Raw genomic sequence first — 144,179 nt, forward strand, 5'->3', positions numbered from 1 at the left:
ATCACTGTTCTATTTTCTTACTATTGAACCAACACAAAAGCTCTCTTGTTTTTAAATTATTTTGTTTTAAAGCCAGACTTGATCCATCTGAAGTATGTGCTATGTTTATAACAAAAACTTGTGAAATGCTATTTAGATAATTGTGGGAAAACAGCATGTTGTAGTAAGCAGAAAAATGAATAAATGTACAAAAGAGGAGTTGAATGATCAGAGAGGACAGAGGGTTCCCTCCTGGGAAGATGATAGCAATGAGAAAATTGAGCAGTGAGGCAAGAGAATTCATACTCCCCAGCTTCCCTGATCACATGATCACTCCTCTTGGCTGTTGCCAGTATGAATGGCTATATGTATTCTATTGATAGTTGAATTTTCAATTTTTTTCATTTTTAGGAAGGTGGAATTTTACAGAATATAAGGCAGATACAACAAAAAGAATGCAACCTAGAAGGAGCCAATTACTTATACAATGGTAGCTTAAATAGCAGATATGCCTGAAAACATACCAGCTCAAATGAATGACTTTAACATAAACATTATTAGTAATATATGTCTTTTCTATTCAACAGTAGCTCCACCTGGTAACTTAATAGAAACAGACAGTACATTTCATCACATTATGTAATAGAACAAACGTGGAATGATTTTTATCCTTCCTCCTCATGAAGAGGGAGTGTTATGGACTAATAAAACAGAAAATACATTATCAATGTACCAATATATCAAAATTACATAATGGGAGAGAGTAGTAACTTTTTAGTACTCAGTATTAGAAAGTAATTAGGAGGTGGGAGGGGCAAGATGGCAGAGAAGTAGGAGACCCTGTTTCACCCGGTCCCATAAAGTGAGCTAAATATCTACTAGAATACCCTGAACACCCATGAAATCAGCCTGAGATGTAGGATTAATACACTTCTGGATCTCTGTGGGGGCAGAAGACACCAGTGGAGAGGTAAAGCGGAGTGGGAACACTCAGACTGATATTGTAGGATAAACAGAAGGGACTTTTTTTTCCTTGTCATTTACTTTTGTCAGTCTTGTTTGTTTTTGTTTATATACCTTATAAATCTTAATTTGAGGGCTCATTCTGGCTGGATCTTTTCCCTCTCTCTCTCTTTCTCTCTTTTTTCTTTTTTCTTTCCTTTTGGTGGTAACTTCCAATTGCTCCAAAGCCTTCCAGGGTGCACCTTGCCTGGATCACAGTTGATATATTCAGCTATACACTCCTTCAACCACCTCTCACCAAAATGACTAGGAGGAGGAATACCCATCAGAGGAATAATTCAGAGACCATGGCCAGAACTACTGGCTATGGACATAAACAGTATGTCAGAAAGGCAATTCAGGGTAACAGTCATCTAGGTGATGGCTAGGTTGGAGAAAACCATGGTGACAACATGGAATCACTAAGGGCAGAAGTGAAAGCAACCTGGGAAGAACTTTAAAATGCTATCAATGAGATCCAATCTTAATTAAATATTCTAACTTCTAGGTTAATGATGTAGAAGATAGAATTAGTGATCTAGAGGACAAACCCATAGAGGAAAAATGATCAGGAGGTGGCCTGGAACAAACAGCTTAAAAGCCATGAAAGTAGAATTAGGGAAATAAATGATGCAATGAAATGTTCTAATGTCAGAATTACTGGGATACCTGAGGGGATGGAGAAAGAGAGAAGACTAGAAGATATGGTTGAACAAATTCTGGATGAAAATTTTCCCAATCTGGGGAATGGAACAAGCATCGTGTCCTAAAGGCAGAATAACCCCCTGCCACCAAGATCAACGAATCTACAAAGACCTCGAGGCACTTGATTGTGAGACTGACAAATCATAATTTTAGATGAGAGCTTCTGAGGGCGGTTAGGGGGAAGAGATTCCTTACATACAGAGGAAAGTCCATCAGAATAATGTCAGACCTGTCCACAGAAACCTGGTAAGCCAGAAAGAGCTGGCAATACATTTTCAGGGCCTTAAATTGGAAAACATGCAGCCAAGAATACTTTATCCAGCAAGGTTGACATTTGAAATGGATGGAGAGATAAAGAGCTTCCAAGACCACCAAGAGTTAAAAGAGTATGTGACCTACAAGCCAGCAATACAAGAAATATTAAGGGGGGGGGGGGGTTCTATAAAAGAAGAAAGAACCCAAGAGTGTCATGGAACAGAAATTTACAGAGACAATCTGTAGAAACAAGGACTTAACAGGAAACATGATGTCAATAAAAATGTATCTTTCAATAATCACTCTCAATGTGAATGGCCTAAATGCTCTCATAAAACAGAACAGGGTTGTAGATTGCATAAAACGATAGGACCTGTCCATATGCTGTCTATAAAAGATCTATTTGGAACCTAAAGATACATCTATACTGAAAATGAAGGGATGGAGAAGCATCTTTCATGTCAATGGGCCTCAAAAGAAAGCTGGGGTAACGATTCTCATATCAGATAAATTAGATTTCAAACTGAAGACTGTAGTCAGAGATAAAGAAGGACATTACATCATTCGTAAAGGGTGTATCCATCAAGAAGATCTAACAAATGTAAATACTTATGCCCCCAATACAGGAGCAGCCAACTACATAAGACAACTATTAACCAAGATAAAGAGTCACATTGATATGAAAACACTAATAGTAGGGGATATTACCACACCAGTCTCAGTAACAGACAGATCATCCAAGCAGAAAATCAATAAAGAAACAAGAGCACTAAATGACACATTGGACCAGATGGACCTCATAGGTGTATACAGAACATTCCACCCTAAAACTACAGAATAATCGTTCTTCTCAAGCTCACATGGAACTTTCTCTCGAATAGACCATATACTGGGTCACAAATCAGGGCTCAACTTATACCAGAAGATTGAGATTATTCCCTGCATGTTCTCAGACCACAAGGCTTTGAAACTGGAACTCAGCCACAAGAAAAAGTCTGGAATAAATTCAAACACTTGGAAGCTAAAGACCACCCTGCTTAAGAATGTTTAGATCAACCAGGAAATCAAAGAAGAACTTAAACAATTCATGGAAACAAAGGAGAATGAAGACACATCAGTCCAAAACCTATGGGACATGGCAAAGATGATCCTAAGGGGGAAATACATAGCCATCCAAGCCTCCCTCAAAAACATTGTAAAATCCAGAATACACCAGCTCTCTTTAAACCCTTAAAGAACTGGAAAATCCACAACAAATTAAGCCAACCCCACAAACAAGAAGGGAAATAATCAAGATTAGAGCAGAGATCAATGAGACAGAAATCTTATTGATTGATAAACCACTGGCCAAACTAATCCAAAAGAAAAGATAGATGACCCAAATTAAAACTATGAAAGAAAAGGGAGAGATCACTACTAACACCAAGGAAATAGAAACAATCATCAGAAATTATTATCAACAGTTATATGCCAATAAGTTGAGCAACCTAGATGAAATGGATGCATTCCTGGAAACCTATAAACTTCCAAAACTGAATCAGGAAGAAATTGACAACCTGAACAGACCAGTATCTAGTAACAAGGTTGAAGCAGTGATCAAAAGCCTCCAAAAAAAAAAAAAAAAAAAAAAAAAAAAAAAAAACAAGAACCTAGGACCTGATGGATTCCCTGGACAACCCTACCAAACATTCAAAGAAGACATATTAACTATTCTCCTAAGCTGTTTCAAAAAATAGAAACAGAAGGAAAACTTTCAGACTCTTTTTTTGAAGTCAGAATTACCCTGCTTCCCAAACCAAGCAAAGATCACATCAAAAAGGAGAATTTCAGACCAATATCTCTGATGAATATGGATGCCAAGATTCTCAATAAGGTCCTAGCTAATAGAATCCAACAGAACATTAAAAAGATTATCCACCATGACCAGGTGGGATTTATCCCTGGGATGCAAGGGTGGTTCAACATTCGCAAATCAATCAATGTGACAGAAAAAAATCAATAAGAGAAGAGAGAAGAACCACATGGTCCTCTCAACTGATGCAGAAAAAGCATTTTACAAAATACAACATCCGTTCCCTATTAAAACACTTCAAAGTGTAAGGAGAGAGGGAATATTTTTCAACTTTATAAAATCTATCTATGAAAGATCCACAGCAAATATCATTCTCAGTGGAGAAAAGCTGACAGCTTTCCCTTTTAGATCAGGAACATGACAAGGATGTCCACTCTCACCATTGTTGTTCAACATAGTACTAGAAGTCCTAGCAACAACAATCAGAAAACAAGAAGAAATAAAACATACTCAAATTGGCAAAAAGGAAGTCAAACTCTCTCACCTCTCAGATAACATGATACTTTATATGGAAAACCCAAAAGACTCCACCTCCAAACTACTAGGACTCAAACAGCAATTCAGTAATGTGGCAGGATACAAAATCAATGTATAGAAATCAATTGCATTCTTATACACTAACAAAGAAAATACAGAAAGAGAAATTAGAGAATCAATTCCATTTACTATAGCACCAAGAACCCTAAGATACCTGGGAATACACCTAACCAAAGAGGTAAAGGATTCATATTTGAGAAACTACAGAACACTCATGAAAGAAACTGAAGAAAGCACAAAACAAATGGAAGAGCATTCCATGCTCATGGATCAGAATAAACATTGTTAAAATGTCTATACTACCTAGAGCAATATATACTTTCAATGCTATCCCAATCAAAATTCCACTGTTATTTTTCAAAGACCTGGAACAAACAATCCTAACATTTTTATGGAACCAGAAGAGACCCCAAACTGCTAAGGAAATGTTGAAAAAGAAAAAAAAAAAAACTAGGGGCATCACATTGCCTGATTTCAAGCTTTACTACAAAGCTGTGATCACCAAGACAGCCTGGTATTGGCACAAAAACAAACACAGTACAGTGGAACAGAGTAGGGAGCCCAGATATAGACCAGCAAATCTTCAGTCAAATAATCTTCAAAAAAGTAGGGAAAAATATCCAGTGGAAAAAAAGACAGTCTCTCCAACAAATGGTGCTGGGAAAATTGGACAGCTATGTATAGAAGAATGAATCTCGACCATACCATACACAAAGATAAACTCGAAATAGGTAAAAGACCTCAATGTGGGGCAGGAAATCAAAATCCTAGAGGAGAACATAGGCAGTAATTTCTTTGACATTGGCAACAGCAACTTCTTTCAAGACATGTCTCCAAAGTCAAAGGAAACAAAAGTGAAAATGAACTTTGGGGACTTCATCAAGATCAAAAGCTTCTGCATGCTAAGGAAACAGTCAACAAAGACACAACCCACGGAATGGGAGAAGATATTTGCAAATGACACTACAGACAAAGGGCTGATATCAAAGATCTATAAAGAACTCGTCAAACTCAACACACACAAAACAGATAATCACTTCAAAAAAATGGGCAGAAGACATGAACAGACACTTCTCCAAAGAAGACATACAAAAGGCTAACAAACACATGAAAAAAAATGTACATCATCATTAGCCATCAGGGAGATTCAAATCAAAACCACATTGAGATACGAGCTTACACCAGTTAGAATGGCCAAAATCAACAAGACAGTAAACAACAAATATTGGAGAGGATGGGGAGAAAGAGCAACCATCTTACACTGTTGGTGGGAATGCAAGTTGGTACAGCCACTTTGGAAAACAGTGTGGAGATTCCTCAAAAAATTAAAAGTAGAGCTACCCTATGACCCTGCAATTGCACTACTGGGTATTTACCCCAAAGATACAGATGTAGTGAAAAGAAGGGCCTCTGTACCCCAATGTTCATAGCAGCAATGGCCACAATCGTCAAACTATGGGAAGACCCAAGACGCCCTTCAATAAACGAGTGGATAAAGAAGATATGGTCTTTATATACAATGGAGTATTATGCCTCCATTAGAAACGATGAATACCCAACTTTTCCATCAACATGGATGGGACTGGAAGAGATTATGCTGAGTGAAATAAGTCATGCATAAGTCATATGGTTTCACTTACTTGTGGAGCATAAGGAATAACACAGAGGACATTGGGAGATGGAGAGAAGTGAATTGGGGAAAATCAGAGGGAGAAAACAAACCATGAGAGACTGTGGACTCTGAGAAACAAACTGAGGATTTTGGAGGGGAGGGGAGTGAAGGTTGGTGTGTCTGGTGGTGGGTATCAAGGAGGAGAAAAATAAATAATAAATAAAATAAAATGTATAAATAAAATGTATATTTAATTTTTTGAAAAAAAGAAAGAAAGTAATCAGGAAATTTGAGCTTTCAAATAAAGGGTAAATAAGAAATTTACCATAGTCTTCCCAGTAGGAAAGAAGAAAACAGTGCATTACCTCCTCAGAAATAGAGAAGGGGGCAAGACCAGTGGGCAAAAGGAAGAAAAATAGAGGGAGAATTAAGAAAGAAAGAAGGATCCAATAGGTTTTGCATCACCATGTACATTCTCTGTTTGTTTATAATTAACCCTAACCTGAATTTAGGCCAGAGTCCAAACTGAACATTTTTAAACATTTGGAGCTTATAAAAGGGTTTATAAGGGTTTATAAAGGGTTATATAAATGAAATTTGGAAAAATTTGACTCATTCTAGAATTCATTATGACTGGTGATGTCCACCTAATCTTCTGCAGCCAAGCCTTTTGTATCCATTCTAGACATTAATAACCATAAAGTGTGTCATTTTTAAATAAATAAACCATATGAAGGAAATACGCAGTTTTATACTGCTTTCCTTAAAAACAATGTTTTAATCTAATTCCAGGAAATAATGCCTAGAATATTTACATATAGACATGTAGTCTCTACTATAAATCTTGTAAGAGGGGAAATCCACTGTGAAAATCAGCGTTGAGCTGTAAAAAGTACTGTCTGGAATGCAGAGGAAACGGGTTGTAGATCAAGGTAATTGGAGGTTAGAAGCAGTAGGAAGAGATTTTTAAAACTTCTGTCATTCAGTTCAAGTTACTCTATTTTTCTTTGAATAGTATTCCTTTGTATGATTACATTTAAGCTTCTAATATTAAAAGATTTGTGAATCCATGACTTTGAATAGTCATGAGTGTCTGAATATGGGATGTTAGCATCAAATTTCAAAAGCAGAGAAAGGACAGGACTCTGTATTTCAACTCTTCAGTTCTAATCTAAGCTCTGGCATTTACTCTGTGAATGTTAACTTTGTAAACCATTTAATCATTTTGGGACTCAATCCCATCATTGCCAAAATGTTCTTTTTACAAAATTATTAAGGTTTAAAAGAGTAGGAAATGTGAAAGCACTTTGCAAAGTACCCTATTTGATACAAATGTAAGCATTATTTTTAAAGTAATTAATTAATTTTACCCAGCTGTCCTCTTTAAGGAGACTTCATCATGGTCTGACTGCACATCATGTGGGGGGAGATGGTCCATGATTGCATTCAGCTTCCATGGCATCAGGGGTGGGAATGTTATCTCCCCCACTTCCAAATCGACCAAATTACTTCCTTGGAAATTTTAAAATTGGAACCAAAGAAAGCAAGTCCTTGTGTCTGATGATCAGTCTGCAAAGATATGGGCTAGATGGAACAAATAAAACCAGCATGCAGAGATAGGCTGATACTTAGATAGGAAGAACCTGGCATTTTCCCTCTCATTTTCTCTTATGGTCCAATGAAGCTCTTGCTCTTCAGACAGTTTTATTTACTAGGCCAAAGAATTATTTTTTGACTAAATTAGATCAAATTGATTTTTTGTCACCCACAAGCAAAAATGATCTCACATAATTATAACAACAGGTTCAACCTTCCTTACCCTGCTGGTGGTTCTTTAGCTGCCTAGTGCCATGGATACTGTTGTCTAGAGATGGTAAACTTGCATTTTGATAAAAATAAATTTAATTGGTATTAGGTGATAAAATAAAGATAGGCTAGTTCATAATTTTTCCATAATGGAAGGAGAAGATAATGGAAACAAAACATGACTCTATTCTCAAAGATAGCATCCAAAGGGAAATTTGGTTCTGCCAAAATAATTCCTTTAAGTTTCTATCAACCTCTGTACATAACTCTGAGACCATTAGAGTTAAACCAGTATAGTACTGAATTTTCATTGGTTTATTTGTTACCATGAAAAAAATAAGGCAGAAATAAGCTCTGATCACCTGGAGGATATATAGATATATCACATTTATACATTTTTGTTTAAATCTAGTTCATGGAAGATGTTTTATAAATTTTTGCACTGCAATTAAATCTTAAGTTACATATTAGCATTTTTCAGTTTGTTCATTATTTCTAATTGTTTTCAATGCATGTCAGGCTTTAAAATTTTGGCTTATTTGTTTTTGCATTTTCTCCCTTTCAAAAATATACTTTTTTCAATAAGTATCTCAATTTCATTAGAAAGTGAAAAAAATCATTGTTCAATATAACACTAATTTCTAGAGAGTAAATAAATTGAGTGTGCATTTTATTAAACTTAATTGCATTATAAATTGATGTAATAAAAGCCTGGAACCTTTTAAAGAGAAATTTTAAAAGAAATGGCATAATATTCAATTTCATCTTAAGTGATAAATAAAAACTTCAGAAGGATTTTAAAATATATTATAGTAAATGTAATTTGTAGTTTTCTAGCTATTAGTATAGTACAAGCTAAAGTATGGTACTTCAGTCATCAATCCAAGAAAGTCTTGTGCTGTGTTTGGAATTATATATATACAAATTATATATGTATATATAATTTATAATAAATAAATATATATAGGGCGTCTGGGTGGTTCAGTCAGTTAAGTGGCTGCCTTCAGCTCAGGTCATGATCCCAGTGTCCTGGAATCAAGCCCGGCATCTGACTCCCTACTCAGTGGACAGCCTGCTTCTCCCTCTTCCTCTACCTGCCACTCTGCCTGCTTATGCTCTCTCTGTCAAATATATAAATAAAATCTTTAAAAAATACATATATATACATATATACATATATATACACATAGACATATATACATATATATACACACACACATATACACATATATACATATACATTTAAAGCAACACTAATGGCATCCGTGCACAAGAAAGAGTCATAGTTCTAGACTGCCTATATTAGGAAGGAAACTCAATGAAAAGTGTGAAGAAAGTTAAACACTTTTCTTTTGCCTCTCACTAATCTGAGAAAGTTTCTGCAGTTTTTCAGGAGATTAACTCAGGTTCGAAAACTAGTAATGAAAGAAATATTTATTCTTTTCTTTCTTCTTAGTACATGGCTGAGCAAAGACAAGATTCAGAGATAATTCTTTACTATAAACATCAATTATTACTCCTCAGGACTTGGCCCTTCAACAAAACACAGTAAAATGTATTCAACTGAGCTGGGGAGATCTAAATCTTTATAGAGTCACAAGCCAACAAGATCTTTTAAAAAATCAATAAAATACAAAAACTACTAATAACATCTTCTAAAGCTCAAGGTTGAGAGACAAATGAACTTTAGCTCTCTAACTTGAATTAAGAGCAGGAGGAGACTGTCTCCAAAAGTAATACAAATGCCAGACCATTCGTTAACTATAACACTCATCAAAAAGTGGTGAGTATATTCTCATTCACATTCACACACACATACTCACACACACAGACACACACACATGCATACATCCCATCATTAATAAGATCTTTCATTATGCCTGCTTAACGAGAACTTTTTATGTTTGATCAAAGCACCCATGCAATTCTGAGGTTATTCCACTTAGTAGCTGGCTGATTGGTAACTATCTTAGGGACCTCTGAGTCTACCTCCCTTTAAAACTTGGTTTATAAAATGTGTTTTGCATACTGCATGTTAACAGAGGCTGTGTTTTCTGTAATTATAATAGGAACATTGGGAATACTTAATTAATCATTCAAGAGTTTTCATAAATTTGTATAGCATAGGAAATTAAGAGACTTCAGGAAGTCAGGAAGACCGTTAGAACACACCTCATTTTGTCATGGTAGTAGAATAATTAATGATTATTCTATAATTAGAAATAATTTATTAAGAACTTAATCATTAATGATTTTGATTAATATTTAAACTCTATACATTAGTTACTGTTTTCATTAAGATTTTTTCATAAGTCACTGGACTAATTGATTTTATATCTTTTCTCATACAATATTCAGAGAAATCCGGTGAGATAGATATTACTAATTCTATTTCATAAACAAGGAAATGGAAGCATAGACATAAAGTAATTTTTTAAAAAGACGCATAGTAAAAGTCAGAGCTTGAAATTTATTCCTAGTGCATCTGACTCTCGACCAGTATTTTGGACAAGAGAAAACCCAAAGTACAAATTCTTTGTTCCCTCGCCCCCACATACTGTCTTTCTTCTGTGCTCAGGGACTCATTTATTATGGAGTGGTTTTGCCAGGACTCAAAGAATTGGATATTATTTTGGGGACTTATAAACATTTCCTTGCTACTCTGAAGTTAAACAAAGAAAGGTGAATTAGTGTGTTGGCATTTTAACTTGAAAAATTGTGTGTTTCAAGGAATATTGGTATATCTGTGTGGTTGTGAGTCTTTTAGAATTGTTAAGTGAATATATACTTTTTCACGTAAAATTATTTGCATAGTAAAAATTTTATTATTATAACAAGTGCATACATAAAATTCAGTTTTATTGTAGAATAGATTAAAAATACAATTGGGCATTAAAACTACAAAAAAGAAACCTGCATTATCCCATAATTGAGAACAATCTCACTGTTGATAGCCAGTACGCATCTTTTGGTGCTTAGGTTATCATTCACACAGCAGGTGCTGCCTTGCTCAGGAGCTCAAATTCTCCTCCATTCTACTTAGGGACCTAACATTCCAGGGCAAGCTCTCAGTTTCTACTCATGCCAGATTCTTTTAAGATATATACTCCACTCAGAAATAAAATGGTGCTTACTTCTCCACTGTAAAATAGGTAGGGAAGTGTGTTTCTTTTGATTTCAACACTTTTAAAAGGATCTCATAGCAGAAATACTTGAATCTCAGTGTCGTCTTTTTAGCAGATTTCACTTACAGGGTTTTTTTCTCCTTAGCTTGGATAAATTGTACTAATGGGTCTGTATTTTCAATAGTCATTAGTAATAACTACCAACTTTTACCAGGAAATACCAACTACATGTTACTCTTAAGTTAACTACTGGGACTAGATAAGCATGCCAGATTGTTTCCATTTTCAGGGTAAAGCCATTTCCACAGACCATAGAATCCCCCTATTTGTGTTTGGTTCCATTAATTTCCATGTCTTAATTCCCCAAATATACACATATAGATTTATTAATCCTAAGCAGCTCATTTATAAACAATAACAAAAAACTATATTATAAAACATATAGTTAAAAAGATCAGTGGACTAGTTAAATGATAAATTAAAAAGGAAAAAGATATAGACATGGTACAGCTAAAAGACATAACTCTAGATAATCAAGAGATTAGAAAGATAAAATAATTATATATTATAGCTTATGCCAAAATCTTTGAAAATATTGATAGACTGGTAGAACTATCAATATTTGCAGGATGCCAGACCAGATCAATACCACTGAAGTAACTTAAAAAGCTATTAAAGAACGAATTCTTGTTCCTTACCTAAGACTATGGATTAAGACTTATATTTCATTGAAAAGTCTTAAGCTATTTATTTTTATTTTCTAGCACATAATTAATGATGTTTTATTATTTTAACTTCTTTAGTTTAAACCTAGTTTTAGTTTAAAACACATATTATATATGTGTTTCTGACAGCTAATGTAATTTTTTTCAAATATCATTTCACTTTCTACATATTCTATATACATTAAAATAATTTATATAGTACTTTTTAAGTTTTTTGTTTTTTTGATTTTGTAATAATAGCAGAAAATTTACTATAAAAATGTTTGCTCATTTATATAATTGATTCTATCTTTAGAATATAAATTCAGGATCCATGGGTAACCACATTTTGTACTCTTACCAATACAGTCTAAAAAACCATATTCATCCAGAATTTCAATAATCTTTATCTGACCTTTGTATTTTTTATTCATTCTCTTTATGATTAATATTCTTGTTTTTCTCTAATATTCCGCTTACTATTTGTATAAAGAGCTTCTTACATTTAAACTATCTTGAGTATGTCTCTGTTGCTTGCCAAAAATTTGCCTAAATTGAAAAAAAACTCTGCAATTTATTTAAGGTACAGTGTAATGGATTGAAAAGTCACAGAATGGGATCTTATATGGAATAAGGTTCTTTGTATATGTAATCACTAAAGGATCTCAAGATTAAATCATCCTAGATTTGAAGTGGGCCCTAAATCCAATAACCGATGTTATCAAGAGGAGAGAATTTGCCTGGATAGTTCAGTCGGTTAAGTTTCCAACTCTTGCACTCTAGATTCCGGCTCAGGCCATGATCTCAGGGTTATGAGATCAAGCCCTGGGCCGGGTTCCATGTTCAGCAGGGAGTCTGCCTGAGACCAAGAGTTGGCCACTCAATGCAAGGAGACTCTGTTATCTCTTTTTTATGAATTCGATTGATAGGCTTTCTAGTGTTCCATCCTTTAGTAGAGAGTTGTATGCTAAGTTGTGAAATATATTCAAAATAACAGTTAGTTTTCTTCACACATAGAAAAAAAGCCCCTCCAAGAATTGCCTTAAGATGAGCCAAAATGCAGTGTAACTTCTATTATCAGGGGAGTGAGTTTCATGCTATTTAAGGGAAGATATGAGAAACATGGTTACCATAAATTAACAATTTTCATAAACAATTCCTTAGTGATAAACTAGCCTTGAGAGGGATCAATTATTTGTTCACCAAGATATCAACAACCAAATACTACTTAATGTCATAACAGTAATAAAGACTGAAAGTAACTTCCTACCTCAAACAACTAGGAAACTGTACTAATTAAAAGACAAAGGGTTAAATTTTAGAGAGGCAGCTAGAATTGGCAAGTCAAAATACCTTAGAACATATAGATGGACAGAGAGGGACAAAGATCTGTGGATGGGCCCCCTCAAGTCTTTAGTTGATTATACTCACTATGCATGTTAGAGAAAACATCACCAGAAAGCAATGGGCAAAAACTCCTGAAATTCACATAAGATGGGAAGAGTTAGTTACCACAGACCAGAACAAACAGAACTCATCATATACGGAATATAATGTCAAGTACTCAGAGCTTATTGCCTTAGTAGTGGGACTAAATTAGTCCCAGATGAAGGTTGGGCTGGACATTTCCTAACGTAATTTAAATAAGCCTTGAAAGACATGAATTAATTCAAAGTAACAATGTGTGTATCAAAACCAAGTTTGACATGATTCATTTTAAACAGAAATAGCATAACCACACAAATTTAAAGCAGAAATTGTCAAAAAGTGGTGATAAAAAAAAAAGACTTATTGAACACCATATATAAGAAACACATTAGGGGTGCCTGGGAAGCTCAGTAAGCTAAGCATCTGCCCTTGGCTCAGGCCATGATCCCAAAGTCCTGAAATCAAGCTTTGTATTTTTCCTCCCTGCTCAGCGGGGAGTCTGCTTTTCCCTCTGCCCCTCCCCCTTCCCATGCTCTCTCTCTCTCTCTCTCTCTCTCTCTTTGAAATAAATAAAATCTTTAAAAAAACCAAACATTTTAAATATAAAGACAAAGGAAAGTTAAAAGTAAACATATTTTAAAAAGACTTACGATGTAAATTTTAATCAAAAGAAAGTAGAATGATGAAGATGGCGGAGAAGTAGCAGGCTGAGACTACTTCAGCTAGCAGGAGATCAGCTAGATAGCTTATCTAAAGATTGCAAACACCTGCAAAACCATCGGCAGATTGAAGAGAAGAACAGCAATTCTAGAAACAGAAAAACAACCACTTTCTGAAAGGTAGGACTGGCAGAGAAGTGAATCCAAAGAGATGGGAAGATAGACTCCAGGGGGAGGGGCCGGCTCCTGGCAAGTGGCAGAACAACAGAACTCAAAATCAGAAATTTTAAAAGTCTGTTCCGCTGAGGGACATCACTCCAGAGGCTAAAGCGGGGCGAAGCCCACGCAGGGTCAGCATGGTCTCAGGTCCCGCAGAGTCACAGAAGGATCAGGGGTGTCTGCGTGTCACAGAGCTTGTGGGTATTGGAAGAGGAAAGCCAGCTACAGAGACAGAGCGGACAGTAAGCTCACAGCTCGGGGTTACCTTGAACCGGCCACAGGCTCGGTGAGCTCCGAGCGTGGCCGGAGGTCAGGCAGACGGGAGTTACTGGGCACTGTTCTCTGAGGGCGCACTGAGGAGTGGGGCCCCGGGCTCACGGCTCCTCCGGGCCAGAGACCAGGAGGCCGCCATTTGTATTCCCATCCTCCGGAACTCTACAGAAAGCATTCAGGGAACAAAAGCTCCTGAAAGCAAACCCGAGAGGATTACTCAGCCCAGCCCCTGGTAAGGGCGGTGCAATTCCTACTGGGGCAAAGACACTTGAGAATCACTACATTAGGCCCCTCCCCTAGAAGATCAACAAGAAATCCTGCCAAGACCAAGTTCACCTACCAAGGAGGGCGGTTTCAATACCAAGGAGAGCAGCAGAATTCCAGAGGAGGAGAAAGCAAAGCACGGAACTCATGGCTTTCTCCCTGTGATTTTTTAGTCTTGCAGTTAATTTTTTTTTCATTTTTTTCTCTTCTTCTGCTAAAATTTTTTTTAACTTTTACCCCTTTCTTTTTTAATTACTTTATCTAATATATATATTTTTTCTTTTTTATACTTTTCTTTATTCATTTTCTTTTTTTAATTATTTTCTTCTTTTTCTTTTTCCTTTTTCTTTCTTTCTTTTTGAACCTCTTTTTATCCCTTTTCTCCCCCCTCACGATATGAGATTTCTTCTGATTTGGTTAAAGCATATTTTCCTGGGGTTGTTGCCCACTTCTAGTATTTTACTTGCATCTTCATATACTCTTAGCTGGATAAAATGACAAGGTGGAAAAATTCACCACAAAAAAAAAGAACAAGAGGCAGTACCGAAGGCTAGGGACCTAAACAATACAGACATTGGTAATATGTCAGATCTAGAGTTCAGAATGACAATTCTCAATGTTCTAGCCAGGCTCGAAAAAGGCATGGAAGATATTAGAGAAACCCTCTCGGGAGATGTAAAAGCCCTTTCTGGAGAAATAAAAGAACTAAAATCTAACCAAGTGGAAATCAAAAAAGCTATTAATGAGGTTCAATCAAAAATGGAGGCTCTCACTGCTAGGATAAATGAGGCAGAAGAAAGAATTAGTGATATAGAAGACCAAATGACAGAGAATAAAGAAGCTGAGCAAAAGAGGGACAAACAGCTCCTGGACCACAAGGGGAGAATTCAAGAAATAAGTGAAACCATATGATGAATCAACATTAGAATAATTGGGATTCCAGAAAAAGAAGAAAGAGAGAGGGAAGCAGAAGGTATACTGGAGAGAATTATTGGGGAGAATTTCCCCAATATGGCAAAGGAAATGAGCATCAAAATTCAGGAGGTTCAGAGAACGCCCATCAAAATCAATAAGAATAGGCCCACACCCCGCCACCTAATAACAAAATTTACAAAGCTTAGTGACAAAGAGAAAATCCTGAAAGCAGCCCGGGAAAAGGAGTCTGTAACATACAATGGTAAAAATATTAGATTGGCAGTTGACTTATCCACAGAGACCTGGCAGGCCAGAAAAAGCTGGCATGATATATTCAGAGCACTAAATGAGAAACACATACAGCCAAGAATACTGTATCCAGTTGGGCTATCATTAAAAATAGAAGGAGAGATTAAAAGCTTCCAGGACAAACAAAAACTGAAAGAATTTGCAAACACCAAACCAGCTCTACAGGAAATATTGAAAGGGGTCCTCTAAGCAAAGAGAGAGCCTAAAAGTGGTAGATCAGAAAGGAACAGAGACCATATACAGTAACAGTCACCTTACAGGCAAAACAATGGCACTAAATTCATATCTCTCAATAGTTACCCTGAATGTTAATGGGCTAAATGCCCCAATCAAAAGACCCAGGGTACCAGAATGGATAAAGAAACAAAACCCATCTATGTATTGCCTACAAGAAACACATTTTAAGCCCGAAGACACCTCCAGATTTAAAGTGAGAGGGTAAAAAAGAATTTACCATGCTAATGGACATCAGAAGAAAGCAGGAGTGGCAATCCTTATATCAGAACAATTAGATTTTAAGCCAAAAATTATAATAAGAGATGAGGAAGGACACTATATCATACTCAAAGGATCTGTCCAACAAGAAGATCTAACAATTTTAAATATCTATGCCCCCAATGTGGGAGCAGCAAACTATATAAACCAGTTAATAACAAAATCAAAGACACATCAACAATAATACAATAATAGTAGGGGACTTGAACACTCCCCTCACTGAAATGGACAGATCATCGAAGCAAAAGATAAACAAGGAAATAAAGGCCTTAAATGACACACTGGAGCAGATGGACATCACAGACATATTCAGAACATTTCATCCCAAAGCAACAGAAAACACATTCTTCTCTAGTGCACATGGAACATTCTCCAGAATAGATCACATCCTGGGTCCTAAATCAGGTCTCAACCAGTATCAAAAGATAGGGATCATTCCCTGCATATTTTCAGACCACAATGCTCTGAAGCTAGAACTCAACCACAAGAGGAAGTTTGGAAAGAACCGAAATACATGGAGACTAAACACCATCCTTCTAAAGAATGAAGGGGTCAACCGGGAAATTAAAGAAGAATTGAAAAAAAAATCATGGAAACAAATGATAATGAAAATACAACAGTTCAAAATCTGTGGGACACAACAAAGGCAGTCCTGAGATGAAAGTATATAGTGGTACTAGCCTTTCTCAAGAAAAAAGAAAGGTCTCAGGTACACAACCTAACACTACACCTAAAGGAGCTGGAGAAAGAACAAGAAAGAAACCCTAAGCCCAGCAGGAGAAGAGAAATCATAAAGATCAGAGCAAAAATCAATGAAATAAAAACAAAAAAAACAATAGAACAAAGCAAAGAAACTAGGAGCTGGATCTGTGAAAGAATTAATAAAATTGATAAACACCTGGCCAGACTTATCAAAAAAAAAAAAAAAAAAAAAAAAAAAAAAAGGACCCAAATAAATAAAATCATGAATGAAAGAGGAGAGATCACAAAAAACACCAAAGAAATACAACCTATTATAAGAACATACTATGAGCAACTCTACACCAACAAATTTGACAATCTGGAAGAAATGGACCTCGAATAGCCAAAGGGATATTGAAAAAGAAAGCCAACGTTGGTGGCATCACAATTCTGGACTTCAAGCTCTATCACAAAACTGTCATCATCAAGACAGCATGGTACTGTCACAAAAACAGACACATAGATCAATGGAACAGAATAGAGAGCCCAGAAATAGACCCTCAACTCTATGGTCAACTAATCTTCGACAAAGTAGGAAAGAATGTCCAATGGAAAAAAGACAGCCTCTTTAATAAACGGTGTTGGGAAAATTGGACAGCAACATGCAGAAAAATGACATTGGACTATTTCCTTACACCACACACAAAAATAGTCTCAAAATGGATGAAGGACCTCAATGTGAGAAAGGAATCCATCAAAATCCTTGAGGAGAACACAGGCAGCAACCTCTTCGACCTCAGCAGCAGCAACATCTTCCTAGGAACATCGCCAAATACAAGGGAAGCAAGGGCAAAAATGAACGATTGGGATTTCATCAAGATCAAAAGCTTTTGCACAGCAAAGGAAACAGTTAAAAAAATCAAAAGGCAACTGACAGAATGGGAAAAGATATTTGCAAACGACATATCAGATAAAGGACTAGTGTCCAAAATCTATAAAGAACTTAGCAAACTCAACACCCAAAGAACAAATAATCCAATCAAGAAATGGGCAGAGGACATGAACAGACATTTCTGCAAAGAAGACATCCAGATGGCCAACAGACACATGAAAAAGTGCTCCATATCACTTGGCATCAGGGAAATACAAATCAAAACCATACTGAGATACCTCCTCACACCAGTCAGAATGGCTAAAATTATAAGTCAGGAAATGACAGATGGTGGTGAGGATGCGGAGAAAGGGGAACCCTCCTACACTGTTGGTGGGAATGCAAGCTGGTGCAACCACTCTGGAAAACAGCATGGAGGTTCCTCAAAGTGTTGAAAATAGAACTGCCCTATGACCCAGCAATTGCACTACTGGGTATTTACCCTAAAGATACAAACGTAGTGATCCAAAGGGGCACGTGCACCCGAATGTTTATAGCAGCAATGTCCACAATAGCCAAACTATGGAAAGAACCTAGATGTCCATCAACAGATGAATGGATCAAGAAGATGTGGTAGATATACACAATGGAATATTATTCAGCCATCAAAAGAAATCTTGCCATTTGCAACAACATGGATGGAACTAGAGGGTATCATGCTTAGCAAAATAAGTCAAGCGGAGAAAGACAAATATCATATAAGCTCCCTGATATGAGGAAGTGGTGATGCAACATGGGGGCTTAAGTGTGTAGGAGAAGAATAAATGAAATAAGATGTGATTGGGAGGGAGCCAAACCACAAGTGACTCTTAATATCACAAAACAAACTTAGGGTTGCTGGGATAGAGGGGTTGGGGGAAGGGGGATGGAGTTATGGGCATTGGGGAGGGTATGTGCTTTGGTGAGTACTGTTAAGTCTGTAACCTGGCGATTCACAGACCTGTACCCCTGGGGATAAAAATATATGTTTATAAAAAATAAAAAATTAAAAAAAATAATAATAAAAATTAAAAAAAAAAAACAAAAGAAAGTAGAATGACTATATTAATATTAGGAAAAACCTAGACTTCAAAATTAGAACTATTAGGGAAAAAAGAAGAACTACCAAAATAATCCATGCTAAGTAAGTATATTATGGACGAGTCAAGATGGCAGAGAAATAGCCAGCTGAGATGACATCAGGTAAGAGGAAATCAGCTTGATAGCCATCTGAACACCGACAAATCCAAAAGGAGATTGAAGAAAAGAGGAGCAACAATTCTAGAAACAGAAAATCGACCACTTTCTGAAAGGTAGGACGTGTGGAGAAGTGAATTCAAAGAGATTGGAAGTTAGACCACGGGGGAGGGGCTGGCTCCCGGCAAGCAGTGGAGTAACAGAGCACAAAATCAGGACTTTCAAAAGTCTGCTCCACTGAGGGATCTTGCTCCAGAGGCTAAACCAGGGTTAAGCACAGCATGGCCCCCATGTCCCACGGGGTCACAGAAAGATTGTGGGTGTCTAAGTGTCACAGAGCTTGCATGTATTAGAGTGGGGAAGCCAGCTAGAGAGACAGAGCCGAGGAGTGAGCTCTCAACTCAGGGTTATCTTGAACCATAATCTGTGGCACAGGCTACTGTTCTGTGAGTGGGGTCCCCAAAAGATCCAGGCAAAGAAGATATTAGAGAAACCCTGTTCAGAGAAATAAAAGCCCTTTCTGGAGAAAATAAATAAAATCTAAGCAAGTTGAAATTTTAAAAAAAGCTATTAATGAGGTGCAATAAAAAATGGAAGCTCTTACTGCTAGGGTAAATGAGGCAAAAGAAAGATTTAGTGAAGAAGACCAAATAACAGAGAATAAAGAAGCTGAGCAAAAGAGAGACAAACAACTACTGGACATGAGGCAGAATTCAAGATATAAGTGATACCATAAGACAAAACAACATTAGAATAATTGGGATTCCAGAAGAAGAAGAAAGAGAGAGGGGAGCAGAAGGTATATTGGAGAGAATTATTGTAGAGAATTTCTCTAATATGGCAAAGGGAGCAAGCATCAAAATCCAGGAGGTACAGAGAACCCCCCTCAAAATCAATAAGAATAAGTCCACACCCCATCATCTAATAGTAAAATTTACAAAGAGAAAAATCCTGAAAGCAGCCTGGGACAAGAAGTCTATAACATACAATGGTTAAAAAAAAAAAAAAATTAGAATGGCAGCAGACTTATCCACAGAGACCTGGCAGGCCAGAAAGAATTGGCATGATATATTCAGAGCAATAAATGAGAAAAACATGCAGCCAAGAATACTATATCCAGCTAGGCTATCATTGAGAATAGAAGAAGAGATAAAAAAGCTCCCAGAACAAACAAAAACTGAAAGAATTTGCAAAAACCAAACCACCTCTACAGGAAATATTGAAAGGAGTCCTCTAAGCAAAGAGAGACCCTAAAAGTAGTAAATCAGAAAGGAAAGGCCCCAATAAAAAGACACAGGGTATCAGAAATGGATAAAAAAAAAAAAAACCCATCAATATGCTGCCTACAAGAAACTCATTTTAGACACAAAGACACCTCCAGATTTAAAGTGAGGCAGTGGGAAAAAAAAAAAATACCTTGATAATGGACATCAAAAGAAAGCTGGGGTGGCAATCCTTCTATCAGATCAATTAGATTTCAAGCCGAAGAGTATAATAAGAGATGAGGAAGGACATGATATCATACTCAAAGAGTCTGTCCAACAAGAAGACCTAACAATTTTAAATATCTATGCCCTTAACATGGGAGCAGCGAACTATATAAACCAATTAATAACAAAATCAAAGAAACACCTTATGGGTGCCTAATAATACAGTAATAGTAGGAGACTTTAACACTCTGATCACTGAAATGGACAGATCATCCAAGCAAAAGATAAACAAGGAAATAAAGACCTTCAATGACACACTGGATAAGGTGGATATCACAGATATATTCAGAACATTCCATCCAAAAGCAACAGAAAACACATTCTTCTCTAGTGCACATGGAACATTCTCCAGAATAGATCACAACCTGGGTCATAAATCAGGTCTCAACTGGTACCAAAAGATTGGGATCATTGAGAATAGAAGGAGAGATATTTTCAGACCACAATGCTCTGAAGCTAGAACTCAATCACAAGAGGAAATCTGGAAAGAACCCAAATACATGGAGACTAAACACCATCCTTCTAAAGAATGAATGGGTCAACCAGGAAATTAAAGAAGAATTGAAAAAATTCATGGAAACAAATGATAATGAAAACACAACAGTTCAAAATATGTGGGACATAGCAAAGGCAGTTCTGAGATGAAAATATATAGTGATACAAGTCTTTCTCAAGAAACAAGAAAGGCCTCAAATACACAACTTAACCTACACCTAAAGGAGCTGGAGAAAGAAGAGCAAAGAAAGCTTAAACCCAGCAGGAGTAGAGAAATCATAAAGATCAGAGCAGAAATCAATTAAATAGAAACCAAAAAAACAATAGAACAAATCAACAAAACAAGGAGCTAGTTCATTGAAAGAATTAATAAGATTGATAAAACCCTGGTCAGACTTTACAAAAAGAAAAGAGAAAGGAATCTAATAAATAAAATCATGAATGAAAAAGGAGGGATTACAACCAACACCAAAGAAATACAAACAATTATAAGAACATATTATGAACAATCTGGAAGAAATGGATGCATTCCTAGAGACATATAAACTGCCAAAACTGAACCAGGAAGAAACAGAAAAACGGAACAGACCTATAATCAGTAAGGAGATTGAAACAGTCATCAAAAATCTCCCCAAAAAAAGACCCAAGGGCCAGACAGCTTCCCAGGGGAATTCAACCAAACATTTAAAGAAGAATTAACTCCTATTCTCCTGAAACTGTCTTAAAAAATAGAAATGGAAGGGAAGCTTCCAAACTCATTCTATGAGGCCAGCATCACCTTGATCCCAAAACCAGACAAGGATCCCATCAAAAAAAAAGAATTACAGACTAATACCCTTGATGAACACAGATACAAAAATTTTCACCAAAATACTGGCCAAGAGGATCCAACAGTACATTAAAAGGATTATTTACCACAACCAAGTGGGATTTATTCCAGGGCTACAAGGTTGTTTCAACATCTGCAAATCAATCAATGTGATAAAATACATTGATAAAAGAAAGAACAAGAGCCATATAATACTCTCAATAGATGCTGAAAAAACATTTCACAAAGTACAGCATCCCTTCCTGATCAAAACTCTTCAAAGTTTAGTGATAGAGGGCACATACCTCAATATCATCAAAGCCATCTATGAAAAAACCCACCACAAATATCATTCTCAATGGAGAAAAACTGAAAGCTTTTCTGCTAAGGTCAGGAACATGGCAGGGATGTCCATTATCACCACTGCTATTCAACATAGTACTAGAAGTCCTAGCCACAGCAATCAGACAACAAAAGGAAATTAAAGGCATCCAAATCGGCAAAGAAGAAGTCAAAGTATCACTCTTCGCAGATGATATGATACTATATGTGGAAAACTCAGAAGACTCCACTCCAAATCTTTTAGAACTTGTACAGGAATTCAGTAACGTGTCAGGTTATAAAATCAATGCACAGAAATCAGTTGCATTTCTTTACACCAACAAGACAGAAGAATGAGAATTTAAGGAGTCAATCCCATTTACAATTGCACCCAAAACCATAAGATACCTAGGAATAGACCTAAGAAAGGGGCAAAGAATCTTTACTTAGAAAACTATAAAGTACTCATGAAAGAAATTGAGGAAGACACAAAAATGGAAAAATGGGGGCGCCTGGGTGGCTCAGTGTGTTAAAGCCTCTGCCTTTGGCTCTGGTCATGGTCCCAGGGTCCTGGGATCGAGCCCCGCATCAGGCTCTCTGCTCAGCAGGGAGCCTGCTTCCTCCTCTCTCTCTGCCTGCCTCTCTGCCTACTTGTGATCTCTGTCAAATAAATAAAATCTTTAAAAACAAAAAAAAAAAATAGAAATGGAAAAATGTGGAAGAACAAATATTGTGAAAATTTGTCTGCTACCTAAAGCAATCTACACATTTAATGCAATCCCTATCAATATACCATCCATTGTTTTCAAAGAAATGGAACAAATAATCCTAAAACTTATATGGAACCAGACAAGACCTCAAATAGCCAAAGGAATATTGAAAAAGAAAGCCAAAGTTGGTGGCATCACCATTCCAGATGTAAGCTCTATTGCAAGGCTGTCATCATCAAGACAGTATGGTACTGGCACAAAAACAAACACATAGATCAATGGTACCCAGAAATAGACCAGAAATAGACCCTCAACTCTATGGTCAACCAATCTTCAACAAAGCAGGAAGGAATGTCTATTGTCTAAAAAGACAGTCTCTTCAACAAATGGTGCTGGGAAAATTAGACAGTCACATGCAGAAAAATGAAATTGGACTATTTCCCTACACTGCACACAAAAATAGACTCAAAATGGGTGAAGGACCTCAATGTGAGAAAGGAATCCATCAAAATCCTTGAAGAGAACACAGGCAGCAACCTATTCAACCTCAGCCACAGCAACTTCTTCCTAGGAACATCGCCAAAGGCAAGGGAAGCAAGAGTGAAAATGTACTATTGGGACTTCATCAAGATCAAAAGCTTTTGCACAGCAAGGGAAACAGTTAACAAAACCAAAAGACAACAGGCAGAATGAGAGAATATATTTGCAAACAACATATCAGATAAAGGGCTATTATCCAAAATCTATAAAGAGCTTATCAAACTCAACACCCAAAGATAATCCAATCAAGAAATGGGCAGAGGACATGAACAGACATTTCTGTAAGGAAGACATCCAGATGGCCAACAGACACATGAAAAAGTTCTCCACTTCACTTGGCATCAGGGAAATACAAATCAAAACCACACTGAGATACCACCTCACACCAGTCAGAATGGCTAAAATTAACAAGTCAGGAAATGACAGATGGTGGTGAGGATGCGGAGAAAGGGGCACCCTCCTACACTGTTGGTGGGAACGCAAGCTGGTGCAACCACTCTGGAAAACAGCATGGAGGTTCCTCAAAAAGTTTAAAGTAGAGCTACCCTATGACCCAGCAATTGCACTATTGGGTATTTACCCTAAAGATACAAACGCAGTGATCCGAAGGGGCACGTGCACCCGAATGTTAATAGCAGCAATGTCCACAATAGCCAAACTATGGAAAGAACCTAGATGTCCATCAATAGATGAATGGATAAAGAAGAAGTGGTATATATATATAATGGAATACTATGCAGCCATCAAAAGAAATGAAATCTTGCCATTTGCGATGACATGGATGCAACTAGAGGGTATCATGCTTAGCGATATAAGTCAAGCGGAGAAAGACAACTATCATATGATCTCCCTGATATGAGGAAGTGGATATGTAACGTGGGGGGTTTTGGAGGTAGGAAAATAATAAATGAATCAAGATGGGCTCGGGAGGGAGACAAACCATAAGAGACTCTTAATGTCACAAAACAAACTGAGGGTGGCCAGGAGGACTGGGGTAGGGAGAGGATGGTGGGGTTATAGACATTGGGGTGGGTATGTGCTGTGGTGAGTGCTGTGAAGTATAAACCTGGTGATTCACAGACCTGTACTCCTGGAGCTAATAGTACATTATATGTTTATAAAAAAAATTTTTTTTAATTAAAATAAAAAAAAAGAAAAAGGGCTGTCTAGGGGCACCTGGGTGGCTCAGTCGGTGAAGCATTGGACTCTTGGTTTCAGCTCAGGTCTTGATCTTCTTGGTGGTAAGATTGAGCCCTAGGTCTGGCTTCAGGCTCAGCAGGAAGTCTGCTTGAAGATTTTCCCTCTTTGCCCCTCCCCCACACTCTCTCCCTAAAAAATAAAATCTTAAAAAAAAAAAAAAGTATTTTAAATGCATGCAGAATGACAGATTGTTTTCCAAAGTGGCTGTAACATTCTGTATTTCTACCAACAATATGAGTTCCAGTTATTCCATAGCTTAACATTACCAGTATCATCAAAAATTCTAACTTTAGTTATGTACTAATATTTCTTTGTTGTATTCATTTGCATCTCCCTAATGAATAATGATGTTCAGTATAATTTCATACACTTACCATCTATATATACTACTTTAATGTGATATATCTTTTCATATATCATGCTCATTTTTTAAAAGATTTATTTGAGAGAGAGAAAGAGAATGCATGCATGCAGAAGGAGAGGCAGAGAAATCAAGCAGACTCCTCACTGAGTACAGCACCCAACACCCAACACAGGGCTCGATTCCAGGACCTTGAGATCATGATCTGGTCAAAATGAAGAGGCAGGGACACCTGGGTGGCTCAGTTGGTTAAGCGCCTGCCTTCGGCTGGGGTCATCATCTCGGCGTCCTGGGATCGAGTCCCACATCGGGTTCCTTGCTTGGCAGGGAGCCTGCTTCTCCTTCTGCCTCTGCCTGCCACTCTGTCTGCCTGTGCTTGCTCTCGCTTCTGTCTCTATGACAAATGAATAAATAAAATCTTTATAAAAAAAAATGAGGAGGCAGATGGGGCAGATGCCCCATATTATGATCATTTTTAAATAATTATTTTCATCTTTAGTATTGAATTGTTAAAGTCCTCTATGCATTTTCTATACAAGTTCTTATCAGATATGATTTGCAACAATTTATTCCACGTGTTTGCCTTTTCATTTGCTAACACCAACATTAGAAAAACAGAAGTTTACTTTTTTTTTTGTAAAGTCAGTTCTTAAAATAGTTCGGCATTTATGACTTGAGTCATTTGTGTACTATTAAAAAGTATATTCCTAACTAAAAATCATTATTTTTTTGTATGCTTCCTGTAAGAAATATCTTATTTTTAGGTCTACAATCCTTTTAGATATTTATTTTTTGGTATGTAAGATAAAACAGAATTCCTGGGGCATCTGGCTGGCTCCATGGGTTAAGCCTCTGCCTTTAGCTCAGGTCATGATCTCAGGGTCCTGGGATAGAGACCTGCATTGGGCTCTCTGATCAGCAGGGAGCCTGCTTCCCTCTCTCTCTCTTTCTCTGCCTGCCTCTCTGCCTACTTGTTTTCTGTCAAATAAATAAAATCTTTTTAAAAAGTTCCCGGGGCACCTGGGTGGTTCAGTGGGTTAAAGCCTCTGCCTTCAGCTCAGATCAAGATCCTAGGGTCCTGGGATCAAGCCCCACATCGGGCTCTCTGCTCCACAGGGAGCTTACTTCCTCCTCTCTCTCTGCCTGCTTCTCTGCCTACTTCTGATCTCTGTCAAATAAATAAATAAAATCTTAAAAAAAAATCCCTTATTTTTTCCACACAAATACCTATATATCCTATTGCCATTTGCCATTTATTGAAAATATTTTTTCATTATATTAATTTGCCATCTTCAGAATTTTGTCAAAAAACAATGAATCATAGTGAATGGACCTGTCTATTCAGTTCCATTGATCTATTTTCTTGTTTTCTAATTATTTATAATCAAGGGTATTTCCAGATCATCTCACCATTTCAAGGCTGGGTATGTAAATAGGAGAACTATTTATTATGGGTTCACAAGTCAGCATACACCCTTCCTGTTTTTTTCAGATTTTTTTTTTTTTTTTTTTTTTTTAGAAAGAAAGCCTGCTAAAATGGGGAAGGGGGAGCAGAGGGAGAGAATCTCAAGCAGATTTCCTGTTTAGCATGGAGCCTGATGCAGAGGTTCAAACCCATGATCCCAAAATCATGACCTGGGGTCAAATCAAGAGTTGGGAGCCCAACTAACTGAGCCACTCAGGCCCCTCATTGTTCTGTTTTTTTTTCTTTTTTTTTTAGATATTGCATAACATTTTAGCTCTTGAATCTAATGAAGGTATTTAATGTTATGTCCACAAGGAAGAGAAGAATGATGAGTGCTAGTAGAAAAGAAAAAGGGACCATATCTTGGCTTTGCTATTTCCAAATTTCCAAATTTAAGACCTGGTAAATGCAAAATTAATGACACATGGAAGTAAGGAAAATGTTTCCCCAAATGATACCATACCATAACTAAAATAAAGATTTTACATGTGGCAGAGAAAAATAATTTGTAGGAGGAGATAAAAATGTTTTAGACACAGATGGGGCTCTGAGAAGGTCCTCCATTTCTGTACTAGCAGGAACTGTGATATACACCTCCAGTTAAATTGGGGAATCTGAAAGCAGAGTTGACGATATTAATAATTTTTTAAAAATCTCAGAAAGGTGGTAAGACCATGGAGCTGAGGCAGGAGCCACAAAATATCAACATTTTTTGTTTAATAAATTAATCTGTCTCAACCTCATTGACTTAATTATTTGTGTCTACTGAAGTAGTAATATGTTTCCAGTATGCTTAAGGGTAACATAAAAACAAAATATGAAGCCAGGGTTACTGTAAAAGCCTCTGTCTTTTCCAGGGACAATGACTGTTTCTAAGGTAGAACTGAAGTAGCAGTTGCAGATAAATGGAGAAAACAAAGATAAGGCTCATTTAGTCTGTTGAGAAAAATCTGTGCTTGCTTCTAATAAAGACACATGAAAAATTGTTCATAATATCTCGTATTGTACTAATTGCATTTTTTAGTAACTACACTCTCTAAATTACAACCAAGGGCAGATTATGCAGAGACAAGACTTATGTTCCATAACAGAATGCATGCATGTATTTAACATGGACTCTCAAAATTTCTTATGGATTATGAAGAAGCAGAGTTGCAAAGAATATTACAACAGGATTAGATATCCAATGTAGCTATGTGATTGTTGTTGAGAAGAAGGAAAGCTAACAAATGCATCCTTTCTCAATATGATTAGTCTTGAAATCTGGGTTTCCTAAATTATTATAAATTTTCCAGTAGGGAAATACACTTTTTTGTGTTGCCCCTCCAGCCACCAAAGCAAAACTATACTATTATTCCCAACAAACTGACACAGTATTTATCTGGTTTTATATTTGGAGCCTGAGACCTACAAGAAGACTACTCTAGACAAATAAAAATTCATGCCCTGACCACAAGAAAATTCTAATTCTCAGTGTCTACCAAGAGTAATTCTTGAATAGACATCCATATCTAAGAAAATGCATCTAAAGATGTTCATTGCAACACTAATTCCAATAACTAAACAAATGAAAACTATTCTACTCTGGAATAATAAACTAAAAGTTTTACTTACACCAGAACACCCAACACATAAGCATGTATACATGTAAACTAAAGCTACATGTATCAATGTGGATGTGTGTAAAAACATACTATTTAGTGCAAGTATAAAGTTACAGCATCATGACATTTATTCAGAAGTTGTAAACACTGTATTTTCTTAAAATTAAAACAAAAATTATATGTACAAATTAATTTCTTATACAAACCTTATGAGTGAAAGAAAGAAAAAAAAAAAAGGGCAGATCCAAAAACCAAAAAGACAAAAAAAAAAAAAAAACAAACCAAAAACCAAAAAAACAAAAAACAAAAAAAACCCACAGGGTCAGAGAGAGAGAGGGAGATGTTTTTCAGTATAAATATCTGTCTCTGCTTTGAAATTGAAAGAGTATGTGACTATGAATATGTTAATACACATCCAGGATACAAACATCACTTGCTTTCTTTTGTGATAATAAATCCAAAACTAATTTTTGATGCTCTACTATACTAGATTTAAAAACATAACCTTTACATTTAAGCAAGTCTTATTTTGGATTACAGCTATATTTATATTTCTAAATACTTGTGTTTTTTCCTCCATGTCATAGTTAAATGGATTTCTCCATTTGCTGAGTTTCTGTAGAAATTTGTATCATTTATCTTCAGAATCCTGCAGAATTCCTGGAATTTAAAAGGTGGTTACCCTTATTTGTGAAATACTGCAGGAATTAATAAATGTGCTCACTTGTAAATATCTTTCCAAACTATGTATATGACTTCTCACAAAAGTAATAGAGAATATATTCCTGAGGGAGGAAAAAGGTAAATAGAGGGTAAACTCTTTAATAAAAGGTAAATTTGGTTGTAATAGAATGCAAAATTCCATAATGGTAATGACATAAATGACAAGTATATCTTGCCATTTTTTAGGGTTATAAAATAATGATGATTGTTGCTCATCCTAACACAAATCCCATAATACAAATCAAGATTTCTTCCATTTAAATATATATATATGTATATATACATACACACACACACGCACACAGTAGTGTCTGTGACAATAATATTAACTTCATTTTTAAAAAGCTAGTTCTCCTATACTCTTTTTAAATATTACAAATAAAAGAATATTTTCTTTCATAATTGTGATCTTCCTGTAGTCAGAATGGAAGTGGACACTTTCGAAAGGCTGGGTTTCCATGCTTTATCAAAGGATAAGTAAAATTACCTATCCATATATTCATGTATTCATATTTGAATTGAAGTTTCCTGAATCGTAACAAAGCACTTCTCATAATAATTTTAAAATTTATAAGCCCTCATATTCTATGTTGAAATCTCCCCACTCTCAGACTTAAGAAATGATATTCCAAATAGATTTCTACCTATCTTTGTTAAATAAATATATTATGAACAGATTTCATTATCTTTGTGTCTATTAATGTTATATTAATATTCAAAGAATAAATCTTAATAAATTTAAAATCTAAATTGTGTAAGTGTATGACATGTTGATTCATGCCATAATGCAGTTTTATTCTTACAATTAATTCACTTTAACATATTGATTCTGTGTTACTATATATGAAACTTATGCTTTTACAAATAAAATATAAACTTGCAAACAAAAACATTATTTTAATTATTTTATTTTATTTTTCTCTCAAGTTTATTTTGTTGATAATGTATAATTAATTTTTTCTCTATTTTGTAATTAATCAAATGTTAGCATTTCCAGAAGCAGCTAGTTTTTCATTTATTATGAATTCCCAGCTATTACTGTCTTCATTAATCTTTGTCTTATAATTTATTTCTAATGTATATCTATATAATTTGGCCCACTTTACATAGTATTCAATGGTTTCTTAATAATTTTGTATATGAATTTTAATACTAGTGTATATTATATATTTATATATAAATTATATTTATGCATTTATATAACTACTACATATTAAAGTTATATTTTATGTAATTGGTTTTGTAGTCAAAAATGAATGTCGTGATATATATGTATTATATACATATGACAAAAGCAAAGCATTTAATCTTAACTCCTGTAGTAAATAACACTGAAGTACAAGAAGCAGACTGAATGTTTAAAAGATAAATGTAAGAAACAACAGAGTACACTTTTAAAAATATTTGAATATATTAACATAGACATCTGTATGCATTAAAAAGCATAAAGTACATCTTTGCTCTACACAAACCTTCCAGAAATTTAAGAGCCAGCACTTCTTTGCAAGACATATTTGCTGCTTCTGTAATTTTTACATGTCTAATCTTTTGAAATAGTAATAGAATATTTACTTAAAATATTCCACCATTACCTACTATTTTATACAATAGAAACAGTAACAGATATATTTGAAAGGGCAGAATATTACATTACTAAATATGAACATAGCTTGAGAAATTTTTCCTGAACTTAGGGGAAATAAATGGTAATATAATGGTTGTGGTATAATATGATGGTTTATATTAAAAAGTAGTAAGAGGAAATTCAAGAGGACAAAATTTTGCAGACAATTTAAGATGAGAAAGAATTATTAAACAAATAATACAAAATTTCTTTAGTAATTAAGAAAGATATGCATCTTCAAGTTGAAGGGTCTATTACAACCTACCACAAGTCATTTATTTTCAAAACATTCTTAATCATTTCCATATCGTAACTTTTTGATTTATGACTTCTACTTTGCCAATGTCTTCTACTCCATAGCAACCTCTTTCCCCCATGGGCATTGCATGGACTTGCTTATACTCCTACACTCCAAAATTGCCACTGCAAGGGCCCTTTTTTCCTACATATCACTTCCATCTTACCACATCTCTCCCTCCATTACTCAAAAAAACAAAACAAAACAAAAAAAAACACAAAAAAGCAAAAAAACAATTTTCTGAGCTTACCAGAACCCACAAATTGTTGATCCAACTTTTCACCAAATATTACCCTATGCTGTCTTTGATTTTCACCTAATCCAGTTTAAATTCAATGTTCTAGTTTCTTGACTATTTCACAGTATACTAGTTCAACTTCCTTGTCACCTCCTAATCTTAAGTAAAAGCTAATATTCTGTCTACCCTGTGCCTGGATCTATGCTGCTACATTTGACTAAAGAAAGCAATTTTAAAGTCATAATAAACTTAGCATATGTAAGTTTACTTTCTTCCCATGCAATTTTGCTACAGGTTTGTCACTTCTCCAGGGTAGCTTACTTCAAAACTACAACTCAGCATGAAGACTTAGTCCACTGTTTGAGGTCACCATTTCAACAGGGGGCTTCAGTTGTCCTTCAGATGCAAGCTACACCTGCAGTTTATATAACTACTACATATTAAAGTTATATTTTATGTAATTGGTTTTGTAGTAAAAAATGAATGTCGTGATATATATGTATTATATACATATGACAAAAGCAAAGCAGAAGGCAAAAGCCTAGAAGAATAATATTCCTTTTACTTAGGAAGGAGAGGAGAGCTGACCATGCACATAGTGTACATAGTTTACATAGCACTAAAATGCACTTGCACTATATGGCCTTGGTCCAAACATTCTCTTAGTGACAAAGTATTTTATGCTTTCTTCTCTCTCCTCAGATGTCCAACAAATATTTCCCAATCCTTACTCACCCTTTTTTTCTTTCTAAATAAAATAAAATTAACATGGAAACTCCATAAATCTGCACTTCATGTACTCATCTGTTTGTGCTTATATACATTACACTCACCCTGCTACCATGATAGAAACCTTTATGATTCTATATTAGGATCAGCTATAATATTTAAGCACTAGAACCCTTCTTCTCAAAGAACTAACTCAAGGAAACAGTTCATTAATTGCCCCTCTATCTTCATAACACCATTTTTTCTACTATATGGATTATATCTGCCAGCATACAGGCATTTTGTTATATATCTGATCAAGAAAATATATTTTTGAGCCCACAATACACTCCAGCTACCAACCCATATCTCTTCACATTTCATCACAATGTTTTAAACTTAATTTCTAACCTCCTTCCTCCAATTTCTCTGACCCCAAAGTTTTATGGAAGAATAAAGGTCCAGGAATAGTCAAGATTATTTTCCAAGAAGAAACATGAGGAAAACTAGGCTTCCCTTACCAGTTGGTAAGATTCACTGAAATTATAGTAATAAAAAATGGTGTACAATCACCAGAGTGGATAGCAAACAGATCAACACTATACAACAGAAAACCACTAAGCTGATCCACATAGTTAAGGGAACTTGAAATATGATAGAGAAGGGCATTACAATTGGTAGGAATGAATTCAGGTATCAATAAGTGGTGTTAAAGCCATACGTTCTCCATATGAAAATGAAAATTACATTGTCAAGTAATAACACACCAAAAAAAAAAAAAAAAATTAGATAGGCTAAGGTAAAATGAAAACTTTGAAACTTAGACCTACATAGAGGAGCAAAACTTTGAAACTTAGACCTACATAGAGGAGCATGTTTTTATATCCACTGGGAATAGAAGGCTCTCTGAATGACACACAAGCACAGATCATTAAGACAAAGAGCTTAATAAGAGTAAACTTAAAATTGCTTCTCAGTATGACAATAGCCTACATGGAAGGTTGGAGAAAAGCTAAATTTGGAGAAACATATTTCCAACCTACATAACCAACAAAAGATTGAATATTCAGAATTTGCTGGAATGTCTTTAATTCAATATATTAAAAAAAGATACAAAATCCTGAAAAGAGAATTATAAAAAGGATATAAACAGATAATAAACAGAGAATGAAAACAAAATAGCCAATGTGAATGTGAAAGCTCCTATTGATTAGTAATAACAACAACAAAAAAACCACATAAATTAAAAAAAAATTATCAGGTAAAATTGTGAAGTTCAGCATTATCACTTTATACCAAGGAGTAAAAAGGGGAAGCTCCCTTATAATACAATAGCATATGAAGACCAAAGTTCTTTTGAGAACAATTTGGTGTCCTTTTTAAATAACCAATTATCCATCAGTTCTAACTTTTAGATATGTCTTAATATTTTACATATACATGAAAAGATACATGCACAAGAATAACCAAGGGATAATTGAGTATAGTATTGAAAATTGGGGAAGAGCACAATTCCCACCATTGAAGAAAACATAAATAAAATATAGTATATTCATTTAAAGGAATCATTATAGTAGATGAAACTTTAAAACTATATTTCTCTCAATATGTATAAACAATTCTAAAACTTGTTTCTTGAATAAAAACAAGTCAAAAGCCATTATGAATAGTATGATAAAATGACATATATTTGAAAATCATTAATAATATTTTAATAATAAATGTATTCAAATGAATATATAGATGTTGAAAATGCAGAAATCAGTTCCCTTTATTTTTTATTTTTTTTTTTTTTTAAGATTTTATTTTTATTTATTTATTTGTCAGAGAGAGAGGTAGAGTGAGTGCAAGCACAAGCAGACAGAGTGGCAGGCAGAGTCAGAGGGAGAAGCAGGCTCCCCGCAGAGCAAGGAGCCCGATGTGGGACTCGATCCCAGGACGCTGGGATCATGACCTGAGCTGAAGGCAGCTGCTTAACCAACTGAGCCACCCAGGTGTCCCATCAGTTCCCTTTAGAGAGGGAAAAAGGAATGGATATATTTTCTAAGCATGTTACTAGTGGGGCTACAACTCTGTGTCATAACTAATAGAAAATTCAAAGAAAATAAGGCATAATTCTAAAACTGGATGACAGTGGCCATTATGTTGCTTAAATTTTTTTTATGATTTTAAATATAAAATGTTCAAAAAATTGCTAGCCAGTACTTATTCAGTATATGTGCTGCCGAAGCGAGCACAAGCCAGTACTTATTCAGAAGTTCCTTCTCTGAATCAGAGAAACACCTCTAATAAGCAGATAAATAGGTAAATTCCTCGTTTTATCTGTTCTACTCCTACATGCTTACTTTTTTCTACTCACCATAGTATTTTATACTCATGAAGAGGATAATATTTTAAGAAAATAAGGTGCTATAAAACAAGTGGGGATGAGGAATAACTGCCAATGATATAGACAATATTTAACATCTTTAGTCATTTGTATACTATCCTAGCTATTTGGGCTTATCTGCATACAATTATTATTATTATTTATTTAAATCAATTTATTTCTTAAATTTAAATAACTTGTTTAAGAATTTCATCTTATTCCATTTTCTTTAAAGGGAATCTGCATCACTTGCCAGAATAGAAGCACCATAACAAATTAATCCAATAGAATATCAAATCATGTAATCAAAAGAAAAGTAAATTTTGTAATTAAAATTAAAATTAAAATTAAATATTAATTACAAAAAGAAAGACGTGACCCAACTTACAAAAAAATACATACCTGAAAATAATTTTAAAGGAAAAGATGAGGCTGATTGTGGTTGGTCAATAAAACTGATATTCTGCTTGAAAAATGAAAGTGAAAAATAAGTGAAACATAAGAAAACAGTGAAAAATAAGAAATTCTAAAACAAAACTTTAATTCTATTCCATATAGTTATGATGCTACTTCTTGAGATTTACAACTCATAGATAATCATAAAAGACAAAAAGCTGCTTAACTGTGTTCTGATAGGATACATTGTTGCACATAATGTGTCAATATAGTAATAGAAATTTTATTCAACCAACTCACCTCAAGAAGTCTTTTGAATGACCTCCAGATTCTAGTTTTCTGCTGATTAATTCAAGTTATCTGGTAGTGCTTATAAGGACTGGCAAAGTCTCATTGGCACACCAACACTAAATCATTAGGGAAAATAAAGGCAAACCATTAAAAAATATCTTCCTAACATCCAAATATTGTTAGTGAGATCTTAGATGATAATATACAGCCAATGACGTAAATGTAGGCATGTTTCTCCACTTTTTTGCAATCACCAAGTTAAATTTTCCAATATAACTGTGCCTCTAAATATGCAAAGTTGAACAAAGCATGCATGCATTGGCTCTTAAATGAAGACTGACTTGGAAGACCTTATATTCTTTTCTCATTTGGGCAGAGTACTTGCATGTGTAAAAGGCCAAACAAGGATCATTGGAGAACAAGAGTTATTTATTGAGAAAGAGACACAGAATAAAAATCCAGTGGCCAGCCCTTAATACGAATTGTTTTTTTCTTCTTACAGTATATAAGTGGTGGGGTAGGCTTCCATGTGTATGTATCTGAGCCTATTTTGCACTTGAAAAGAGAATGAACTAATGAACTAAGAGTTGAACTAATGTCAAACTTGGATTTAAGGAACAAAATGTTCTTAATGGACCAATTATCCTCTGCGCTTTTCCAAGAACAATTTCTAGATTGTATTTTGTTTGTTGTCACATCAGTAAGTTGTCAATTAGTTCAAAAATTATATTTTTCATTTAAAGGCATGGGAAAAAGTTAACGGACTTTTGTGTTCAAAACCTGGAATTCCTTATGCAGCTATTATCTGATAAACACCAAATAATTAGCTGAGTTCATAGTATTCATAGTGTAAATAGTCTTCGGTGAAGAATATTAGCTTTTCATTCTAGGTGCAATCATCGACAAATCAAGATTCCAGTCATATCCACATTTATAATGAAACACGTTGTTTAACAGAGGAAGCTAATAGAACATCGTCATGCTTTGCTACTGATTATGCTTTTACCATTAAACAAAATGAAACAAAACAAAGCATGCTTTTAAGTCTTCACAATGACTTTTGCAGATCTAGTATTTTTAATTAAATACAACACTATAAAAAACACCTATGCTGTTTTTCCATCATTATTCCCAGGCATATTATAAATCTTTTCTCATGATATTTGAACATATTATTCTTTAAAAAAAAAAAAAAAAAAAAACCTCCCTGTATGATTCTATTATGCCTCAGTATTGAGGATCACTGGACTAGAACAATCTGTCAAGTTCCTCAAGATACCCTTTTTTACCATATTCCCATAGAAGAGACCACCCAGAGAAGACTGTTTTCTTATGCCCTCTTTCTGGATGATATCGTCCTTGTTTAAGGATATCGAATGATAAATGCAAAGATTAAATGATAAAATCTGTATAATAATACAACACCAGAATTGTGTTCAAGAGGAATCGCTGATATCTAAAGAAATTGTTCATCTTTTGGGGTTATTTCCACTACTTTAAATAAAACCATTTTGAACATAAATATAGACCATGGGCCAGACACCAAAATGATATGGGAGTGGGCCACTTGCTAGACAGAGATAGAAAGAGTGAGTGAGAAGAAGAAAGAGAAAGAGATTGAGAGAGATGTATAATATATAAGAGATGGAGATGGTAAAGAAAAAGCTTCTGTACTAGGAAGTATATTTACAGTGCAATAAATATATAGTCTGTAATACAGGAACCTGTGGATCTTTCCTGGGGACTTTGGCACTGAAGTAGTAATTCAGGCTTTAAGAGAGCCATGAAATCCTAAATAACTTCAATTTTGTGCCTGTATTTTATGAGATCATCAAAACACTTCAAGTAAATTACAACTTCAAAATCAATTTCTCTCTCCAGCAGATCATCTATTATCCTATATGATTGAAGCTTGCATCTCTTAACTGGTGTATTATCCAAAGCAAAGTCAAACCCAAAGTTGTTATTTAATGCCAGCACTTCAGCACCTTGAAGAAATAGAAAATAAAAATGCTAATCTCTATACATCACTTTTGTGCTGTAGTGCTCAGTTTTTATATTTATGTGGAGAAAGTAATTGGAAATGAAAGAAAATGGTGTTTGAAGTAGGGAAAATGGCCAGGGTTCTGAATTTGGGACTTCCTCTGCCACACACTTGCTATATTATGGGGACAAGCCAATTAACCTGTCGGAACCCCCTTTCTTCTCAGCTACAAAATGGAAATAAGATAGTATATCTACGGGTGTACTCAACTATGGGTAAATACGTTACTTTGCTAGTACATTCTATCATAGGGAATAGACTACCTCCAATACTCAGGCAGGAGAGCTAAATCTGTAACCCATACCATTTTTCCTACTTCCCCTATAGGCAAACTTATTAGCATATGATATACATATGAAAGTGTTTGGTAAAATATAAGGTAGAATGCTATAAATTGTGACTATGTATGTTAGTTGCAGAAAGATTTAGAAGAATCAAGAAGAAGGATCACAGTGAAGTAAGAATTTTCTGTGGTTAGAATTTAATAGTCATGGAACATTCAGACAAGAGGGAATATAAAGTCTATAAAGTCTAGAATGACCATGACATAATACCTGGGAGTGTTAAAAGATGTTTACCTAAATGCTGTGGAAAGAAGGTTAGTATCAAAAATTTAAGGATAAATAATCCTGTTTATAGATAAAATAGAATAAAAAAAGTCTATCAAGGAATCTAGGCATTTTTGTTTTTTTAGGGCCAGTGGGATGAAGAATAAGAATACAGTTCCAGCAATAAGAATGACAGTAAATAATAGTTATGAGATGTTTTTAAAAAATCAACATTTTGTTGCTACATTAAGATGAGAGATGTAGGAATAGAACTGCTATTTGGAAATAGGATCCACAAACTTAGAATAAGATGTCACTTTATAAATGTTGATTTATTTATTTAGGTTCAACATTTATAGCAAAGAAAGCAAGTTAAAAGAAATGAGAAAAACATTATTAATATTTATTAACATGAATATATTATAAATATAAATATTATATTTGCTGACCCCATTTTCCTCTATTATATCATATGATTTTCTCCAGTAATATTGTTTAACCATACATTCCTCAATTATTTAAAAAAAGAAAAAACCTTTAAATTACCAAAGTGTCCCTTACAAATGATCTCTTCTGGTATTTGTTTTGACAATACTACATTTAACTAGAACTTTTTCTTCTATGGAATTTCTCATATTATAAAAATTTCCTTTTCCTGCTCTTTTGAAAGTTTTACCTCTTCTTCACATGCCAATTAAATACAGGAATTCTTCTTCATGTTTCTGTTGTCATTCTTAATCAGAAAATATTGATAAAGAGTTATACATGGTATCATGAACATAACATAAATTCAACTAAAATGTAGAATTGGGTAAGCTCAGAGGACAATGTTTGATTGGATTTTTGAATGCTTGTGAGAACATGATCATAAAATTGGAAAGAGTTAAGAGCAGTTTTTTCCAAAGGAGCATAGGGTACAACTGGGGAGAAAAAAGATCATTCATCTTAATTGTATTACAAATATCAAGGTACAATGGAAAAAATAAAATGAATAATAAATTCAAAAGTCTTGGACAAGCTAACTCCACTTGATGGATAGTCTAGGGAAGAATTAAAAAAAAATAAGATTCATTTATTTATTTGAGACAGATGGGGGTGGTGGCAGAGAGGGTAGAGAAAGAGGAAGAATTCTCCAGCAGACTCCCCACTGCTACGGGGATCAGTCCCAGGACCCTGAGATCACGACCTAAGCTGAAATCAAGAGTTGGACACTTAACTGACCAAGCCACCCAGGTGCCCCTTAAAAGGGGTTTTAATAGTAGGTAGCAAATGAAACCATGAGAGGAAAAGAGATAATCCTGAACCCATCTACTAAAGGATTCCTTGGTAAAGCACCAGCTTATTACTATGTCACTCAGTGTAGATAATAGTTCATGTAGCCACTCAAAATATCTGTCTCTTCACACTTTACATAGTTTCTTATAAGCCCACCTCAGAATGAGCAAATATTGATGACTTACTGACATGACACATGACATGTATATGCTTAGATTTGGAGCAATTACTTGTAGAAGCCTTTAACTTATATTGTTTTCCCTACCTGACCCAGTTGGATTAGCACTGTTTAGAAGAGTGAAAGGAAAAGAGTCAGGAAATCTCCTCTCAAATCTCTCTCTCTCTCTTTTTTTTTTTTTTTTTTCTTGAATCTCTCTCTTTAAGGTTTCATTTCTCAAATGTCTTATACTGACAATGTAAATAGCCCAAAAGTATCTGTTTATAGCCCTAAGCTCTCTTAGGTCTAGCTTGGATTTTAACTGCCTTCCTGTCCTTAAACTGTATATCCCACTGGTTGGTCAAACTTACTATATACCAATCAAAATGTTCCAATTTCCACAGACTTGATTTCCACCAATCTTTTATTCTAGGTTTTATTTTAATTCCCATGTAACTTTCAGTTGCTGATTACAGTCTTAGTTGACCCAAACTTATTAATTTCTACATTCTACCCAGAGCCAATGTGTGCAGTTTCTTCTGCAGTCATCTTCCCAGAATACTTCTTTTCCATTACTATAGCTATCATTCTTGTAAAGGATATTAATAGCCTTCAAACTGGCCCTCCTGCCTCTCTTCTTTTTCCACTCAAGTCCATGACTAATCTACTTAAAGAACAAGCCCAATTATTTCACTTCCATGCTCAATTAACTTCTGTGACTCACTTTTGTATGCCAAATTAATTATAAATTTATTAACCTGGCACTTAAGCCCCTCCATAAATCCCCAATCTATTCTTCCAGCACTAGCACCCTGTCCCTATTCCCTAAATAAACCATATGCTCATATCAGAATTAACTTCTACTATTTCTCAAAAATTCTCATGCTGTCATTTCCAGTGTTTTGCCCCTATTTGATTCACTACTACTGTGCTTTTCCCACTAGTCAATGTAATAATTACAATTAATACTGAAACAATATTAATAAGAACCAAACCTTGATTGAACATGCACTACATATCAGTGACTAAGGAGTGTGCTATGTGCTTTATAAATGTTTTCTCAGTTAAGCTTCACAGCATCACTGTATTGACATGCTATTATTTTTGCCATATACACCATATGATGGGAGGCTTAGAAAGATGATATTACTTGCTCAAGTTCATTACACCAATGGTGGAATTAGGAATCCAATTTAGGAATGCTGAGTTCAGGACAACATCACTTTGCTCTCTTAATATACATAGAGAGGCTGGAATTCAACTTGCCCTTTATTTCTAAGAAGCGTCACCTTTTCAATGTATAAGCCCTATTTTTTTTTTGTTTGTTTGTTTTTATTTTCCCATGTTGTGAATATACCCTTTTCTGAGTCACCAAACCCCACACCCCAACAAAGCATTTTTATGTTCTTCTTACACAAAAACACCTTACTATATATTGTTTAATAAAAAGGGGCTTATTTTTTCAACACCAAAGATAAATAGCAGCAGTTTAAGCAAAAGGACTTTTTCTGACACTTTGTCTTCTCAGACACATAATGAAGAACATATAAAGAGTGGATGCCCAATAAATAACTATTCAACTGAATTATTTAAAGAGTTCTCCAGGGGCAGTATTGTACTAAATACAAACCATTTTGTAAATAATTTTATAACTCAGATATCCTGCTGATTTATAATTTTAATATTTTTTTAGTTTACCAGGACAGATCCATGGTTGGCTAAAGTGCATGGTTTCATATGTCTCTGAACACTGTGTGGAGGTTTATGAAGAATACAAATTTGTGCCAATTCTTTTCTCTTTGAAGAGTGGTATTTCTGAAGGAAAATAATGAATTCTCCATGACAGAATCATAGGAAAACACTCAACAAAACTAGAAGCAATAATTATGAATCTAAAGGGTGATTCAAAGCAGCAGGAAGCTAGATTGAACTATAGTGATTTAATGCTGAGTACTCTTGCTCAAATATGCTGACTTAGAAATTGTTAAGGAATAAGGTCTTAAAACTTTTTTATGGGATATGTTATAATGTCCAATAACTACTTTAAAAGAATTTCATAGGAAAACCAAAGTAGATATAACACAGATGTGCTGATAAACTGAATCTATAATTTGAGTGTTGACCTGATGGCTAGAAGCTGAGGGTAAGAAAGGAAATCCATTCTTAGTAAGCATCATTAAATATTCTAGGACATTGGCAACTTAAGTTATAGCACTGAGACCTAGAAGCAGCTAAGGATCTGGATTCCTGAATAGCAAATTCAACACCAGGACCTTCCTAGGATATCATGAAATGTCCTACAGAACTCTCCGGACAAAGTCAAATAGGTTATTTTTCCATAGAAGTCCTTCAAAATGTAGATATTTCTATATGGCCACAAGTACCCCTTATAATGTACTCCCTGAAAAGAAACACCATGTAATCCCCCTTCATGTACCTTCTTTACCATAAAGCTAAATTAATAAATTAATGACTTAAAAGAAAATCTACATTTTATTACAAAGTAGGCTTTATGTTGGATCATTTTGCCCAACTGTAGGATAATATAAGTGTTCTGGGAACATGGAGTAAGAAACGATATTTGGTAGGTTAAGTGCATTTTTCATTTAGGATATTTTCAATTTATGATGGTTTTATTGGGAAATAATCCCTTCATAAGTTGAGGAAGATCTGTATTGGATATACCATGTCTGGTTTGTCCCTAAACTTGTAACTGGGCACTTGAGATGTTTTCAGATTTTGGGTAGAATACTTTAACATGAATAAACATAAACTGCTATAAACAACTACTTACAAAAATTTTATAGATATCTGCTTTTGTTTTTCTTGGCTGTGGAGTGGCTGGATCATATGGCAAATACATGTCTAATTTTTAAAGAAAATCCTAAACTATTTTCCAAAGTGGTTCAACATGGAAAATTGTCATACTATTTTTTTTCCCCCTCAGTCATCTCTTTATTTGGATAAACCCATTCTCCAGTAGATTGTTTTTTTATTGTCTTGAGAGCTGGATACAAAATTCCTGGTTCACAACTTCTTTCTACTTTTTTGTTTTATTTTGCTTTGTTTTGTTTTTATAATTATTGATCCCCTGCCCTATTATTTTGTGAGTTGCTTTGGAGATAGATGTCTGACTCCAGTCTATTTTTAACTCTTTGTAAATCACTTATTTTTGATGAAAGGCCTTAAGAAAAACAAATTTCTAGATCTTAAAATCTCAAATTTCTAGGATATGTCTCAGAGCTGGCGATTCCTGGCTCATTTTCTCAGATACCTGCTGAACCCTTTCAGTATGTAAATTCAGATCTTCATTTGTTAGAGGAACGTGTTCTTGGATCACAAGTTTTAAATTAGTTCTGTCCCATGATTTTAATGTATGTGTCCACTCATCCTAATATTGGTGTCAGTTCTGTTTGGTTTTCATTTAGTTTATTTTTCTCCTCATTATGGGTCAGATTTTCCTGCTTTATCACATGCCTAATAATTTTTTACTGGCTAACAGCTGTGCACTAGTCTGAGCTTACTGATAATCAGTGCTGTTGTTGGACCAGTCTTTGTGGTTCGTATTGTGGCTGAAAAATACCCTCAGCAAAAAAAGATCAGGAAATTAAAAAAAAAAAAAAGTATTATTATATTTATTACAAGTCTTATAACTTACACGGAATAACGTGATACATGAGACCACACAGAGAGATCATAGGTAGAAGAGAGATTTGTGGGTTGGTATTTCTGCATTTATTGGGGTCAAGGGTGGAGGCTTAGGGTTTCCCAGGCTCACTCTTTACTGGTGAATTTAAAACATCAGAATGGGAATTAAAGTTCAGGAAGAAAAAAAAAATCAAATGTAGTTACCTTGAAACCAAACAAGATCTCTAAAACAAAGTTGCCTAGGGAGAGAAAGAAGTGCCCCCACCCCTGCTTTTCATCTAGTCCTGTGGCTGGCACTGTTTACTCAAAAGAGCCATCTTTGAGAATAATGATCACTTGAAGTCTCCCTGCCTCTTTAATCTCAATTTAAATTAGGCACTTGCATTACAAAAAGAAAGCCGACCATCAGGCTCAAACTACACTGGACATCAGAAATTTTACTTAGTTGGGTGCTGGATATTTTGCAATTTATAAATAATCTTGAGCCTTGTTTTGGGAAACAGTGAAATCACTGGGAAGCAGTTTGATGCTTTAAAGTCTTAGACATTTTTAAAACTTTGTCTTCAATACTTCTTCCTAGAAAACTGCCTAGTTTATGGAAGTTTCCTCACTTCTTAGATCTCAATTCACCTGTAGTTATCTGATAAACCATTTACAATGTTCAAATGTAAGATAGTGTCTTGTATTATTCTAAATATTTTATATATGTAAGTTGAAAATTTACCCCAACTAATTTTGTTCACATACCAGTTTCTCTTCTGGTTTCTACAGCTTTCAACAGTCAGAAAAAAGATGATGAATGGATGTTTAAGACTAAATTCCTAAGATATAGAAGGTGAACTTGTTTTGTAAGTTCCATGAAGTTTCAGCTACTGTCCTGGTTCTCTGGCCAACACAGCTTGCTTCTCTAGAGACAGTGTGGCAATGTCTAAAGGCAGGATTCATCTAATCTTATGGTTAACACAAGACATCTAGAATACTCCAGCATAGCTTTTGACTTTCATCCCAGACCTTGATTCACTTTAAAGTATACAGACTTTGGGTTCACTAGATTCTTACATACAGTTTATTCAGTAATAGAATGTATCTATATTATTCTAGCCATTCCATATATCTTTAAGTCAGTACTATTTTCATCAGTAAAAAAAGAATTCATGTAGCTAATTTAAAATGCCTATGATGATGACCATAGGTAAAGGAAGCTGGAGTATTTATGATAGCTACTTCTGAATTAAAAATTTTGATCCAACCATAACTAACCATCTCATGAATATATCCCAGTAAAGACAAATAAAAAACCATCTTATAAAAATTAACAACCCTCCACACATATTACTCTCTCTATATTGAAGTATATTATATTACATATCATACTTGACATGTATTTTACCTATTTTTCTTTCATATCCTTATTAGATTTCTAGACAAATTTTACTATTTTTTTTTCAAAGAACCAGGTTTTAGATTTTTATTGCATTCTCTTTTATTGTACTTTTGTTTTCAGATTCCTAAATTGTATTCTGTTTTATGAAGTCATTTCTACTGTCTCTTTCTTGACCTTCCTACATTAAATGCTTAATTTATTTTTATTCTTTTTTTCCTGAAAATAAAAAAAAATTTTTTTCTCATCTCACAAAATTTTAAATATATGCTAATACTATTGTTTTTCAAAAACCACTTTCATTTTGGATTGCAAAGCTGATATTTCAATAATTTTGCTTTTTATTATTTAAATTTCTAAAATTGGTTCCTTTATCTCTCTTAATTTTGTCTTTTAAGGTGCAAAATTAGTTCTAAGATTTTTTTTTTTTTTTTTAAGATTTTATTTATTTATTTGACTGAGAGAAATCACAAGTAGATAGAGAAGCAGGCAGAGAGAGAGAGGGGGAAGCAGGCTCCCTGCTGAGCAGAGAGCCCGATGCGGGACTCGATCCCAGGACCCTGAGATCACGACCTGAGCCGAAGGCAGCGGCTTAACCCACTGAGCCACCCAGGCGCCCTAGTTCTAAGATTTGATCTTTTTTTTTTTTTTTCAATTTTTCTCATTAACTAACATGAATGACATCAACATATTTTTTTCCGGCTCCTAAAAGCCCTCATGGGTGACCTCTCCTTGATACCAGTAACAGTCTACACGATCTGTTCAAAGGTCTCTTTACAGTTTAAGCTTAAGGCCTGGTTGATATAAATTTATGTCACTAGTTGAACAATGAATTAGATTAATTGGGAAGGATGCCAGAGCTATTGGCAGCCTTCAAGGAATTCTTCTCTGTATATTTCTTTCCTTTTTTGCATTTGATGAAACTGCTGTTTCTGTACATGGCTTTTCCCTTAGGCCACTCACTATGCCAGGCACTGGCTGAACTACCTCCTCTTCCCCTTACTTGCTCCATTAGGGTCAGGTCTCACCTCCTCAGTCTTCCTATAGTCTCCATAGTCTCCACTATGCTGTTCCTGTGACATCAAAGTTCCTTGGACAACATAGTTGATGTCATTGTAAGGAAAGTGTATGTGGTCTGCTGCTCCTGTGAACCATGGCTGGTGCTTGTCTCCATTCTTTGGCTATAAATCTGGAGATGTCAGAGAGTTTCTGAACCCTGTCTCCCCTTACTGACCAAGGACTAGTGTTTCTCAGGAAAGAAAGCTGTGTGAAAACCCTTACTTAGCACAGTGTGTAATCTGGGCCATGTTTACCACGACAGCTTTTTTTTGATGAATTTTCTTGGATCTAGGTGGTCATCTCCCTCTGTTTTCAGTATCGAACCAGCCATATCCTTATTATTATTATATCCCGGTGATGAGGGAGCAGGAGGCTGGCTGAGTATGGAGCAGGGGCTGGAGCCTTGCACCCCCTCTCCACCCATTCCCTTTGGTAATATGTGTGACATTCCTCAGGCACCCCTGACTGCCCTAAAAGAAGAACAAATGGTTATCTTGCAGAGATCACAGTCCTGTAAGGCAGGAGTCTCCCTTGGTTTGCAAATGTCCTTGAGATTTACAACAAAGAAGTTACCTTATCAATAGCCCAATTTCCAAAGACACACTAACTCAGTTCCTCAAGCCCTAACTTCACCCTCCCCTCCATAAAAAAAAAAAAAAAAAAAAAAAAAAAAAACAAAGGAGATGGAGGTAAAAAGAAAGGTAAATAAAGTTAAATTTCTTCTAAACCTAAATCTCACTAACAAGGACGCTTGATAGCAGGAATGTAACATTCCACCAGGAGACTCCCAATTGTCTTTATGTTAATGTCTCATTAGAGGGAAAGTGACCTTGGCTTGATAGTAACCAGGCCTTCAATATCCTGATAGTCTTCTTTACCCCAATAGCCCTTCTGAACACCCCTTTGTCCTCACCTACCCAACTCCTGTGTGTATAACCAGCCACTCCTCACAGGCCCTGGGCAGCAGCAGCTCTTCCTGCCCACGGGTCCTGTCCCCATGCTTTAATAAATCACCATTTTGCACCAAAGATGTCTCAAGAATTCTTTCTTGGTCATCCGCTCCGGACCTCAGCCCACCAAACCTCACCTAGGTTCTAGAACTTCATCACTGGGAATTCTTCATCTCAGGGTATGGAACATATGTTGATGGAAGTTACATATTTAAATCAAACCACAATTGATTTTGGAATTTCGTTAGTTTGGCAAACTGATGTACAAAATCCTGTATGAGTTTTCTATTTCTGCCATAAAAATTACTACGAACTGTCTTCGGAGATTTTGGTATGCTTAATTCCTAACCAGAGATTACTTTAAAGTTAATAATTTAATACTTTTATTGTTCCTTATTTTTACACTAAGATTCTTTACATATCTCAACATTATTTTTTAGGAGAAGGATTTAATTAGGCAATGAAAATATTTGTGGTCTCATTATTATTGGAATCTATTTACAACAAAGAAGTTACCTTATTATTTTTCTAACAATTTTAATTTTATATTTATAATATACTGAATATTCATATGTATTTGGTTGATCTGAACTGGCTATGCTTTTTCTATTTTTTAATTTCTGTCTATGCCTATACCTTCTTCAAACTGATTTAACTATAGTATTTTATAATATGTTTTCATATCTAGGGGTTTCTACCCAATATACTTTTGTTTATTGTTATTCTTAATGTTTTTTCCAGATGAATTTTATTACCATATATCACATTCCAAAAATTCTTTTGATATTTGAAGTCACTTTTAGTCAATCAATGAGTTGATTGACTCATTTAGGAAGTAATGTGATTTTTAAATGAATTGGTTAAGAATGGTTATTTTTGATCACTATTGTTTAATGGTATTTTGGATTTAGTACTTTAAAAGAGAAAATGATAAGAGGTATGTATATTTTTCCATATTTTTCCTAATATTATCACTTTCTGTAGATGACAAAATTCTATGCCTAGAAAATTCCAGAAGCTAATTAAGAAACTATTTATAATGATAAATTAGACTAGAATGACCAGATAATACATAATAATATCAATATCAGACTTAAATACAAACTCTCTTGTTAAAATAATAATGAGGGGAAGTTTTACAGGCAATGATCACCCTCAGCTTCTTAGAGTCCATCCTCCAATTTTCTAATACAACTTAATTTTTTTGACAGGTAACCATCTCTCCTCAGATTCTAGGAGATCAATAATAACAAAACCAATCAAACCCCTCTGGTGAACTAGATATGAAAGCTGTCTGCTGCAGAGCTTCTAGAAAAGAACATTTGTCTCCAAAGAAAGAGAAGTAGGTGGGCCTAGATAGATGCTGCTTAACAGTGAGATTTCTCAAAACAAAAGAACCCTGAGATTAAAACCTTAATTTTTGGCAACTTCCTGTAAGCAAACAGGCTCTATTGTTTCCCTAGAGGGAGATGGCTGCATTTGCTTGAACAGCAAACAACCTGCCTTCTAGGAGATAAGATCTTTATTTTCCATGCTCTTTGTTATGCAAATGGGCTTAAAGGGTCCTGAAGAACTACAGGCTGTCTGTATCTTCTTTGCAGAAAAAGCAAAAACAGCTACTCCTGGAAAACTGTCTCCTAAAATTATAGGAAATAAATTGTGGAAATAAATATAATATATTTTATATATGCTATTACAAATATCATATAAAAAAAGAGCTGATAAATTGATTCGGAGCCTGTCCAGAATAGCCATATTCCTCAAAAGACAGATTTGTATTTTAAAGATACTTGCTTAATTTTATTTTCTGAAAGCATAAATTATTTGTGCATCCTTCTAACCTTTTGTCTACTTCATGATCATAATTTGCATATGGCATCCATCATATCTTGCCAATTTATCAAAAAGTCTCCTCATTCAATGGCTCTGTTTACTTAACAGTTTGAATGCAGTATTCCATGATTTCAGGGAACTCCTAGCAACTGCTAACTCTAACTCATTTTTAGAAGGATTGTTGCACTTGCATTCACATGGGTGTGTCACTTAAAATTGTTTACAACTTATGGATATAGACATAGTAGCTAATGGAAAGTGATGAGCTTTTGCATTTTTATGAGCACTAATACATTTGAACATGGACATAAAATCTTACTTTTACAAACAAACCCAGGAAAAAAAGAAGAAAAATTACTTATCCTAATTTGGTAGCTCTGTACCCTGTAAATATGTTCTTAAAATCTTAAGGGCACTCATGGATTTGTTATTTCAATTACATTTTTAATGATACATACTATCAGAATTGACAAAGCTTTCATGCTACATAAAACTAAATCAATTCACATAGGAATGTTGAGAACAGTGATTTATTAATATTGGAATATACAATATGTAGGAACACACTACAGAAGAGAGATGTTTTCACTACTCAACAGTAGAAAATTCATATATTATGTAAGATATAATAATATATAATAGGAAAAGGCAATCATTCTGTTGAATGGCTTTGGTATCACCATAAAACACAGCAGCTTTGCATTTTCTTCCCCTCAAGTATGGTTTAGAGTCATGTCTGAATCATGGAAAGAAATAGCTAACTATTTATAAAATAAATGAAGTCCAACAGAATCACAAATGACTAATATTGCAAGTTGAAGGCATTCTTAATATAATACATTATAAGTTATAAATGGTATGCTTTAAAATTTAAATCCGCATAGAAATTAGGGAGTTTCAGCAATACAAAACCCCCTTTATTCTTTTTAATCTATTTTATCTATACTTGGTACAGGATTTATATAAGAAACATAGTGCGGTAGCAGAGTGTGAGAATTTTTGTGAAAATTATCTCCAACCCGATATCAAATATCAGATCAGAAAGTTTAAAATATTGTGTGAAAATAAAAAAGTTTAGGGTTGAGGAGAAATGTCTGTCTTAACACAATAGTTCTCAAACTTGAGTGCCTAATAGAATACTCTGGGGAACTCTAAAAAATGACTGATTTTCAAGAATCCTGCTGGACCAATTAAATATCAATTTCTGGAATTGATAGGAAAGCCAGTGGCCAGGTTTGGGGTTATCTATAAACTCTTCCAGGTGTTTATATTATTCAGAAAGGATTAAGGATCAACCAATCAGGGTCTCTTGATTCTTAACACCAGGGTGTTTTATTGTTAAACTAATTACATATATCTAATACTGATTCAAAGCAGTCTAGCAATGATATTTGCATTACTAAATGGAGTTAGATCCTTCTATACCATTCTGTGGATGTGATGTTCTTCCTCAAATATTTCAAAGTACCAATGTTTTAAAGTTTCTTCTTTATATCTTAAATGACTTTGGTTTCACTGAAACGTGTTCCATGAACTTATTCATGTACATTTAATATACATATGTATACACACACACACACACACACACACACACACACTAATCTTTCTTTTCTTATGCTGTGATATCCACGTATGCCTGGATAACCTTGCCCATTGATATTTAAGAATAAAAGATTAACGATTATTTATCTGGTATAATTTTCCTCAGGTGTTTATAGATAAGAATGTTTATCCTATGGGGAATTTTTCCAGAATTAGAAAACTTGCCTGAGAGTTCCATTCTTATGGCTTGGGTTTATAAAGCTATGTATGGGTTGAGGGAAAACTGACAGTTTCCAAATATTCCAACCAAGACCAAGGATTGTGAGAAACTAAAGGGAAATACCAACTGCAGAGCCAAGGGCTTTTCTGAGAGTGGGAATTAGCCATATCAGAAAACAGACTGAAATCCCTAAATGAGTGCTGGTTTTATTTTTATGGTTTCCAGATTTATTGAAATAAAATGGGCCTGTAACACTGTCTAAGTATATATATATATATATATATATATATATAGATATAGATATAGATATTACTTCCCAGATACAAACCTTAATATATATATTAGTATATATAGTATGTTAGTTATATATATATATATATATATATATATATATATATATATATATATAACTAACATTAATGTTAGTTAACACATTCATCACATCACATAAACCCATTTTTTTGTGGGTGAGGCAAGAATATTCAAGACCTATTCTCTCAACAAATTTTAAGTATACAATACAGTATTTTAACTATAGTCAACATACTATACATTATACCCTCAGAATTCATTCATCTTATAACTGGAAGTTTGTACACTTGACCAACATCTTTCCATTTTCCCCATCCCTGTACCTGGGAACCCACCATTCTACTCTCTATGATTTCAGCTTTTTTTAGGTTCCACACGTGAGTAAGATCATGCAGTATTTATCTCTTTCTGTAAGACTGATTTCACTTAGCAGAATGGTCTCCAAATCCATTCATGTTGTCCCAAATGGCAGGATTTTACTGGAATAATATTCCATCATATATACACACACACACGTATATATGTGTGTGTGTGTCTCTGTGTGTGTGTACACACACTACATTTTCTTTATCCATTCATCTGTTGACATTTTAATTGTTTAATTGCTTAATTGACATTTTAATTGTTTCCATGTCTGGCTATTGTGAATAATGCTGCAGTGAACACGAGGGTGTAGATACCTCTTCAGGATATGATTTCATTTCCTTTGGATATATGCCCAAAAGTGGGATTCCTGGATCATACAGTAGTCTCATTTTTAATCTTTTGAGGGTCCTATACATGTTTTCCATAGTGGTTTTACCAATTACATTCTCATCAGCAAAACACAGATTCCCTTCTCCCCATCACTGCTGAAACTTACTATCTCTTGGCTGTTTGATAATCATTTGAACAGCTGATATCTTTTTGGGGTTTTGATTTCTATTTCCTTGATGATTGCTGATGTTGAGCACCCTATGGCCCCATTCCTCATCAGTTCTCTCCTAGACAGACAGAATCTTCTGAATTGGTCTTTAATGCTTCCATTTTTGTGCTACTGTGACCCATGGTTTACATGGAAGAGAGATATTTTCTAAAATTCAATAAGTTGATTTTTTTTTAAATACAAAATTAGATATTACTTCCCAGATACAAACCTTAAGCTCAAAATGGTCACTCATTTTAACAAAAATAGCATCTGGTCTCTCCACATGATCTCCAAGTCCTGTCTGGTCTTGCCCTGACCACTTACACCTCCTCTCTGCACCACATCCTCCAGCCTAACTTGTATGCATTTTATTCTTCAAGTATTACAGGCTCTTTCCCAACCTGAGCATATAGTCTCTGCTATTCTACTGACAGAAAGCTCTTTTGTATTCACTTTACATGGCTCATTCCTTCTCATAATTTAATTCTCAGTACAAAAATCTCCTTCTTGGAGAGTTGTTGCATGACCTTACCTGATTATTTTACTTAAGTAATGCTACATTTTTACCTTATCCTTATCCTAGATTATTTATTTACTGTACATACAATTTATGTCATTTGTAATTATTTTCCTCATTAAATTTTTTCCTGTTTATACTTTCAACTATTCAGTTCTTATCATTAAGATACACTAACATTTCCAATTGCTTGTTTCTGTTAATAGCATTATCTTTGTAATCATCTAGGTACAAAATGTGAAGAGTCCTTTTCTCATTTATCTTCTTCAATTTTCATACACACTCAATGCATCACATTTTCTTGATTGCATTTCTTACTTATCCTGCCTTCTTCTCTTAATCCATGCTGTCATATCCCTAGTTCAGATCCCTATACTATCCCTCCTGAATGATGATGTGGTTTCAGAAAAAGAAAATATTTTTACTAGGCTTTATAAATAATACTTAAATTGCTATTAAATGAGAATTTGGGGGATATAGGGGAAAATGAGTTTCCTAATACTTTATTATTATATGTACTTTAACTACGAATTAAAATATTTATTTTTAGATTACATACAATTTTTTGTTTTCATAAAACATACTGTATTCTTAATAGCAGATTTTAAGAAATATAAAATTTACAGGAGATTTTGATAGTAAGTGTTTATGTGGCACAATATACAACATTTCATTAAAAAAAGTAACTGTTGAGGCACTGGGTGGCTCAGTGTGTTGAGTATGTGACTCTTGGTTTCAGCTCAGGTGATAATATCATGGGTCCTGAGATTGAGTGGAGAAGTCCAGCTCCTTGTTCACGGGGGAATCTGCTTGAAAATTCTCTTCCTCTGCCCCTCCCCCCCACTCACTCATGTGCACCTCTCCCTTTCTCACTCTCTAAAATAAATGAAAATATCTTTAAAAATATGTGACTGTTATACATCATCCTCCTTGGTCTTACAGCAACCACGTCTATTTTCTCCCATAGCCCTTAGTATTTGGAACTTTTGTCCCTCCCATTCAACTACGAATTTCTTCTGTACCCTCATCCAGATCCTCTCCATATCGCATCAACCATAAAAACAGGGCCAGCTACATAATTTCCCACACCCAGTGCAAAATGAAAATGAGGACTCTTTTTCCAAAGCAGAGAATAAACTTTCCTTTCTTTCCTGGTTTCTCTCTAGTCCTTTCATGGTATTTTCCTATTGTTATTTAATAATATACTGCCATTGGCACAGAACTGATACTGTACTTGACATCAGCAGAGCCAATGCAGACCCTTGATAGAGGCTCAGAAACACTTTATCCACTCACTGTTCAGTACAACGGCCACAAGCCAACTTTTTTCCTTCTCACACCCTGGGCAGTAGCTGAACAGGAGCAGAGGAGTGGACAGCCAGAAACCTGTACTAGGGAGGAATTTTTTAAAATATGAAAACAAAATATAGAATTTTTCAAACATAAGAAAACCACAATACTCATCAGTAGCAGATCTGAGCTACAAGATAAATGAATTCTTTCAGACCAAAGGAAAGTGATGCCAGATGGAAATATAGTCAAAACAAAAGAATGAAGAGACCTGAAATGGTACTATGTGGGTAAATACATAAGATTGTTTTATTATTATTATTATATCTTTTTTAGATAATTGAGCTATACAGAAATTTTAAGAAAGTGTTGTGCTATTATAACATATATATGACCAAAGTGATGTCAATAATAGCATGAGAATGAGAAGGGGAGAAAACAAGAATATTATTTTAAGTTTCCTTTACTATACAATACATGAAATGGTATAATGCTACATATAATAGCCTGTGATAAGGTAAAGATATAGAAGGTATTATAAACTCTAAAATAACCACTAGAATAAAACAAACTTAATTCAACTGTAAAGGAGATAAAATGGAATCATAAAAAAATACTCATTCTGAAGCAAGGCAGAATAAGAAAAAATTATAACAAAGATGAACTACACAGAAAAAATATTGAGATAGATTTTAACCTAGTCATGGTTTTAACCACATATAAGTAAGTGATTTAAACATTCCAACTAAAAATCAGCGAATGTCATATTGGATTTAAATGCAAGATGTTAACACTATGCTGCCCATAAGAAATACACATTCAATATAAAGATACACATAGGTTAAAATTAAAAGAATGGAAAAAGAAATTTTGTGCAAATACTAAATAAAGAAAGCTGTGTTTCTCAAGAGAAAAAGAGATGAATGAAGCATGTTTTGATAACAAATTACTAGCCATGGGACACTGAGTTAGTTTGAAGTTTAACTTTCTCACAGTGAACTCATCTGTACACTGAAGTCATAATGCTTACTCCACAGAATAGTCACAAGCCTTAAATAATATATGTGAAGACATTTTGAAAGTTATAAAGTGCATACAAGTACAAGACAAGATGGGAGAGGCTGACATCTCTGTACTGGCTTAGAGGCCATTGAAAAGCCCAAGTAGAAGAGGAGGAAGTGATTGATAGTAACAAACGAGAGGATTTGATGGATGTACCCATCATTTCGGGGACAGTGGAGATCAAATGCGATGGTTAATTAGATGGGCAAAAGTCATAGAAGAAAGAGCTAAAAATAACAAAACTTTTAACCCATATGACTAGGCAAAAGATGATAGTAGCAGAGCCAGGAGACACTGAAAGGATCTCCATTTTGAACATTAGAGCAGCGTACACAGGAGATGCCTAGAAGAAAAGACTAGGTTGGAGTCCAGGAGAGTAATGATAGGCAGACTCTTAAACTTTCTACATCCCCACCCCCAATTTCCTGCCCTAATCCCTGGGACTATGAATATGATGAGATATTATGCTGTAGGTCCATTATATTTCATGGCAAAAGGATATCAAATATTTAATTTCAGTCCCCATTAGTTAACTTTAAGTTAATCAGAAGAAGATTGGAGGGGATATTAATCTAATCACATGAGCCTTTAAAAGCAGAGTTTTTTTTTTCCTGACTTATTACAGAAGGAAAAGTTATGGAATTTTGAAGCATTAAAAGAACTATATGCACTGTTGCTGGCTTGTTGATGGAAGGGGCCAAGCATAAACCTGGAGTATGGTCTCTAGCAATTGAGAACAATCAGCAGCCAAAAGCTAAGGACAGAAAATTTCATCCGAAAACCACAAAGGAACTGGATTCTTCTAACCACCTGAATGAGCTTGGTAGAGATATATATATATATATTTTTTTTTTCTGTGAGACTTGAGATGACATTCCAGTCCAACCAACATCTTGATTTCAGTCTCTTTCATCCTAAACAGAGAGCCTAGTTACCATGATTCTTGACTTGCATAACTGTGAGATAACAAATGGATGTTGTTTGAAAAGGAAGAAGGTAGTGGAAAAGAAGGAGGAAAGTTTTAGTTGCTACATTCATCTTGGACGGGTAATTCTCAAAACAAAGAATATCACTAGGGGTAAAGAAGGCATTTGGTAATGTTGAAGGGGTTAACATATCAAGTGAACATAGCAGTTCTAAATGTTTATTCCTCTAATAACAAAACTTTGAAACACACAAAGCAATACCTAACTGATAGAACTGCAAGGGGAACTAGACAAATTCACAATTATAGTCGGAGAGTTTAATGCCACTCTCAATGATTGAGAGAATAAGTAGAGAGGAAATCAGTAAAGATGTAAAGACACTATCATTCAACTTCATCTAATTGACATTTATAGACTTCTCAACCCAAAGCTAGCTGAATACAAGCTCTTTTGAAGTACATAGGGAACATTTATCAAGATCATAAAACAAACTTCAACAAATTAAAAGGTGTCAAGTCATACAAATTATATTATCTGTTCTTGTGGAATTAAATTTAAACTCAAAAACAGAAAGACCTCTCAGAAACTGCCAAACATTTGGAAGCTAAATAACAAACTTCTTAATAACCTATGGATCAAAGAAGTTATAAAAAGTGAAATTAAAAATATATTTTGAAGTGAACTAAAAGGAAAACAGAACATATAAAAATTATAAAATCCTGCTAAAGTAGTACTGAATGGAAATTTTTAATATCAAATGCCCATATTAGAAAAGAAGAAAGGACTCAAACCAATGACTTCCACTGTACCATAAGAAACTAGAAAAGAATCAATTGAGTAAACTCAGAATAAAGACAAGAAGGAAAAGAATGACAAAAATAAATAAAATTAAAAAGCATAAGGAAAAATCAATAAATTTAAAAACTGGTTCTTGGGGGAAAAAATGGTAAGCCCTTAGATTGATCATAGAAAATAAAAGAGAAGACAACAATATCCCAATATCAGGAATGAAAGAAGTGGCCTTTTACAGGTATTATAGATTTTACAGATATTAAGAGAATAACACAACTATATTATGAAGTATTATAAGCCAATAAATGGACAAACTAGATACAATGGACATTCCTTGAAAACACAAATTATCTACCAAAGCACACTGAAGAAGAAATAGGTAACCTGGATAGCCCTGTACATATCAAAACTGTTTAATTTATCTTTAAAAACACTCTCAAAATAATATTCCAAGAACAAATGAGTACTATAGTGAGTTCTACAAAACTTCTAGGAAGAGATACTATTAATTAAAAAAAACTCTTTCTGAAAATTAAAAAAAATATATGAAAGGTTATTTTTAATTTATTCTATGAGGCTAAAACTATCCTTATTATAAAACCAGACAAAATCATTACAAGTAAAGGAAAAAGAAAAAGATGCTTCTCAATATCATTAGTCGTTAAGGAAATGTAAATTAAGACTACAATGATATACTACTACCTACCTCTGAGAATGGCTAAAATTAGAAGCCTGAAAACACCAAACGTTGGCAAAGAAAGGGAGAAACCAAACCTTTCATGCACTTCAGATGAAACCAGGCACTTTCAGGGTGGTATAGCTGTAGATCTCTCATGCACTTTGAATAGGAATGCAAAATGATTCAACTACTTTGGAAAGCAGTCTAGCCCTTTAAAACAAAGTTAGCCACAATATAATCCAGCTATCCCACTCCAAAGAATTTGTTGAGGAGAAAGTGTATGTCAATGCAAAGACCTGTACACAGATTTCTATAGCACCTTTGTTCATTACACTCCAAAAATCAAAACAACTAAAATGTCTACCAATAAGTAAATGAATAAATAAATTGTGGTATATCTATGTAATGGAATACTTCTGAACATTAACTTTAAAAAAATTATTCTTACTGAAGAACTCAGACCAAAAAAAAAAAAAAAAAAAAGAGTACCTTCTGTATGACAACAGGTACATAAAATTATAGGAATGCAACTAATCTATATGGACAGAAATCCATTGGTAATTACATAGGGATGGGAATAGAGTGGGCAGGGAAAAGCTGTAAAGTGCCTAAGGAAGTTTTGGATTATAATGTTTACCTGACATTTCATGGTAGACTGAGCAGACATAAGGAACATAACAGATATGTTCACTATCTTGATATTTGTGATGTTTTCATAAGTGTACCTACACAAAAATGTAGCAAATAGTATATTTGAAATATATACAGTTGATTTTTATGTCAATTATACCTCAATAAAAAGTAATGGAGCATAAAATATAAAAAATACAATTTTTTTGCCTTTCAAATGGTCAGTTCTTTTTGAAGGAGTGAAACTGAAATGTAGGAATTAAAAGCTACCAGTTCAACATACCTTTCATACTATCTTTCCCATTTGTTTCTTACATCAGAAAGTGTTAACTTACATAATTTCATTCATACCAGTTTCCCATAGAACATTTCCTTCCTTCTGTTGATTCTGTTAGGAAATAGGAAATCCATACATCCACAGTATTTGTACTATAGTTTCATTTTTGGACCAGAATCTGCAGCAAACTATAGTTAAGGAAAATACTGACTGTCCAAGTCAGAGAACTAAGTTAATCTGCATTTTTTTCCTTCAAAGTTCTTGCAGTCATCATGAGGTAATTGGAAAATTACACAGTCTCAATTAATTTCAAATTAAGATCTTTAGATGACAAGCAGATTCTTTCAATAGAGTATCCAGCTGGGATAACATTTTCTTAGCATTATTAGTTATAATCGCTTTATCATTTTGATTGAGATTGTGACTTCTTAGTTGTAATCTTCCTTCCAAAGGAAGCTCATGGTTCTCCCAGGAAGGCTGGAGTCACATGAGAAAGAATGGGGAGGCCTTGCAAGAGGGAGCCATAATGTGATTCCTATTTCCACAAATGAGCCCATGAGAACTTCAGTTATTGACAACTTAGTGTTTAGTAGTGCTGCTCTTAATTTTCAAACACTAACATGGTGCACTTAAAAATATGTAGGAGACAATAATCTCATTTAGTTGTTTTGGGATTTAATTTTCTAAAATTAAATTGGAATCAAACTAGCAAATGCATTTTTAATCTTGGAACTTCCAACTTGATTTATAACATTGTAAAATTTTATTTATGCAGATGATCCTAATAAAAAATATTTTAACAGTTGTAAGTGTATGGTTTTGGTACAGAATTGCATCATTTATATTTATTCATCTTTATTAAACCAAAATTATTATGAGCCCACATTGTGTCAGGTACCATACTGAGCATATTAAAGTATCCAATAAATCATTGTTGAATGGAAAAATAAATGAGTGAAGTCTTGTACTCTTACAGATTTGATGATATGTGTGTTTATAATAAGAGAAATTGCTTTTACTGCCCTTCAGTGGGGATTATTTTATAATGATGCACATATCTTTAATAATGAATTATATTTCTATTGTTTTTAACTTCATTTACCCAGTTTTTTTTTTTTTTAATGTGAACTCACTATAAAAAAAGATTCAGGTGACATTTTGCTAAGGAACGTGTTTATTTTGATGGTGTGCAATTAAATTATTAAGAATATTTTAATTATGTCTAGTGATAAGTAATTCGGATATCATAGGCTATTTTAATGTTATAATGATGTTTTTCATCTGCTCAGTCTACCATGAAATGTCAGGTAGACATTATAACCAAGCATTTCATCTTTCAATTCTTATAATTATTTAGGCTGAATTTTGCTTGAGTTGTTCCTGACTTTCTCTGTGCTTATCATTCAGATCAAGAAGATTATAATTTCATTTATATTTAATAGTAAGTCTTCCACTCTCTAGTCTGAACATATTGACCTCAATTATTTTTACAAATCAGATTAGCCTTGTTGGCTTCAATCTTTTAGTTATTATGAAACATAAAAAGGGACTATATTCTAAGCAGCTGTCTTCCAAGTGGCAGTAATCGGCAGGACTAGTGTGTTGGGAGAGAGAAATATATTTTTTCCCAGTGAGATTTAAAGTTTGGGTTATAGGATTAAGCTCATCTACTTCACCAGCCTGGCTAAGGGAATGGAGAGTGGTCTCCATCCTTCCCCTAAAGTAAAATAGCTCTCTTTAGGACTAATCAAAGTGGTAAAATAAGAACTTAAATGCTCCCCAAATCCCCATCTTTGTATCCCAATAGAAACTCTGTGGTGAATAATGATATAAACATCAAATTGCATTAGCCGACTACCACAGCACACCAGAGATACTTCCTCCATCTTCTCCCAATATTGAAAGATTCCTTCTGGGGTGCCTGGGTACATCAGTCATTAAGCAGCTGCCTTCAGCTCAGGTCATGATCCTGGGGTCCTGGGATGGAGCCCCATGTGTTGGGCTCCCTGCTCAGCAGGAAACCTGCTTCTCCCTCTCCCACTCCCCCTGCATGTGTTCCCTATCTTACTGTCTCTCTCTGTCAAATAAATAATTAAAATCTTAAAAAAAAAAAAGAAAGAAAGAAAAAAAGATTGATTCCTTTTTTCTAGTTGGAAGTCAAATGACCCAACCATGTACATAAAGTTTAATGTGAACTCTCTGCAACAAGTACTCATCTTGTATGTAACAGAATACATGTAAAGTAATAATCAGAATGTCTCTCTCTTTTTCCTAAAGCTATCACACATTTCAGAATAAATATGAAGTAAATATGTGCAACACTTTTATTTCTGTTTACATTTTATTTTTTATTTTTATTTATTTTAATATTATATTAGATTAATATTTTTATTAATTCTATATTAATATATTATATATTGTAATATAATTAATTATATACTAATAGAATACAATTGATAATATAATATATTATTATTCAGTATATTGTATTTTATTTATATTATTTTTATTTATTTATTTTAGAGAGAGAGGTTTCTGAGGAGGGTTGGGGGGAGCAGCAGAAGGAGAAAAAGAGAGAGTAAGGGGCATACTCATCTATAAACAGGGGGCCCGACATGGAGCTCAATCTCAGGACTCTGAGATCATGACTTCACCAGAAACCAAGAGTTTGACCCTTAAATGGCTGAGCCACCTAGGCGGCCCAATTTTGTCTACTTCTTTAACTCAGATCTTCCCTCTGTAGTGTGGGATCAGAATTTGCTTTCTAAATGAATTATGTATAGATTCTGTAAGTAACCAAATAAAAGGCAAGATTTGAGGTTAGTTACTTGAGGATCATTTACTATGTATCCTTTACTAAGTCAGGCATAACAAGGGGCATCAAAACATCTCAGATATTTCAGTGGTATAATGGATAAAGAGTAAAGGTTCATTGCCTTTTTTCATTTTTATGATGTATGTATATATTTATAAGCAAGCATTTCTAAAGTAGCAGCTTTCAATTTGTTTCATTGGGTGTTAGTCTATAATTATGTACCTATCCTTGTATGATGCAGAAATTAAGGCATTATTTATGATTGCCTACTGAAGCAACGATTTTCAAAATTCTCTATCCTATTACCCTTTTAAAGAACCTACATGTTTGCCATTTCTGATGTTCTGTGACCTTACAACAAAATAATTGGACTAATAGTTCCATCTATGTGAACAATGACAGCCTGGCTGTGATATCTGATTAAATTCAGACTGGTTTGAGTCTCAAAAGGGACCCAAATGCTTCAGGATTCCCATTCATAGTTCCGCAATATCTTCTGGCATAAGAAATGGATGTGGTACATAGAAGTGCCTCATACTACATCATTTACCCTTGCCAAACCTAAGGTTTTTAACTTCTAAACTACTTTTATCATCTTTGAAAATTAAAATAAATAAACATATATTTACTGTTCTCTGAGGGCAGCTACAAAATGGTTAGGTCACTCTCATATTTCTTAGATTTAAATTTTTTTATTTATTAATTTTTTAAATTTAAATTCAAGTTAGTTAACATTAGTGTAGAATTGATTTAAGGGATATAATTTAGTGATTCATTACTTAACATATAAACCCAATACCTCACTCTTTTTTAAGTTTAACAAAATTTTGCATACTTAACCTGAACCCAATTTCTACCAATTCATGATACTCTTATATCAGCACTCTATTCATTACACTTCCTTTTTCCCTTTATTTCCCTGTATTACATTTTTGAGATGTGTTATTATTATCTATATCTACCAACTCTATGCTAACTCTACATAATCTCTTATTTTGTTATAAACAGGGAAAACCCAAAAAGGCAAAGGGTGATGACGTCCACCCAGCACTGTCTAGAACTGTGAGTACTGGGATTCAAGGATAATGGCCAAACAACCTAGATATAGTCTGCAGTGATATAAACATTAAATTTAGGACATGCCACTTAAAATTTGAATCATCTATTGTACCACTTGTTATGAAGTTGTCATCCCCAAAATGAATTCTAATTTATTTTATTAAGCTTACCAAATAATACGTCCGCAAGGACCGAATGTGTTGCCTAAAGAATGGGTCTATTTGCTTTGGGAATTTTCTTCTCAGAGTAAAATAATAAGCTGGCCTTCTTATCGTAATTAACTTTTCATGCAGCAGTTCTTCCAAGTCAAGCATTTTGGTCCCCTCTACAGTTGTATTTCTTCTTGTGAATTAGTAAGTTGGTATTATGGAGTTTTTCTTCCCACTGCTTTTTCTACAGACAGACCTATTTCATAAAGGAAGAGCAGAAGTTGGATGTTGGGAGAGAGGGAAAGTTGGGGAGAACAAAGTCGTCCTGAGCCAAACTCACATGATTTCCAAAAAGGGATGGTAACTCATTTCTTCATTTCAGACTTCTAAAGTTAGAATAGGGCAGAGACTCTGAAGAGCCTTTGAAAGCTACAAATTTATAGCTTTAAGGGAAGTATAATTAAGAAGTTCTCAGTCCAGGTTCTTTAACTACTAGAAGAGAAGCACAGGAAGCAGCAGAGTGAGGAATTTAGTAGATAAGGATTATTTGGTAAAGAGAAAACTGGTGAGGTGCAAATCATTAGGGAACTGGAAGTTATAAAGTGAGTTCATCAGAGCCCCAGGAGGAACGCTGATAAACCTGGTCATGACTGGGGATGGCCCAATAGAATGGCTTTATACTGTGATTGTCACATTCATGTGTTCATTCATGATTATCTTGGAGCCCATCTGTATCCACAATTGATTCCACTGACATAAAGTACTATTATCTGTACTCCTATAAGATTATTATGAGTTATTCAAGCTACATCCACTCTTTTATTGATTATACTGTCAGATCTGGTCCTTACACAAAGGTAAATGGTAGAAACTCTCTAGCTAGTGTTGGCTGTCAGTCAGTTGATCTTTTTTCTATCAAGAACTTCTAAAATGCAGTATTCTTTGCATGTCTTTTCCATTTGAATTTCAATAAAATTAACTTCTTATCCACCAGTTGCCTATGCAAGAATATTTTCAGTTATATCTGACTGTTTTTTCTCTCCTTTCACACATTCACTTGAGCAGTAGCTCTTCATTTTCCGATCTCCAAAAACATCTCCAAACCTATTTCTTCATAAATACAATCCTATGTAACTACTTACATATCTCTAACTCTAATTTCTTATAATCTATTTCCATAGTATGGACAGTGTTACCTTTGCCTGGTAACTAAAAGTGTGCCTTGGTTACTTGGGATCACTTTAATAGGGTCAGGAATTTGTACTGTCTGCTACCTGAGAACTCTGAAAACCAAGAGAAACAAAACCTTACACTCATCAAATGGTTCCTGAACTTTTGTCACTTTCCCCCCATCACCATGGTTTTGAGCACTGAACTATCTCATGCAAACAGTGGAAAAATATTAATTGAAAATCCAAATTATTGTTGATGTGTTTCTTTGATTTTGTTATTAATTGGTTTATATAGTTGGCTGCTCCCACGTTGGGGGCATAGATATTTAAAATTGTTAAATCTTCTTGTTGGACAGACCCTTTGAGTATGATATAGTGTCCTTCCTCATCTCTTATTATAGTCTTTGGCTTAAAATCTAATTGATCTGATATAAGGATTGACACTCCTGCTTTCTTCTGATGTCCATTAGCATGGTAAATTCTTTTCCACCCCCTCACTTTAAATCTGGAGGTGTCTTCGGGCTTAAAATGAGTTTCTTGGAGGCAACATATAGATGGGTTTTGTTTTTTTATCCATTCTGATACCCTGTGTCTTTTGATTGGGGCATTTAGCCCATTAACATTCAGGGTAACTATTGAGAGATATGAATTTAGTGCCATTGTTTTGCCTGTAAGGTGACTGTTACTGTATATGGTCTCTGTTCCTTTCTGATCTACCACTTGTAGGCTCTCTCTTTGCTTAGAGGACCACTTTCAATATTTCCTGTAGAGCTGGTTTGGTGTTTGCAAATTCTTTCAGTTGTTTGTCCTGAAAGCTTTTAATCTCTCCTTCTATTTTCAATGATAGCCTAGCTGGATATAGTATTCTGGGCTGCATGTTTTTCTCATTTAGTGCTCTGAAAATATCATGCCAGCTCTTTCTGGCCTGCCAGGTCTCTGTGGATAAGTCAGCTGCCAATCTAATATTTTTACCATTGTATGTTACAGACTTCTTTTCCCAGGCTGCTTTCAGGATTTTCTCTTTGTCACTGAGACTTGTAAATTTTACTATTAGGTGACGGGGTGTGGGCCTATTCTTATTGATTTTGAGGGGTGTTCTCTGAACCTCCTGAATTTTGATGCTCGTTCCCTTTGCCATATTGGGGAAATTCTCCCCAATAATTCTCTCTAGTATACCTTCTGCTCCCCTCTCTCTTTCTTCTTCTTCTGGAATCCCAATTATTCTAATGTTGTTTCGTCTTATGGTGTCACTTATCTCTCGAATTCTCCCCTCGTGGTCCAGTAGCTGTTTGTCCCTCTTTTGCTCAGCTTCTTTATTCTCTGTCATTTGGTTGTTGTAGTGATTCTCAAGTGTCTTTGCCCCAGGCGGAATCGCACCGCCCTTAGCCAGGGCCGGGGTGAGTAATCCGCTTGGGTTTGCTTTCAGGAGCTTTTGTTCCCTGAGCGCTTTCTGTAGAGTTTCGGAGGACGGGAATACAAATGGCGGCCTCCTGGTCTCCGGCCCGGAGGAGCCGAGAGCCCAGGGCCGCACTCCTCAGTGCGCGCTCAGAGAACCGCGCCCAGTTACTCCCGTCTGCCTGACCTCCAGCCGCGCTCCGAGCTCACCGAGCCTGCGACCGGTTCAAGGTAACACCGAGCTGCGAGTTTACTGTCGGCTCTGTCTCTGTAGCCGGCTTTCCCGTTCCAATACCCATAAGCTCTGCGACACTCAGACATCCCTGATCCTTCTGTGACCCAAATTAATTCCAAGTTACAACTATGATCATATACCACTTACTATGTTTAAAATTGAAAAATTTAAACATTTTATGTTATATATTTCCAAGCAAATGGAGAAATTATGGTCACATACACTCCTGATAAAACTAAAACACTTTTATATGCATCGTGGAGAACAATTTAACAGTATTAACTTTTAAGTGTATTTATACTATGACCATCAATCTTGGTATCTCCCCAGAAGAAATACATGAACAAGTGAACAGGAGGCACATAAAAAGGTACTCATTGAGGGACGCCTGGGTGGCTCAGTTGGTAAAGCGGCTGCCTTCAGCTCAGGTCATGATCCCAGCGTTCTGGGATTGAGTCCCACATCAGGCTCCTTGCTCCACAGGGAGCCTGCTTCTCCCTCTGCCACTCTGTCTTCCTGTGCTCTCTCTCTCTCTCTTACTTTCTGACAAATAAATAAATAAAATCTTTAAAAAAAAGGTGCTCATTAAAGAATGAGTTATAATAACTGAAAATTGGAAAAAAACCTAAGTGGTAACAAACAGTATGATAATTCATGTTACTTTATTATATTGAATTCAAAATGCAACAAACAGAAGAGGAGTCAAGATGGTGGAAAAGTAGGAGGCTGAGACGACATCAGGTAGCAGGAGATCAGCTAGATAGCTTATCTAACCATTGCAAACACCTACAAATCCAATGGGAAATCGAAGAGAAGAAGAGTAACAATTCTAGAAACAGAAAACCAATCACTTTCTGAAAGGTAGGACCTGCGGAGAAGTGAATCCAAAGTGACAGGAAGATAGACCGTGGGAGGAGGGGCCAGCTCCTGGCAAGTGGCAGAGCAATGGAGCACAAAATCATGACTTTTAAAAGTTTGCTCCATGGAGGGACATCGCTTCAGAGGCTAAACCAGGGGGAAGCCCACGCGGAGTCAGCATAACCCCAGGTCCAGAGGTGTCTGAGTATCACAGAGCTCGCAGGTATTAGAGTGGGGAAGCCGGATACAGCGACAAAGCTGAGGAGTGAGCTCTCAGCTCGGGGTTACCTTGAACCAGTCACAGGCTGGGTGAGCTTAAATCACAGCTGAAGGCCACGGAGATGGAAAAGACAGGGCGCTTTTCTCAAAGTGCAAGCGATTGAGCGCTTTCCTCCAAGCATGACCAGAGGCCAGGGAGACAGGGGAAGTTGGGTGCTTTTCTCTGAGGGTGCACTGAGGAGCGGGACCCTGAGCTCTCGGCTCCTCTGGGCCGGAGATTGGGAAACCTCCATCATCATTCCCGTCCTCTGGAACTCTACGGAAAGCGCTCAGGGAACAAAAGCTCCTGAAAGCAAACCCAAGTGGATTACTTAGCCTGACCCCTGGTAAGGGCAGTGCAATTATGGGCAAAGACACTTGAGAATCACTACAAAAGGCCCCTCCCCCAGAAGATCAACAAGAAACCCAGCCAAGTCCAACTATACTCACCAAGGAGAACAGCGAATTCCAGAGGAAGAGAAAGTAAACCTTATCTGGACAAAATAACAAGGCAGAAAAACTCACCAAAAAAAAAAAAAAAAAAAAAAGAACAAGAGGCAGTACCAAATCTGGGGACCTAATCAATACAGACACTGGTAATATGACAGATCTAGAGTTCAGAATGATGATTCGCAAGGTTCTAGCCAGGCTCGAAAAAGGCATAGAAGATATTAGAGAAACCCTCTCCAGAGAGATAAAAGACCTTTCTGGAGATATAAAAGAACTAAAATCTAATCAAGTTGAAAGAAAAAAAGCTATTAATGAGGTGCAATAAAAGATGGAAGCTCTTATTGCTAGGCTAAATGAGGCAGAAGAAAAATTTAGTGAAATAGAAGACCAAATTACAGAGAATAAATAAGCTGAGCAAAAGAGAGACAAACAAATACTGGACCACGAAGAGAGAATTTGAGAGATAAGTGACACAATAAGATGACACAACATTAGAATAATTGGGATTCCAGAAGAAGAAGAAAGAGGAGAGCAGAAGGTATATTGGAGAGAATTATTGTAGAGAATTTACCTAATATGGTAAAGGGAACAAACATAAAAATCCAGGAGATGGTAAGAATGCCCCTCAGAATCATAAAAATAGGTCCACTCCTTGTCACCTGATAGTAAAATTTACAAGTCTTAGTGACAAAGAGAAATTCCTGACAACAGCCCTGGAAAAGAAGTCTATAACATGCAAGGGTAAAAACATTAGATTGGCAGCGGACCTATCCACAGAGACGTGGCAGGCCAGAAAGAACTGGCATGATATATTCAGATAAATAAATGAGAAAAACATGCAGCCAAGAATACTATATCCAGCAAGGCTATCATTGAAAATAGAAGGAGAGATAAAAGGCTTCCAGGACAAACAAAAACTGAAAGAATTTGCAAACACCAAACCAGCTCTACAGGAAATACTGAAAGTTGTCCTCTAAGCAAAGAGAGACCTAAAAGTAGTAGATCAGAAAGAAAGAGACAATATACAGTAACAGTCACCTTACAAGCAATACAATGGCACTAAATTCATATCTCTCAATAGTTACCCTAAATGTTAATGGGCTAAATGCCCCAATCAAAAGACACAGGGTATCAGAATGGATAAAAAAAGAATACCGATCAATATGCTGCCTACAAGAAACTCATTTTAGACCCAAAGACACCTCCAGATTTAAAGTGAGTGGGTGAAAAAGAATTTACCATGCTAATGGACATCAGAAGAAAGCAAGATTGGCAATCCTTGTATCAGATCAATTAGATTTTAAGCCAAAGACTATAATAAGAGATGAGGAAGGACATATATCATATTCAAAGGGTCTGTCCAACAAAAAGACCTAACAATTTTAAATATCTATGCCCCTAACATGGGAGCAGCCAACTATATAAACCAATTAATAACAAAATCAAAGAAATACATTGACAACAATACAAAAATAGTAGGGGACTTTAACACTCCCCTCACTGAAATGGACAGATCATCCAAGCAAAAGATCAACAAGGAAATAAAGGCCTAAAATGACACACTGGACCAGATGGACATCACAGATATATTCAGAACATTCTATCCCAAAGCAACAGAATAAACATTCTTCTCTACTGGACATGAAACATTCTCCAGAATCGATCACATCCTGAGTCATAAATCAGGTCTCAAGTGGTATCAAAATATTGGGATCATTCCCTGCATATTTTCAGCCCACAATGCTCTGAAGCTAGAAATCAATCGCAAGAGGAAATTTGGAAAGAACCCAAATACATGGAGACTAACCAGCATCCTTCTAAAAAATGAATGGGCCAGCCAGAAAATTAAAGAAGAATTGAAAAAATTCATGGAAACAAATGATAATGAAAACACAGTGGTTCAAAATCTGTGGGACACAACAAAGGCAGTCTTGAGAGGAAAATATATAGTGGTACAAATCTTTCTCAAGAAAGAAGAAAGGTCTCAAGTACACAACCTAACCCACACCTAAAGGAGCTGGAGAAAGAACAAGAAAGAAACCCTAAACTCAGGGTTTAGGAGAAGAGAAATCATAAAGATGAGAGCAGAAATCAATGAAATAGAAACTAAAAAAAAACCCAATAGAACAAATCAACGAAACTAGGAGCTGGTTCTTTGAAAGAATTAATAAGATTGACAAACCCCTGGCCAGACCTATCGAAAAGAAAAGAGAAAGGACCCAAATAAATAAAATCGTGAATGAAAGAGAAGAGATCACAACCAACATCAAAGAAATACAAACAATTATAAGAACATACTATGAGCAACTCTATGCCAACAAATTCCACAATCTGAAAGAAATGGATACATTTCTAGAGACATATACACTACCACAACTGAACCAGGAAGAAATAGAAAACCTAAACAGACCCTAACCAGTAAGAAGATAGAAACAGTCATCAAAAATCTCCAAACAAACAAAAGCCCAGGGCCAGATGGCTTCCCAGGGGAATTCTACCAAACATCTAAAGAAGAATTAATTCCTATTCTCCTAAAACTGTTCCAAAAAATAGAAACGGAAGGAAAACTTCCAAACTCATTTTATGAGGCCAGCATCACCTTGATCCCAAAACTAGACAAGATCCCATCAAAAAAGAGAATTAGAGACCAATATCCTTGATGAACACAGATGCGAAAATTCTCACCAAAATACTGGCCAATAGGATCCAACAGTACATTAAAAGGATTATTCACCACAACCAAGTGGGATTTATTCCAGGGCTGCAAGGTTGGTTCAACATCTGCAAATCAGTCAGTGTGATACAACACATCAATAAAAGAAAGAACAAGAACCATATGATACTCTCAACAGATGCTGAAAAAGCATTTGACAAAGTACAGCATCCCTTCCTGATCAAAACTCTTCAAAGTGTAGGGATAGAGGGCACAGACCTCAATATTATCAAAGCCATCTATGAAAAACCCACCGCAAATATCATTCTCAATGGAGAAAAACTGAAAGCTTTTCTGCTAAGATCAGGAACACAGCAAGGATGTCCGTTATCACCAATGCTATTCAACATAGTACTAGAAGTCCTAGCCTCAGCAATCAGACAACAAAAGGAAATTAAAGGCATCCAAATCGGCAAAGAAGAAGTCAAACTATCACTCTTTGCAAATGATATGATACTATATGTGGAAAACCCAAAAGGCTCCACTCAAAAACTGCTAGAACTTGTACAGGAATTCAGTAAAGTGTCAGGATATAAAGTCAATGCACAGAAATCAATTGCATTTCTTTGTACCAACAAGACAGAAGATAAATTAAGGAGTCAATCCCATTTACAATTGCACCCAAAACCATAAGATACCTAGGAATAAACCTAAGGAAAGAGGCAAACAAACTTTACTCAGAAAACTATAAAGTACTCATGAAAGAAATTGAGGAAGACACAAAGAAATGGAAAATTGTTCCATGCTCGTGGATTGGAAGAACAAATATTGTGAAATGTTTATTCGACCTAAAGCAATCTACACATTTAATGCAATCCCTATCAATATAGCATCCATTTTTTTCAAAAAAAATGAAACAAACAATCCTAAAACTTATATGGAACCAGAAAAGACCTCGAATAGCCAAAGGAGTATTGAAAAAGAAAGCCAAAGTTGGTGGCATCACAATTCTGGACTTCAAGCTCTATTACAAAGCTGTCATCATCAAGACAGTATGGTATTGGTACAAAAAAAGACATATAGATCAATGGAACAGAATAGAGAGCCCAGAAATAGACCCTCAACTCTATGGTCAACTAATCTTTCCATTGGAAAGAATGTCCAATGGAAAAAAGACAGCCTCTTCAACAAATGGTGCTGGGAAAATTGGACAGCCACATGCAGAAAAATGAAATTGGACTATTTCCTTATAACACACATTAAAATAGGCTCAAAATGGATGAATGACCTCAATGTGAGAAAGGAATCCATCAAAATCTTTGAGGAGAACACAGGCAGCAACCTATTCAACCTCAGCCACAGCAACTTCTTCCTAGGAACATTGCCAAAGACAACAAAAGTAAGGGCAAAAATGAACTATTGGGATTTCATCAAGATCAAAAGCTTTTGCACAGCAAGGGAAACAGTTAACCAAACCAAAAGAAAACTGACAGAATGAGAGAAGATATTTGCAAACGACATATCAGATAAAGGGCTATTATCCAAAATCTATAAAGAGCTTATCAAACTCAACACCCAAAGAACAAATAATCCAATCAAGAAATGGGCAGAGGACATGAACAGACATTTCTGCAAAGAAGACGTCCAGATGGCCAACAGATACATGAAAACGTGCTCCACATCACTTGGCATCAGGGAAATACAAATCAAAACCACATTGAGATACTACCTCACACCAGTCAGAATGGCTAAAATTAACAAGTCAAGAAATGACAGATGCTGGTGAGGATGCAGAGAGAGGTGAACCCTCCTACACTGTTAGTGGGTATGCAAGCTAGTGCAACCACTCTGGAAAACAGTGTGGAGGTTCCTCAAAAAACTAGAAAAAATAGAGCTATCCTATGACCCAGTGAGTGCACTACTGGGTATATATCCTAAAGATACAAATGTGGTGCTCCGAAGGGGCATGCGCACCCAAATGTTTATAGCAGCAATGTCCACAAGAGCCAAACTATGGAAAGAACCTAGATGTCCATCAACACATGAATGGATAAAGAAGAAGTGGTATATATACAATGGAATACTATGCAGCCATCAAATGAAATGATCTTGCCATTTTTGACAACTTGGAACTAGAGGGTATTATGCTTAGTGAAATAAGTCAGTAAGAGAAAGACACTATCACTTGATCTCCCTGATATGAGGAAGTGGAAATGCAATGTGGGGGGGTTGGTGGGTAGGAAAAGAAAAAAATGAAAGAAGATTGGATTGGGAGGGAGACAAACCATAAAAGACTCAATCTCAAAAAACAGACTAAGGGTTGCTGGGGGGAGGGGGATGGCAGAGGGTGGTGGGGATATGGACATTGGGAAGGGTATGTGCTATGATGAGTGCTGTGAAATGTGTAAACCTGGTGATTCACAGACCTGTACCCCTGGGGATAAAAATAAATTATATGTTTATTAAAATAAATAAATAAATTTTTAAAAAGTGCAACAAACTGTAGTATAGCTTATTATTTTATGTATAATTAAAAAAAAAACTTGAGTGTGAAAAAAATACCTTTAGTATAGTTTATTATGACTTTTGAATATGTTGTACCAGTCACACACTATTTACTTTGAAGCTTATTTCAACAATTATAAAAGATTTTCTACCCCTACCTACCAATCTGTACATATAAAGTTGTACTGCATGACATATGACAGTCAAACTTTATGTATTTCTCTGTAATATAGTTGATATTATCAACAAGTAGGTATATTCCTTTCTTCAGTCATGAAGAACATTTTGTTGTTGCTTTAGAAGAGGGTGTGAAATTTTCTCATGTACAGTGATAAATATTATACTGTAGAGAGAAAATAAATGCAAGAGTAATGAAATAAAGAGTATAATAAGAAAATCATCCATGTGACAATAAAATACACGTTATGTTTGAAGCAAAAAAATGCAGAACAGAAGCTTTAGGAAAACCATCTAGGTGATGGAGAGAATAAATGTACTATGTTTGTCCTAGAAAAAGAAATAAAAGAAATTAAAACAATGAGAAGATTGAAGATTATGGAAAATCTTTTGGGGGAAAAAAAGGCCTTAACTTCCTCAACAAAGATTGCAAATGAGATATTGTCGCTCTCGGCCCGCAAGAACGACCCGCAGACGAGGTGAGTGGCAAACTTCTTTTATTACTAATGCTAATGTACTAATGCTAATGGCGGCCGCGCCGCACCAAGCATATACAGCAGTATATATTCACGTGTGTACGCCCCCCTTCCTGCCCAATCAGAATGCCGTGCATGCAGTGCCCTCGTGCGCTCTTATGTAACCGAGCAGGATTCTTTTGTTCTCTAGCAGTGATCATGCATATATCTTTTGGCTCCTAGTGCTGTTCACGCGCTGATCACGAGCGCGCCCACATTCTCCTCAACCAATCATCCTCATTTCCTCAATCCACGGGCACATCCATCTACGTGACTCCTTGCATCTGCTGGATGGCTCCCCACAAGATATATCCTACTGCATTAGGCAACCTTTCCATAGTACATCCAACAGTGGCAGGGTTGACTTTATACCAATGTCACAGTATATGGGTAAGTTAAAATAGAAAGGATATTTTGTTTTAATAATTTAATAATGCACAACAACTAAGGAAAAGTTCTTTTGTATCTCAAGACACATACCTTTCCCTTCTCCCTCTGCAGAAAGAGTTTTGAAAACTGATTTCAGCATCTATCATGAAGTGAGTTATAAATCATAGCCCAAATCTAAGGAGCTCATATAGACTACAAAAACTCAACAATGAATTTTTTTTTCTTTTATGGCATAGTGCATATACACATCAATAAGAATAAGATTTTTTAAGTTTTCTATTAAGAAGATTTGTGGGGGCTTATGATTTTGCATTTACTATGTATATAAAATATAACTATCTGTTTTATGAAACTAGAATTTTCATAAGTAATTTAACAATAAGGATATCATAATTTCCAAAAGACAAAAATAACCAAGTATGAAAATCAGAATGATTAATAGTACTCCTTCCTTTTTTTTTTTTTTTTTTTTTTTGTATCATCTTAGCTTTAAACTCTAGCTAGTATTATGGGAATATGTTATACTAGAGTGTTAGGAATATAAGTCCATTAGTATTCTCATTGTTTTAGACAAAACGGTGAGCTTAGTGATGCTTACTACCGAAAGCAACAGAAATCAGTAATTTAATTTAAATGAGATGTTTCAAATACTTGTTTCACTTAAAACATGAAAAATAAAATTTCAGTAAATCATATTTTCATTTATATAAGAGGATTTTCATTTCAAGAAAATTGTATTATAGAAGTTAGTTATTTAAAGAAAACTAACTTTTAGAATAAAATAGCATTAATGCATTAACTTCCACTGACTGAATTTTTTATAAAAATGGATGTTTAAGTGAAAATTTTATATCTCTTAAAGATTTTTAAGGAAAATCCCTTATTATATAATACAACTGACAATATGACAATTTGTACCAGTTTAGTTTTAGGCTTTTTGATTTCAAGGTTAAAAAGAAAAATGTGTCGGGCGCCTGGGTGGCTCAGTGGGTTAAGCCGCTGCCTTCGGCTCAGGTCATGATCTCAGTATCCTGGGATCGAGTCCCGCATCGGGATCTCTGCTCAGCAGGGAGCCTGCTTCCCTCTCTCTCTCTCTGCCTGCCTATCTGTCTACTGTGAACTCTCTCTGTCAAATAAATAAATAAAATCTTAAAAAAAAAAAAAAAAAAAAAGAAAAATGTGTCATTATTTACATTGTTATTGCTTTATCGTTTTACTCAGTGTCATAGCATTTTTTTAAAAATTGTGGTAAAATACATACTACATAAAAATTACCATATAAGCCTTTTTTTTTTTAAGTGTACAGTTCTGTGTTAAGTAGATTCACATTATTGTACAACCAATCTCCAAAACATTTCATTTTGCAAAATTGAAACTCTGGACCCATTTGTAAAAGAAAAGCCTCTCAACATTCTCAGAACACCTGACTTCACTAGATATGTGGGTTTTTCGCACACTAAGCAATTCTCCAATTCTCTGCAGACACCAAATGGGTGTCCTACAATTCAATTCAATTCTGACACTACCTGGAATTAGTGTCAGATTCCACAGGTTAAGGGCTCAATCTCTGAAGACTGCCCTCCTCCCCAAACCCACCACTTCTGATGTCAGCCATTAAGTCCAGAAGTTAGTCCTATACTTCTGACTAACTGATATAAATCAAAGATCCCCATAACCCTTTTCTCTCAGTTTCACTAATTTACCAAAGCAGCTAACAAAACTCAGAAAACAGTTTACTCTTAGATTACCAGTTTATTGTAAAGGCTACAACTCAGTAAAAACCAGATGGAAGAGATACATAGGGAAAGATATGTGGGAAGGAATGCAGAGCCTCCATGCCGTTTCTGGGCATACCACTCTCCCAGCACCACATGCTCACCAACCTAAAAGCACTCCAAATCCCTTCCTTTAGAAATTCTTATGGAGTCTTCATACAGGGCATAACTGATTAAGTCATTTGTTAATTGAACTCCAACTCCAGATCCTTTTCTTTGCCTGGACACCAAGTGTGGGGATAAAAGTTCTAATCACATGGTTAATTCCCCTGGGAACTAGACCTTCACCCTGAGGGCTTTCCAACAGTCACCTTACCAACAAAAATTCAGAAGTGGTGAAAAGCAGTTATTACAAGTAACAAGAGACATTCCTTTCATCTTCCTCATTTTGCAACCCTTTTAGGAGGACAAAAGACAAGATATTATCATTAAAAAAATGGTCCATTGCTTTTATACCTTAGGAAATGACAAGGATTTTAGGAGCTGTGTGCTAGGAATGAGAAGAAGAACAAATATATTATTATTATTATAAATCACAGTTTTACACCATTAAAAAACAACTCTGTATTTCCCCTTCCCCAAGTCCCTGGCAATCATCACTCTACTTTCCGTTTTTATGAATTCGGCTACTCTACATACCTCAAGTAAGCGAACTCATATAGTATTGGTCTTTTTTTTTTTTTAAAGATTTTATTTATTATTTATTTGACAGACAGAGATCACAAGTAGGCAGAGAAGCAGGTAGAGAGAGAGAGAGAGAGAGAGAGAGAGGAGGAGGAAGCAGGCTTCCTGCCGAGCAGAGAGCCGGATGCGGGGCTCGATCCCAGGACCCCGGGATCATGACCTGAGTTGAAGGCAGAGGCTTTAACCCACTGAGCCACCCAGGCGCCCCAGTATTGGTCTTTTTATGAGTGAGCTATTTCACTTAACATAGTATCCTCAAGGTCCATCCATGGTGTAACATGAGTCAGAATTTCATTCTTAAGTCTGAATAATGTTGCATTGTAAGTATATACACATTTTATTTGCCGACTCATCTTTCAATGGATACTTGGGCTGCTTCCAAACTTTGGCTATTGTGAATAATGCTGCTGTAAATGTGGGTGTGCAAATATTTTTTAAGATTCTGATTTTACTTCTTTTGCGTATATACCAGAAGTAGAATAACTGGATCTTTGATCATTCTATTTTTAATTTTATGAGGAACTACCGTATCGTTATACATTCCCAGCAAAGCACAAGAGTTACAATTTCTCCACATCCTCAGGAATATTTGTTATTTTTTAAATACTAGCCATCTTAATGAATGCAAGGTAACATTTTACTGTATGTGTGTGTTTTTAATATTTTATTTATTTATTTGAGAGAGAGAGAGTACAAGTGGAGGGGAGGGGCAGACAGAGAAAGAAAAGCAGACTTCCCACTGAGCAGGGAGTCTGATGATGCTTAATCCCTGGCATCATGACATGAGCTGAAGGCAGATACTTGACTAATTGAGCCACCTAAAGATTTTCAGTCTCTCTCTTTCTCAAACAAATAAATAAAATCTTTAAAATATAGTAATCAAAATAGTGTGGTATTGACACAAAAACGGACACATAGATCAAGGGAACGAAATAGAAAGTCCAGAAATCAACCAATGATTATACAATCAATTAATCTTTGACAAAGGAGGCAAGAATATGCACTGAGAAAAAGACAGTCATTTCAACAGTCATGTTTAGAAAACTGGACAACTACATCCAAAAGACTGAAACTGGATCACTTTCTTACACCATACACAGAAAAAGCTTAAAATGAATTAAGGACCTAAATGTGCAACCTGAAGCCATAAAAAACCTAGAAGAGAACCCAGGCAGTACTTTCTCTGAGGTCAGCCATAGCAACATTTTTCTAGATATGACTCTGAGGCAAGGGAAACAAATGCAAAAATAAACTATTGGGACCTCATCAAAATAAAAAGTTCTGTACAGGAAAGGAAATAAACAACAAAACTAAAAGACAACCTACTGAATGGGAAAAGATACTTGAAAATAACATATCCAATAAAGGGTTAGTATTCAAAATACATTAAAAACTTACATAACTCAACACCAACTCCCCAAAATAATCCAATTTAAAATGTGCAGAAGACATGGATAGACATTTCTCCATAGAAGACATAGAGATGGCAACAAATACATGATAAGATGCTCAATATCACTCATCATCAGGAACATGAAAATTAAAATTACAATGAGATATCACCTTACACCTATCAAAATGGCTAAGATATAAAACACAAGGGACAACAAATGTTGGTGAGGATGTAGAGAAGAAGAAACCCTTGTGCATTGTTGTTAAGAGTATGAACTGGTACAGCCATTGTGCAAAACAGTATGGAGGTTCCTCAAGAAATTAAAAACAAAACCACCATATAACTCAGTAATTTCACTACTGAATATTTACCTAAAGAACATGAAAACACTAATTTGAAGGATATATTCACCTTATGTTTACTGTAGCATTATTTACAATAGCCAAATTATGGAAGCAGCCCAAGCATCTATCAATAAATTGGTAAAGAAGAGGTGGTTGTGATGAGGGAACATAAGGCAAGCTGAGGACAAAGCAGAAGTTGACACCCACCACACCCTCCCCATGGGATATATGTGGCATTTCAAAGGCACTCCTGGCTGCTCTAAAGGAAAAACAAATAGTTAACTTATAAAGATCACAATCCTATAAAACATGAATCTCCCTCAGTGTACAAAAGCCTTAGCAATAGCTTCCAGAAGAAACTGTAAATACAATTAAATGTCCTTATAACTTGCAGCTCATGACAGATACTTGAAGTAGGCAGAGTGTAACATTCCTCCTGGAAACTCCCATCTTACTGTTAACGTTTTACTAGAGGGGCAAACCAACCTCAACTTGACAGTGGCAAGGTCTCTGGTATTCTGTGAGTCTTCTTTAGCATATGAAAGATCCTTCTCAAAACCTCCCTATTTTCCTTACCCTCCCCTAACCCCAAAGTATATATAATCAGCAACCCCTCACAATCCTGGTGCAGCAGCTCTTTCTGCCCATGGGTCCTGTCCTTGTGTTTAATAAACCACCATTTTACACCAAAGATGTCTCAAGAATTCTTAGTCATTGGCTCCAGACCACCCTACCTCACCTCTATTCCAAAACCATGTCAGTTATTGTGTGTATAAATATACATTTTTAGACATAAAAAGAATGAAGTTTTGGCATTTACAACAATGTGGATGAATATAGAGAGTATAATACTAAGCGGAATAAGTTAGAGTAAGACAAATATCATATGATTTTACTCATATGTGGCATTTAAGAAACAAAAGAACAAATTAAAAAGAGACAAAAACAAGTAACAGACTCTTAAGTATAGAGAACAAACAGGCAGTTACCAGAGGGGAGGTGGGTGAGGGAATGGGTGAAAAAAAACAGTAATTTAAATGCTGTACATTAAGTATAAAATAAGTTGTAAAAATTAATAGCAAAAAGACATTTTAACAATATAGGAAAGAACGACTGACAATGGGGCTTCATTTGCAAAAACAGATGCCAAAAGAAAGTGGTAATATCTTCACATTGCTGGGGAAAAAAAAGTAACTCTAACATATAATTTTATATACGACATAATATTTTTCAAGAGTGAGCACAATAAAAAGTTTTCAGCTATAGACACAGAGAATGACAGGAGATCTGACCACCCACAGAAACGGAGTAAAAGTTATTCAAGAAAAAATAAAATACTGACCAAAAATAAGATACATGAAACTCCTGAGAACAAAACTGGCATGTAACAATAAGTTTAACTATTTATTTAAGAAAAAATATTTTTCTTTAAAAAATAAAGATGGTTTCAGTATGTGAGTTTTATCTTTTATACTTACTATCCAAGCCCTGGAATCAGCAGCTGTTACTTCTGTAGGTAAATAATATTAGAAACCAAGATCAGGGTACCAGACATGCTTTTGGCCACTGAGGTGTCATTGTTTCTAGGCCCTTTGGCTGAAGAGCAATGAAATATATGTGTGTAGGATAACCTGTATGCATGTATATGTATACACACACACAACCCTTGAATACACACGTATCTCTAACTAATTCTCCATTTAACCATATGTATCCTAATTAAGCTAAACTTGAATTCATACTGATGCCTCCAATGTTAATGCATTACCACATGGGTCATACAGGTATCCTCCCCTGCTTATCTGTAACCTCCCACTTCAAAAGTGACGAAACTGGCTCCTCCACCCACCGTGTATTGTAATTTTTTTTTTTTAAACTTTGTGTTTTCCTGATACCTTAACATCCTTAGAAACAGGCTGATTACCCCACTCAGGTGACCACCTATGCCAGTGTGAAAAAGTGGTTCCCTGTCACAAGTTCTCTTGCTGCCTCCTGGTTGTGACTTTGTGATATTCAAACACACAAATAAAATCCCCTCATGCCTTTGGCTTGTCTATTCCATACTGACCGCCTCAAAAAAAAAGAGGACTCCAATGGTCCTCACTCTCTCTTAACTTCCCACCTGCTTGTTTCCACTTACTCTCTGGGTGCTCCTCCTATATGGCTGCCTGAGAGGCATGGTGTACCTCTCTCATCTGGATCTGTAAATATAATAGATTCTTTAATTTCACATGCCTTTCTTAATGTAATTTCTGTGGATATATTAAAATGATCCTCATAGACCCCACAAAGGAACTTACTCTCCCATTTACAACACACCTGGACCTCACCATCTGTCACCCTTTGTTCAACGCAAGCATCAGACTTCTTAACCTATATCACTTTGAGAAACAACTTTATTAGCTAGAGAGCAGTTCTTGTACACATTTGCCTTTGCTATTACAGACTCTGCTCATTTTCAAAATTACTTAGATTGGCCTTTGCCCACCCTTTTTGGTGAGGTTGCAACATGCATCTGTAATGCATTTTTAGTCTATTATCAGAGGCTTGCATTCTTTTCAGGGATCTTCAGACTTCTTAAATGATTTTTTTAGTTTGCATACATCTTCATTTTTGTGTCTGTAAAGTTCTATGCAAATCAATGTCTTATCTTCACCATGGTATTATGCAAAATAGTTCCATCGCCCTGCAAGTGCCCTGTGCTCCACCTATTCATTCCAGCCCATCTCCATACAAACCTTCTGCAAACATTCATCAAAAGTTTTGCCTTTTTCAAAACGCCATATAATTGGAATCAAACAGTATGCACCCTTTCAGACTGGCTACTTTACTCAGCAATAAACATTTAAGGTCCCTCTGTGTCTTTTTGTATTTTGATGGTTCATTTCTTTTCATTGTTGAATAATATTCATTGTGTGGATGTACCACAGATTGTTTACCAATAGAGACATTTTTGGCTGCTTCCAGTTTGGGTGAATAAAGCTATAATACACCCACATGTGCATGTTTGTGTGTGGACATAAATTTTCAGATCACTTGGGTAAATAGCTAGGATCACATTTGCTGGATCACATGATAAGACTATGTTTAATTTTGTAAGAAACTGCCAAGTTGTTTTCCACACTGTCTGCTCCATTTTACATTTCCACCAGCAATGAATTACAGTACTTGTTACTCCACATGTTCACCAACATTTGGCGTTGTTAGTGTTTTGGATTTTAGCTATTTAATGTGCATGTTGCAGCATCTTGTTTTGATGTGAAATAACAGACAATATTTATGAGTAAGAAAGTATTTAGCAAAGTGTGCACAAAACCCATAAATTCTGAATTCCTGGTAGAAGTTACCACTGAAGTAAGGAAGAAGGAAATGAGATGAGGTAGGAGAACAGAGGGACCTCTACCATATTTGTCATGTATTAATTCTTAGAAGACCTGAAATCAATTTAACATAATAACTAGTACTGGTAGAACCATGAGTGTAGATGAATGTTTATGTTATTCTTTAATCTTCTCTTTATGGTTTGAAATATTTGACAATAAAAGATTTTCATTTCAATAAAAATGTTTATTTGTATAAGTGTTTTGTTATCCTTGGTGGGAGGGGTGGTAAACCATCTTCTAGAACGTGGCACTTGCAAACATTTGCACTGACAGATTGCTCTTTTGGAAAAACCTATTGGGATATCTAGCACAATGCCAAAAAAAAGCACTAGCAGATGTATCTGCAGCTGGAGAAAGATAGCCACACATGTGGTACAGTCATACTTGGCAATGAATAAAAATTTTTTGGAAGTCTGCATTGGCTCCCTTCTTTGTTTGTTTATTTACTTCTTTCTGTTTAATTATCAAGACAGAGAAGCTTACAGTCCCTTCCCAATATAGAGCATGTACAGAGAAGAGCAGCAATGGTGGCAAAAAGGCAAAAGTTGGTCTCTGAATATTGCTTCAACTCACACTAATTTTAAATTTCAAGTCATAGTAGTTGGCACTCATTCCATCAACTAAGAATTAATAAAACTATCAACAGAAAATATCAGTAACAACTTCTGTTGTAAGCCATCTTTCATCAAGAAATACCAGGGTTGAGGGAAAAGGGGAATCTTTACAAAACACATGTAAAATGACAATGTCTGTTTTAAAGAAGAAACTGAAAAGATTTTCTTTTCAAGAAAAATATACCATATCAGAAACACAAAGAAACCAAGGGTCAGAAAATTTAAATTAAAAATGGTATGTCTAGATAATTTTAAGGATGAACTATATCATCTAACAAAAATATGTTATTTTTCACTTTGCACTGTTCCATGACCTGAACAATTTTGAAATCTAATTCCTTTAATTAAGCTAGTATAAGATTTCATTTAAACAAATGAAAGACAAGCACGTGCACACATTCAGATACACAAACAAAAAGTAACACGAATTTTAATGAATTTAGTAAAAACCCTGAAACAAATTATTTGGAAAATAAGAATCTGCATAAACTAATATAACATAATATAAAACTAATAACTATTTGACCTCAGAAGATTATTTTGTTTCTTCCAGTGAATGCTAGAATATTTCTCATTTTTTCCCAGAAAACAAACATTAAAAAATCCTTTCATACTAGCATGTTAGAAATATAGTAATTGTGAATAACACTAAAATGAAATATGTAAGAACTATAAGTAAGCATTTGCAATACTCTACTAAAGAAAATAAAATGAGACAAAAAGTTTAAGAGAAATTGTCTTAAGACACAGCAAGGATGGGGCACCTGGGTGGCTCAGGGGGTTAAAGCCTCTGACTTTGGCTCAGGTCATGATCCCAGGGTCCCAGGATCGAGCCCTGCATCGGGCTCTCTGCTCTGCAGAGAGCCTGCTTCCTTCTCTCTCTCTTCCTGAGTCTCTGCCTACTTGTGATCTCTATCTGTCAAATAAATAAATAAATAAAATCTTAAAAAAAAAAAAAGACACAGCAAGGACAAGAACTGAGGTCTAAATTTAGACTGGTAAAACCGGAGACAGATTGGGATTCAGTAGTGGTGGGGTATCAGTTTGGTTTAACTTGTTTTTGGTTTTGTTTTTATTTTGTTTCAAGTTTAAATTTAAATTACTCAAATTTAAATTTAATTTATTTAAGTTTCAGCCAGTTAACATGTAGTATAATATTAGTTTCAGGAGTAGAATTTAGTGATTCATCACTTACATGCAACACCCAGTGCTCATCACAAGTGTCCTTCTTAATACCCAGCACCCATTTAACCCATACTCTTCCCCCATCCTCAGCAGCCCTTAGTTTCTTCCCCAAGGTTAAGAGTCTGTTTTATGGTTTCCCTCTCTCTCTTTTTTCTGCCTATGTTCACCTGTTTCATTTCTTAAATTCCACATATGAGTGCAATCATATGGTATTTGTCTTTCTCTAACTGACTTATTTCGTTTAGCATAATACACTCTAAGAAACATTTGGGGCTTCTTATCTGCATATTATTTCACTTTATAAAACCATGAAAAAAAGTAGGCAGTTTGTGGTGAGATTATCAGTAAGTTTTTGGCAAGAGGTAATTCTCAGAGAGGAGCAGAAAATACCAGAAGCTCATTTTGCCCTATTCTAATAAAACTGAAAAATAAGTCATGTTTCAGGAAAAGGAAATACTCTAAGTTGTGGGGGCAAGCCGCACAATTAATTGTACACCAGCAGCTACAGTGATTTGGTATTTTGTTCAGAAGGAGACATTTTCCATCTCTTATAATTCTTACTCACCATTCCTCCTAACCTCAAAATTTAGGAATGATATTGGAAACTGGAGTAGGGTTTAAATTACATATGAGGAGTGTATTCCTCCTCCTTCCTTAGGAGGAGAAAGAAGAAAAACATAGACATTTGTTCCCCGATTGAGCCTAATAAGAAAAATTGATAAGTAAAATATGGTTGCAAAATACTCTGGGGGATAATTTACTTAATGTGCATGCAGACCATACTCTAACGCAAGTACCCATAAAACATTCTCACCATAAACTGATCGAACTTAAACTTTCAAAGACCTCCAATGTCAAAGGGTCTTCTGGAAAGCACTAACTTACTAGGTTTAGTTGTCCACTGTCCTGTGTCATGTGTCATCCCCACATAATTTCACACAGATTACTTAGGGTGCCTATGACTTTCTTGCTTCCTTCATAGCAACCTATGAAACAAGGATTTTTAGGTAGTTGCACAAATGTATCATCATGGCCAGAATACATCCTGATGCAAGAGTTCACTACATATTTACCCCAAAAAAAGACATACGTTGTGACTGGCAAGGTTACCTAAAATCAAAGGAATGGTTAAGGTAATAATCCTTTCTCCTTGAACGATATGTTAAGAGTGAGTATCCTAAGAATGGGTTTTCATGGAGGATGGGATTTTGTCTTCCATAGAGATACACTGCTTTGTGGGTCATGTGATGGGACTAATCTTGCTTAGGTTGATTTCTAGCATAATATAAATTTTTCAAGAAGCAATCCATACCCAAATCATCTTGCCTCATTAAAGCAGCCTCAACTACAGTTTTTATAAGATTCTTTCTACCTTCCCTGCTGCCTTCCATGATGCTTCCCCCAGAGAAAAATCTCAAAAATTTCCTTTCTAAATTCTGTGAGTAGAGGCTGCACACATATATAACCCCTACCTTTTGCTCCAGAATTAAAAACAATTTCACATTTTTAGACTTTTCTAGGAAATACTGCCTGTGCCTAACCACTCCAGGGAACTCATGTCAAGTTATTGAAATAGCTTGATTTGGTTATCCTCATTTGGTTCAAAATGACATAATGATTACTGACACCAAGCTTCTGGGTTCTCCTTTTTTATTATAGTGACATTCCATAGTGGTATGCTTTTCCACATTTCTTTATCCTCCTCTATTTTGCTTGGTACTTGGTAAGCTCAAATAAAAATGAATATTCTTTAATTCTAGGTAGTTTCCTGGTACAGTTTATTTGACAGTTTCCTCCTCTACCCTCTGTTCTATTTGGGATCCCTATTATTCTGATATTGAACTCCTAGACTAATCCACCTGTGACCTAACCTGTCCTTTCTTATTACTCATCTCTCCTTTTTATTATTAAAGTTTTATGTTGTGAGAGATTTTTTTCAAAATTATTTCTGCTAAAACACCCGGTGAGTTTTTCATTCCTGCTGTCACATTTTTAATTTCCCAGAGCTCTTTTTGGTTTTCTGAATGCTCTTTCTTTATAACATTTATTCATGTTTCATGGATGAAATATCATCTCTTGCCTTTTGAGGACATTATGGTGTACTTTATTTTCTCCTACTCACTGCTTTGTTTCTTCTCTTCCTGATTTCCTTTTCTTCTCTTTGTTTCTGGTTTCTGTCTCCTGTTGGTGTTACTCAGAATCCCTGGGTTCAGAGGTCCATTCATATGTAAGAATGGGCTATAATCAGCTGTCTGTTGGTTCAATTTTATGATGGAGAGTTTTGCTGAATGGTGGGCTTTCTCCAAAAACAGGCTGATTCATTACACCAACCCAACTGTCAGTATCTGTTGGGCTTTTTATTTTAGGCTTGTCTGTTTCCTCAGAAAGGAATACTTTCATCTTGTTCTTGTAAGAAAGAAGCTTTGAACAAAGCATTTCTAAAGCGGTGAGAGTATATTGTATAGGAATGCTGCCATTTAATGTGCATATTTGCCCTAACCTCTCATATTTCAGTATGGCTCTGCCTGATACCCTGTTTTTAATATCTCTAGACTAGAGGATAAATCCTGTCCTCCATTAAAGTTTGGAGAGACAGAATTGTGCAGGTGTGTGGATGAGGAAGAGGATCTGTGAAACTAAGAGCCTTATATAGACATTCCACATTTTTTTAGTCTGACCTCTACCTATACTTTTTTTTTTTTTTAAGATTTTTTTGTTTATTTGAGAGAGAGCATGAGTGGGAAAGGGGCAGAAAGAGAGCAGCATAGGGGCAAAAGAGAGAGGGAGAAGCAGACTCCCCACTGGGCAGGGAGCCAAAGGGGCTCCATCTCAGGACCCTGGGACTCTGGGGTCATGACCTGAGCATAATGCAGACTTAAGTGGCTGAGCCACCCAGATGCCCCTATCTGTGATGAGGGAGCAGGAGGCTGGCTGAGGACAAAGCAAGAGCTGGTGCCTTGCACCCCCCCCCTTCATCCGCTCCCCTCCATAGGTGTAGCATTCCTCAGGCACCCTTGACTGCCATAAAATGATAAATAGTTAACTTGCTGAGATCACAATCCTGCAAGGCAGGAGTCTTCCTTGGTTTGCAAATGTCCTTCAGATTACAACAAAGAAGTTACCTTATCAATAGCCCAATTTCCAAAGACACAGAACTCAGTTCCTCAAGCCTAATGTTACCCTCCCCTCCATAAAAACCGAAGGAGGTGGAAGTAGAAGGAAAAGTAAATAAAGTTAAATTTCTTCTAAACCTAAATCTCATTAACAAGGATGCTTGATAGCAGGAATGTAACATTCCACCAGACTCCCAATTGTCTTTACTTGATAGCAACTAAGCCTTCAATATCCTGATAGTATTCTTTGCCCCAATAGCCCTTCTGAACACCCCTTTGTCCTCACCTACCCAACTCCTGCGTATATAACCAACCACCCCTCACAACCCGGGGCAGCCGCATCTCTGCCTGCCCACGGGCCCTGTCCCCGTACTCTAATAAATCACCTTTTGCACCAACGACGTCTTAGGAATTCTTTCTTTAGTCGTCGGCTCCGAACCTCACCCCACCGAACCTGACTTAGGTTCTGGAACTTCATCATCTGTACTTTTGTAAGTATTTATGCTTCCAGTCGAAGCATGGTAGGCTTACTCCTGAAAGCTTGAGGTTCAGATTTCTGCAGTCTTCACATTTCTGCAGTCTTCTAAAACTACAATGTAGTTTCATTCTAGCTTCAGAAATTTTATTGCAGAATTTTCTTCCCTTGCTTCATTTGCCCCTACAGTTTTATAGTGGAGTTTCTTAGAGATAAAGTGATAAGGTGATAGAGAGAGAGATCACAAGCAGGCAGAGAGGCAGGCTTGAGAGAGAGGAAGGGAAGCAGGCTCCCTGCCAAGCAGAGAGCCCCATGCGGGGCTCGATCCCAGGATCCTGAGATCATAGACCTAAGCTGAAGGCAGAGGCTTAACCCACTGAGCTAACCAGGTGCCCCTCAATACACCATTCTCAAATGGAAATCTTATTGATGTGGTTTGAAGTGGTGGGGTTCGAAGCTAAAGGCCAGAAAAGAATTCTTGAGATGTCTTTGGTGCAAAAAGCTGTTTTTATCAAAGCATGGGGACAGGACTCATGGGCAGAAAGGGGTGCAGCTGGGTGGTAAAGAGCAATTGATAATATACTTTGCAGTTGGGGAAGGTAAAGACAAAGGGAAGTTTCCAAAAAGACTTTCATATGCTAAAGAAGACTCACAGGATCTTGAAGGCCTAGCTATTACTGGCAAGCTAAGGTTGCTTTTCCCTCCAGCAAAACATTAACATTAGGACAGTTGGGAGTTTCCTGGAGGAATGTTATATTCTGCTGGTCTTGTGTCTTGTCTCAAGTATTTATCAATGGGCTGCAGGTTATAAGGAAATTTAATTTTATCTACATTTCCTTTTTGCCTTTGTTCCTCACATCATTATCATTTCAATGGAACAAAAAACAAGTATTAAAATAAAGTACATCGCAAAATTGAGTATCTGTAATATTGTTTGCCTTTCTAATATAGTCTTCGATGTATTATTTAATTTGACCTTCACTCTAAGGCCCCAAAATTACCTTTATTGTACCATTTGATACTTGAAGAAACCATCAGTGATCTAAGATTTCAACACAAGACTGTCTCAACTAAATCTTCTCTAATACTAACTGATACTTCCCAAGATGTTTATAATCTCTAACCTAAAATTCTTTATAACCTAGAATAAGAGGTGTTCTATACTAAAAAATACATGTTTAAGAGAAAAATAAAAGAAATTACACGCAAAATAGATTGAACCTAAACACAAAAGGGGATTGGGTTGTTCCTTCTAAAAAGATATTGAAAAGACCACAGACAGAATGAAACTATTCACGACGTTAAAGATGGGATCTAAATTAGCCTTTAAGGTCTACAATGAATATCACTACCTTGAATACACCTGCTGAACTGAAATTGCTTTCTCAGTCTCTGAATATTTATAACACCATCTTACAGTTTCCTAGTGAGTAGTTTGAATTTTCGTTTTCTTTCAAAACCATTAGTAACCTGTATAGTATAAATGAATATATAATCTAAATGAATGCCAAATATTTAAATAGCAAAATCTCAGACTGTCATAGTTAGGGGCTCCTTGGTTATTCAAAGAAGTTGACACAGAGCTGTAGGGAACTTTATCATGCAGATCTCAATCTCAGATCTACTACCAAGATAGTCTTCTATCATTTTACAAAACTGTTAAATATGTCAATCTTGCTGGAGATTAGAAATTTGATAGAAAGCTTTTTTTTGTTTTTGCTTTTTCTGATCACTCTTGGACACAATAAGCGTTCTTGGTGTCTCAATGTGCATAAATCTATAAGGTAGATAACTATTTGAAACTGAAGATACAAAACTAAATGACAACTCTTCATTTAACATTAAACTATGAGCAACTGTAGAATGACAGACTGCAATTAACTTATCAGTTGAGAGGCAGGTGACACACCGGACACAGACCAAAGTGAACTTTCTAAGGTCAATAGCTTATCCATATCTAAAATAATAAAATAAAAGGACTCAAATAGATGCAGATACAAGATATTTTCTTTGTCTTGTGCTGGCACTCTGGCAATTAGATCTGTACATAAGTGTGATTTTTATACATATGTGTTATGCATGTGTTATAATATTTAATTCTTTTTAATCATCTTTATATGTAATTATTTGGTTGTATTTATGAAGAGATGATCAAAAAGACCACTCTCAGTTAAAGAGAAGAATTTAAATAAGCAGAATTCAAGATATGATTACATCAAGATTCTGATGTGCAGGGGAAGGTAGATGTTATCAACTGTAGAATATTGCTTAGCAAGGTTAGTCCTTTATCATTGTTTCCCAAATTATAGTTATAAAAACAGTAAGCAATGGTATGTATCGAAAGTAGGTGAAGGTACATATATATATATATATATATATATATATATACATATATTTATATTATTATATAATATATTATATTTAATTTATATGTATATTATACAAATATATATATATACACAAATATATATATTTGTACCCTCACCTACTTTCTTATATATTCTTATGTGTTATATATATTTACAAATTTATATACAAATTATATATATATAAATTTATAAATATATATAACACATAAGAATATATGATTGAATTCAGAGACTGTTCACTACAAGAGATACATCCTTCACTATCTAATCAGAAATCATTCCATATTAAATGTGATGGGTACCAGACTTTCACAGGTCATCAAGTCTACAAATAAGTCTCATAAGTGAAAAACCAATCCAATTATGTATACAGAAGCAGTATGTCTGAATAACTGTCTGCATGAAGGAAATCCATGGTGGCAAGAAATGAAAATTAGCTTTTGTTTCCAGGTCTATAAAACTGGGAGGAAGTCAGACACAGCAGACAGTCTGAAATATAATAGAAATCTGTCTTTACCCACATAAAGCCTGAAATTAAGCAAAAGGCATCATTCAAGAAATGAACTGGAGTAACAGCAATACAGGTTGAAATAATAGGGAACAGGTTAGGCTAGTAAATATCTGACATGATCTATAAAGAACAGGAAGGAAGACATAGTTATTTAGACATAAATTAGTGCATTCACTTCTGCAATACAGAGATGAGGTAGGGCAGAAGAATTCATTTCAGTAGTTGCTGACTCTTTCATTTAGAAGATTTAGAATCTTTTGTTTTTTAAAAAGAATTTGCAAGTTGATCTGTATGGAAGAGATTTCAATGAAATTTTAAAACTTTCTTTAGCAAGGTAAAAGAAATTTTTGTTTGTTTTCTTTGAGCTGAGACAGATGTTGGTGCAAGGGTGCCTCTGAATTTGAGGCAAAAAATAGTGATAAGAGACAGGATTGAAGACTGCCTGAGCAAAATGTTAACATGTAGGAAGGGACCCAAGATGAATGAGGGCAAGAAAGAGAAATTTACTGGGATTCAGAGAGTCACAGACTTTAAGAATGTTAGTGTCATGGGACCACTCTAAAGTCATATCACCTGTGCTGTGCTCTAGTCCTCCTCCAATATGTCTGAAAATGCCAGTTACCTACAAGAACCTTAAATATTAGTGCTCGGTGATTGAATAAAGAACTATGCTCAAGCACAGTGAATAGAGTCCTAAGACAAGAAAACAGCTTCAGGAGAAAAGATTAGACAGCATTTTTCAGGATCTTAAATTGTCTCAAAGTAGGAATTCACTACATGATTCTCCATAAAATCTTTGGGGAAAAAAATGAAAAGGGGGTTTGAATTCCCTTCAAAGTACAGAAAAAGAATGCTACTAATTATTGTGCTATAAATGGGAGAGTACATCCCCCTTGTGGATTCTTTAATGCTCATTCCACATAGCTGTACAAATTACACTGAGCCAGGCATATGGAAGGATTTATTATACTCAACAGATCCTAGAAAGGAAGGCACGGCATGCCTAGGGGGCACACAAAGTCACCCAAAAGCACAGCGTTTGCTCACAGCAGGCAGGGAGAGAGCACAGCAAGGACCAAGGGCCAGTGCCTTTACCGGGGGTCATGAGTGGTGTAGCTTGTGGCACAGAAGCAGCATTTTGTTGGCTAATTTGAGTGTTAACAGGTCAAGATGGAAAGGAAGAAAGGAGTAAAATGGAGAAGTCATCATGAAGCTCATAGTTCAAACATACAGGTTGGTGATGGGTACCCAGAATCTGATAATTAGGTAAAAGTTCAAAACAAGCAGGGAAGAGGTTGACTTTCTCTTACATTTATCATATATTGTCAAACTGGTGAGATGTGGATTTGGATAAAATAAATCATTACCCACCCAGAATCCTCAAGACATTAGGACATGGGATTGCTTAATATATATAGTCCCCTTTTAGATATCAGATACAGCTGATTTGGAGAGAGAACTGTGGCTTTTTGAAAATAAGTTGTCAAGAAGCAAAAAAGTGCTCTAAGAGTAGGAAATTCAAATAAAGAGAGGGCGGATAAAGTGCTGAAGGTTGGCTGTTAACTTAGCTGTGAATGAGGTTATACATAGGAGGCAGGGGTACCTGGGTGGCTCAGTGCGTTAAGCCTCTGATTCGCCTCAGGTCATGATCTCAGGGTCCTGGGATTGGACCCCGCATCAGGCTCTCTGCTCAGCAGAGCCTGCTTCCCCCTCTCTGTCTGCCTGCTTCTCTGCCTACTTGTGATCTCTCTCTCCGTGTCAAATAAACAAATAAAATATTAAAAAAAAAAAAAAAAGAGGAGGCAGAAATTTCAAAACATTTTAGAACTTGGGCCATGAAAGAAAAGAGAGACAACCGCAGGTTGAAGTAAAGAGTTTACTTGTTCTTGCTTTTTGATTGTGTATTTGGTTGCCTGGTGTAAATTGTTTTCAACTTTGGAAGAAACACATTTTAAAAGTGGAAAGGAAAAAGTCAAATGAAAGGCAAATGATTGAAAAAAGTCTGGAAAAAGAATATGTAATTGATGGAGCAACTTCCCTGAGGAAGTAATAAGAGGTGGGGTCAAGAAAATAGGCAGAAAGTTTCGCCTTAGAGAGAAGAAGCTTATATTAACTAGAGAAACTTTGAGGTGGAGAGAGGAAGGACTGCAATGGTAAATAAGGGAGATTCAGGATGAATCTTGTTTCAGTAAGAATTTATTGAACCACATAACTTTGTTCTTCGCACTGTTGGCACTGTATATGTTACAAGGAGGACTTCAAAGAAATCAAAGATGTTTTATGCCCTTAAAATGTTTTCCAGTTATAATTTTCAATCTATTGGAGAGTTGAAATGGTAGAGATGAGACACGTTATAGTTGTTCAGACGAGATCATAATTCTGTTTATGTGATTTGATTTTGTAGATGCAAGAAAAGGAAAATAGTTCCAAAAAGTAAATGGCTTAATGAAAACATAGCTTTAAAAAGACCTAACAGGGAGAAATAGCTTTGCTTTTCTTGTTACTTCTACCTTATTTCTCATGAAATGAGGGAATATGACAGAAGTTTTTTGAGGTAGCCTGTTTTCCCTTCAAATCAAAATTGCCCTTTCAGGAAGAGCTAATATAAAAAAGTAATGTTATAAAAATTATGATAATGTAGGAACTACTCCATGTTTATAGCATGGCGAAAAGGTTTCTTGTTTATTTTTTAACAACTAGGTTTATACCATAATTATGAAATTCAAACCACAAATATGTGCAAATGTTAGCACTTTTCTGAACTGAAAATATTATTTCTAAGCAATAACATAACACATTGTATTATAAATGATATAATATTTCTAAACAATATTTCTAAAAAAGAAAGCACTTTAAGTATATTTATCATGTTTTATCATGGACCTTTGCCTTACTATCATATTTTATTTGTATTATATTTAAATATAGTAACTGCAACATTCACTCAAAACCACCAGATGTCACTGTTTTAGATACGATGCCTTCATCACTATTGATATGACATAATATGAAGAAATAATTGAACATTCTAGTAAAATTATTTTCTGGCAAAATTATGACAAAGTTGCTTATGTTAGAATCGCATCAAAGGATACCCAAACAACAATAATACCCATACACATAGGGCAGGGGAAAAATCCCCTTGGAAATCACATTTATACGACCATCTCAATTTTAATAACTTTAAAGTCAGGGATATCATCTCATTTTTTTCCTTTTATATTATGGAACATTTTAAATGATTAACTTATTGTAAATCATTTAAAAATACCTAAAGCACAAGGATGTTACAGTTGAGAAAAGCAATCTTCAAGACCACTTAGTGCCACCCCACTTTTTTTTATAGGTGGTAAAAATAAAAGTTAGAAAAATAAAAGATAAATTGAGAGAAAGAGAGAAAATTTTCCAAATGGAGAGATATGCTAATAAAATTATATAGATAGTTATTTAATGATATTGACTAGTCAGTATTTGCTGCATAGTATCATAATGTTCCTTACCAGCAAACTGCTTATTTCTGAGCCCCATACCACATTTGGCAACAAGAAGATAAGACAAAGACAATTATAAATATATATGTCATTAAGATTTTTCCAGTGTGATGCACCTGGGTGGCTCAGTCTGTTAAGCATCTGCCTTCCTCTCAGGTCATGATCCTGGGATCCTGGAGTAGAGCCCTGCAGCTGGTTCCCTGCTCAGCAAGGAGCATGCTTTTCCCTCTCGTCCTCCACTGATGTTCTCTCTCCTTACCTCTTTCTCTTTCAATAAATAAATAAAATACAATAGTGTTCTTTCCAATGTTTACAAATATTCTTTAACTATATCCACTTCAACTCTTATCACAAAGAACGGTAACAGAGAAAAATGTATAAAACAAGAAAATACAAAGATGTTAATTAAGCACTCTTAGCATCTTGCTCTTTATCATCTTAGCAACATTTAAGCATTTGTTATAAATGTACATTTCGGGGAGGAGTCAAGATGGCGGAGAAGTAGCAGGCTGAGACTACTTGAGCTAACAGGAGATCAGCTAGATAGCTTATCTAAAGATTGCAAACACCTACAAATCCAATGGCGGATTGAAGAGACCAAGAACAACAATTCTAGAAACAGAAAATCAACCACTTTCTGAAAAGCAGGACTGGCGGAGAAGTGAATCCAAAGCGACGGGAAGATAGACCACAGGGGGAGGGGCCGGCTCCCAGCCAGCAGTGCAGATGCAGAGCACAAAATCAGTACTTTTAAAAGTCTGTTCCCCTGAGGGACATCACTCCAGAGGCTAAACTGGGGTGAATCCCACGTGGAGTAAGTGTGGCCTCAGGTCCCGCAGGGTCACAGAAGGATCGGAGGTGTCTGAGTGTCCCAGAGCTTACAAGTATTAGAATGGTGAAGCCAGCTACAGAGACAGACCTGAGCAGTGAGCTCCCAGCTCAGGGTTACCTTGAACCAGTTGCAGACTTGGTGAACTCAGAGCACTGCCAGAGGCCACGGAGACAGGAGAAATTGGGTGCTGTTCTCTGAGGGCGCACTGAGGAGTGGGGCCCCGGGCTCTCAGCTCCTCCCTGCCAGAGACTGGGAAGCCGCCATTTTCATTCCCGTCCTCTGGAACTCTACAGAAAGCGTTCAAGGAACAAAAGCTCCCGAAAGCAAACGTGAACGGATTACTCAGCCCAGCCCCTGGTAAGGACAGTGCAATTCCGCCTGGGGCAAAGACACTTGAGAATCACTACAACAGGCCCCTCCCCCAGAAGATCAACAAGAAATCCAGCCAGGACCAAGTTCACCTACAAAGGAGTGCAGTTTCAATACCAAGGAGAGCAGCAGAATTCCAGAGGAGGAGAAAGCAAAGCACGGAACTCATGGCTTTCTCCACATGATTCTTTAGTCTTGCAGTAATTTTAATTTTTTTTAATTTTTTCTTTTTTTTTCTCTTCTTCTGCTAATTATTTTTTACTTTTACCCTTTTCTTTTTTAACGTTTTTAAACTAGTTTATCTAATATATATATTTTCTTTTTTATACTTTTTCTTTATTTGTTTTATTTTTTTAATTGTTTCTTTTATTTTGTTTTCTTTTTTTGTTGTTTTGTTTTCTTTCTTTTTTTTTTTTTTTCTGAGCCTCTTTTTATCCCCTTTCTCCGCCCACACGATTTGGGATCTCTTCTGATTTGGTTAAAGCATATTTCCCTGGGGTTGTTCCCACCCTTTTAGTATTTTACTTGCCCCTTCATATACTCTTAGCTGGACAAAATGACAAGGCAGAAAAATTCACCAAAAAAAAGAGAACAAGAGGCAGTATTGAAGGCTAGGGACCTAATCAATACAGACATTGGTAATATGTCAGATATAGAGCTCAGAATGACGATTCTCAAGGTTCTAGCCAGGCTCGAAAAAGGCATGGAAGATATTAGAGAAACCCTCTCTGGAGATATAAAACCCCTTTCTGGAGAAATAAAAGAACTAAAATCAAACCAAGCTGAAATCAAAAAAGCTATTAATGAGGTGCAATAAAAAAATGGAGGCTCTCACTGCTAGGATAAATGAGGCAGAAGAAAGAATTAGTGATATAGAAGACCAAATGACAGAGAATAAAGAAGCTGAGCAAAAGAGGGACAAACAACTACTGGACCACAAGGGAAGAATTTGAGAGATAAGTGACACCATAAGACGAAACAACATTAGAAAAATTGGGATTCCAGAAAAAAGAAGATAGAGAGAGGGAAGTAGAAGGTATACTGGAAAGAATTATTGGGGAGAATTTCCCCAATATGGAAAAGGGAACAAGCATTAAAATCCAGGAGGTGCAGAGAACCCCCCTCAAAATCAATAAGAATAGGTCCACACCCCGTCACCAAATAGTAAAATTTACAAGTCTCAGTGACAAAGAGAAAATCCTGAAAGCAGCCCGGGAAAAGGAGTCTGTAACATACAATGGTAAAAATATTAGATTGGCAGCAGACTTATCCACAGAGACCTGGCAGGCCAAAAAGAGCTGACATGATATATTCAGAGCACTAAATAAGAAAAACATGCAGCCAAGAATACTATATCCAGCTAGGCTACCATTGAAAATAGAAGGAGAGATTTGGGGCGCCTGGGTGTCTCAGTGGGTTAAAGCCTCTGCCTTCGGCTCAGGTCATGATCCCAGGGTGCTGGGATCGAGCCCCGCATCTGACTCTGCTCATGCAGAAGCCTGCTTCCTTCACTCTCTCTCTGCCTGCCTCTCTGCCTGCTTGTGATCTCTGTCTGTCAAGTAAATAAATAAAATCTTTAAAAACAAAGAAAGAAAGAAAATAGAAACAGAGATTAAAAGCTTCCAGGACAAGCAAAAACTCAAAGAATTTGCAAACACCAAACCAGCTTTACAGGAAATATTGAAAGGGGTCCTCTAAGCAAAGAGAGAGCCTAAAAGTAGTAGATCAGAAAGGAACACAGACAATATACAGTAACATTCACCTTATCGGCACTACAGTGGCACCACATTCATATCTCTCAATAGTTACCTGAAAGTTAATGGGCTAAATGCCCAATCAAAAGAAACAGGGTATTAGAATAGATAAAAAAACAAAACCCATCTATATGTTGCCTACAAGAAACTCATTTTAGACCCAAAGACACCTCCAGATTTAAAGTGAGTGGGTGAAAAAGAATTTACCATGCTAATGGACATCAGAAGAAAGCAAGATTGGCAATCCTTGTATCAGATCAATTAGATTTTAAGCCAAAGACTATAATAAGAGATGAGGAAGGACATATATCATATTCAAAGGATCTGTCCAAAAAGAAGATCTAACAATTTTAAATATCTATGCCCCTAACATGGGAGCAGCCAACTATATAAACCAATTAATAACAAAATCAAAGAAACACATCATCAATAATACAATAATAGTAGGGGACGTTAACACTCCCCTCACTGAAATGAACAGATTATCCAAGATCAACAAGGAAATAAAGGCCTTAAATGACACACTGGACCAGATGGACATCACAGATATATTCAGAACATTTCATCCCAAAGCAACAGAATACATATTCTTCTCTAGTGTACATGGAACATTTTCCAGAATAGATCACATCCTCGGTCCTAAATCAGGTCTCAACCAGTATCAAAAGATTGGGATCATTCCCTGCATATTTTCAGACCACAATGCTCTGAAGCTAGAACTCAAACACAAGAGGAAATTTGGAAAGAACCCAAATACATAGAGACTAAACAGCATCCTTCTAAAGAATGAAGGGGTCAACCAGGAAATTAAAGAAGAGTTGAAAAAATTCATGGAAACAAATGATAATGAAAACAAAACTGTACAAAATCTGTGGGACACAACAAAGGCAGTCCTGAGAGGAAAATATATAGTGGTACAAATCTTTCTCAAGAAACAAGAAAGGTCTCAAGTACACAACCTAACCCTACACCTAAAGGAGCTGGAGAAAGAAAAAGAAAGAAACTCTAAACCCAGCAAGAGAAGAGAAATCATGAAGATCAGAGCAGAAATCAATAAAATAGAAACCAAAAAAACAATAGAACAAATCAATGAAACTAGGAGGTGGTTCTTTGAAAGAATTAATAAGATTGATAAACCCCTGGCCAGACTTATCAAAAAGAAAAGAGAAAGGACCCAAATAAATAAAATTGAATGAAAGAGGAGAGATCACAACTAACACCAAAGAAATACAAACAATTAGGAGAACATACTATGAGCAACTCTATGCCAACAAATTTGACAATCTGGAAGAAATGGATGCATTCCTAAGACATATAAACTACCACAACTGAAGTAGGAAGAAATAGAAAACCTGAACAGACCCATAACCAGTAAGGAGATTGAAACAGTCACCAAAAATCTCCAAATAAACAAAAGCCCAGGGCCAGACGGCTTCCTAAGGGAATTCTACCAAACATTTAGAGAAGAACTATTTCCTATCCTCCTGAAACTGTTCCAAAAAATAGAAACGGAAGGAAAACTTCCAAACTCATTTTATGAGGCTAGCATCACCTTGATCCCAAAACTAGACAAGGATCCCATCAAAAAAGAGAACTACAGACCAATATCCTTGATGAACACAGATGTGAAAATTCTCACCAAAATACTAGCCATTAGGATTCAACAGTTCATTAAAAGGATTATTCACCACAACCAAGTGGGATTTATTCCAGGTCTGCAAGGTTGGTTCAACATCCGCAAATCAGTCAATGTAATACAACACATCAGTAAAAGAAAGAACAAGAGCCATATAATACTCTCAATAGATGCTGAAAAAGCATTTGACAAAGTACAGCATCCCTTCCTGACCAAAACTCTTCAAAGTGTAGGGATAGAGGGCACATACCTCAAAGCCATCTATGAAAAACCCACCGCAAATATCATTCTCAATGGAAAAAAACTGAAAGCTTTTCCGCTAAGGTCAGGAACATGGCAGGGATGTCCATTATGATCACTGCTATTCAACATAGTACTAGAAGTCCTAGCCTCAGCAATCAGACAACAAAAGGAAATTAAAGGCATCCAAATCGGCAAAGAAGAAGTCAAACTATCACCCTTCGCAGATGATATGATATAATATGTGGAAAACCCAAAAGACTCCACTCCAAAACTGCTAGAACTTGTACAGGAATTCAGTAAAGTGTCTATAAAATCAATGCACAGAAATCAGTTGCATTTCTCTACACCAACAACAGGAGAGAAGAAAGAGAAATTAAGGAGTCAATCCCATTTACAATTGCACCCAAAACCATAAGATACCTAGGAATAAACCTAACCAAAGAGGCTAAGAATCAGAAAACTATAAAGTACTCATGAAAGAAATAGAGGAAGACACAAAGAAATGGAAAAATGTTCCATGCTCCTGGATTGGAAGAAAAAATATTTTGAAAATGTCTATGCTACCTAAAGCAATCTACACATTTAATGCAATCCCTATCAATATAGCATGCATCTTTTTCACAGAAATGGAACAAATAATCCTAAAATTTATATGGAACTAGAAAAGACCTCGAATAGCCAAAGGAATATTGAAAAAGAAAGCCAAAATTGGTGGCATGACAATTCTGGACTTCAAGCTCTATTACAAAGCTGTCATCATCAAAATAGCATGGTAATGGCACAAAAACAGACACATTGATCAATGGAACATAATAGAGAGCCCAGAAATAGACCCTCAACTCTATGGTCGACTAATCTTCGACAAAGTAGGAAAGAATATCCAATGGAAAAAAGACAGCCTCTTCAACAAACGATGTTGAGAAAATTGGACAGCCACATGCAGAAAAATGAAATTGGACCATTTCCTTACACCACACATGAAAATAGACTCAAAATAGATGAAGGACCTCAATGTGAGAAAGAAATCCATCAAAATCTTTGAGGAGAACGCAGGCAGCAACCTCTTTGACCTCAGCCACAACAACATCTTCCTAGGAACATCACCAAAGGCAAGGGAGGGAAGGCACAAAAGAACTATTGGGATTTCATCAAGATCGAAAGCTTTTGCACAGCAAAGGAAACAGTTAACCAAACCAAAAGACAACTGACAGAATGGGAGAAGATATTTGCAAACGACATATCAGATAAAGGGCTATTATCCAAAATCTATAAAGAGCTTAGCAAACTCAACACCCAAAGAACAAATAATCCAATCAAGAAATGGGCAGAGGACATGAACAGACATTTCTGCAAGGAAGACATCCAGATGGCCAACAGACACATGAAAACGTGCTCCTTATCACTCGGCATCAGGGAAATACAAATCAAAACCACACTGAGATATCACCTCACACCAGTCAGAATGGCTAAAATTAACAAGTCGGGAAATGACAGGTGCTGGTGAGGATGTGGAGAAAGGGGAACCCTCCTACACTGTTGGTGGGAATGCAAGCTGGTGCAACCACTCTGGAAAACAGCATAGAGGTTCCTCAAAATGTTGAAAATAGAACTACACTATGACCCAGCAATCACACTACTGGGTATTTACCTTAAAGATACAAACGTAGTGATCCGAAGGGGCATGTGCACCCAAATGTTTATAGCAGCAATGTCCACAAAAGGCAAACTATGGAAAGAACCTAGGTGTCCATCAATAGATGAATGGATCAAGAAGATGTGGTATATATACACAATGGAATACTATGCAGCCATCAAAAGAAATGAAATATTGCCATTTGCGACAACATGGATGGAACTAGAGTGTATCATGCTTAGCGAAATAAGTCAAGCAGAGAAAGACAACTATCATATGATCTCCCTGATATGAGGAAGTGGTGATGCAACATGGAGGCTTAAGTGGGTAGAAGAAGAATAAATGAAACAAGATGGGATTGGGAGGGAGACAAACCATAAGTGACTCTTAATCTCACAAAACATACTGAGGGTTGCTGGGGGTAGGGGGGTTGGGAGGAGGGGGGTAGGTTTATAAACATCAGGGAGGGTATGTGCTATGGTGAGTTCTGTGAAGTGTGTAAATCTGGTGATTCACAGATGTTTATAAAATATTTTAAAATTTAATAATTAAAAATAAACAAATAAATAAATAAATGTACATTTCCTTTATTTGTGAATTTGTAAAATTTATACTGTATATATTTGTCAAGATATCTATTTTTTACTAAATAACAACACAAAATACTTTTCTTTCGCATCATTATTATGGACAAGCCATCAACATCCTGGCCTCTTATCAATGATCGACTTCTTTTATCAGCTGGTTAATTGTCTTTCTAGGGCTTCCATCATTCTGGGGAATTCCATGTTTGTAAAGATTCTCAAACCAATACTTAAACTTGGATTATTCAATTGTGGTGAACATTTTCACCATTCTACTCACTTACATGTTCACATTTTGAGTTCTTAAGTCATCCTAAACTGGATCAGAAATGTTAAATTCAAACATTCCATTTTCTAAGTACAACCTTCTCACACTTTCATCCATCATCATGGTGCACTGAACCAAGGAGATCCACACAATGGAGTCCCCCAGGCCCTGATCTCTACGTTTTCCTGGTCAACAGTCTACTCTTTTTCCACCTCCATGCCTGTGTATATAATGGTGCTTTGTCCAACATCCAACCCTTGTGTGAATACCCAACTTTTTATTCCATTCCCTCTTTCTTTGTTTCCACCACCAAACTTCCATCCCTGGATCAATCCATTTTCTAAAATTCTGTCTATGCCTAGGCTACTCAAGATTCTGGAGAAAAAAAAAAATATTTTGGAGAAAATCAAGGAAACATGCAGACGGAGTCAAAAAACTTATGGCCTACTGTTAAAACTGTACTGTCAAAGCAGTGTGGGAATATTTCTCTAGTATTTGAATCATTTTCATCTCCTCCTATCTAAAGAAAAATTTAAAACTTCCTGTCTTTCTCTCCAAGAAAATGTTAACTGAAAAAGATTACTTCTTGAGACTTCTCACTTCTTGTGCCTTGCTGATTACCGAGCAGGAGGAAATGGGATATATAAGGTAGATGAAAATTGGATAGAGTATTATAATAACTAATTGATAATTTTGGCAATATCTGCGATATCACTGTAACAAAAAAGTCTTCTGTTAAAATATTCAAACTTGTTCTGAATTAGATTTAGGTAGTGAGATGAAGTAGCTAGATAACATGAGAGTAACATAAGACAAAACAGTTAAGCTCAGAAATAAATAAGTAAGTAAATAAGTAAATAAACAAACTGAAAGTAAATTTGAAAAAAATATCTCCAAAACACATTCAGAAATGTAGGCAAAAAGAGAAGCCAACTAACTTGTTCAAAAGTAGAAGTTATTCTAAATAATGTAAATAATAGGTAAACCCCCAAATAATTAAGATTTAAAATTAAGAGTTTTGGGGTGCCTGGGTGGCTCAGTGGGTTAAGCCTCTGCCTTCGGCTCAGGTCATGATCTCAGGGTCCTGGGATTGAGCCCTGCATCAGGCTTTATGCTCAGTGCGGAGACTGCTTTCCCTTCTCTCTCTCTGCCTGCTGCTCTGCCTACTTGTGATCTCTCTCTCTCTGTCAAATAAATAAATAAATAAAATCTTTTTAAAAAATTAAGAGTTTCAAAGAGATTTTAAAAAGAAATATTTACATAGACAAGTAATCTTGAAATGAAAGTAGGTGTAAATAAGGTCATATGTTGTTGGTAACTCTAGCTGGGTAAAAAATAGACATTTTGACAAAGTAGACATCCAGATGGCCAACAGACACACAAAAAAGTGCTCAACATCACTCGGCATCAGGGAAATACAAATCAAAACCACAGTGAAATACCACCTCATACAAGTCAGAACAGCTAAAATTAGTAAGTCAGGAAACAACAGATATTAGCAAGGATCTGGAGAAAGGGGAACCCTCCTACACTGCTGGGGGAATGCATGCTGGTGCAGCCATTCTGGAAAACAGCATGAAGGTTCCTCAAAAAGTTGAAAATAGAGCTACACTATGAACCAGCAATCACACTACTGGGTATTTACCCCAAAGATACAAATGAAGTGATCCTAAGGGGCACATATACCCGAATGTTCATAGCAGCAATGTTCACAATAGCCAAACTATGAAAAGAACCTAGATGTTCAACAACAGATGAGTGGATAAAGAAGATGTGGTATAAATATATATGTATAGGAATACTATGCAGCCATAAAAAATGAAATCTTGCCATTTGCAGCAACATGAATGGAACTAGAGGTTATTATGCTATGTGAAATAAGTAAATCAGAGAAAGACAATTAGCATATGATCTCTCTGATATGAGGAATTTGGGAGGCAGGGCAGGTGGTCGTGGGGAGGGAAAAAATAAACCAAGATGGAATTAGGAGGGAGACAAACCATAAGAGAGTCTTAATCTCACAAAACAAACTGAGGGCTGCTGGGGAATAAGGGGTCAGTTGAGATAGAGTGGCTGGTTATGGACATTGGAGAGGGTATGTGCTATGGTGAGTGCTGTGAAATGTGTAAGCCTGATGATTCACAGACCTATACCCCTGGGGCAAATAATACATTCTATGTTAATTTTAAAAAAATTGGGGGGGGGAGGGAATGGCTCTCAAACTTAGTGGCATAAAACAAACACTTATCATGGTCACAAATTCTGTAGGTCAAGAATCTGAACAAAGCACAGAGGGAAACCTCATTTCTGTTTGCTTGGAGTCACCTGTGGCAGCTCAAAAACTAAAGGGACTGAAGATATCTACATGCCTTGTGCATTCATATGTTTTGACCCTAGGCTGGGAAGACTGGAGTAGGCTAAGCTCTAATAGCTGTGTTTCTTCAAGTATCTTTATTTCTATGTATTCTCTTCAGATGATCTCTTCACCATGGTGGCTTCCAGTCAGCCAGACTTCTGACATGGTGGCTCAGGTTTCCAAGTTTTGAAGAAGAAAGTGAGTGGGCAGCTCCTTTCAGGACACTGTTCATTTCCCCATAGGAGATGCATTCATTACAGAAAGCTCTATTTATTTTTTAACCTACTCACCTGAGCTGTAAGGACTTAGACACATAAGGTCTGGAGAAGCTGGGGTCTTCTTAAGCATTGTTTTTTGGTTTTGCTTTTGGTTTCACTTTTTAAAATCTTTTTGTGGTATCTCTCTATATATAGTTTTCCCAGGAGGATGGCTTTAGAATAGCTAGACATCTCACACGGCAGTTCAGAAACTCTAAAACTTTAGAGAAAGAGACAGAGACAGAGAAACATAGAGACAGAGAAAGGGGAAAAAAAAGAGAGGTAGAAACTGTATTTCCTTTTATGACATAGTCTTGGAAGTCATGCAGTATCATCTCCTCCACATCCTCTGGTAATAGGTGATTAACCAAGCCTGGCTGATTTTTAAGAGGAGACAAATCAGACTCTGTATTTTGAAAGAGGAGTGTCAAAGAATTTGTAGACCTGTTTTAAAAGCATTACGCACAGATAGGCAAAAAATAATTAGAAACCTTAAGAATTTTTTGAAAATCTACACTTAATTTGGTCAAAATTAACATACATTATTTGGATGCTATTAACAAAGAATTCACCCAGAGAGCAGCACACAGAAATAAAGTAATGAATAATATGACAGAATTTAAAAGAAAGGAGGAAGGATTAACAAAATTTTAGTACATATCTGATAGGAGTTTAAGGAAGAGAGAATAGAGGATAATGGCACAGTAATTATTGAAAGATATAATAACTAAGAATTTATCTGAACTGATGAAAACTACAAGTCTACAGATAGAAACTCATAAGTGTCAACAAAGATGTATAAATATAAATCTACACCTAATAAAGAAGGATGAACTTCAAAGTATCAATTACAAAGAGAAAATATTAAAGCAACTTGAAAGAAACAAAAATTATATTCAAAGGAATAAAATTAGACTAATTGCAGAATAATCATAGAATAATAGCAGAATAAGCAATTCCAGATGTAAGAAGACAATGGAGTAATGTCTTCAAAGTTTTGAGAAAAATTAAGTGTCACTGTGAATTCTACATTTAGCCAACCATATTAATCAAGGCATGTACTTTCAGTTATAAATAAAGCTATCAAAGTGGAGAACCGACAAAACCTTGATGAAGTATTTAAGGTAGACTTTATTTATAGGAAAGAAAGATGAAGGCAGAAAGAAAATGAGAAGAACCAGCATGTAGCAATGAATTCAATATATGATGGTTTATCTGTTTACTAATGATAGACACACATTTTTGTTTTAAGAAGTTGAAATTACAGGAGCACTTGGGAGGCTCAGTAGGTTAAGTGGCCAGCTCTCGATTTTGACTCAGGTTAGGATCTTAAGGTCTGGGATGGAGCCCAGTGTCAGGCTCCACACTCAGCACAGGAGTCTGTTTGAGATTCTTTCTCTCCCTTTCCCTATATCCCTCTCCCGACTCACACTATCTCTTTCTCTCTCTCTAAAATAAATAATGCTTAAAAAAAGAAAGTTGTGGGGCGCCTGGGTGGCTCAGTGGTTTGGGCTGCTGCCTTTGGCTCGGGTCATGATCTCAGGGTCCTGGGATCGAGCCCCGCATCGGGCTCCCTGCTCCGCAGGAAGCCTGCTTCCCTCTCTCTCTCTCTCTCTCTCTCTGCCTGCCTCTCTGCCTGCTTGTGATCTCTGTCTGTCAAATAAATAAATAAAATCTTAAAAAAAAAAAGTTGAAACTACAATTTTATGCAACAATAACAAGATGATGGGATAGAACATTTGTGAATAAATAAATTGTATTAAAGTGCATGAGTGGGTTTGCATAAAAAAGTGAAAACAAATCAGAGTAAAAAGGAAGGACATGGATGAATAAAGGCTGTGAAAAAGAAGAAATAAAAGTCCATGATAAAAAAATAAAAATGAGGAAATAGAGCTAAACAAATTTAGTAGTAGTCATAATGCATCAAATTTATTTCTTCACCTATAATATATATATATATATATATATATTAGTAAATCAACATGAAAAAGAAAAAAGAAAGCCCCAGCTATCTCCAGTTTACCATTGCCATAATTAACAAACATGACATATAACATTTAAAAGCAAAGTGACAGAATTAAAAACTAGAAAAATCTTGTGCTAAGAAGAATGTTTTCCCAAAGAAGTCCATGTCCAAACACCCACAGCATGTAAGTATGTTAGATTACAAGGCAAGGGGCATAAATGTTGCTATATATCTGACTCTAAAACATGAGGGAAACCTGTATTGTCCAGGTGGGCCCAAGATAAAGTCACAAGAATCCTTAAATGTAGCAGAGGGAGGCAGAAAAGACCTTGTCAAAGGGATAAAATGTGAGAAAGATTAGAATAGCGGTTTGTGACTTCAAATACAGGGTAATGGGTTCATGAGTCAAGAGAAGTGGACAACCTTTAAAAAACAAAAACAAAAACAAAAACATGAAAATGGCTTCTCTTCTAGGTCCTAGAGAAAGGAACACAGCCTTGCCAATATCCTAATTTGAGTCCAGTGAGATTTATTTCACTGAGATTTCTAGAATTGTAAGATAGTAATTTGTATTTTTTCAAACCATTAAGTTTGTGATAGTTTGATAGATCAGCAGTAGGTAACTAATACAAATTCTAATAAAATAATACAGCAACAATAATATAAGGTAAAACTTCATAATGTCAAGAAAGGTGGTATAATGGGAGAAATCCACAAAAGGAAGACTGCAAGTATATAATTTACTTCGAGTAAACACTTAGAAAACAAATTCGAAAAAAGTGTTAGATGTAGAAACATTAAAATCCTTTATTTTATACATATATGTATATGCATATATGTAGGCATGTTGAAGAATGAGAGAGTGGTCCCTGCAGCAAATGAATAGAAAGTAGATGTTCTATTCACACCGAACACTTACACAATCTTGACTACAAAATCAGTCACAAAAGAAGTCATAATACACTTCAAATAAATGATCGTATACAAATAACCTTTTATAATCGCAATACAATTTAGTTTGGAAACCACAATAATTTTTTTTAAGATTATGTATTTGAATTTTACAAAGGTACTTTTTCCAAGTCTTACCAATTAAAGAAAACACAAAAATACTTTAGATTGAAAGATAACAAAACATGTGTCAAGCTCCCTGGGGTGCAAAAAAACCTAAATCTGTGTTCAGAATATATTTTATATTAATTTATAAGGTTATAAGGATTAAAAATTGTATGGTAAGTCTTTAATTCAAAAAAAGATAAGGAAGTTCCAGTTTGAAGACCATGGTAGAAAATGAACATTTCTTTCTTTTAGGAAATATTTCTAAAGCTGTGAGAATGAAAACCAAACAAGTAATTAATTCAAAATTTCACACCAAAAATGTGTAGTGATAGAGCTCATTAAATTACGATCAAGTATTTTGACTTTACAAAATAATTTAAGTGAACTATTATCTTTAAAAAGCAAGGATTCAAGATCTCATGCGAGAACTTGTGAAACAATGTCAAGAGATGATATTTGAAAATATAGGACAAAATATTTGAATGGAACTGTTAAGGACAGAGAAAAGTTAAGGACAGAAAAAAGGACAAACCATACATGAGAATAGTGAACAAAATATAATGAAATTGAGCAGAAATGGAAAATTAATAAAGTCAGGCAAAGGAAATCCAGGATTCAAACCACTGGAGTCCACCCTTCCTCCAAAAAGAAGCACATAAGTTATAAATCTAGAAAATACTCTCAAAGAAATGGAAGTTAAAATCAACATATTATAAGCAATGGTCTAATCTAGAATTGTCCACTTTGAGATATAGCAAATTAACATTATTAAATTTTAAAATCAGGTAAAATATATTGGATAGCCAGACCAAATGGTCGTTACTCAAAAGGGCAAGTCTAAGACTAGATTCAGACTTCATCACAGTAATAATAGCATATAGCCTTCAAAGTCTCAAAAACTCCAATCTGAGAAAGTCATACACAAACAAACATAAAGTATAATGGCAAAAGACATACAGTTTTGAAATTCAAGAAACCAAAAGACATTTTTGTGGAAACTTCTCCCTAAAAATTAATACAAAAGACTGGACCTAAGCAAGAATTGAATTACTTTCACTATAAGAAAAGAAATAGAAAAAGGCAGGTTACAGAAAAGAATGTAAAGTATTAAGCTATATATATGGAAAACTCCAGCAAAGCAATCACAATACAATAACTTATGAAAAGATTATTCAGCAAATTAAGCAAGTTATCCAGATATACAGAAATCAATATGTAAAATGGCTAATGCATTCACATAGCTATTGATTTTTGTGTATCCAGATAACTTACTGAATATATTTTAATGAAATACGGTATAATGAAAACCAACAAACATATATAATTAAAGAAAATATCCATTTCAATAGCAACACAAAAATTTACGCCTATGAAGAAGAATAACCTTGACGTGAAATCTGCAAACTCTAAATGAAGAAAAATTTTGAATGTAACCAAAGACCACAAAGGAAAACCTGAAAAACTAGAAAGGGAAAAGGGAAATCACATATTGAAATATGCCTAAGGATATGAGATCTTAGAGAAAGAATGGGCCACAGAAAGATTCTGGGGCAATTGGGTTTCTTTATGGGAAACATAAAATAAAATTAAACACTGTTCACAAAAATGGTGAAAATGTAGAAATCTATACTTTAAGGTTATTAAGAGAAAATAGTGGAGAATATTTGTATTTAGCATTAGCCTTAAAAATTGACTACAATTTACTGCTATATATTGTATTCTATAAGATGAAAGACATCATTAAGTTCAAAAATTAAAACAAGAAAAATCCAAGAAGATATTAGCTACATGTGAAGCAAAATATTCATAACTTGTAGTAAATTAGATATTTCCACAACAACCACTTGCTCTCCTTACATTTTGCTCATGCATTATTTCTTTCATGGGTCAATTAGAGTATCTCCTTCACAGCCTTATCCAGAGACACAAGATAACAAAAATTAATCATCAGAAGCAATGGAATATATTACAATGATGAAATTGTTCTATATCTGTGCTAACCTGTACAGTAGCCATTAGCCACATGTACCTATTGAGCACTGGAAATGCAGTTAGTGAGAATGAAAGATGGAATTATAATTTTCATTAATTTAATTTTAATAATTTAATTTTCATTAATTTAAATGTAAATAGCCATATGTGGCTAAATGGCAAACATACTGGATGTTACAGATATGGACACTGTCAGTTATCAAGGAAGAGGGAAAGGCAATGTAACAAATCAGGAATCAATTCTTGTTTATTTATTTATTTATTTATTTATTTTCAGCATAACAGTATTCATTATTTTTCACCACACCCAGCGCTCCATGCAATCCGTGCCCTCTATAACACCCACCACCTGGTACCCCAACCTCCCACCACCCTGCCACTTCAAACCCCTCAGATTGGTTTTTAGAGTCCATAGTCTCTCATGATTCACGTCCTGTCCAATTTACCCCAACTCCCTTCTTCTCTCTAACTCCCCATGTCCTCCATGCTTTTTGTTATGTTATGTTATGGTTTACTTACTTTACAAGTAAGTGAAACCATATGATAATTGACTCTCTCTGCTTGACTTATTTCACTCACCATAATCTCTTCCAGTCCTGTCCATGTTGCTACAAAAGTTTGGTATTCATCCTTTCTGATGGAGGCATAATACTCCACAGTGTATATGGAATCAATTCTTAAAACTCCTTTCTGACAATTACAGTGTCACTCCATACATATCCATATGGAAATTTAAAATTCTCTGGAATTTTTAATTTCCATTTATAAACTCTGAACCAAGAATTAAAAAACCATTAGTAGGGGCACCTGAGTGGCTCAGTCGGTTGGATGTCTGCACTTCTGTTTAGATCATCATCTCAGGGTCCTGGGATGGAGAGCCGCATCAGGCTCTCTGCTCAGTGGGACTCTGTTTCTCCCTCTGTGCTCTCCCCTCTCCCCCACCTTCTCTCTCTCTCTTTCTCTCTCTCTCTCCCTCCCTCCCTGTCTCTCTCATACACTAACTCAAATACTTAATAAAATTTTTAAAAAGCACTAATATCTGTTCACTTTTGGTACCAGATACTGTTTAGATTATCATATAGTATATTAAGTGCTTTTAATTTTCAAATATTTTAATAATATGAAAGTAAAGCTCTGACCCTGTTAGTTCTGATTTCTGTGTATCATTCATTGAATTGACACTATTGCCAAGTTCTTTTTATGTATAAATTCTCTTGACTTCCATAGTATGGACATCTTCTTCTCTTCCTCTTACCTCATGGTGGATCTAGTTTGTGACTTCTTTACACATGAATTTTCTCCAGTCACCAATTTCATCATGATAATCTTCAGATTTCTGTTCTTGAACACGTTTTCTTCTTAATTTTTTTTTTTTCAGGAAAGATCTCATACACTCAACTCTTTGGTTACTATCCATAGTGCTTCCCAATTTATATCTTTCTTTCAGATCTTTTCTGAGTTCTGAATATGTCCAACTGACTATTAAAATTTTCCACAAGGAATCCCCAGGCGTATTCCTCTCCTTTGGTATATCATCGCAGTGCATGACATCATCATCCGTCAGGAAGCAGAAACCAGAAAATTCAGAACCATTCCTGAAAATCTGTCTTACTAATTCATTGACAGTTAATGAACAAATCGTGCTAGATATATGATATGCCCAATGTAGCTCTCTTAGATTTCAGTTTGATTTTTCTCCCACTGACTTTTGAACTATTTGAGGGCAGAACTATTTCATTCCTTTCATTTCCTCTAATGCTAGGATGAGAATTTAGCTTGTGATGGTAGTTTAATCAAAAGTTTATGAAATGATGGAGTCATTGAGATAGAAGAGGAGGTTTACTTCTATAAACCAAGTTTGAGTGCTATGATCATCATAAAATAGTTTGTAAAGAATCATAGGGGACATTTTATGTAGTTAAAAATGCAAATTTAATATTCCTTCGCTTTTTATTTATTTTTTTAAAAAATAGTCCTTTAAATGCTACTCCTCTGTCTACCGTACCCTCAATTTGAGAAATGTTTAAGAATGTGGATTACAGAAGTGATAACTTTTGAAATGACAAGCACCTCTGAGTTCCAGTCAGCTTCTAGTGGTCCACTGAATGGAACTACCCTACCACTTCCATTAACATTTTACTCTGTTATTCTTAGCTTTTCTTCACTTCACTAGATATTCTTTGTGACATTGTGGTGATGTTTTTTTGTTTTGTTTTGTTTTTTGTTTGTTCATTCGTTTAAGATTTTATTTATTTATTTTATTTTAGAGAGAGAGCATGCGCATGAGCAGGCACAGGGGCAGAGGGTGAAGGAGAGAATCTCAAGCAGACTATGCACTGAGTGTGGAGCCTGAAGTGGGGCTCAATCTTATGACCCTGAGATCATGACCAGAGCTGAAACTGAGAGTCCATGGCTTAACTGCTGAGCCACCCAGGCACTTGGGGTGGTGTTTCCTAAATAAACAAAGTGGCCCTTTTACTTTTTAAACATTTAGTGGACTTGTGTGCCTTTCTGTGTTTTCCCTCTGGCTTTAAAATGGCTTTATGGAGCCTGTGTAAGTTAGTGAAGACTTTGTAAAGGTTTTGGGTGAGGCAGTTTTTGGGTAATAACACAACTTAATTAGGTGAAATTTAAAGGCTCCTTCCAGCTCTCTGAAGTTGAAAACTGACTCAGCATTAGACTACTGTTGTTTGCATATATATCAACAGCTTCTTCCAGCATTTTTTGAGTGTACAGAGATCTCCTGAATCTATCTTTCACACCTCTTCTGTTACATTTTTAATTTATTATCTCTACCTACAGAATTCAGCTTTACATAATATTGTACATGCTTGAAATCATATTCTTCCACATTGTTGTTTCAGTCTCCACAGCAGGATGAATAATTCAAACATAACCTCACCAAAGGACATCCCTTCTACCTCAAATTCTGAATTAATAAAAGAAAAAAGTATGTATTTGTGTTGGGAGCCCTGATATTAAAGTGAATGAATCCTGAGTCTGCACATGTTCAGAGAGATGTGGGGAGTGATTCACATAATTTAATGAAGCCTTAAATGATCCTACTGTATTCAGAAGACCCTTTTTTTATCAAGAAAATGTAATGTGGAAAGTAAGTATACCAGAAAGAGTTACTATCTAACTCTAATCAATGAATCAAGATATCCAAGCAATGTATTTTATTATTCCTCTACAAATGTGACTGAATTAAAGCTGCCTATATATGAGTTAAGAACAGAAAGCAGCAGTGACTTTCCATATCTTGAGCAGTTGTAAAGTGAAAAGAGAATTGGACTTGGAATCATATGGCATAAGTCACCCCCACTGTGGCACTTAGTGGTTGTGCACAGTGAATAAATCCCCTGACCTTGGGTTCCTCATCTAAATAATGGAGTACTTAGAATACTTTCTTTGTATTTTTCACAGTGTTGCTGAGAAGGTGAAGTAATACAACATTAATGAGAATGTTTTATCAAGGAGACCCAGTAGCATAGTGGGGAGAAAAGAGTGCTCTGAATTCAGTCTCTGGTTTCACAAACCAGCTCAACCACTGTTATCAAGGTGACCTGGGCAAATGACATAACTTCTTTAGGAGTCAAGCTCTGTGTGTGCAAACACACCTACCTCCAAGAATTATTAATGTCATTGGTTAAAATATACCACATCAAATATTAATTCTAAAGCTTGGTAGGTACTCATGGCTAAGCATTCAATGGGAGAACATTTTGTGCATGAGAGCTGCACTATCCCTGCCTCATTAGGTCATGAGCCAAGCATAGTCCTCTTTCCAATTATTACACTACTCTCCTTTTGATGTTGGAAGGTATGTGTGCTGGTCTAGTTTCATATATTAATGCATTAGAGTGGTTTAGCCTGAGACTCCTGTTTGGGAATTGATATAGGCGAAGATAGATAGAGCTGTTACATTGGGTTCAAGGTTTTCTAGGAGTCTTGCAAATGAAGGAGTCCCAAAAGAGGCCAAGCCAGCTTAATGGAGTTTTGTCTCAGGCTTTGGACTCAAAAATGTCTGCTAATAATAAGATTTTATATTATCTGGTTTGGATATTATATTCATCACTCTCAGATATGCTGCAGGCTGAGGTAGCTTTGAAATAGAATTTGTATATTCTTAAATTTTCTAGGCAAAGCTACTATTAATAACTTCCCTTAAAAATAACTTCCTTTAAAACCTCCCTTAAAAATAAATATCCATGGGGGTGCCTGGGTGGCTAAGTCAGTTAAGTGTCCAACTCTTCATTTTGGATCAAGTCATGATCTCAGGGTCCTGAGATTGAGTCCCAGGCAATGTCCAGCATGAAGCCTGCTTGGGATTCTCTCTCTCTCCCTCTTTTTACTTCGTTCATTCATTCATAAGTAAATAAATAAATAATCTTATATCTTCGTGCTTCCCTTGTCCATTTCTCTCCCCTGAAACGCCTGTCTTCTCCTCCTAAACTGACCGTACTTTTTCCAATTACTATTCATCCTTCTACACTCACATTGAATGAAACATGAAACATCATACATGAAACAATTTTTAACACTACACTTCTGTTACAGCTTTTGTATTAGGTTGCAGGGATAAACCTGCCAATTACCATGCAGTAACACTTCCCTCATTATTCCTTAATTATAGAATCCCGAGTTTATTTAGGACTGCAACAAGCCTAGCTACAAGATGGCATTTCTGAGCCTCACTGAGCATGTGACTATATCCTGACTGATGAGATGTAAATAGGAATGGGTGGGATTTGGAGGAAAGCCACGTGAAGGACCCTAAGTTGAGAAGTGTGCTATCTTGCTTTTCCCACTTTTTTCTTCCTGCCCCTCTAGATCACAGATGCAAGCAAAACAAAAGTTCCTAAGTTAACTGTGAACATAAAAGGAACCTCCAAGATGGTAGTGAGCTCTAGGATGGTGAAACAGAACAGTATAAAGGGCCTGATGTCTAGAGCTGCTACATCATTTTATTCTCCAGTTTGTTTTTCTGGGAGAGAAAAATAAACTATTTTATATATATATAATGCTAGTGTTATATTAATTACAATGTTACCAACAGCTAAATTAAAATTGTTACTTGTTCATTTTATGGTCACATCCTCTATCTCCAAAATGGCACAGTAGTCATTAGAAAAACTCCATATGAAAACTTTGAGTTTGGAAGAGATATTCTTTTTTTTTTAATTTTTAATTTTTTATAAACATATATTTTTATCCCCAGGGGTACAGGTCTGTGAATCGCCAGGTTTACACACTTCACAGCACTCACCAGCACATACCCTCCCCAATGTCTATAACCCCACCCCCCTCTTCTCCCCCCCCCCCAACCTTCAGTTTGTTTTGTGAGATTAAGAGTCACTTATGGTTTGTCTCCCTCCCAATCCCATCTTGTTTCATTTATTTGGAAGAGTTATTCTTACATGAACTCTCAAATCCATCACACTTAGTTTCATACTTAGGTGTTTTAATATTCTGTGAATTTAGTTGAACATCTAATTCCTGGCATTATGGGCTAGAGGAGAAAAGTTAAGCTACAAGAGGGAAGAGGGACCTACACCTTCCCACTTGCATTCTGTTCCTGTCAACAACAGCCCAGAAATGACTTTTCTTCATGCTGTGAAATTGGTTCTTATCTCCCTAATTTCAGTGGTACTCCCAGAACGAGCCTCTTATGCCCACTTAGAGGTAGGTAATTCTCTTCCTTTATTTCTGTGTGTGTGTGTTCTTTCCATAGTTTGGCTATTGTGGACATTGCTGCTATAAACATTCGGGTGCACGTGTCCCTTTGGATCACTACGTTTGTATCTTTAGGGTAAATACCCAATAGGGCAATTGCTGGGTCATAGGGCAGTTCTATTTTCAACATTTTGAGGAACCTCCATGCTGTTTTCCAGAGTGGCTGCACCAGCTTGCATTCCCACCAACAGTGTAGGAGGGTTCCCCTTTCTCTGCATCCTCACCAGCATCTGTCATTTCCTGACTTGTTTATTTTAGCCACTCTGACTGGTGTGGGGTGATATCTCATTGTGGTTTTAATTTGTATTTCCCTGATGCCCAGTGATATGGAGCACTTTTTCATGTGTCTGTTGGCCATCTGTATGTCTTCTTTGCAGAAATGTCTGTTCATGTCCTCTGCCCATTTCTTGATTGGATTCTTTGTTCTTTGGGTGTTGAGTTTGCTCAGTTCTTTATAGATTCTGGACACTAGTCCTTTATCTGAGACTCCACTCCAAAATTTCTAGAACTTATACAGGAATTCAGTAAAGTGTTAGGATATAAAATCAATGCACAGAAATCAGTTGCATTTCTATACACCAACAGCAAGACAGAAGAAAGAGAAATTAAGGAGTCAATCCCATTTACAATTGCACCCAAAACCATAAGATACCTAGGAATAAACCTAACCAAAGAGGCACAGAATCTATACTCAGAAAACTATAAAGTACTCATGAAAGAAATTGAGGAAGACACAAAGAAATGGAAAAATGTTCCATGCTCCTGGATTGGAAGAATAAATATTGTGAAAATGTCTATGCTACCTAAAGCAATCTACATATTTAATGCAATTCCTATCAAAGTACCCTCCATTTTTTTCAAAGAAATGGAACAAATAATTCTAAAATTTATATGGAACCAGAAAAGACCTCAAATAGCCAAAGGGATATTGAAAAAGAAAGCCAACGTTGGTGGCATCACAATTCCGAACTTCAAGCTCTATTACAAAGCTGTCATCATCAAGACAGCATGGTACGGGCACAAAAACAGACACATAGATCAATGGAACAGAATAGAGAGCCCGGAAATAGACCCTCAACTCTATGGTCAACTAATCTTCAACAAAGCAGGAAAGAATGTCCAATGGAAAAAGGACAGCCTCTTCAATAAATGGTGTTGGGAAAATTGGACAGCCACATGCAGAAAAATGAAGTTGGACCATTTCCTTACACCACACACAAAAATAGACTCAAAATGGATGAAGGACCTCAATGTGAGAAAGGAATCCATCAAAATCCTTGAGGAGAACACAGGCAGCAACTTCTTCGACCTCAGCTGCAGCAACATCTTCCTAGGAACAATGCCACAGGCAAGGGAAGCAAGGGAAAAATTTTGTTTTGTTTTTGCTTATAGTGTCCATGTTTGTCCTTATTAGAATTTTTCTGCCCTCTGGGGTAGATTGAGATTCTGAGATTGAGTAAACTTTCAGCATTCTTACTGATTTTTTTGCCACATGCTTAAATATTTAATTTCCAAAAATTCACTCTTGTTCTTTGAGCATTACAAATCATAATGCCTCCAATTTTTTGGCAATCTTCCCTCATTTTTTTTTTTTTTTTTTTTGTGGAGAGTAATATGTTTTAGATTTTCTTTCTTTTTTTTTTTAAGATTTTATTTATTTATTTGACAGAGCAATCACAAGTAGGTAGAGAGGCAGGAAGAGAGAGAGGTAGAGAGAGAGTAGGAAGCAGGCTCCCTGCTGAGCAGAGAGTCTGATGTGGGGCTCAATCCCAGGACCCTGGGATCATGACCCAAGCAGAAGGCAGAGGCGTTAACCCACTGAGCCACCCAGGCACCCCTGTTTTAGATTTTCTGATGCTCCATCAATTTTCTCTGTTTTCTGTATGTATGTGTGTGTGTATACATATTTATCTGTATCTATAGATAGATAGTATCTATAGTATCTATAGATAGATAGATAGATAAATCTTAAGAATTAGCTTTAAGACCTTATTTTCCATGTTCAGTAACTTCCACAATTCTGACTTATTATTTTCTCTGCTTTTATATGTAGTAATAGCTCACTGAAAAATAAAATTCGATGCTTTGTTTTAATGGTTGGGGTTTGCTGACTTCTTATTCCCATTATTTGTTAATCAGTCAGAGGTATGGTGTGTTAATGAGAAACCACTGAACAATTCCTGGTTATTCATTTTTCCTACCAAAAAAATCTTAATCTCCAGTCTTTCAATCTTAAGTGTGGTATCCAAAAAGAGGAAGTTAGATATTGCCAGTTCTCACCTGTCAGTGTGAAAATTTTGACTTAGTGTTCCATTGACTTTATTTCAGTTGTGTCTGATGTTCCAAATTCTAGATTTTCTTATGCTTTATAGAAAATTTCTAGATTTTTTATGTACTTTTTATATATAATAAGCCTCTATTATATACCACTGTGGATACAGGGAAATTACCTCTCTAGTAAGGGTTATAGGAAGGAATCTTAAAAGTCATTATACACACACACATTTTCAACCAGATATTCTCTTTTAAGCTCCAGAAATACCGAAGACACCAGGGTTTTTCTATCACCAATTTCTGGGCTTATCTGGATTCTGGGATTCAAATAATTTTTTCTCAACATCATTCTTTTATAGACAAGTAAGTTTCAGTTACCTCTATTCTGTGAAGTTAGCAAAAGTTATCTCCCATACTTTTTATTATTTTCAATTTTTATTTAAAATCAATTAATCAACATATAGTACATCACTAGTTTCACATGTAGTGTTCAAAACTTTATCAATTATGTATAACAACAGTGTTCCACACATCACATGCCCTACTTAATGTACATCACACAATTACCCCATCCCCCTGCCCACCTCCTTCCAGCAACCCTCAGTTTGTTTCCTATAGTTAAAAGTCTTTCATGGTTTTTCTCCCACTCTGATGACTTCCCATTCAGTTTTCCCTCCCTTACCCTATGATCCTCTGTGCTGTTTCTTATATTCCACACATGAGTGAAACCATACTAGACTTATTTCACTCAGCATAATACCCTCCAGTTCCATCCATGTCAATGTGAATTGTAAGTATTCATCCTTTCCATTGTAGATATTCCATTGCATATACATACATAAAGAAGATGTCATACGTATATCCATTCATCTGTTGATGGACATCTCAGCTGTTTCCACAGTTTGGTTATTGTGGACATTGCTACTATAAACATTGTGGTTCACGTGCTCCTTCAGTTGACTACATTTGTATCTTTGGGGTAAATACCTAGTAGTACAATTGCTGGGTGGTAGGGTAGCTCTATTTTTAACTACTTGAGCAACCTCCATACCATTTTCTAGAGTAGCTGGACCAGTTTGCATTCCTCCAGCAGTGTAAGAAGGTTCCCTTTTCCCCATATCATTACTGACATTTGCTGTTTCCTATCTTGTTAATTTTAGCCATTGTGACTTGTGTAAGGTGGTATCTCATTGTGGTTTTGATATGTATTTCCCTGACAAGTGATGAAGAGCATTATTTCATGTGTCTGTTGGACATTTGTATGTCTTCTTTGCAGAAATGTCTGTTCATGTCCTCTTCCCATTTCTTGATTGGATCCTTTGTTCCTTGGATATTGAGTTTGATAAGTTCTTTATAGATCTTAGATAATAGACCATTATCTGATATGTCATTTATAAATACCTTCTCCCATTCAGTTTTGTTGACTATTTCTTTTGCTGTGCAAAAGTTCTTTATCTCAATGAAGTCCCAATAGTTCATTTTTGCTTTTGTTTCCCTTGCCTTTGGAGACATGTCTAGTAAGAAGGTGCTGTGGCCAAGGTCGAGGAAGTTGTTGCCTGTTTTTTCTCTAGGATTTTGATGGATTCCTGTCTCATATCCTTTTTCCATTTTCCAGACTTTCAGTGATGTTTCTCATCTGTTTTTGTCTCCTCTCCTATATTCTTTGTCATGTTAGTTTATACATTATTTTATTTTATTATTCCTGGTTCTGGTAATTTTAGAAAACAGAAATAATTATATCTATTAAATCCATCATATACAGCCAAAATCAATACTTTAACGTATATTTTTACATTCCTGGTAGTCTTTGTTACTAATTTTTAATTTTATTGCGTTGTACAATGTCCCATTTAGAGGTGATAAGTTTTGACTCTTTATTGTTCCCTCAATTTTCAGTAATCCAGGCACTTAGTAAGAATTTGAAACATCAGAAAACTTTCCATTGTTGACTTCATTCATTTTGTGTTTAAATCACATCTTCTTATGCATTATGACAGTGCTATTCAGAAAATGAGAGTGCATGGATCCTCATAGCTTCAATATGAAAGTTATGCTTCTAAATATCATCTCTGTAGAGTTAATACTCTTACCTTCCTTTGCGAAAACACTCATGGATGATTATTATTAATTCTGAGCCAACAAGTTAAATGTCCAGAAGTGGACATACATTTTCTTTTCCAAACTTGGCACATGGTTCACAATGTTATTTATCCAATGGGAAAAGAGGTTTCAAATTTTGGCAGTCACTATCACTTCCAAATTTCTCTTGTTTGTCAAAATTATCTCTCTTTGCCTGCTTTAACTTTCCTTTCAATGTCTAACTTGTTTATAATTAATTTTTTAATTAGCTTTTTCTCTTAGGTATATTTTGAAAATTCTACTACACAGACAGAAGCAAACTTGTTTACCCAACATTTTACAAGCATTTCCCTGCCTCCATTTTCTAGATATTTAGATGTCAGATTTTGTTGTTAAGTGAATATACTTTTTAAATTATGAAAAATGTATATGTTGTTCTGATTAGCTAAGTGTATCATCACTACATTTACCACCTGTCAGGAATGGGGTTTCTCTGTTCGTTTTGGAATTACTAATTATTTTGACACAAATTGTAGTACTTTTGACATCATCTCAGGATGTGCTCTGTGTGGTTGGTACTACTTTGGTTTATTTGCAGATTGGTTTATTTGGGAGTTTGGAGTTAGGCGAGGGAACCATCACTATCTTGTTATTATACAACCATATTTCTGGAATTCAAAATGTAATAATATTAAAAGTTTTAATATTTATTTTTATTTTAATTTGCTTGTTTATTTTTAATTTATTTTTTATTTGTTTTCAGCATAAAAGTATTCATTGTTTTTGTACCACACCCAGTGCTCCATGCAATCCGTGCCCTCTCTAATACCCACCACCTGGTTCCCTCAACCTCCCACCCCCCCACTACTTAAAACCCCTCAGATTGTTTTTCAGAGTCCATAGTCTTTCATGGTTCACCTCCCATTCCAATTTCCCCCAACTCCCTTCTCCTAACTCCCCATGTCCACCATGCTATTTGTTATGCTCCACAAATAAGTGAAACCATATGATAATTGACTCTCTCTGCTTAACTTAGTTCACTCAGCATAATCTCCTCCAGTCCCATCCATGTTGCTACAAAAGTTGGGTATTCATCCTTTCTGATGGAGGCATAATACTCCATAGTGTATATGGACCACATCTTCCTGATCATCCGTTGAAGGGATCTTGGTTCTTTCCACAGTTTGGCGGCCATGGCCATTGCTGCTATAAACATTGGGGTACAGATGGCCCTTCTTTTCACTATATCTGTATCTTTGGGGTAAATACCCAGTAGTGCAATTGCAGGGTCATAGGGAAGTTCTATTTTTAATTTCTTGAGGAATCTCCACACTGTTCTCCAAAGAGGCTGCACCAACTTGCATTCCCACCAACAGTGTAAGAGGATTCCCCTTTCTCCACATCCCCTCCAACACATGTTGTTTCCTGTCTTGCTAATTTTGGCCATTCTAACGGGTGTAAGGTGATATCTCAATGTGGTTTTAATTTGAATCTCCCTGAGGGCTAGTGATGATGAACATTTTTTCATGTGTCTGATAGCCAAAAGTCTTAATATTTATACCATATATCTTTCTATTTGTGTATCCACATACTTCATGTGATGCTATTTGTATACTAATGTATATCTATGTTTCTATTTTTAAAAAAATACTTTATTTATTTATTTATTTGGCAGACAGAGAGCACAAGTAGGGGGAGCAGTAGGCAGAGGGAGAGGGAGAAGCAGGCTCCCCGCTGAGCAAAGAGCCCAATACAGGGCTCCATTTGGGGCTCAACCCAGGACCCTGGGATCATGACCTAACCTCAAGGCAGATGCTTAACCAACTGAGCCAGGCAGATACCCCCATATACCTAGTTTTTAACATCTGTGTAGTATTTAATAGTAACTACTTGGGAAAAAAAGAAAAGTTTACTCTTAATTGCCTATCTAGAGGTATAATAAAGTTGTTATATATTAATCCAGGAAGCCAAGGAAAAAGACAGCACTTTGTGAGATCTATTATCGGTACTTTTAAGATGAAAAAGACCATTAAAATAAACATCCTAAAACAATCAGTCAAATTTTTAGTAGTAATTGTATTAGCAAGTAAATTTAAACTTTAGGGCTGTTAGTTACTAGGGAAATGCCACAAGTTATATCCAGTGAAAGGAAAACAACAAAAAAAAGTCTTGACATTTCAATATGAAGTTGATTTCCATAAAAACAAAATTAATGTTAAGGCTTATTAATGTAGAAATTTATATTCAAATTATAAGTAAAGTAGGTGATTAAAATTCCATCAATGCCTCTTCTTTTTTTGCAAAATGTGTAAATATTATCAGTTGGAAGAAATTATTTTATTGACTATGATGTTCCAGAAGTTAATCTGAAAATTTTAAATACTGGTGAAATTGTTGATTTATATTTGAACCCAGTTTTTCTTTTTTTGCACCTTCTTTGATTCACAGTTAATTCAAGAATTTTTTCTCAATAAGTATAATTTATTTTCCATGTAATTTTTTTTTGCAATAGATGATTCAGCTTTAATTACTTCCATTCTGTTATGACATAAGATGATATTACAAATGTGCACTCTCTCAGATATGCTTCACTATTTTATGTTATACATTTATCTTTTAGGTGCTGCTTTTTCTTAATTGAAATAATCAAGGTATTCTAGAAATATGTACTAAATAATGTTGGTGAGCCATACAATGACCACTGGGTCCCCAATGCCTTGAATAGCTTATGTGATGTAGATAGATATAGGTGATATGAGAATAGTGCTAATTCTGAGAAAACTATTTACTTTCAAGAGAAAATGTTATTTGAATATGTAACAAGCAAAGAGTAAAGCTTCTCTTTTATTATCTTCTTCAAAGACAAATTGCTTCCACAAGAATGTTGATAGAGCTATGTACTGGAGACTTTAAGGAAACATTAAAGTGGCATTATTTTATATTGCTGACAAAATAAGTTTACATATGATCTAGGTGTGTTTTTATCAATGTGTCTTATTTGAATTCTCACTTTAATGGATTAATACTTTGCAACTAGTCTGCTGTATTTATTGTCTCTGAGACCAATCAAGACATTAAAGACACACACGTGCATGCGTGTGCAAACACACACACACACCCCACCTCTGCCCCTGAGTCTCACTGCTTTGTATTTACAATTCAAGACTGTTTTCATTTTTAAACAGTGGATTCCTTTAGGTCAAATTACCCCCTATATCCTTTGTTTCATAGATATTCTTAATCTCTGTGTTATCGTTTTCTTGTGTTGCATAGTATTATTAGTCCCTTAACTTCGATCAAGTAGCAAAATCAAACATCTGCTTTTCTTCATCTGGAAATATGGGTATTGAAATATTACTTTTCTGGTTTCTAACTTCATTTTAGTACCTAAGAAAATGGTTCTGGTCAGAAAGCCTGATGATCTTGTTGGAAATAATATCTCCCATCTTTCAATCTCTATCAGTTTTTTCTTTGTAACACCATTACACAGTGTTTGAGTTATTATAGATTTATTTACCTACTATATTTAGATCTCTCTCACAAACAGACACACATCTGACTATAAGGGCAGTTAAATCAGGGAACTTGTTTTGTTAACTATAATATAATAATATAATAATAATAATATTCCAGCATTTAAAGGAATGTCTGGCATGAAATTGATCACAATCAATATTTATTGGAATAAATAAAGCAAAGGATGATCTATTTCTCATTTCACTCTGAAGTCTATTGAAATGGAAGCAAAGATATAAATAAGAAAAATAAATTCACAAAGAAGGGCAATAGAAAAAAGAAACACTTATGACTTTCTGGAAAATAAACAGCATACAAGACAGACTTGATAGATACAATGGAGCACAGAGAGAAACAATCAAAAATAATGCATACCCAAAACAAACAAACATACTGAACACAATGGAGAAGGAAACTACAAATATCAGACCATTTGCTTCTCTTGACTAAAAAAAAAATCCAAATTGTGAGTGAAAAAAGTAAAAAAAAAAAAAGAGTCCGGGGACAAATACTAAGGGAAATGTTAACTCCTAAAAAAAAAACAAGTGTGGGCAGGAGGATTCTGGGCATATGTCCCTAGGCTAAAGAAGTACAGTAGAAGTCACTACTAACAATTAGTTTCTGCCCCCAAAAGTATTGTCACATAAGTATGGAGGATAAAGAAAGAAGCAGTGCAGAGTTCTTGGAAAATTGTTATCTACAAAGATACAGAAGGGCCATGTGTGTTGTAGAGATTCCAAATCTGTCCTTCCACACACGATTAAAATAATAATTAAAAAAAAAATAGAAAGGAAAGTCACCTCTGTACCTGACAGCAAAAAGATTAAAAAAATTACTTAGTTGTTTAAGCGCCTCATCCAATTAAATGATTCACACAGTACTTTATTTAGTTGGGCATTCATTAAACAACCTTTCCAATGTTCCAATAGCATCTTTGTCATTTGTGCAGTGTCCTAAATCAGTGTGCAAGGATGTCACCTGAAGGAAGCAAATTAATTAAGAGCTTTTAATGAGCATAACAGCCTGTTCATTTCTCTAAGAAAATTTATGGTCTCTTTGAATACAGTGTTAAAGCCAGAACATTTTTTTTTTAATCATAAAGATACATCTTGCTCTACTTCATTGTTACTCTACCTTTATTCTTGATATTAGTGATTAAAATGTCAAACTTCTGAGAAAGACATTCAAACTTTTCAAAAATACATATTCAATCATCACACAAACCAACATCAAGAACTTTCATCAGTGAAAGCTGAAGTCTGCAGTGAAGGTGGTGTCAGCAAGATAGCAGAATAGGAGGTCTCTTGCTTGTATTTCCCACTCTAAAACAATAAAATGGTAGCCATCTATAGGAAAAAGTGCCTTTGTAGGAGCTTTGGGTTCTAACTAGGAGAATGTGAAATCCCGAGGAATTCAAGAGCAAGTAGGATCTTTTTGAGAAGGCAGGTTGTGACCAGGTGGCTCACTCACTCCCTGACCATGGTCCCATCTACATACCCCAAAATAACTGTGTATACGTATGGACTCAGCTATAACCCTGTTTGGCCTTGGTGCTGTCACCAGCACTGTATACCAAAAGACCTCAGAGGGATCATGCCCACACATGCCTCAGATAATAGACCCATCAACTTTGGTCTTATTTGTGGATACTTAAGTGGCCTTATCACCAAACTCTATAACCCCTCTTGGCCACAGTCTGGGAACCTGTGGCAACAAGACCTAGAAACTCCATCCCAATACATTTTGTAACAGCCTTGTAACAGGGATCTAGCCCCTCTGAGCTGAAATCTGTGAACAGTCTTGTTGGTCCAGAGATCTGGTAAGGAGACACTCATGTCTGCCTCCCAGAGATCCTAAAATAGCCATATGTTTGACTCCAGCCCCTCCCAGCTGCAGTCCATGGACAGTCTTGTTGGTACTGGGTCCTGCAGGAAGACAGGCCCATGAGTGTCCCTGGAAACAAGCCAGCCAAACTTGGTCCCATAGCAGGTCCTGAAATGGTCATGTGATTCAACTCCAACACTTCCCAGACATGGTCCATGAGCAATTAGTTCTGCCTACCCAGAGACCTACTAGAATATGGGTGTGTTCCTGTCCCTGGAGATAAGCCTGCCAACCACAGTCCAACTACATATCCTGGTATAGCCCTATAACTTACTCTAACTCTTCCCATACATGGTCAGGGAGCAGTCCTGCCCACTCATTAGCTGTTTAGAGACATGCTCCTCCATGCTCCCAGAGACAGGTCTGCAGACCTCAATCCTGGCTATGGACCTGAAGCAGCAATGCGACTTAGTTTCAGCTCCCCTAAGCCACTGTCTGAGTCCAGTGTTGCCTGCCCTACTAGGATCCACCCAGTGACAGAGCAGGAGCTGGGCACCTGAGATCTATACCCATCTTCACACCCTGTGAGAAAGTCACTGCAAATCCAACTATGGACCTTGAAACAGACTTATCTAAGCACTACATGACTGAACAAGGTCATGAAAGCAGCCCCATCCACCCATGAATCAGACAAGTTCCACACCGATGCAGCTCTTTGGTAACAGGCCTGTCAACAGTGGACCCATTGCAGACCCAGAAGTAGCCACATGGTCTAACTCCAATCCAGCATGACTACAAAGACTGGAAGAAATGTTGGCTTCTCTAAATGTGGAGATATCAATACTAGGCTACATGAATCACAAAAAGTCAGGCAAATATCATGGCACCAAAGAAAACTAATAAAGCTTTATTAACTGACCACAAAGAAATGAAATCTAAAAATTATCTAAATAAGACAAAATAATCACCTTTAAGAAACTCAGTGAAATGCAAGATAATACAGAAAAACAACTAGAGAAATTCAGAGAAACAATGCACAATCAAAATGAGAAGTTTAATAAATAAGGAGAAACCATAAAACAGAACCAAACAGAAATCCTGGAGCAGAAGAAAACAGTGACAGAACTGAAAAATTCAGTGAGGGTCTTCAATAGCAGTCTTGATCATACAGAAGGAACTATGTGAGAACTTGATGATAGATTATTTGAAATTATCAGTTAGAGGAACAAAATTTTTAAAAGAATGAAAAAGAGTGAAGAAAACCTACATGAACTTTGGGACCATCAAGCAAACAAATATTGACATCACGGGAGTCCCAAGAGAAAAAGAAAGGGACAGAAAGTTTATTTAAAGAAATAATAGTTGAAAACTTACTGAATCATGGGCCAGATATGGGAATTATGTAGAGAAAGTTCAAAGGACCCCAAGAAAGATCAGCCCAAAGAAGATTACTCCAAACCATATTATAGTCAAAATATCACAAGTCAAAGGTAAAGAGAGAATTTAGAGGCACCAAGAGAAAACCAACTTGTCACACAAAAAGGAATACCCTCACCCCTTATAAGGCTATCTGATTTTTTTTTTTTTTTCCAGAAAGCTCTATAGTCAGGAGAGAGTGGGCTGATACATTTTAAGTGCTAAAAGAAAAACAAAACAAAACAAACAACAACAACAACAAAAAAAACCCAAAAACCTAACAAAATGAATACTATATGAGGAAAATAAACCTTCAGAAATCAAGGTGAGATCAAGAAATTCCCTGACAAATAAAATCTAAGGGAGTCCGTCACCACTAGACCTGTCTTATACGAAATGCTAAAGGGAATTCTTCCAGCTGAAATGAAAGGACACTATGTAGCAAAATGAAAACATATAAAATATAAAACTCACTGGAAAAGTAAGTATATAGTCAAATTCAGAATGCCTTCATACTGCAATGGAGATCCATAAATCTCTATTATAAAAGTTAAAAGGGCTCCTGGGTGGCTTAGTCAGTTTAGTGTCTGTCTTTGGCTCAGGTCATGACCTCAGGGTCCTGGGATTGGATCCTGCATTGGGCTTCTTTCTTAGCAGGGAGTCTGCTTCCCCCTCTGCCCTTCACCCCACTTGTGCTCTCTCTCAAATAAATAAAATCTTTAAAAAAAATAAAAGTTAAAAGAAAAGGATTAAAAATAACTATAGATACAATAATTTGTTAATGGATGCACAATATAAAAAGATGTGACGTGTGCCATCAATACCATAAAATGTGGGGAGAAGAGAAGTGAAAGTATAGACATTTTGTATCCAATCAGAGATAAGCTCTTATCAGCTTTAAAAAAAGCTATTATATCTATACAATTTTTCATGTCACCTTGGCAGTAACCGCAATAAAAGGCCAGTAAACACACAAAAGATAAAGAAATTACAGCATACCACTTCCAAAAAATAAATAGCAAAGGAAGATAGCAAGAGAGGAAGAAATAAAAAAAAAAGAAATATAGAACAGTCAAAAGCAATTTTTAAAATGACCATTAACTTTGGTGAGTGCTGTGAAGTGTGTAAACCTGGTGATTCACAGATCTGTACCCCTGGGGATAAAAATATATGTTTATAAAAAATAAAAAAATTTTAAAAAAATGACCATTAACAAAACAGCAGTATCAATAATTAGTTTAACATAGATCGATTAAATTCTCCAATCAAAATACAGAGGGGTGCCTTAGTGACTCAGTGAGTTAAGGGTTAAGGGTTTCAGCTCAGGTCCTGGTCTCAGGGTCATGGTATATAGCCCCAGGTCAGGCTCTAGGTGCTGGGTGTGAGGCCTGCTTAAGATCCTCTTTCCCTCTCTCCCTCTGCCTCCCCACCTCCACCCACCCCCATCCCTGGCCCCAACACATGTGCTACCTCTTTCTCAGTCTCAAAAAAAGAGAGAGAGAGATAGAGTGGCTGAATGGAAAACACAAGAATTGACAATATGATAACTACAAAAGAGTCATATTGTCTCTTTCACCTTAAGGACATATATAGGTTGAAAGTAAAGGGATGGGAAAAGATATCTCACACAATAGTCATCAAAAGAGTATAAGAAGCTATGCTTAGATCAGATAAAATAGATTTACAGTCAAGAGTGGTCACAAAAGACAAAGAGTGTCACTGTATAGTGATACAGGGGTGAATTTATCAAGAGGATATATAGCAATTATAAATATATATGCAAACAAAATTGGAGGACCTACTTATTTAAAGTAAGTATTAATAGAATTGAAGAAAGGAAAAGAAATACAATAATAGTTGGGGATGTCAGTATTCACTTTCAACATTGGCTAGATCAGACAGAAAATCAATGAGGAAACTGTGAACTTGAAAAACGCTATAAACCAAATGACCCTGAAAAAGTTCTACAGAGCATTCCATCCAATAGGACCAACAAAATACACAGACTTTTCTGGTGCACACAAAACATTCCCCAGATAGATCATGTTTTGGGACACAAATAAAATCTTAAGAAATTGAAAATCACATCAATTAATTTTTCTGACCACAGATTATAGTTTTATGAAACTTGAAATCAATATTGGAAGGAAAATTGTAAAATTCACAAATATGTAGAAATTAAACAACATGCTTCAAAACCACCAATGAACCAAGGAAGAAATCAATAGGGAAATAAAAAAGTATCCTCAACAAGTTATATGTCAACTGACTCTCAATAAACCTTAATAAAAGCAAACAAAAAAATATCATATACTATCAATTGACACTTATAAAAACAAAACAAAATATGTTGTGAGAAAAAGAAAATGGAAATGCAATATACCAATGCCTATGGGATGCAGCAAAAGCAGCTCTAAGAGGAAAGTTTATAGGGATAAATGCCTACATCAAGAAAAAAGAAACATCTCAAATAACTAAGAAATTAGAAGGAACTAAGGAACTAGAAAAAAAAAAAAATGAACCACACCCAAAGTTAGCAGAAGCAAGGAATAATAAAGACCAGAGTAGAAATAAATGAGAGAGACTAAAATGACAATAGAAAAAAATAAATAAAACTAAGAGTTTTTTTAAAAGATAAAATTGACAAAACTTAAGCTAGACAAAAGAAAAAGAGATCACTCAAAATTACAGTGCTCTTGTCAATCTTTTTAATTTTAGCTGTTCTAGTCCATGTGTAATGGGATATCATTGTGGTTTAATTTCCCATTGCCCTAGTGGACTTCGATGGTTGAGCATTTTTAATGTGTTCATTTGTTATTTGTAGATTGATTTTGCAGAACTCAGAACTCTATTCAAACATTTTACCCATTTTGGGATTAGGTTTTTTGTGTTATTATTGAATCATAAAAGTGTCTTATATAATTTGGCCATAAATCCTTTATCATATATATGCATTACAAATATATTCTCCACATCTTTTTCTTAAATGTATTGTTTGAAGAGCACTTTTGTTTTTGGGAAAACCCATTTTGTCAAATTTTTTTTATTTTTTAAGATTTTTTAATTTATCTGTCAGAGAGAGAGAGAGAGAGCACAAGCAGGGGGAATGGCAGGCAGAGCAGGCAGAGGGAGAAGCAAGCTCCCCTCTGAGCAAGGAGCCCTATACCTTGCTCAGGCCTCTGGGATCATGACCTGAGCTGAAGGCAGTCTCTTATCTGACTGAGTTACCCAAACATCCCTCAAATTTTGTTCTTTAATTGTTCAGAGATTTTTGTCCTATTTGTGTTGACTGATAAACTTATGTCTATCACAAAGTCACAAAGATTTCCTCATGTTTTCTCATGAAAGATTTGCAATTTTGGCTTTCATTTAGGTCTATTGTCTATTTTTATTTTCCTGTGGAGGGTGGCTGTCATATTTAATTTTGGGGTGGGGGATAAGAATATCCATTTTTTCCCCAGCATTATTTGATGAAAGAACATCGTTTTCCAATTTAATTATTAGGTATATGTTTGCTAAAAACAACTGAGTGGATGTTTGTGGACTTGTTTCTGGAGTCTGAATTTTCCTCCAGTAATTTATATGAATATCCAATGTGTCAATGTGAAAAAGTTTTCATTATTTTTGGGAAGAGAAACCAAGAATATCAGATTCACATTTCTTCCATTTCTGTGGATAACTCGTAACTCTTCCATGAACTTCTAAAGAGATTTTTTTCAAAAATTTTTAAAATTGTTTTCTTATATTTACTTAACTATTTTCCCATTGCTGGGCCTCCATTCTTTACGCAGATTCACAATTCCATATATAATTTTTATTTTGCTTAAATAATTTTCTTTAATATTTTTAGAGACAAGTTATATAAGTAATGATTATTCTCAGCTTTTATTTGTCAGAAAAAGACTTTATTTTATTTTCACTTTTGAAAGGTATTTTTCTTGTGTATGGAATTCCAAGTTGACAAGTCTTCGTTTTTCTTTCAGTGACTTAAAGATGTTTTTCATTTTCTCAAACTTGCATATATTATGATAAGTCAGCTATCAATCTTATTCATTTCTTATATATATAATATTTTTATTTTGCACTGCTGTAACTTTTTTTGTGTGTGTGTTACTGGATTTATGCACTTCTATTAAATTGTATTGGTATGATTTTCTTTATGTATATTCTGCTTGGGTTTCATTCAGCTAAGATGTGTTGATCTGTATTTTTAACATATTTGGAAAACATTTGGCCTTTTTTTTTCTTCAAATATTCTTTTACACCCTATTTCTTTATTTTGTGATTCCAATGACACACATTTTATCGATACTGTTCCACATGTCATTGTTCCTCTCCATTTTTTTTTCTGTAATTTCCCCCTTTTTGCTTCATTTTGGGTAGTTCCTATTAGTATGTCTTTAATTGATATTTTGCTAAATGCTAACTTCATTTATTACATCTTTTAATCGCAGGTGTCATATTTTTTAATCTCCAGAACTTTTTTTTTAATCTCTTTCTTATCTCTGATTTCTCTCCTCATCATATTTGTGTTTTTTATCCACTTTATAGATTCATTTTAGTAAATTGGCCTACATGAGTATGATGGATGAGAAGTCTGAAATTTGTAGCACACAGATAGCTGGGTACTCAGGCATTGTATCTGTTAGTCTTTTTTTTTTTTTTTTTAAAGATTTTATTTATTTATTTGACAGAGAGAGATCACAAGTAGGCAGAGAGGCAGGCAGAGAGAGGAGGAAGTAGGCTCCCTGCTGAGCAGAGAGCCCAATGCGGGACTCGATTCCAGGACCCTGAGATCATGACCTGATCCGAAGGCAGTGGCTTAACCTACTGAGCCACCCAGGCGCCCCTGTATCTGTTAGTCTTAAGGCAGAATTCTTTTCAAGGAACTTCAACCTTTGTTCTTACAGCTTCCAACTTAGTATTAGGAGAGCCACTCACATTATGGAAGGTAGTTTTCCTTTACTTAAATTCAATTAATTCTAAATGTTAATCACATATATAAAATATTTTCACAGAAATAACTTGATCAGTGTTTGACCAAACAATTAGACACCCTAACTTAGGTAAGTTGGCACACAAAATTAACCATCACAGATACTTTCCCTCTGACCTTTTCCTTCCTGCACTGTTGCCTGGGGATTGCTTCTAGACAGTCATCTGGTGAAATTATAAATCCCACTTTGTGTTTCCCTTCTCTCAGGGATTAGATTCCTGTGTTGTCTATTGTCCATATGTCATAACTTTGATTAGTTTTCTAAGTGTTTAAAATGAATAACTAGATAATTTTTGTTCTTTAAGTTTAGATTTTTCATTGTTAGGCCTGTGAATTTTTCCCAACTTTTAAAAATCCGGATCAATATAGGAGAAACTAGAGATGTAAATATCAATGCAAGCATTATAAATTAGAATATTTGATAAATGCACATATTAAAATGATTCTGTGGAAACTAGGTTATGAATCGTGGGCTTGGAGAATTAAATCTTGTGATTGTTCTAATTTCAAAGATCTTTTCTTGGGGCGCCTGGGTGTCACAGTTAGCTAAGCATCTGACTCTTGGTTTCAGCTCAGGTCATGATCTCAAGGTTGTGACATCAAGCCATGCGTCAGGCTCTGTGCTCACCATGGAGTTTGCTTGACATTCTCTCTCCCCCTCCCACTGTCATTCCTGCTCATACTCTTTCTTTCTCTCAATTAAGTAAATATATCTTTTTTAAAAAATCTCTCAAAAAAGGAGAAAGAATGTAAAATTTCTCAATTTTTACCAAAGGATCTCTTTTTGGAATATAAAATTTAATACACTTTAAGTTTGTAGAACAACCATGAACTATTTTCTGTACAAAACCTAAGTATTTCCAAGGAAAAATTAGAGGCTTATATTACATAACTCATTATGTACTTTTTAACACATTTGGCCACTGATCACAAAATCAATGAAAAGTACTGTGCTTTTGTGTGTTTGGAAAGGAAACATACGGTTTTATTGGCAAAAAAAAAAAAATCATCATCACATGACATTATTTTTCAATCCATAATTTCACTGACCCACAGTTTGTAAGAGCAGTTACAGATAGATGCATAGTAAATATTTTGCTGTACAGGCAGATTAAACCTCAAGTATACAGAATAGAAAACATAAGAGTGATAAAAAGAAAATAGAATAGAAAGAATAGAAATAGAAAGCATAAGAGAAATAGAAAGCATAAGAGTGATAAATTTTGGCATCAATGAGTTTGATGAATATCTGTGTATTCTTTATCAGTGGAACTACATTACAGTGGGGATAAATTTCCATTTAATTGAAGATTATACTGTGAACCGTTATGTGGATTTAATAGATGTTTGATGTTAATGCTCCTGGAGTATCAAATATGTGTAAAGCAGAAAGAGTGTTAGCCTGTAAATAAAAATGCAATAAAATGCCTACTGAACAGTATTTATTCACAGAAAATAGTTATCATTTCTCCACTTTGTTATTTCAGTGCTGACATTAATCTTAGATTATTTTTCTATGAACAAATTGTCTCTCCTATGTTTTGTGCATAGAAAGAAGAAATAGATGAATATTTTAAATTCATTTGGATGCACAACTGATCTGCAGAGAAAAGGTACTCACACTTTTAAAATGAGGAAAAAGATACAGTAAAAAATGACAGCACATAGAGTTTCTTCATCATCTGATAATACTTATAAAGAGTATTTCCATTACTTTAAATAAGTTGCTCAAAGGGCACATCTCAAAAATATACCATCTTTAAAATGCAGATACTTTTTACTATAGCACAAATATTATAATTTTAATAATGAAGATTTCTTATTAAAGCAAACTATTCTGAAAGCCATTTGCTAACCAAATTTATATTTTTATTGATACAAAAAGACATCTTTGTGGCTGATAAAGATATTAAATATATTTTGGCATATTCCAGGAGATATTCAAATGCCATTAACAAAACATGAAGATACACTATTTTGTGCTGAATAAAATGAGGAAGCAACAGGAATACAATCATGCTACCTTCCAAATTCAGTCAACCTCCTTGCCATGCCTCCACTCCCACCCTAGATATTTAATATGATAGAGTAAAGGACTCATCTTTCAAAGAGCAGAAATCTCTCTTCACTGAGGAATACTCCTTATTTTCTGGTTTTGTGTTTAATCCGAAAATCAAAATCTATCAAAAAATATCTTTTACAATGACATAACGTGGAGCTAGGATTATGTGATTATTTTTTAAAAAAGGAATAAGAAAACAAATGGATGTGAAAGTCACCAACAATTCAAACAATTCATGATTATAAACACACATCCCTTTCACTATGTGGAATATTTTTTTCAATATTAGAATCTATGAATAAGGACACAGAATTGGATTTTTATGTGTCCTAATCAATAACTTATAAACTAGTAAACTGCAAAAAAATAAAAGGAGGCAGACTACTACTACTTGAAAAACTCCCAGAAGAGGTCAGTCAGGGAGAGTGGGGAGCTTTCTTTGTCTTACCACTCCCTCACTGGCTTACCATCCTTAGACAATGATGCATATAATTATAAATAGAGAACAATCCATAAAGCCTTACAAAATTTTCAATGTCAATGATAAAGAACTACTCTTTGCCAAGAAGAACCCAATCTTTCCTTTTCTCTGAATAGAATGTTTGAACTCTAAGTAGATGTTTAAAATACTAACATTTTCAGTAATTCTGTGAATTAATTAGAAATAAATTTGGTTTTAAAATGGCAATAACAGGGGTGCTTAGGTGGCTCAGTGGGTCAGTCTTTGCCTTCGGCTCAGGTCATGATCCCAGGGTCCTGGGATCAAGCCCCACATCGGGCTCTCTGCTCAGCAGGGAGACTGCTTACCCCTCTCTCTCTGCCTCCTCTCTGCCTAGTTGTGATCTGTCTGTCAAGTAAATAAATAAATAAAATCTTTTTTAAAAATGGCAATAACTGATAAAATGGAATTTAGAAGTTTCAAGATAATTGCTTGTGATAACATCTTCTAAATAAATAATTTTATTTAGTTTGTATATAATGCTATAAAAAGCTTTTTTCTTTCTCTCTTCAGAATGTATTGATCGTTAGTGTACATGCCTAATCAGCCTGAATGTGATGTGCTTAATTATATTTCTCCATGTTTTAATATGATTGTACTTCTTTTGTATGGTGTAAGAATTGTAAGCTTTTTTTTTTTTTTAATTTGACAGAGAGAGAGATCACAAGTAGGCGTGGGGGGGGGTAGGCTCCCTGCTGAGCAGACAGCCTGATGCGGGGCTCGATCCCAGGACCCTGGGATCATGACCTGAGCCAAAAGCAGAGGCTTTAACCCACTGAGCCACCAAGGTGCCCCAAAACTGTAAGCTTTGACAAATGTTTAAGAGTAGAAACAAAAGTAGTGATCTTTCTATAATAATCCTAGTTGTGATGTGGGATGATTTTTAGCAATGACATTGGCATTTTCTCCTATTCTTTCAAGGTTACAGGCATGATTTAAGTTTTTATGGGTTGTTTTGCCGATCATTTCTATGAGTACATAATGATACTATTTAAATAAGAAAATATGAGTAAATTTGCTAACAGTTCCTATTAAGAAGTGGATTTATGTCATAATTGTTAGATTTGGAGTGCAAGTATAATTTCTAGTTTAGGGTTTTCTGTTTGTTTAAAAACAAATTTATACTCTGCCAAAGATGGAGAAATGATGCTGTATCACAGAATCTCTGTACCAATCCAAGTTAAATAAATAAAATTTTAAAAATAGTAAAATGCTGAAAAAGTACTGGCAGTAAAATGATAGTAATAATTCAAGTTTATGCTATAATGTTTGAAAAATGGTATTCTGAAGATATAAGATATCATTCTTAACACGACCCAATCCCAATATCTGCTTTCAGAAACAACAATGAAAAAATAATTTTTAGAGTAGATTACATTGTTTTTTCTTAAATAGCCACAACCTTACAGAACAATGGAATAAAAGGATGAATAAAGACATGCCATAAAGACTGCCAGCAGAGGAGGAAGTCAATCTGCAAAGGTGACCAGTGAAGTGATTCTGGGTTTTATAGATGTGGACAGTGACATGACATGGTGGGAGGTTATAAGCAGAGAGAATTAGAAGTTGAGCAACAACTTCAAATTATCAATTACAAGTAAAGAGAAAACAAAATGCTACTTTCTGTAAGTTGTGACCCATGTAGTGTTTCTACTTTTCTTAATGTTATTTGGGGGAAAACAAATGTAAATAATGATACAAAGGAGAGAATTGATTTAACATAATAATAATGGTGAAATTAGAAAATCAATGAAAAGTTATTTGAAAATATCATGACAATTTCAATTTTAAAATCTATAGAACTTCTTGGAAGAGGACTCTCTCTGAAATTAGAATTAAAGAATACACAGAGAAAAAGTGAGGATGTATATGAAAATTATAAGTTCTATCTAGTCCAACTAAAAGGAGTTGCAGAAAGAGAATGTAAGAAAACAGGTGGCCTGAAGTTAGACAAGAAAATATGTAATAAACACCAAAATTTTTTTCAAAACGATAATCATTAGTAGTCAGACTGATAGCGCCTCCCAAGTACTTGGCTTACTGTGAATGAACATAAAATCTACACCAGATTATCACTGAGAAAATTTAGAATACTAGAAGACAGAGATTCTAAAAGTTGGAGTTAAAAAAAAAAAAAAAAACACAAAGAGGAGCATCTGAGTGGCTCAGTTGGTTGATTATCTGACTTTTGGTTTTGGTTCAGGTCATGATCTCAAGGTCATGGAGTCAAGCCCTACGTTGGGCTCCGCACTCAGCACAGAGTCTGCTTACACCACTCCCTCTTGCCCACCCCCCTCAAATAAATAAATAAATAAATATACCATCAGTTAGACTTTATAATCTTCTTCTCATTTACCTACAAAGAAGATAATCATTTATGGTATTCATTTCTTTGAGAATTCTACACCTCTTTGTCTCAGAAAAAGTAAAATGTCAATCATTTTCTGATTTTATATATAAGATTACTTCATGTGTCACTGATAGAAATAAACAGATCAGCATATTTTGGTCTTGACCACTGACAATATCATGTTTTGTTTTGTTTTGTTTTGTTACTTTTTTAGTTTCCAAATGTGATACCACCATTTCTTCAAACTAAAGAAGAACAAGCACCTTTTTTTTTTCTTTCTTTTTTCCTGGACGGGGAGAGAGTGAGATTTGATTTTTATTTTCTGATTGAGAATTTCTGTCAATACTGTTAAATTCCAGGTACACACAGAATGTCATGTTTCTCTTTTACTTCTTAATTGAAAACATGGAGCATTAGGATTGTATGCCTCACTGCCTGCATGTCACCTCTCTGAGAATACTGGAATCACTTAACAGCACTGATCAGGATATTAAATCATCTTGTCAAATGAATGGTGGTCAACTTCAGCATAGGTAATTTCAACAGCCAGCTGTCCATGTGTTTCCAATTCTTTTCTATACATTTCTACAAATGATACTACACACATTATGTACCCAGTTAAGAAGATACCATAACAACATACCCTAGAAAAAGAGGCTAAAATCATTATGCCTTATGGTCTCCCAATCTTAGTAAAACTCGATATGTGGGTAGTGGTCTAAATTTAAACCAGCTCATTAATGCAGACCATTTCCCTTTCCTTCTGATGAACCCAAAGTAGTAGTGACAATCATGCAACAACATGTCTATATCTGTTATTCATATATATCTTCAACATCACTGTATTCACAAGCCTGAGTCTGTCTGTGTCTTAAAGATGACTTGCAACACATAAAACATGAACATCTTTTACGAGAACTAGCAAAAGGGTTATCTAACAATGGAAGCCTACTCTAGAAAACCCACACCTTCATTTTATGGCATCATTTTTGAAAGAAATGTTCCATCTTGCCAAGGCTTAACCCAATATATAAAGAAAAACTGAGTTACATTTTAGAAAAATAATCTGGGATAGATTACCTACTTTTAATGCAAACATATTCCCTCTACATACTGAAATCACAAATTATAAGATTATTACATAGGACCCTTAAATAATAAGTTTAATCAGTGAAATTGCTTTTAATATTAAATAGCTATCTATGTAAAGTGAAATATAGCCAACTAAACTCTACTTTCCATCTTTAATTTCCACAATTTTTTGACTTACATAAGATAGAAGGAAAATACAAAGATCTCTAAAGTCCAAATAAGAGGTGTGAGGAGCCAAAATTCCCCATCAGAAGTGTCAAAGCATATTAGGGATTTCTGCTGGGTACACAAGGGAAAACTTGAGTTTGCCATGCCAAGTGCAGTTGAATTGGTATGGGTATATTTTTATATTTAATTACCCATTTACATGATATACAGTGCAGTTGGGTAAATTGTACTCTAGACAATACAAAAACATATGATTGTCAATTCACTCCTCAAGACTTAGTTGTCTTTACTATACACTTTTTCCCCCAGACTCCATTTATGTCATTTCCGTTTGACTCTGTTTTCACACTGCAATCTGGATATGATACAGGATTTCGACATCCAGTGGTCTTAGTACTTTCCGAGAAAATATTCCATAATGCTGACATAGCCAAGGCCACCGATGTTATAGTAAACATGACTAGAAAACTGTCAAGAATCTGCATGAATGTTAGATCCCCAAAACTTATTCATCTAATAACTGAAAATTTGTATCCTTTTACCAACATCTTCCCATTTTCGTCACTTCTCCCCTCCCCTAAATTTCTAGCAACCACTATTTTACTCTCTACTTTGAGTTTGACTCTTTTAAATTCCACATGTAAGCGAGATCATACGATATTTGTTTTTCTGACTTACTTCACTTACTATAATGTCCTCCAGGTCCATCCATAATCATTGAGAAACATAGTTTAATAAAAGGAAGAATTTTCAAATCTTGTTTGACTAGAATCCCATGTTCTCTGAACACTTTCTTCTCTCCTTTGTCCTTTTTCATTAAATACACTATTAGTTGTTAAATCCCAGAAGCTGATAATCATCCATAGCCTGGTAAATCAGAAAATCTTATATTTTACTCTTTTTTTAATTGATTTATTTATGTACTTGAGAAAGAGCACGTATGAGGAGCATGAGGAACGAGACAAAGGCAGAGAGAAAGAATGTCAATCAGATTCCCCACTGAAATCAGAACCAGACATGGAGCTTGATCCATGAGATCATGGATCCAGGATCCATGAGATTATGACCTGAGCCTCAAATTAAGAGCTGGCCTCTCAACTGACTGGCCACCTAGGTGCCCAATTCCTTCAAGACACACCTAAAATTCTTCCATTTCCTCGTGCCTACACATCTGCCTTGCCTAAAATTTCTAGAGGTGATTGTCCTAAAATTTCCAACTAGTTTCTCTCTTATTTGCCTTATTTAAAAGCCACATGGATGTCCTTATTTCTTAAACATGTTTAACTTTGTAAACTGCCAAAATATTTCCAAACTAGCTGTCCCATTTTGCTTTCCACCAGCAGTGTGTGAGAATTCCAACTGTTCTTCAACCTTGCTAGCATTTGATTTTGCCAGATTTTTGCTTGTGTGTTTGTTTTAATCCATTCTAATCTGTATATTATAATATTTCATGCGGTTTCAATTTGCATTTCCCTAATGATCAAAGATGTTGAGTATCCTAAATGTGTTAAATTGTCATCTATGTATCTTCTGTTCAAATCTGTAGCCCATTTCATTATTTTGCTTTGTTGTTATTGTTTGTTTTGTTATACAGTTGTGTGTTTCATGTATTCTAAATACATGTCTTTTTATCAAATATGTGTTTCACAAATATTCTCTCCAGTGTTTACCTTATCTCTTCAATTTCATAACAGCATCTTTCTTCTTTTTTTAATTTTATTTATTTTTTTTTGACAGAGAGAGATCACAGGTAGGCAGAGAGGCAGGCAGAAAGAGAAGGGGAAGCAGGCTCCCCACTGAGCAGAGAGCCCGACGTGGGGCCCAATCCTAGGACCTTGAGACCATGACCTGAGCTGAAGGCAGAGGCTTTAACCCTCTGAGACACCCAGGCACCCCAACAGTATCTTTCAAACAGCAGAAATTTATAATTGATGACTCTGTGTGTGTATGTGTGTGTGTATACATATGTATGATATATATGCATACATATATACAGATATACATATCATATATATATACACATCATGTGTATTTTTTCTCTCTATCTCTCTCTATATATATACATGATTACTCATGAGAGTTGTACTCTCTCTGTACATACGTATATGTACACAGAGAGAATCTCTGCTATTTCGAGGTCACAAAGATTTTCTCTAATTTCACTTTGAGGCAGTGGGATCACCCTCCTTCATCTTACTTTACTTAGATTTCATCACAGTGTTGACTAGGGCTCAGAAATAATACCACAATAATCAGTAGCAGGGTCATATGATTCAGACACCAGAGCTTCCTAATTGGTTTATGGATATCAGACTGATACCCCTTCGGATAGCATAAGTTCCTTGCACTTCTTGGGGGGGTATATATATATATATATATATGAAAACATCCCATTCCAGAACTGGGGTTGGGGTTAGGGATAATAGAATTACTCCTGATAATCTGGTCTGAGTACTTGAGACATAATTAACTCAAAAAATTATTGTATTATAGGACTTGTACTTTGAGCACTATTGTACAGTTCATAGTTACTATATCCATGATTAACAAGAATGGGGAAAACCTGAAATAGTCACTGCATAGGGAAATATTCATGAAATGGAGCTATTGCTATGATACTCCTATTTATAATGGCAGGTTGATTTAAAAGAACAAATCTATGAAATCAAGCTGTTTTACTGAGCATTTTACAGGTGTTACTCTGATAATCATATCACTGACCAAAACTGTAGCATCTACCTCACTCATAGTTTATTTAAACTTTCCATTTTCACAAAAAGGCCGAGACTAGTGAAGTTTAGGGGAAAACTAAAATAATAATAAAGTGTGACTGATTCATATACCTACATTAGCCTTCTCAAACACACTTTCCTTTATAACATTGATTCTCATTATACTATGTCCCTAATTACAACTTTCTAGAACTTTATAAAAATAAAATTCTGAACATTTGAAATACAATTCTTTGTCAACCATCATAATTTGTTCCCACATTTAAGATGAATTCTTTGCTCTGTGAATCTAAGTAAGTATCATATTTCTGTTGAGTATTGTAAAGAATCGTATACAGACTCAAATACTTAACAAATGTAGGGATCATTAAGCCTCATGTAAGCAATGAATTTTGCTATGCTTGGTAGTCTCAGACCTTTATTTCTCAGTCACCCTCACTGCAATTCTCTATATTACTGATAAAAAAGAATAACAAAAGATAAAACCGTGACATTACAGGAAAATTTCCAATGAAGTGTGTCTTTATTACAGAAGTTTAAGGCTTATTTTCAATCAAGTTCTTTTACTATCTTTCACGACTATTCATGGACAATAAACGGAACATTTCAGAACATTGCATTAATATTTATGAGCTTTTCACATGGCTAGTTACTAACTAAAGTATTTCAATTTGTTAACAAGAAAAGATCCAGCTAAGAATTATGTACTGGTCATTCAATTTTAGCAAAATGGAATAAATCAATGTCTTAGAAGTGAATGATGTACTCAAATCACAGTGTCTCTGCTCATTTGGTTGCAGAACTGCAAAGATTATCTACATCCCAACGATGCATGGCTCTGTATATGTTGTATCCACCTTCAGATATTGATCCATTTCCCTTTCTTCACCTCTAAATTCCCACACCTTAATATTCTGTTGCCCTAAAGCTATTCTCCTTTTTCAGAGCATTTATCAGTGCCGCCCATCCCTGGGAAAATCCTCATGGCTCTCTTGCTGCCACTGTAATAAGTTATTCCTCTCCGATTATGGCTAGAAATTATTGATTATACACATCAGTATTATCTATGTTGTGAATTATCTCAGTAAAATTTAATCCCAAGAGAATATTGTGCTTGATTCTGTAACTTAGTTTTCGTACAGTGATTGCAAATCTATTTTTAAAGTAAAAGAATAAATCTATGAAATAGAATAAACAATAAATAAACAACAAATAGTTTTAAAACTATTAAAACAGCTGTTGGCTTCAAAAATAAATGCATCTATTGAATGGGAATTTTGTTGGTCATGGCCTTAAATGACTTTTAACATAAAGACTTTACATTTCATGATGATTTATCATTATGAATGATACAGATGTCATCCTAACATTATCTCTTTTGTTAAGTGAATTGTAGCATACATAAAGGCATTTTTAGTTCATTAAAACTGAATCTCCTTTTGCAATAACCCATGTAATAACTATATCAGACAATTTCACCAATGGATACTAAGACTAATGAGCAAACGTTGGAAAATGATATTCACACCAGATTAAAGCATCACTGCACAGATTACATCTTAATTATAAAGAAGAAATGTGTATTTACAATGGAGACATTTGGTGGTACAATCTTAACTAAGTGGTCAAGTTTGGCATTGCTTTTGTAATGTAATGCAGTGAAAGGAGCACATCATTTCTGTAGTACTTTTGCTGGGAATTATTGTCCTCAATTTAATCAAGTGGAAACAGCTGAATCCCAAGCTGTATGTTCTGAAAACAAAAACAAACAAACAAACAAAATGGTCTGAACTTTTCAAAAGATGTGAAGCAATAAGTTTTGGTTGTTTTTTGTTTTGTTTTGTTTTGTTTTGTTTTTAGTTTGAGAGATAAGACATAATACCAAATGCACTGTGTGAACATTAAGTGGATCCTGGATTAAATAAAGAAAACCACGAAAGATATTTTGAGGTTCTTTAGCAAAATGTGATTGTGAGCCATGTTTTAGATGACAGTTTGAAATAATACTGATTTTCTTAGATGCTTCATGGTGATACGCTCTTGTAGAAGAATGTCATTGTTGAGGGGAGCATTTCGAGATGGGCTGTCATACCTTCAGAATTTTTGTATACTAAACTAGTGAAAAAGAGTAGATGCAGATAGATAGACATCAATATAGATATAAACATAAGTACAGATAGATATGGAAAGGATGGCAAAATGTGAAAAGTTAGTAAATCTGGAGGTAGGGTTTTGGGTAGTTACTGTACTATTCTTTCAACTTCACTGTGAATTTGAAAATTTTCAAAGTTGTTCAATTACTAAAGAAAAAACTTCATCAATAATTAAATTACCCTTTTAAGAAATTCTTATTTTACATATTCTGTATATCAGATAAAATACTGATTATAAAGTACTGAGAATGATTAGGACACAATTACCACTCAAGGAGTAAGGCTTTGAGGGAATGGAATTTATTTTGTGGAGAACATTTTGAACTAGAGAAGCAACCAATCACTAGTGTGGTCTGAGATTAAGAGAAGAAAAGAAAAATTATACAGCATAAAATACAACAAATAATAATAAAAATCAAAAGATAAGAAACTATAAAAATATTTGTCATTTCTACTTAATTTTGTAGATTTTATTTTTTTGTCAGAAAAAGAGAGAGAGACAGCACAAGTAGGGGCAGCGGCAGGCAGAGGGAGAAGTGGGCTCCCCACTGAGCAAGGAGCGATATGGGACTCAATCCCCCAGATCCTGGGATCATGACCTGAACCAAAGGCTGATGCTTGACCAACTGAGCCACCCAAGTGTCCCAATTTCTACCTAATTTTAACAATCTAGACAATGGAGAAGAAAAAAATAACTTACTTAAACACACTCAAAATAAGAACAAAAGACCAACATACAATGAGATAGTAGTTGTCTCTCAAATTAGCAGACATCAATACTATCACACTGAATGCAAAGGTGTGAGGGCATAAAAAATCTTATTATTAGTGAGATTATAAAATATCAAAACATTTACAAAACAATTTGGCAAACAACTCAATGCTCTTTAACTCAGCAACTCCACTTCTAGGGGTTGATATTACAGAGGCATTCACAAATGTATCATTTTAATACATTCATAAATATGTAAAATATCTTACATATAGAGATACTATCTCAGCATTGTTTGTAGTATCAAAAGATTAGAAATTACTTCAATGTCTCCCAGTAGGAGACTAGTTAAATGAGTTCTGGTGTATTCATTTAAAGGGATATTATGCTGTTATTCAAATGTATTGATTTGTTGATATGGAACAAATCTGAAAAATATAAATGAATTTTAAAAAGCAAGTGCAAGAGTACATTGTAATTTGTGCTGTTATAATCAAAAGTATATATAAACATGGATACAGACATGCCCATGCACGTATACACACATCAGGATTTATTATGTAAACATACTGTGTGCCTTTCAAGATACTTAATTAAGAATTTAGCAACAGTAGTTGCTCTGAAAAGATACTGGATCATTCAGGAACAGGGATAGGAGAGAAGCATTTTCCACTGGATCTTTTATAACAAATAAAATGAACACATGTAAAAGGCAAATATAAACATTCAGAAAACACTTGTAACAAAGATTCTCCGAAAATTTAAAATAATTTACATCAAAAAAGCAAGTAGAAATCAAAAAAGAAAACGCATGCCCATCAAAGACTAAAGAAAAAGCGCAACTCTGATAGTAAGAAAACAAAATAGTCACTAAATAAGTAAAAACAGATTATATTCCTTATAATTTAAAAAAATCTGCACACTTACCCTTCCTCTTCATTTCTTTTTTTATCTGATTCTTTTTCATGTTTGAAAAATGATCATTCTTTATCATGATATAAAATTCTATGATCCTGAGCTACATCTTCAGGTCACATTTTGAAAAAAATCCTTAGGTGTTTTTTTTTTTTTTTTTTTTTTTTTGGTACATTGTTGTTTCAGGTTAAAACATAAAGGGACTTTAAAAATCTTAAAAAAAAAAAAAAAAAAAAAAAAAAAAAAAAAAACCAGAAACTGTACACTTTCCAAAAGTGCTTTCTATTTCCTTATGTAGCCTCAAAAGATATTCACTTCCAGTGAGTCTTCAAAGTGGTTCCAATCTTTTCAGTTATAGTTATTTTTTCCATTTCCCAGTTTAGAAGCCTCTGCACCTGTTTTGTTTGTTGTGCTTGCTCTCCCTTTGAGACACCCAGGATAGATGTGCCTGTGGGACAGAAGCACTAATCCATGGCTGCATCATGTCCTGTCTGCACCCTAAGGTGCTAATAGTCATTGCAGTTTTAGGGTCGACTTTTGATTGTCTTTCTTCCTAAATCCCAACATTCATAATTAGGAGGGCATTTCCATGAGACTCACTGAAGAAAAGGTGTGTTATACTCATGTATACAGAAAGTCTTCCACTTCTTTCCCAGCAATTATTGATTCATATATCAGAGAGAGATGCTAAATTGTTCAGCTTCTATACAAATAATCTTCAGAATTCTGACTGTCCTGGCAGTTTTCAGCATAGCATTCCTTTCTTTGTTGTATTTTATTTTTCAAGTGTGTCCTGTCATAATTGTTTACTTGCTTTTGCTGATGTTTCTAACATATCTTCAAATATGTCAGAAACAGAAAATACCTTCACTTTGTGCTTTTTGATTGGTGTTATTATTATTTTTTTCTACCCTACCTCGACTGATGGTCCAAGATAGATTCTTTTTTTTTTACAGAGAGAGGGAACACAAGCAGGGAGAGTGGGAGAGGGAGAAGCAGGCCTCCCACCTAGCAGGGAGCCCGATGTGGGCCTCAATCCCAGGACCCTGGGATCATGACCTGAGCTGAAGGCAGCTGCTTAATGACTGAGCCACCCAGTCGCCCCCAAGATAGATTCTTATCTGAGCCCCATCATTGGGCTCTCTGACACTTTCAGCAGATGGTACATGAAAAAACATTGGTGCTAGGATGTCATGGTCACTATGTCTCTCTCTTCCTCTGCCCCTACTATGGCTTTTTTCTTTTAGGATTCAAGCTTCCCACTTATTCTCAGTCACTCACATCCCTCCAAAATATTTTCTAGAATGTGGAAAAAAGGATAAATATTGAGAAAAGGAACAAAGCAGAATCTGTGGAGCAGAATCATAATTCTCAGCCATCACTGCATATTGGTATGACCAAGGTAGCTGGTTAGTGAGTATTCCTTCCAGGTATTTGATTTTGTAGGCCTGGAGAGCATACAAGAAGTTTGCATTTTTAACAAAAACCTCAGGAGATTCATTCAAACTGACCATTGACCACAATTTGAAAAATATTGCATTTGAGTGTTAGCTGCTAATTTATGAGCCTAGAGGCAAGCAATAAAGACTCACAGGTAATAATGCATACATAATATTTAAACAAGCCCATTTTATATCTTGGTAAAAATATACAACTAGGCCATAAATGCTGAGTTTTAAACTTAAAAAAAAAGCATTTTATACTCATTATCAACTGTATATATATTTTTTCTTTTAAGTATTTTCATGTTTGATCTAAACTTCAATTTATTTATTTATTTATTTTTAAAGATTTTATTTATTTATTTGACAGACAGATCACAAGTAGGCAGAGAAGCAGGCAGAGACAGAGGAGGAAGCAGGCTCTCTCTGCTTGGCAGAGAGCCTGATGTGGGCTTGATCCCAGGACCCTGGGATCATGACCTGAGCCGAAGGCAGAGGCTCTAACCCACTGAGCCATCAGGTGCCCCTAAACATTTTAAAACAAAGGTTTCCATTTGGTAGGGAAAGAGTTGGGATTGTCTTATGAGTCTTAGTCTTCCGGATTTTTGAAGTACATTAAGAGGAAATGGTGAGAGTCTGAATTAGGGCTGGTATGCACACTGTGTTTATGGGGGAAAAAAAAATCCCATAATATACCAAGTGTGCTCTTAGCTGTCCTAGAAAAGGAAAATGTTTATATCACATTTGACCATAAAGACACTGATGTCATTCACATGAATAAAAGAAAATTTGGATTTTTTAAATTATGTTGGCATCAGAAAAAAGGAAAATGATTTGTAAGCACCTACAGATATATAAAAGAAACTCGAATCCACAGGCTAAGGTATAAACCACAGAGTGAAAAATCATTACAACTAATGTACATTGTGCAAGAGATTACTGAGCCAACACAGAATACAGCATAGCAACAAACAGTACATTCCCAAGCAAGAGGAGAAATGGGAGCAACTATCTTTCAACCTTACTGTTACCATGTGACATAGGAAAATGCATGTTTGCCTTTTTCAGCTCTGGCTAGGTGGTTTAGGTGACAAAACAGTATCTTTCAGGCAATCTGAGTTCTTTAAGAAAATGCAGAAAGTAAACAGTTCAAATTATAAAGTTATTTATTTATTTATTTATTTATTTATTTTTTTAAAAGATTTTATTTATTTGATAGAGAGAAATCACAAGTAGACGGAGAGGCAGACAGAGAGAGAGAGGGGAAGCAGGCTCCCTGCTGAGCAGAGAGCCCGATGCGGGACTCGACCCCAGGACCCTGAGATCATGACCTGAGCCGAAGGCAGCGGCTTAACCCACTGAGCAACCCAGGCGCCCCAAGTTATTTATTTTTTAAAAATAGGCTGTTTTGAAGAAAAGTCAAGGGCTTAAAAGGTTTTATTATGATGAGATAGCAATGATTATGTGCATAAGATAAACACATTTATTAAATCACATGTGCCAATGAAGGTTGTGAAGTAGCACAAGGCTGCTCTTATTAAAGGTAATGAGGTGTAGTCATTTGAAAATATGTCCTACTTCTAAATGCCTATAAAATGCAAACTAGACTAATTCTGCTGAGTTATGTTAATAACTAGTGAAAAGCATCTTATTCTGAAGTACTTCAAAAACAAATTATTCAAAGTGTCTACCAGGTGTTGTGGAAGGCAGGAACAGAGGAAGTTTGGTTTTGGGTTTTTTCCAAGTCACCTTTAGGAGTACTCCAGAGCTTCTGAAAGTGACTTATCAGTACACATTTGAATATTTTAATTATGCACTTCAAAAAATACTTCAGAGTCATTTGACTAAAAGTACAATTTGTGTGTTACATTTTACTACTTAAATCAACTATGAAATAGCATTTTAAATTAAAATCCAATACACTTTGCATTCACTCTGTTGAAGAAAATTGAAGCTAATTATAACTCTCAAATTAAGCAAGACTAGGGGAGCAAACAATGAAATTTTTACAATATTACACATTATTACATGTGAAAATAACTACACTCTTTACTCAAAAACTGTCAAATATTCAAAAGAAAAGGTGGTAGGTAGAATGGTGTTAGAAATACATCTTTTGAGTATTTTGTGGGATAAACCTGCAAGGATTATACATGCAACTCAATTGTTAATTACTCTCTTTTCAAAGGTTATGTTCCTCTAGCATCCTTGAAAATAGGAATTGATTTTCCATGTGGCTCCTTCTTAGCCCATGAATAAGAGTACATTTCTGACATTCAAAACTGGGCTCCCAGTTAGTGGCTTCCAGAATTTAGGGATTTTATCTACACTTGTGATCAAGTTGCTTTCATAATTTTAACTCCATGAGTAAAGTCGTGCAAAGAGACTGCACTTTCCTATATTGTCTTGTCTCTTGATTTCACTTACCTCTACCATTCAACAACCATTGTTTTTCTTTTTTTTTTTTTTTTAAGATTTTATTTATTTATTTGACAGACAGAGATCACAAGTAGGCGGAGAGACAGGCAGAGAGACGGGAGGAAGCAGGCTTCCTGCTGAGCAGAGAGCCCCATGCGGGGCTCAATGCCAGGACCCTGAGATCATGACCTGAGCTGAAGGCAGAGGCTAAACCCACTGAACCACCCAGGTGCCCCAACAACCATTGTTTATAACAGATTTT

The sequence above is a fragment of the Mustela lutreola genome, chromosome 9, assembly GCF_030435805.1.
Source record: "Mustela lutreola isolate mMusLut2 chromosome 9, mMusLut2.pri, whole genome shotgun sequence".
NCBI lineage: Eukaryota > Metazoa > Chordata > Mammalia > Carnivora > Mustelidae > Mustela > Mustela lutreola.